The 116183-nt window shown below is 42.3% G+C and overlaps 3 protein-coding genes and 1 long non-coding RNA gene across 14 annotated transcripts; 3 read left to right on the top strand and 1 right to left on the bottom strand.

Moving 5' to 3' along the window:
- The first annotated feature begins 8838 nt into the window (after positions 1-8838).
- znf608 (zinc finger protein 608) lies at positions 8839-95797 on the top strand. Of its 11 annotated transcripts, none has more exons than XR_013658057.1 (11): positions 8839-9797; positions 13499-13540; positions 51608-51878; positions 65709-65796; positions 79303-81703; positions 82614-83082; positions 86091-86257; positions 86327-86403; positions 87274-87421; positions 90036-90092; positions 93394-95797. XR_013658057.1 is itself a non-coding variant. In XM_078952458.1 (10 exons), exons 1-10 carry the CDS (start codon positions 8988-8990, stop codon positions 93411-93413), a joined length of 4473 nt encoding a protein of 1490 aa, XP_078808584.1. In that variant the 5' UTR covers positions 8839-8987; the 3' UTR covers positions 93414-95797. The 11 variants fall into 11 exon arrangements, 3 of the variants coding, with proteins under 3 accessions (XP_078808584.1, XP_078808583.1, XP_078808585.1); XR_013658055.1 differs by lacking the exon at positions 86327-86403 and adding an exon at positions 88441-88517 and having other exon boundaries at positions 93394-93463; XR_013658056.1 differs by lacking the exon at positions 86327-86403 and adding an exon at positions 88441-88517 and having other exon boundaries at positions 90036-90112; positions 93394-93450.
- LOC111947935 (uncharacterized) lies at positions 14721-19855 on the top strand. The gene is made up of 3 exons (XM_078952460.1): positions 14721-15219; positions 15460-15800; positions 19446-19855. Exons 1-3 carry the CDS (start codon positions 14861-14863, stop codon positions 19712-19714), a joined length of 969 nt encoding a protein of 322 aa, XP_078808586.1. The 5' UTR covers positions 14721-14860; the 3' UTR covers positions 19715-19855.
- Positions 64411-73538, bottom strand: LOC110015659 (uncharacterized). Its single transcript, XR_002873903.2, has 3 exons — positions 73415-73538; positions 64587-64701; positions 64411-64495 (listed from the first exon to the last, which is right to left on the bottom strand). It is a non-coding gene; the product is annotated as an uncharacterized LOC110015659 (long non-coding RNA).
- Positions 95798-97788: 1991 nt separating the features above from the next.
- cep120 (centrosomal protein 120) lies at positions 97789-114902 on the top strand. The gene is made up of 20 exons (XM_011479678.3): positions 97789-98042; positions 101593-101749; positions 101824-101938; positions 102045-102189; positions 102955-103103; positions 103174-103371; positions 103448-103666; positions 103935-104109; positions 104179-104371; positions 105052-105201; positions 105429-105611; positions 105687-105783; positions 106157-106324; positions 106394-106483; positions 107298-107390; positions 108587-108748; positions 108820-108942; positions 110688-110786; positions 114147-114292; positions 114482-114902. Exons 1-20 carry the CDS (start codon positions 97994-97996, stop codon positions 114693-114695), a joined length of 2925 nt encoding a protein of 974 aa, XP_011477980.1. The 5' UTR covers positions 97789-97993; the 3' UTR covers positions 114696-114902.
- Positions 114903-116183: the final 1281 nt, after the last annotated feature.

The following is a 116183-nucleotide window of genomic DNA, read 5'->3' as shown; positions in this document are numbered from 1 at the left end:
GACATTTCAGGCCCCTTGGTAAGGAGGGTGATTGGACATCACTATGAGTTGTCAGGAGATGTCCTGTCAGTGCCCTACCTGCCAATTTTAACTGCACCCCCTTAATACACACACCCTTTACCCCCCAAAAATATACTTTCCAACACACATCCACGCACGCACACACTCATGCTTACAAACACACACACATACATTATACAAGGACGGTGGGACATCGAACCATCTGTCCCCTACCCCATCCCTGGTAGGGGTTACCAGGCCTTTGGCGACAGGGGTCGTGTTCTTTAGGTGCTGGCTTCGTGGGCCCGGCGGCCCTCTCTCCACGCGGGGAGAGGGATCCCTGTGCTCTCTGGCAAGACCAAGAGCCAAGGATCACATCACATCTGAACCGGGGGGTGTCTGTATCCCTGTGGTGTGGGTTCTGGTCCTTGTTCTCGAGTGCTGGCCTTCTCCAAAAAATGGTAACAACACTTCTTGTGGACCCCACCGCTCTGGGGTGTCATCCTCCTGGGCAATGGTGGCTGGCCCCTGCCTTGTTCTCACCTGGACTAACCGTGGGCTAGGTGGGCGGTTGTCTTGAGCGTAGGGTCTCCCTTGGGGGCCCTGGCCCGTGCCCGGGTTCAAGGTGGGGGGATGCCCAGAACTGCTGGGTGGCGGTGGGTTGCTTGTTTGGGGCTGGGGGTGTGGGGATGACTGGGCACTCTCCTTCCTTCTTTATTCATTCCATCATCCACTTTAGAAGAACATAAAGATCCACTCGAGCACAGGTGCTATCTCACCTCTTAACAAATATTTTGAGTGATTGAATAAAATATTTCACATGGGTCGGTCCGAATTCATAAGTATACGTGTGTGAATATTAGCTGTATGGTGTACATGTTGACATGTGTTGTATGTGGGCATTTTTTGAGCCCACAGGTATGTTTGTGGTATTTGGGTGTGTGTGTGTGGACAGGCTCGGCCCCCTTTTGAATTTAGATTACTTTTAAACCTGACTGTAATGATTTTAAACATCCAGCAACTTATTGCCTTATGCTGCCTTACAGTTCTACCCCCCCCTCCTCTTTATTTACCCTCCTACCCCTCCTCTCTTCTTCCCTTCTTTTCTTTTCCGTCCGGTCCTACAAAAGACTGTTACAGATATAAGTAAGTTCAATAAAGTTTAGCCTAAATTACAAAAGGGGTTTATTTAAATATACACCTAGTGTGTCAAATGTTTCATAACCTCTATTGTAACAGTAAAATATGTCCAACACAAGAGGATTTCAGCTCTCATAAGTCTGCTCAGCTGTTGTACAGGACAAGTTAAAACAAATTAAACAAAAAAAAAGTTTGACCTTGTTTGGTGGACAACATTCAATGGGCAAGCATTTCATACGTAGAGCACAAAAATGGTCATAAAAACTTGCAAAGCTTCATGTGATATCAAGACTTTAGAAAGTGGAATCTCAAAATGTGCGTTTACATAGTCTTTTCATTGGAAGTGGTCACTTGAACGCAGTTTGCCGAGGGCGGTGTGAAGACTGTTTAGCCTATAAAGCCAAAGTGCTGGTCTGTCACCTCTGGAATTTAGGCATGTGATAGCAAACTGGCTGTCAATTCTTAAAAAAAGGCAATCTTAACTCTCAGAGCTTTATCTTTGCACTGAAATGGAATGTCACATGGATAATGAATAAGTGACAGCAACGTTTTCTCCATTTTTACCCATCTGCCACACAACAGCAGCTAATCAGTTTAACCCTTAACACAGAAAAGAGCTACAAAAAAGGACTGGGTTACATATAATCATGGCGTCTGTTTAAGATATTTTGTTATTAAACTAAAAATTACAAATTTAACTTAATGATTTCTCACATTAACTTGTCAAATGTGTTGTTGTAAGAGCTCCCATGACTTGACAGAAAGTCTAATGTTCTACTTAAGCCCCACATTCTGCTACCAAATGTACAACCAACCCAGGAGGACCAAATGCTGCAGTTCCTCAAATGACCACTAGGAACTGGTTTCAGAGGGGAGCCGTTATCAATGAACTATCATACAAAAGAATGAGATTATGCATGGACTATAACACGGCCATCCATACAGCGATTTTTAACATCTGATTTTTGTTGGGATTTTCTTGATTATTTTTCTTTAGTACTAACATTTGTCTTTTCTTGGGTTTCTGCGCAGGGACTGTGACTCCGCCCATTCACCTGTGGATACTGTGGAGCAGTCAAAGCATGCTTCCCCTTTGCTAAATAGCCACAATGCATTTAAGGAGCTCTCCCTGAGGTTTCAGTGTCATCTTATCTTGTTGAAATCCAAGTTATGTGCTTCCATGTCCTCTTTAGTATGTGTTTTGTGAATGAATTCTTGGGAGTTTACTGCATCTTTCTTTGGGTTTATTCCCTCCAACTGGCTCCTCACCTGCTCACCTCATTCTGACAGCTTGGGTCATTTTGGGTCACAGGGTTGCTGGAGCCTATCGGAGCTACTGTTGGATGAAGGCGGGGTACCTCCTGGACAAGTCGCCAGTCTTTTGCAGGGCCACACAACCACAAATGTTCACGCTTAGTTCTTGGAGGCAGTGGGAAAAAGCGGGAATTCCCAGAAAAAGTGAACAGTGTGGTTAAAAAACTTTGTGTGTATTTCTTCATTTTCTTTTTGAGACCACTGTGTGTGTCTGTGTACGTCTTTGTGTTTGTGGAAGGAGAGTTATCATACCAGTCAATTGTGATTTTATTTGAGCTTTTATTTGTCCTCTACACAACTCCTACTTTACCTTGTCCTGTCGATCGGTGAAGAATTATAAACTTGGGTGGAGTGATTTCCAGTCTGCAAAGCTGCGCCATTTCAAGGTCTCAATTTCTTTATTCAACATCTGATGGTGACGTTGGTGAGTATTGGTTCAAAAAATATATGTCTGCAGTTATTCAGGAAAAACAAAAACAGTTTTTTCTTAAACTAAATTTTGCCAATTTTGACCAAAAACATTTGTATTTGCCAAACTTGTAAAGTTTACATTTAAAAACACCTGTGAATTAATTAAAGCATTTGCCTTTTAGAAAGCCACATTTGGACAGTATATGTGTTGTCTGTTTTTAACATAAATATTAGCATTTTTTCCTTTTTTCAGTTTCAAAATTGGATAAAAAGGTATTTTATTCGACTTCACCAATAAACTCTAAAACTGATTTATTTTACATTTGTTGTTTAATTGAAGACGTTTTGAGTGAACAGGTTTGTCAATTTGAATGGGTAACATTCAGACACAAATGCATATAATCAAAGAAATTCCTTGACCTATTGAGTCCTTTCTAAAGATTTCCTCATAAAAAACATAAGAGTTTGACACATTTATACTCAAATCAACAATAACAAACATTGTGCTGACCTGCAGAAGGGAAGCCCAGACAAAATGTTCCAGGCTGACAGATTTGAGCCTCTGTTTATTTACTTACTTACTGACTTTAGCCCCTTTACTGACTGAACACAGATACTACGCGATGCCCTTTGAAATCCAGACTGGTAAAGAAAGATTTACACACATAATGTGTTTTTGCATCAGCACATTTTGCTTTTTCAGACTGTTTTTTCAGATTTGCTTTACGTCAGTCAAATTCATCTTTAGGGGGTAACAAAGGTGGCAGGCTGGAGAACTGTCCAGAGTGTACCCCACCTTCACCCAACAGCAGCTGGGATAGGCTCCAGCAACCCTGTCACCCCAAAAAGGATTGAGTGGGTTTAGTAGATGGATGGAATAATAATTTGTATTTCTGAAAGGCTTCTTTGGTCAAAAAGGATTTGTTTCTAGTATGTCGGCAAAAACACACTCCACAGCACTCAAAAAGTCACGAAAGCATAATTCTGGTTCATCAACCTCTGCTCTTTCGGTTTTGTTTACACTCTTAAAAATCAAAGTAATCGGTCATCGCAGACAACCCAGCTGGAAGACGCCACCTTATGTCTGCATCAGGAAAATTAAGCGCTGTAACGTGTTGGTAAACAGCAGAGTTGTAGTTCAGGGAGTTTCTTTAGAGGCGTGAATCAAATGACGTTGAAAAGTTATGTTGACATAAGTCAAAGTGTGTTATCCTGGTGTCCTTGCTCAAATGGTGACACGTGAATGACTAAGTGCACAGCGTTGGAGTCTGATCTCCTCCACAAACCAGGAGCGACGAAAAATGAATTCCTCTGCAGCGACTCAAAAATGGCTGCACATTTACAAAGAACTAGCCATCCATCCTCTTAACCTGCTATATCCCTTTCGGAGTCAGTCGGTTGCTGGAGCAACTCCTGGCTACTGTTTGGCAAAGGCAGGATTCATACAGCATGGTCACTAGTTTGTGCAATCACTCACACAGGCACACTTTAGAGTGACCCATCGATCTATGAAGCATGTTTTTGGAGTGTGGGAGGAAGCTGAAGTGCCTGGAGAAAACCCACAGCAATATTCAAACTCCAGGTTTCAACTGGGAATTGAACCAGGGCCCTGTGACTGTGAGTGAAGAGAGCGCCAAAAACTGTACCACTGTGCAGCTCTAGTAAGAACGATGCTACACTATGCAGACCTCTGTGTTGAACTGAAGAGGGACTTCAAAGCCGCATGTTTGTCAAACTCTAAACTTCATCTGCATCGCAGTGAACAACTAACCCACAAAAAGAATAGATGTTGAAACTAATATACCAATTCAACAAGAATCAATGAAGACCTCCGTGTGTTTGTGTTGTGCGTTTGCCTTGAGGCTGCATGTGTGACGTTGTTTGGAGAAACACAACCACAGCACGAGGTTGCTGCATGCTGAATGCAAACAGAGCAGATGCCCTTTGAAACGCAAACACAAACCGGATGATCGCAAACTCTGTTATTCAGGCCAAAACATAAAAATGGAAAGGCTTCCCCTGCAATTCACCTCTGAGTTGCGGGCGAGATCGTTGGCTCAGAGCAACCCACCACAACTTCCCGTAACTGAGGGCTCTGTGTTTACACGCTCTCCCACTAGCTTACAGCCCCTCACAACCTCAACCTGACATTAGCGGTGCAACAAAAACGATGATCAATCAGAGTCACCATCAGGTCAGCTACCATGGAAACACCTCAAACCAGGAACCTCTTTATTTCTTTTCTGGGTTTAGGCTCTGATTCAACAAGCAAGAATCATAACTCTGACCTGCTGCCCCAAATCTGTAACCTTTGCTCAGATGTTGACCTCGTCATCACTTTCGCTGCAGGAATACAGACAGGGGAGAAACTTTTAAAACATGTTTGTTTGAGAAAACATCAAAAGTTCCATTAGTACACTTCTCCATTAGAAACAGGAATGCCTTATAAGGTCAGAGGTCAGGCCAGGAGGCTGCACACTGCCACATTCCAGAAAAAAACATCTTCAATCTGTCGCCCATTTTAGAGTCATTCATCGAGTGGTTCATTTCTCAGGAAGTAAAAAAACAACAAAGACGGGAAGATTATAAACAAAAAACATCTGAAATTCCCCTAAGCACATTAAGGTTTCTCCCCTAAATATGTCCATGAAGGTTGTCATTCACCCAACTTAAGTCTTTAAGTTGAATCATGACATCCATCTGTTTTCTCAGCCTGCTGAATCCCTTTTGGGGTTGCAGGGCTGCTGGAGCCTATCCCAGGTACTGCTTGATGCAAGCAGTGAACAGGTCACCAGTCCTTTGCAGAACCACACACCTAAGGACGATTTAGAGACATGAATGGATCTATGACCGTGGAAGGGAAGTTGTGGAAGTTCCTGGAGATGAGAACATGGAAGCTCTTCACAGAAAGAACCCAGCTGGGATTTGAACCTTCCTGCTATGAGGCAAGAGTTCACCGTTCACCCTAGTGGCTTCTTGTTGCTGCGTTGAATTGCCCTTAAAACCTGCAGTTACTGAACTTAGTGGTAAAGGGGGCCCCCTGGTGTACCAGGCAGTGGCCTTCAACGTCTGGTTCCACAATAACCAAAAAAATAAATACGTGTATTGACTGAGTGATAGGCGCTTGAAAGACTCATGGCCCAAACCCAGTTTTCCCATGATGCCGCATTCTAATCGGTGTCTGGAGGGCTGTGCTCACCAGGTTCTCCTCGGGTTCTCAAAAAGGACAGATAGATGGTGGATCTTCAGATGAACGGTTTGCAAAGGAAGAAGACAAAGACTTGTTTAAGACTTTGCCTGCCACAGGTCCAACTACATCAGGTTTTCATGACTCAGTATTTAGTTTTTTTAACTACATTGGTTAGCATTTTAAATGGTTCAAATATTTTTTAAAAAAACTGAAAGCAAGGATCCAATTAGTCATTAACCATGTGATCTGTTTACTGAAGCGTTGTGTCTATTCATCAGGGCTGGTTAGTCTTTTCTGTGAGAATAAAGTATTTTAACAGATTAACAGCTTTATCCAGTCTTCAAGACGCTAATTATTTGGATACAAATCTGCTGTTTGTTTAGAACTTGATTGACTAGAGGAACAAAATGATTAATTCACTAAGTAAGTTACTGTGACAGCACAAACAACTTATTTATAGTCAAAAGAACTCAAACTTTATGATTTGGTAAAATAATATCCAGTTCAAAGGATCTTCAAAGCAGAAACAAATTATTACCAAAAAATCCAGAAAATGTATTTATTCATCTTTAGGGGGTAAAAATAGTGGCAGACTGGAGAACTTACCCCGCCTTCACCCAACAGCAGCTGGGATAGGCCCCAGCAACCCGGGAACCCCAAAAGGGATTGAGTGGGTTTAGTAGATGGATGGAATAACAATACAGTATGTTTTTCTGAAAGGCTTCTTTGCTCAGAAAGGATTTGAAAGGAAAACTATAATTTCAAGGAAAAATGTAAATGTATTGTATACAAGGCACGCACAACCAAAAAACGGTTTTGTGTCCACGTGTGGAGTAAGGCTGTAGAACAGAAATGATATGTATATTTACAAAACACAAGTAATCATCTGTAAAACATTTATGAATATGAATTTGAATTGTTTGGGGGGGGGGGGGGCTCTTGATTGTGTTGGGGAAAAGTCTTAACCAAATGAGTTTCAGTGCATGATTGTTTCAATGTGTACATTTATCTGTATGTGTAATTACATGTGTATATGGATATCTGAATGTGTACTCATTAGAGAGGGAACAGGGCTATAATATATAGTAGGGTGGGGTTGGGGGGTTAGTAATATATTTGGTCAAGGGTATGGGGGGAGAATTTACAAGGCTTGTAATTCTTTTGACTCCCTTTTGGATGTTTTTTTCCTTTTTTTCTTTTCCTTTTTTTCTTTATATGTCCTAAAAAAGAAAAGTCCTCATATCATATCAAGAATGAGTCCAGAGTCGGTCAAAGCATTTTTTCTTCTCTCTCTGTGCTGCAGGTTCATTGAGGTTCTGTCACTGAACCGTACAGGGATGCAGTCACGTTTGTCTCAGAATTAGTCTGATCCTCATTTATGTCGTTTTTGCTTTAATCAATTCACTCTAGAGAAATGCAGATTCTTTTTTTTTTGTCTGTGGAGCCAGGAAGAGAGAACATTTATTGTTGCTTTTTTTGTATTTTAACATCCACTTCAAGTGGTTGTGAATTAGGAGAAGACAAAAAATGTTTGTGTCAGATAGCAGTGACGTAGGTGCAACAGCCAGCTGGCCATGTGCTTCCTGCTCCGCTCCATTCTGATGCTTCCATTTCCAGACAGATCGTTCCATGTATGTCTTTGTTTTCTTTATCCGAGTTAGGATCAGTGTGGCTGGTTACCTAGAATAGTTTTGTTGCACCAGTAATGTTAGGTTGGGGTTGGGAGGAGCTGTAAGTGTAAGCTAGCTCGAGGGTATGTGAACAAAGGGATGATGGGAAATGAGGACAGGCTTACCCTGCCCCAATAGTCCCACCCACATCTCAGAGGGAATTTCTAATGAACTCCTGCCGCTCTGCCGAACCGATATCCTAGAAAACTACGGTTTTAAGCTAAAAACTGCATCATGATGACTAAAAGACCACTGGTGTTGTATTTGAACAAATTGAACAAATTGGTTAATTACTGCATAAAAAATATTTGCTGTACTCCTATCAATTCATTTTAAGCATTTCATGTTCTGCAGTGTGTCTTTAAAATTTTTTTTCAATGTATTTATTTTGTTGGTAAATTTTATTCATTTTTAAATTAATATTTTATTTATTCGTCACTATTTTGTTCAACAGGATTTTTTATATTTGTACATTTATTCCTCTTCTTGATTCGTTTCAGCCTTTTTTAAGTGAATTCTGATTTTCCAGTTTTTTTTTCTTTAAGGACCTAACATTTTTGTTCTATTGTGTTTTCTTAAAACCAAACTTAATTTGTTGATAAATGTTTTTTTTAATCATTCATGCATTTTTACTTGGTCAATTCATTATAAAAGTCCACACAGCAAGAATTTGTGACAAAAAAAACTAGGTCTAAATGATTTCCAAGAATGATTATGAGAAACCCTGAGACTCAACAAAAACAGCTTTTCTTTGTCTGGAAGGAGCCGCTGCGGGCCGCACAGCGCCCCCTGCGGCCGCTCAGTGCATGACAGTATCCTCAGAAAGGATGAGGAGCGTTTTTTTTTATCTCAGCGTTTAATAAAGTCTCCTCTCCTCAGGAGAAAGATTAACAACAAAACAGACTCAGCAGCGCCGCCTTGTGACGGTGGAGTGCTTTAAACAAGAGTTGAGAAACCTGGAACAAATTGGGAGAAAAACAAAACTTAAAACTAAAGATCACGTTTTATAACAACCATAAAGATTTAACAGTCAGATGTAAACATAAATGTTTTTGTCAGTTTGTTCCTGTTTGTGTTTCTGCTGCGCTTTTGTTTGTTCTGCAGAAGCTGCAGTTGAAGCTCCTCCACGCATCTGCTGGGGACGCGCAGGCCCGCCGGATCCCGCAGACCCGGTGCGGGCTGCCTCACTGCGGCTGCGGGGCTCACGATGACCTGAATGCTGATTATCCCGGAGATCAACAAAGGAAACGAGGGGAGGTGAGATGAACCGTTTCCTGAGAGCGGAGGAGAGCGGAGGCCCGCTGACGGACTGCAGGGAGCTGTCACCCAACCACACCTCCTCTTCCTCAATCTCCATCCCCACCACCTCCTCCTCCTCCTCCTCCTCCTCCTCCTCCTCTTCCTCCTCCACCGCCGCTCGCTCATCAGACGCGGCCTTGCCTTTGCTCCAGACCCGGGGACCGAACGGCGGCGGCGGGTCGGAGTCGAGGAAAGCCGCGCTTACACGCCGAACCGGCCAGGAGGAAGGAGAAGAGGCGGAGGCGGCGGGCGGTTCCGCGGCTGCGTCGGCGCGCTCCGGGCTCGCTGAGCCGCGTCCGGGAGCTCAAGGACGCGGCGGCGCAGAAGGTCTGGAGATGATCTCAGCGGTCAGCAGGGATGCGGATGGCGGCAGCAGCAACAACGGCATCTCGGAGGTGGCCGCGGCCGCTCCCGCCGCGTGCGCCAAAGGCAAGGAGGAGAGGAAGGGGAAGAACGTGATCCGGGGCTGGAAGAGGGAGAGAGACAGGGAGAGGGACCGGGAGCGGGACGCCGCCGCTCCTCCTGCCCGCACCAGGAAGGAGAAGCCCGGCGATGGCCCGTCTCCTCCTCCCTCCGTCTTCCTCCCGTCGTCCGCCCAGTTCGAGCATCCTCTGTGCCGGGACGGGCCCGCGCAGAGCCGCTGCGGGGCGCCGGGGGACAGCGGCGGCTGCGGGGGGGCCACGCAGGACTGTGGACTTAAGAGCGGCGCTATTGTTGTGCGGCGGCAGCTGGACGACACGCCGGCCGCCAAGAAACACCGAGGAGCCGACAAGGTAAGACCAGCACGCACACGCGTGCGCGCGGCAACATTCTGACAGGAGATGGAGGCCACAAAGAAGGATGGATGCACGCGGCTGAGCGCGTGCCACATGTTTATTTCCTTTTGTTGTGCTGCTGTCATTGTTCTCGGCAAACTCTTCATTTTTCTTCAGCTTTATTTTGGAGAGAACATGAATCATTGAGGAGGAAGGATCTTATTATTTGTTCTTTAATCTTTATGATGCAGCTTTGTCCTGCTGCTAGTCTAACATTTAAATGTAAAAATGTGCAGAATTGCCACGCAGACGTCTGCAGGTCAACACTGAAGGCGGAGGCTGCCTTTAAATTCTTCCTAGAAGTCGGAATTTCCGAGTTCAAGGTCGAACATTTGAATGGGACGCGCTCCATTGCCTTTAGCCTGCAAAGGTGAACTTTTGACTGACTTCACACCTGAGCGGAGTTTTTCCTGTTCAACAGCACAAACCAAAACAGACAGAGGATCCGTATTTTGAGTCTCTGATCCTGAAAAGTAAACCTGATGCTTTGATTTCCAAAGCACTTCAAAATAAAAACACGAATCATGAGATTAAAGCAGAGAAAGTGCTGTTCTTTTCACATTCTAGTATTTATGTCTGATTTCAGATGAATAAAGCTGTCACCAAGTGTAGAAGTAACTCACTTTCTCCACATTACAGCAGCTACTCTGAATTTATATTTTATGGGATTTTTCTCATTTGCATCATCGATGAATGAATGAATGAATGAATGAATGAATGAATGAATGAATGAATGAATGAATGAAACTGTATTTCTAGCACTTGACGCCATCAGGGTAGCAACATAATTTTCAATAAAAGATATAAAAAGAAAATTTAAAATTAAGCAGATCAAGAATAACAAGAATCAAAAACCTGCAACCTGGTTCGAGCAACAGGCAACAAAACCAAGCAAGAAAAATGTGCCTTTGCACCATTTGTGATCCTAAAGAGATCTTGTAATTATAAACATGGCTGCTGTTAGTAATACCTAATGAGACTATAGAAAAAAATTTTTTTTTTCTATTTCAACTTCTTGCACAAGTTCAGGGGGAAATGAAAGGGAACAGAAAGAAGAAAGCTTGGTTAACTGTTCATTTTTGCGATAAGAAAATGTCAGATAAAAAACAAACAAACAGATGATGTGGCAGTATTTAAACCTGGAGTTGGACCTCCTCAGCCAATCAGGTGCTCCGGACAATTTGGGCTCCAATCATTACTTTTGAGTTGTTGATTAACAGAATTATTTTTTTAAAACAAACTAATGAAATAGGGCTGGACAAAAATGATGGTACCCATAACTTAATATTTTGTTGCACAACCTTTTGAGGCAATCACTGCAATGAAACGGTTTCTGTATTTGTCAATGAGCCTTCTGCACCTGTCCACAGGTATTTTGGCCCACTCCTCATGAGCAAACTGCTCCAGTTGTCTCAGGTTTGATGGGTGTCTTTTCCAAATGGCATGTTTCAGCTCCTTCCACAGGTGTTCAGTGGGATTCAGATCTGGGCTCATAGAAGGTCACTTCAGAATAGTCCAAGGCTTTTCTCTGAGCCATTCTTGGTTTTTTTTTGGCTGTGTGTTTTTGGATCATTGTCCTGTTGGAAGACCCATGACCTGCGACTGAGACCAAGCTTTCTGACACTAGGCAGCACATTTTTATCCAGAATGCCTTGATAATCTGGAGATTTCATTTTACCTTGCACAACTTCAAGACACCCTGTGCCAGATGCAGCAGAGCAGCCCCAAAACAGAACTGAGCCTCCTCCATGTTTCACAGTATGGACAGTGTTCTTTTGGTTGGATGCTTCAGTTTTGAGTCTATGAACATAGAGCTGATGTGCCTTACCAAAATGCTCCAGTTTGGTCTCATCTGTCATTTTCCTAGACGCGTTGTCAACATGCATTTTTGCAAATTCCAGTCTGGCTTTTTTATGATTTCCTTTCAACAGTGGTGTTCTCCTTGGTCGTCTCCCATGAAGTCCGCTCTGGCTCAAACAATGATGAATGGTGCGATCTGACATTGATGTACCTTGATCTAGGAGTTCACCTTTAATGTCTTTGGAGGTTGTTCTGGGCTCTATGGATACAGTTCCAACTATTCGTCTCCTCAATTTGTCATCAATTTTCCTCTTCTGGCCACGTCCAGGGAGGTTGGCTACTGTCCCGTGGGTCTTAAACTGCTGAATAATATGTGCCACTGTCGTCACACGAACTTCAAGCTGCTTAGAGATGGTTTAATAGCCTTTACCTTTGCGATGGACGTCTATAATTTTGTTTCTAATGTCCTGGGACAAGTCTCTCCTTGGCTTTCTGTTGTCCATGTTCAGTGTGGTTCACACCTTTTCACCAAACAGCAACGTGACTATTTGTCTCCCTTTAAATAGGCAGACTGACTGATTATGGGTTTGAAAACAGCTGTGATGTCAGTTAAAGGACAAGTAATGGCTGATTTTGATTATTTAATTTTCAATAAATTTTAATTTATTGTTACTTTTGAACTTTTCAAGTCATTTCAGGGGGCATTGTGGACTTTCTTTCTACCAACAATTTTGTCCACCACTGTAAATTTGTTTGTGGTTTACATTAGAGTATTTGGTTTAAATAATCCAGAATATCCTAGACCCTGACAATTTTGGTCTTATTTCTAATTTTCTAAGTTGTACCTGGAATTAAGCAACAACGTTCATCTTTTTTATTTTTGAAGCAGTTCTTTTTCGAAGGTGATTTGTAATTTGATTTCTTTAATTGATTGTTTTAGACTGCTCCATATCTTGAATCCTTGAATGGAAACACATTTGTCTTTTGTTCTTGGGCTCAATCCGGTTGGTCAATGAGGTGAAGGGCTCCATCCGGTTGGTTAATGAGGTGAAGGGCTCCATCCGGTTGGTCAATGAGATGAAGGGCTCCATCCGGTTGGTCAATGAGGTGAAGGGGCTCAATCCGGTTGGTCAATGAGGTGAAGGGGCTCAATCCGGTTGGTCAATGAGGTGAAGGGCTCCTTCCGGTTGGTCAATGAGATGAAGGGCTCCATCCGGTTGGTCAATGAGGTGAAGGGGCTCAATCCGGTTGGTCAATGAGGTGAAGGGCTCCATCCGGTTGGTCAATGAGGTGAAGGGCTCCTTCCGGTTGGTCAATGAGGTGAAGGGCTCCTTCCGGTTGGTCAATGAGGTGAAGGGCTCCATCCGGTTGGTCAATGAGATGAAGGGCTCAATCTGGTTGGTCAATGAGGTGAAGGGCTCCTTCCGGTTGGTCAATGAGGTGAAGGGGCTCAATCCAGTTGGTCAATGAGGTGAAGGGCTCAATCCGGTTGGTCAATGAGGTGAAGGGGCTCAATCCGGTTGGTCAATGAGGTGAAGGGCTCCTTCCGGTTGGTCAATGAGATGAAGGGCTCCATCTGGTTGGTCAATGAGGTGAAGGGGCTCAATCCGGTTGGTCAATGAGCTCCATCCGGTGGTCAAATGCGTACAGGCTCTCTTTGATTAAAGATGCCATGAGATGTATTTGAGATGTATTTGAGATGAGATGTATGTACAGTATTTGCCCAGTTGTAACATCTTCTAGTTTGCCCTCACCAAAGAAATGTATGTTTAAAGTTGAAAAATACCCTCAGTGGCAGTGTGACAGACTGAGTAAAAACAGCACCTCGTCTTTTGAGCATCTTCTTCTTTGTCTTTCAGCTGCTTCCTGTTGGGATCACTGCAGCAAATCACCTTTCCAATGTAATCGTCTCCTCTGCATCCTCCTCACTCACACCATCCACCCTCATGTCCTCCTTCTCTACATTTATAGATGATCCTATGCCCTATCTGACCCAAAGGCTTTTCACTTCATGTTCCTATTTAAAATCCCACACATTTAGTCTCTCTGCCTAAATACAAACATTTCACATTTTAAGACTATTTGAGGTAAAAAAAGAGGAATTAGCCTTTTTGTTTTAATATTTTTAAATCATTTGCTCCAGAATTAAACATTTTCCTTTTTGTGGTAACTGTGTTTTTCCATAAAACCTTCTTGACTAAGATCTGCAATTCAGCACTGACTTTGCAGTATGCAATGTTGAGGTTTGCTAGATGTCAAATCTTTGACTTCTTTGTTCTTTATTGTGGCAGAAGACATGCCTGTCACATTGTTTTAAATAAGTACTCCCAGAGAGACTGTGGAGCAAGATGGAGGGAGGTAAAGTGAGGACAGGGTGAAGGAATGGAAATGACAGCAGAGGACAAAATGATGGTGGAGGGAGGATGTTCAGGAGGATTTTTTTTCTACATCAGAATCTGCAGCAGGCAGAAGAAGCAGTAGATTTAAAAGCAGGCATTAGCCCAGTCTGTGGAGACGGAACGTCACATCCTGACATCCTGAACCTGAATTGTCTTATTTTGTGTGGACTAATGGCTGCAGCTTTAGTCTCAGAAACGTATAAATAGAATTATCTTTTTTATGACATTCAAGGGAAGTTAGATATTTCTTCTGGGAGCTTCAAAGATCCACTCCAATGAAAATTGTGTTTTTAGGATTTTTTTTTAGCATGATCTTGTGGCACTTTTTTGAGGATAGAGAACATATTGTCATGGTGCCTGTCGGGCTCCTCCCCCTCCAACACTGCCAGCCATGCTTTCTAATCATCTCCAGCTGACACCACTCATCTCATCTACCTGCTGCTTAAAAGGAGACCCAACGCATCAGTTCAACGCCAGTTCGTTAACCTCTATGGTGACTAGTCTGGTCTCATGTCATGCTAAGTCTCGCTATTGTCCTAGTCCTCGTTTTGATACTAACTCTGATCTCCCGCTCCAGGAAACCCTCGTCACGACACGAGAGACGTCAGTAGGAGCCTCGGATCCCTCCACAGCAGCCCACCGGACCACGTCTTCCACGCGGACAGCGTCCGTACCTCCAGCCTCGCCACTAGCCACAGCTGCCTCGGAACCGACGTCAACACCTCAGTACTCCCAGGAATCAAAATAAACTTCTGCTTACCTGTCACTACCAGTCTCGCTCTCTCTGGGTTCCAGCATCTGGGTCCTCCCGCTTGGAAAATCATGACAGAACGAACTGGCCCTACCCCGGACCCAGCTGACCCGGAAGGACTACGTTTCGCCGTCAGTCAACAGGGCATCGCCCTGGGCCGCCAAGCCGACGCCTTGTCCCAAATCACTGCCGCCCAGCAGGAACTTTTTCGACGGCTAGACGGACTCACGCAAACCTTGATGGACGTTTCAGGGCAGTTAGCTTCGCCGGCTACCGCGGCATCACTTCCGGCCCCCGGTAACATCGTCACTTCCGCCTCCGGCTCGTCACCAGAGAACTTCCGCATACAGCCGGAGCCGTTTTTCGGCGATGTAGATGCCTGTGGCGGATTCCTCCTCCAGTGCCGCCTTCTCTTCCAACAAGCGCCAAGGTACTATCTATCCGATCACAGCAGGATAACCCTTATCGTTAACTCACTTCGTAGCAAAGCCCTACAGTGGGCTCAGGCTTTCCTAGCGGTCAACCCCATCACTCACCTCACTTTCGAACGTTTCATTACTGAATTCCAACTGGTTTTTGACCAACCCAAGAAACAGGAGGAAGCTACACGTAAGCTACTAGCCTTAAAACAACGCAACCGTCCTGTTTCTGACCATATCATTGATTTCAGAATTCTGGCGGTGGAAGCCGGGTGGTCAGATCCAGCGCTAAAGGGAGTGTTCTACCAGTCCCTCAACGAGAACATAAAGGATCATCTGTGTACGCAGCCCGAGACCAATACTTTTGAGGAGCTCGTCACAGCCGCCCTCCGCTCCGACGCTCGTCTGCGGGAACGACACCGCGAAAGACCCCCTCCATCTCGCAAGAGTCCGGCCCTGCCCACGCAGTATGCTTCACAGCAATTCGCTTCTGGTTCCCCTCCCGAGGTCCGTCATAGCCAGACGGATGAACCGATGCAGGTGGGACACTCCAGGCTCACTCCTGAAGAACGTCAGAGACGTCGGGAAGAAGGTGCGTGTTTCTATTGCGGCAAGATTGGACACCAGGTTAATCAATGTAGGGCCCGGTTAAACTCCGGAGCCCCCCGCTAGAAGACAGGCCGCGGGTGGCTGCTGTTGACTCTGCTTCCAAAGCCTTCCTCCACTTACCTGTCAAACTCGTTCACGTTACCGCAATCATAGAGTTACGGGCCTTAATCGACTCCGGGGCAGAACAAAGTTTAATAGATCACAGCCTTGTTTCTCGTCTAGGTCTATCCACGGAGAAACTTCAGGCCCCCGTTAAAGCTACTGGGTTGGGTGGTCAACTTCTGTCCATTATTACTCACTGCACCGAACCTGTTCAGCTTATCACTTCTGGGAACCACAGAGAAGTCATTCGTTTTTTTGTTACTCACTCTCCTCAAAATTCGGTCGTGTTGGGGTCCTCTTGGCTTCAACAACACAACCCCCAATTCGACTGGAGCCGCCACACTCTATCTAAGTGGAGTGATTATTGCCTTGCCAATTGCCTTAAATCGGCCGTTCCTGCTATTGGCAAACCCTCCGTTATTGAGCCTGAGAAGGTAGACTTATCTCACGTACCCGAATGCTACCATGACTTACGTGCTGTTTTTAGCAAAGCTAAAGCTAACTCTCTACCTCCTCACCGGCCGTACGACTGCTCCATCAATTTATTGGAGGGTGCCTCGCTTCCCAAAGGTAATCTGTTTAACCTATCTGGTCCCGAGAAAGCAGCTATGGAGAATTACATCCATGAGGCACTTTCTTCGGGACACATTCGACCTTCCTCCTCTCCCGTTGGCGCCGGTTTCTTCTTTGTTCAAAAGAAAGATAAGACCCTGCGCCCGTGTATAGATTACCGTGGACTCAACCAGATCACCATCAAGGACAAATACTCCCTTCCTCTAATCTCCTCCGTATTTGATTCCATTCGAGAAGCTCGTATTTTCTCCAAATTGGACTTGCGGAACGCTTACCACCTCGTCCGGGTCAAAGAAGGAGACGAGTGGAAAACCGCTTTCAATACTCCCTTAGGGCACTACGAGTACCTTGTGATGCCATTTGGGCTCACCAACGCCCCCGCTGTTTTTCAGCGCCTTGTGAATGACGTACTGCGCGACTTCATCAACCGCTTTGTATTTGTTTATCTCGATGATATCCTCATTTATTCCACTGACCCGGTTCAACATCAGGAACATGTCCGTTTGGTGCTTCAGAGACTTTCTGAAAATCAGTTATTCGTCAAAGCCGAGAAATGTCAATTCCACTCCTCTGTCATCCCCTTCCTTGGTTATATTTTCGGGGCAGGTTGTATTCGTCCCGACCCTGCTAAAATTGAGGCTGTTTCCTCATGGGAGCCACCCTCCTCTCGTAAAAAACTTCAGCAGTTCCTTGGTTTCGCCAATTTCTATCGCAGGTTTATCAGGAACTATAGTGCCATCGCGGCCCCCCTCACTCAACTCACGTCCATTACTAGGGCTTATGTTTGGAATGACGTGGCTCAGAGCGCTTTCGATACCCTCAAAAGACTGTTCGTGTCAGCCCCCATTCTCATCCAACCGGACACTACCAGACAGTTCGTGCTCGAGGTGGATGCTTCAGACTCTGGCGTTGGGGCCGTGCTCTCGCAGCGTGAGGAAAAGACTGACAAACTAAAACCATGCGCCTTCTTCTCCAAAAAACTCACGCCGGCAGAGCGCAACTATGACGTGGGCAACCGGGAACTCCTAGCAATCAAGTTGGCTATTGAAGAGTGGCGTCATTGGCTGGAGGGAGCGGTCCATCCCTTTATCGTCTGGACGGACCACAGGAACCTTGCGTACTTACGATCTGCCAAGAGACTGAATTCTCGCCAGGCTCGGTGGTGTCTGTTTTTCGATCGGTTCAACTTTGTCATAACCTACAGACCTGGAAGCCGCAACGTAAAGCCAGACGCCCTCTCCAGGATGTACTCTTCTACTGACAGTCAGGACACCACCTACACCAGCATCATCCCCGACACCTGCATCATAGGACACTTAACTTGGGACATTGAAACCAAGGTACTGCAGGCTCAAGGTGAGGAACCTAACCATCCTGCCCCTCCCGCTGGGACCCTGTATGTACCTTCATCCCTCAGGTCTGAGGCTATAACTTGGGCTCATACATCTCGAGTAGCGTGCCATGGAGGCATAGCGAGAACTCTCAGCCTACTCCGTCGCCGTTTTTTCTGGCCCTCCATGGGAAAAGACGTCAAGGAATACGTCGCGGCCTGTACCACCTGTGCTCGCTCCAAATCCTCATCTTCTCCGCCATCTGGTCTGCTCCATCCGCTGTCCACTCCTAGTCGCCCGTGGTCTCATATTGCGGTCGATTTCGTCACCGGACTACCCCCCTCTCAGGGTAATTCCGTCGTCCTTACTGTTATCGACCGTTTCTCTAAGTTTGTACATTTCATTCCCCTGTCCCAGCTCCCCTCCGCCGCAGAAACTGCTGAGGTTCTGGTCCAGGTTGTCTTTCGCCACCATGGGATCCCCTCGGATATCGTGTCGGACCGAGGGCCCCAATTCGTGTCCCAAGTGTGGAAGGCCTTCTGTTCCGCCTTGGGTGCCACTGTCAGCCTCACCTCAGGGTACCACCCTCAATCAAATGGACAGGCTGAAAGGGCCAATCAGGAGCTTGAGACATCCCTCCGTTGTCTGGCCGATCGAAACTCCATGGACTGGTCAAAATACCTTGTGTGGGTCGAATATGCGCATAACACCCATCCCTCCTCTGCCACAGGTCTTTCTCCGTTCGAGGCCGCCCTCGGGTACCCACCACCCTTGTTTCCATCCCACGAACTGGATCTGGCTGTACCCTCCGTGCAGGACCATCTCCGGAGGTGCCAGGATGTTTGGCAGCACGCAAAGGCCTCCCTCCTTCGTGCTAAAGAGGTCTATTGCCGATCAGCCAATCGCCGCAGGGTGGTGGGACCCACCTACCAACCAGGTCAGAGGGTGTGGTTGTCCTCACGGAATATTCCGATTCAGGCTACTTCTCGTAAACTGGCTCCTCGTTACATTGGGCCCTACGTCATTGATAAAATCATTAACCCCACCTGTGTCCGTCTTCGGCTCCCGGCGGCCCTCAAGGTCCACCCTTCATTCCACATCTCGCAGATCAAGCCAGTTATGGACAGCACGCTTTGCCCGCCTTCCGCTTCCCCTCCACCCGCCCGGCTCATCGACGGCGCCCCCGCCTACACGGCCTCTCGTGTCCTGGATGTCCGCCGCCGGGGTCGTGGCCGTCAGTTCTTGGTGGATTGGGAGGGTTACGGTCCGGAGGAGCGCTCTTGGGTCTCCCGCTCCCTCATTCTGGACCGTTCCCTCATTGACGACTTCTTTCACGCTCACCCGGATCGGCGTCCCGGACCGCCTGGAGGCGGTCGTTGAGGGGGGGGTACTGTCATGGTGCCTGTCGGGCTCCTCCCCCTCCAACACTGCCAGCCATGCTTTCTAATCATCTCCAGCTGACACCACTCATCTCATCTACCTGCTGCTTAAAAGGAGACCCAACGCATCAGTTCAACGCCAGTTCGTTAACCTCTATGGTGACTAGTCTGGTCTCATGTCATGCTAAGTCTCGCTATTGTCCTAGTCCTCGTTTTGATACTAACTCTGATCTCCCGCTCCAGGAAACCCTCGTCACGACACGAGAGACGTCAGTAGGAGCCTCGGATCCCTCCACAGCAGCCCACCGGACCACGTCTTCCACGCGGACCGCGTCCGTACCTCCAGCCTCGCCACTAGCCACAGCTGCCTCGGAACCGACGTCAACACCTCAGTACTCCCAGGAATCAAAATAAACTTCTGCTTACCTGTCACTACCAGTCTCGCTCTCTCTGGGTTCCAGCATCTGGGTCCTCCCGCTTGGAAAATCATGACACATATATTAAGAAAATGAAGATTAAAATTGCATTTCTGAGTGTTTCTTTATTTAAATCGTGTTGAATCAGGATCAGACGAAAAAATACTGATCGTAGTATGATGCTGGAAGCTCCCTGCTCCGCTCCATTCTGATGCATCCGTTTACAAACAAAAAGATCCATGTAGGTTTTTGTTTTCCTCTTCCGAGCGGGAATCGGGATCAACAGCGCTGGATAGCTCCAACATTTCCCGCCATTTTTGCTGCACAGCTAATGTCAGCTTGGGGTTGTTGGGGGCTGTAAGTTATAGTTAAAGAAACTGTACACAGATCGGTGAGGGGAAAGGGGGGGGCATTTCCCCTCACAACTCAGAGGTGATTTTTTAATGAACTGCTGCTGCTCTGCAGAAACTATGTCCGAGAAAAAAACAGAGGTATTTGATTTTAGCTCAAAACTGCATCATTGGTTGAATCCTGCAAAGTATTCAACCCAATGTTTTCCTGCATCTCTTTCTAGTATCTTCTGCCATTTTTTGTCACTTAACTCCTTCTCTTTTTCACCTATTTTAACCATTCAACTATTAAAATGTTCAGCTTTTTCCAGCTGTGACTTTTGTCCTTCAAATCCTTGAACTTTTTAAGATATTCCAGGATTTCCAGGATTTTTGCCTCCATTGAAGAACATGGGGAATCCTTGGTGCAGAAGTTCGATACCCGGTGCTGGCATTTTTCAGAAAATACATTTTTTGTTATTGTGCTGTTATCACTTTATTTATGGTTGACTTTGATCATTTCTTTATTTAGCTTTTTTTAAATGTTTTGCCAATTATTATCCTGTAAGTTTCAGTTTCATTCAGAAATATAGAATTCAAACCTGCATTTTCTTCTGGACATGCAGCTCCTAGTTTTAAGTAAAAGACCATTGGGAACGCTTTAACAATAGATCAGAAGATGATTGCAGTGGGACTTTAATGTACAATGTTAAGGGAAGAAAAAGAAAAGAGAGCCGGTTTAGCTCGTGCTGGTTTGCGGCGCCTTCCGTCTGTGAAACCAGGGTTCGACTCCGGGCTGCTCCCTCTTCCCTTCTCTACCTCTGCCGGTTCCAAGCCCGGTTTGAGAAGGTTGCGTCAGGAAGGGCATCCGGCGTAAAACATTGCCAAATCTACCATGCGACTCGTTCGCTGTGGCGACCCCTGATGGGAGAAGCCGAAAGTGGAAGAAGAGTTAAGGGAAGAAAAACCAAAAACAGATTTGGACACGAGTCACATCGGTTTTCTTGGCAGTGATGTCTTTGCCCGATCTGATCCGGAAGGCAGATTTCTGCTGCATGTCCTGCAGGTGTTTTGTTCTGGAGAGCCGCACATCTGGTTGATGCTTCCTTCCAGTTGGTTTCGGATTGGTGAAGCAGCCTTTTCAGGGAACACCATTTGAGGATTAATGAGACGTGGAGCTTTTTCACATTTGTCTTCATCAGGTCCCACTCCAGCACTGAAACTCTGCTTTCTCATCTGGCAGCAGAAGTGAGAGCAGGAACCCCCCCTCCTGTCAGAACATTCGTCTCTGCTGCCTCCATCCTTCAACTCTTGGATCTGATTAAGCTTATTGTTTATGGACTCTGCAGCGTTTATTCATATCTAAGGAAAACTGTTTCTGTTTGTCTGATTCGCTTGAAATGTTGGAACTAGATTGATCTGTAAATTCCGCTTTACACGCTCTGCGTTTGATGTCATTCAGGGATGTACTGACTAATCATGTTAATATCAGCTGTGATGGTCTCTTAAAATCAGAACTTGATGCCATCCAACATTGATTTTGCAATAATAAAAACATTTGCATGTTAAACCCGAGTGGTATAGAAGCTGAAGTGGCTCCAGACTTATTGAAGCAACAACAAATTTGTAGACACATTAAAACACATTTAATTCATAATAGGAAATCCCAATTTTTTAATTGCTTATAAAACTTAATTGTACTTTAAATTTAACATTAGATAAAGGTAAATATGCTGCAGGAGGATGATCCTATGTATTTTATTACAACTTGTATTGCTTCTGTCAAAGTAAAACAGATTCTGGCTTGTCTTTGCAATTGTATGCAAATAACTGTAGTGTATTTATACACAGTAAAACCATAAACAAAGTACAGACTTTCAGATAAACACCAAAGTACAATTATAGGCTAATAGATTGCACAAGGATACAAGATACTTTAAGCCCCGCACACCTAATGTTCACATTTTACATTACTGAAAAAAGCTAAATGATAAAAAAAAAATTATTTTCAAAAAATTCTTATTATCACAGGTGTGAGGGTGGGGTGAGGTCCTGCTTGCTGTGGGGGCCTGCATTTCCTGCATAAGAGCAATATGTCAGCCGTGTTAATAAAAGGAGCAGCTCTCTCTGCCTTCATTCGGTTATTCAAACAGCTCCTCAGTTGTGGTTCAGCAATCTGAACACCGTCCTTTTCCAGCTGTGATTGATGAACGTTCCCTGACTGAATCAATGTGACTCCATCCTTCACCTGACTGGAGGAAAACATGCTCGCTGCTTTGGTTCTGAAGAAGCACAGTCAATAATAAAGAAGAAAATAAAAAGAAAAAATGAACAGTTTCCAAAAATACCTCCTAATTAGGCCTGCACAATATACCGCAAATTTATCATTATCGCGACATTAAGCTGTGCAATATGCATACCGCAAAAAACAGCGAAAATCGCAATAAATGGTTACCTTAAATGTGCTTAAACAATCTCATGGCAGCTTGAAATATTGAACAAATGAAAGAAATTCCTTTATGCATTTAACCAATCGGAAGGACCCGTTTACGTTGTTGATCAATCAGATGAGCCCTTTTATGTTTGATGTTTGCCTGCTACGTCGACGAGGGTCATTTGGAGTCTAATTTTTAAACTGTTGCAGTGAACACGGAAATTATGTCTTTGGTTGTTTTACTATTTGTTTATATACCGCGAATTATATCGTTATCGCAATATTAATCACCAATATCGCATATCGCGAGTTTTCCTCATATCGTGCAGCCCTACTCCTAATCTTTTATTTTGGCTGCCAGTTTGGAGATAACTCAAATTTAGTTCAAGTTAATTCATTTTACATTCTTTATTGCTGTTTGAGAGGCAAAGTGTCTCAAGGAAACACAGGAATTCTTCTGATTACTGTGAGGATTACATGCCATGCTTTCACACTGAGTTAACAGATTACAGTCATAGCCAATCAGATCATTACTCTATGAATATAATGAAATTCAGCTCCTCTTTCTCAGTCAGAAGGTGTTTCCTGTCGTCTCACGTTAATGTTGGGAAGAATTTTGATTCTAATTTGTCTCATTTTGTTAATGTTGGGAATGATGATGTGAAGTGGCTGACTTTAGAATTAAACTGTTGGAATTTGTCATCAAATAAAGCAAAAGGAAACCTAAATGCTACTTTTTGGTTTGAACCAAAGAATAGTTTGAATATACAGAATAATAACATTTGGGCTTTTCTTTTATTTTTCAATAACTAAGAAAAACTAAACTGCATCCCTGAAAGTTACACATTGGTTACCCTGCTGCGTTTGTCATTCCTCGATGTGTGCAGATGTCCGTCGAGGGTTTCAGCCGACAGGTCTTTACGTGAATTCGGTTTTAAGAGTTTCAAACTTTTTGGTCTGTTGTGATTTACGCAGTTCATGCATACTAGTTTACATAGTTTATAGACATTTATTACATGAATTATACGCAATTATGTGTGATTCTTGAAAGTGGATACGCAAATTCGTGGTTTTCCACGACGATTTGATGTCTGTCTAACAGACTTATTGTGGTTGTACCACTTGTGTTTAACTTTTATGTTGTGTACATATCAAGTTAAAATTACATAACTGACGCACTAATCACTAAGAATTTGCATATAAACAGCACAATAATCAGTCACGGTTCATACATTCATTGGCGTGAGGGGTCTTTTAATGAACCGATCTTTCACCCCTGCAGCAGTCTCTCTCTCGCCCCCATCCGGCTCGTCCGATGTTAAGGTCTATCACAGAGCGAGCTCTATGTGGAAGGGGGCTGGGTACGGCGGGTGTGGATGCCACTCTAGATGCGGACTTACAAATGTTGTGGACCAGGGGAATCCAACAGTTTAAACACGGCAAAGCATGGCGAGGGCCCATGGCGAGACCTGACCATGGTGCTGACACGATGTGATTTCTGCTCTGAATGTTTGTTCATACTTCTTCCGTGGTTTTAACATGGTTCATTCGTGATACAGCTGTGAAAATTTCACATAAAGAAACACAACTTTTTTCACTTTTCCCATGTATCTTCAGGTATGAACAATTTTCATCCGTGCAATATGTGTTCATAGCTGCAGTGAAACATGGCCTTTAAAGTTTTTTAAATGAGATTTTACCACGATAATGGAAACGTCTTTGGTATCAAAAGAAAGAAAACGTTTTTGACTCATTGGTGACTGCTTTGGACCTGATAAACAGTGTTTCTGCACTGGTCTGATCTGCATTAAGGTTCATTTAGTCAGATAGTCCATTCTGTGTTGTTGTCTGAAAGCTTTGCTGAACTCTGGTATGGTTCACCTCAGTGTGAATGCAGATGGACTTTCTCCAGAAAAAAAAGAAAACTAAAGAGAATGAATGATGTGAGCTCTTTGCATTAGAAACATAAAAAGCATCCCATTGTCTGATGGGTTCACTGTTGTAGGGAAGAGTTTCAGGTATTTAATAATACATGAAAGTCAGGGATCCAGGGGGACAGGTTTTTCCCTGAATACCAAACCGACTATCAGCTCACTGATAACAACTAATTGAGCAACAGTCAACTAACAAATCCACTAATTGATTAATCAAAACAGTGTTTGTTCCGCACTACAGGGCGCACTGGATTATGAAGCACTCCGTCAATCAATGGTTGACTTTTGAAAATATGTCATAAGGCGCACCGAACTATAGAGCGCAATGAGCGAGACAAAAGAAAAAAGTCTGTCAGTCAGTAAGATTTTTCTGGTCTGCGCCAATGACTGGGAAGGAGCCAGTGCTCACCAGAGATGGCGGCAACACTTCCACAGAGCATGTTTCTGAAAGGATGGAGACTTCTGTCAATGGTTGAAGAGGATGGTTTTAAAGACGTGATTGGGGAGCTGCACTCTGGCTACCACCTAAGTCCCGTTTGCAAACTAATGGAGGAATTAGTTTGTAATGTTTTACTGTTCACTAATTGCAATAACCTTAAACTTTTTCTGTGGAAAGTTAAGACAATGATTTAGTGCAGGAATCAGGAACATTATCTTTTTCCAGGTGAAGTTCATAACCTATTAATGTAAAATTCCAATTTCTGTTAATGCGCCATTCATCAAGCATTGACAGTACCATACATGATGTGAGCCTCCACACACTGAGAAGCAGCCCTATCACCTTTTGTAAAAAAAAAATAGCCCATCACTTTACAGAAACAATAATCCTTGACTGATCGACTAATAAAATAACCGTCAGTGACAGCCCTACTATTTCTCATAAACTCGTAAAGCAACTTCACAACGCCAAGTTCATGTTTCGGTGTTGCATGTCTTGCTACTGAGACTCAGGCTGTCGTTTCCTTGACAACGAGATGCTCCAGAGTCTGGTTGTGATTGGCAGAAGCTCCTGTCAGTCTGGATCCCGGCTGGAGACGTGATTCTAAAACGTCAAAAACTCTCTGCTCCTCACAGGATTCAGCTTATTCAGGTTTTCACAGAGTCACATGAACGAGGCCTGTGGAGGCTCAAGCCAGCGGGATTTTAACAGGCCCGGTTGCCATGGCGACTTTCACAGTGTTAGGTGGGTTCAGCGTGCCTTGTGATCTGGGTGTGAAGCAAATCTGAATCTTTAATAAGTCGTTCCAAAGATTTACAGAGTTTTCTTCTTGTTTGGATTTCTTTTTTATACCTCAGCTCAATTCCCACAGACTGACACCAAGGGGGGGTTAAAAAAGATGTAATTAATGAAATATATGGATCTGTTTTCCTTTGAAGCATTGCTGCCAATCAACAGCTTTTCTGTAAGATCTGAACCTTTTTTCCTTTGTTCAGTTTAACTACTGATGGACAAGCCTTTTTGTAAAACATCAGATCTAATAGCAAAAATAAATCCATATTTAATAAAGTCATGAATCTGGTAATGAACCTCAAAACATTACTTGAATTGATTCAAGAATTTGGAAGAATATTCATTCTCATTTAAAGTTTGAAGGTAAACTGCACAGGATGAATCAATGACACCAAATGCATGTTAAAAAACAGAAGTATTTGCAAACATTTGCACAAAATATCAAACTTTCTGGTCACCAGTGGGTGTGTGACTCACGCCTGTAACATCTGACACTCAGTGACGTTCTGGGAGTTTGGAGGAACCTCGTGAACTGAGGTAGAACAGCCATCAGAGCTAAAACTGACTTTTCAGGTCGACAATATTGTTGCAGGAGAGGCCGGTTCTGTCCAAGACGACACCGAGAAGATAAAGGTCGGGCCCGACGGTCATAAAGTCTGGAAATTTTCAACAACATTTGCACATCTGACTGTGAAATATAAACATCCAGCTCTCGAGGATCAAACGGCTCTGTTTTATCAGGGCCCTGCAGGCTCTCTGAGATGCACACAAATGTTTCCTGTGCACTGACAATATGAGGCGCCCACGGCAAATGCAAATGTCATTCTGGAGTGTTTTATCATGAAAAGTACAAACCATTCTTAGAAAGCAGCTGGTTGGAGAAGCAGTTCAGAGCTTTAGTCACACCTCACCAAGCCGTCCATCTTCTTCAAACTGAACTCATCCAGGTCAGCTCTCTGACAGCCTGAAGGATAAAAACATCCATCCAAAAAGAAAGATTTATCCAAAAACATCACATCATCAAAGAGGTATTTTGGAAAGTATATGTGGAGATGGAGCTCACACTGCTAACAATTGCAACTGTAAGCTGAAAAAGCTTACTCACATGGAGAGGCAGTGTCATGAGTCGTCCCTCAGAAATAAAGCAGAAACATCTCTAATTGGTTGGATTTATTTCAAAATGTGGCATTTTATTCTGGAAAAGACAGAGTCTGCGGGCATCAACCCTTAACCACACTCCACCAAACAGTCATTGGCTTTGGAGTGTCTTACTCTCGTTTACATTTTTGAAATGACTCAATATTATACCCAATAGGGCAAAAAAAAAAATTGCAATAAAAAGAGATTACCACACAAAACTTGCAGTCACTGACAGCTGAGAACAATTTAAGGGGGACCACTAGGACTCACAGCAAGAAGATCCTGGTTCAAATCCCAGCTGGGAACTTTCTGTGTGAAGTTTGTATCCTCTCCCTATGCATGAATGGGTTTTCACCCAAAGACATTACTCTAATTTGTCCCCAGGTGTGTGATTGTGAAAAACTGGCAACCCATCTTCATCCAACAGTTGCAGGGTTAGGCTCCAGCAGCCCCAGGACCCCAAAAGGGACCCAGTGGGTTAAGAAAATGGATAGATGGATGGAACAGGGCTCCCTTGCTATATTGTAGTAAACCTTTTATGGCCACAATGTTTCACGCTTTTTTTTTTTTTGGTGCAACTTTGAAGGTTTTTTTTTTTCTTAACAGTGCGCTGTGTTCTGTGTCCTGATTGGCACCAGACCATTGTCAATCAGTCTCCTCTGTGCCATGTCTCCTGTACTGAATGCGTTCAGTTTGGTAAATATACATAAGTCTTTGATCTGGATCAGATCTTTTTTTTCACTCTATTATCCTGGACTTATTTTTCTATGAAGGTTTGAACTTTGAGAGTTTAGAGAAAAGTGTGAAAATGTTCATATCTGTCTGAGAAAATTCTATAAAGTGTTCAGTTGGAAATTTTAGAGCCTAATAACCATACTTTGCAGATTTCATCCTGGGTTAGTTTTAGAACGTAGCCCCCGCAACAAACAATGGAACACTGTATCAATAGAATACATTTTATGAATTTAAATAATTTTATTTAACTTATCATTTTAAAAAACAACCAAAGTAGTTTTTAGCAACATCAATGAGCTGCTTAATGTTTAACTCTCTCAGTGATGGTGAAGGATTCAACACACAAGATTTCACACTTCCCATGAGTCTTAGTGGCTATAGGCGGGGCTAACCCCCTGGTCGCCACTGTATTAACTTTGCGCCGAGGCGGAAGTAAAGTTAGCCATGAGTTTCCTCCGAGATGCTTTTAGGTGACGGACAGTTAGCATGTCAACATATGGCTAATGCAGACGCGACGCCAGAGATGAGGACCCCCCCCATCTTCCTGTGTGGGAACACTTTAACTTTGTTGTCAGGATCCATTAAGGGAAAAGACAATTGGATAAGTCAAATTCTGTGTGTTGACATTGTTACACAAAGACAGTGTATGCCACAGTAACACATCTAATCTGTAACAACTGTAACAACAACGACTGGAACAAATCGGGTCTACAACAAAAGAAAATGTGCAGTAAAATGTTTTTGGCAGCTAATAGTTGTTCTTATTTTATTAAGCAGATCACCTACAGAGGTCAATTTTATTTATTGTTATGTAAATCCAATAAATGCATTTTGTAAGTAATTCTTTTCTGCCTAGTTTTTTGTACCGACAAAAATACAGAAGATGGATAGATAGATAGATAGATAGATAGCTAGATAGATAGATAGATAGATAGATAGATAGATAGATAGATAGATAGATAGATAGATAGATAGATAGATAGATAGATAGATAGATAGATAGATAGATAGATAGATAGATAGATAGATAGATAGATAGATAGATAGATAGATAGATAAACTTTATTCATCTCCCAAGGGAGAAATTCATGTGTCCGGCAGCAAAAAACACACAATAAAATAATAGTTCATAAAATAGCAGTTCATATCAGGCAGATTTGTTAAACAGCAGTACCGAAACCGAGCCCAATGAAATTCTGAACCGAACCGGATTGAGATTTTAGCGTATCGTTACACCCCCAATGTTTAGGATGTATAACATGCCTAAATGAGTTCTACAGGCTGGCAGAGGCGAAGAACCAGATAAAATCAGTGTTTTTATATTTACATAGAGCTCTTGAGGCTGTAACATGTCATGTTTTTGGAGCAATAATTAAAAAAAGAAATAGTTTGAAAATGTGACAGTACTACACTTACCAGAGAGGTGCCATGAGGCAGACAATTGGTCAGAGAGATTGATGGGAAGTTTTTCTTGTAAACTGTGTTGTTTGCTATACTTTCACCTGCAATAATCCGTTTTTGCAAAAGACAGCAACGTGACAAATAAATCAAATTGTATTTACAATAAGTGTTAAGTTGTACATAACAGTACTTTCACTTTTACACTTCATTGTGTTGAAGCACAATACGTGTCACTTTGCTAGGCTCCTCACTGCAGTACTTATTATTCTCCAAAATTCCATCTTGATTTAAAAAAAAAAAAGATTAAAAAAAAAATGCTGTAACCCTTTTAAATGTGTATAACCCTTGTGCTATCCAACTCCCAGGCACTGGGAGTTGGGTCATCTAGACCCCACTAGACAGTGCGCTGAACCTTTTTTCTTCAATGCTTTGTGATCTTCACTGGTGTCCATGGATTACATGAAATCTTTCAACCTTTATCCACCTTTGTCATGGTAGGGAGAACACGTCAATGTAAGGGTGGGGGTAAAAAAATTGAATGCGTGTCTTCATTCGCCTAGGTCAATCACAGTAGCATGTAGTGCAATATTCAAAGAATCATTTTTATGTCCAATAAAGAGCTCCAGAGTTCACAGAATCCGTTTTCCAGTGGAAATTTACTCCAATTGTAAGAGAACCACTGTGGTCCAAACATAAGACTCTCAGCCTTCTTTGCTCAGAGCCTCCTGCAAAACGGTTGAAGGTAGAGGAACAATGACTGAGGCTTTGACAGGTAACACCAACAATCACATAGATTTGCTTTTAGTGCCACCTGTTTTTTCCATTTTAAAGTAAACGTTTGTGCAGGGGTTCCTTGATAAAAACACCTCATGTTACACTACCTAATGTTACAAGGAGTTTATGTAAATGTAATAAAAGTCCTTCCTGAATCAACGCTCAAAATGCTCCACTTGTGACATATCTGTGAAGAATTTCATTCATCCAGGTTGATTTCATGGTTGTAGTAGGTTAAAAGGTTGTCATCTTGGTTTTTAATGTTGAAAATGTTTCACCTCTTATCCAAAAGGGTTTGTCAAATCTTAAATAGCTGGTTCACTTGTGACAGTAAATAGTTACTCTTATTCAACCTATTTTGTTTACAAATCCTTTTGTGATCTGCATTTCTTGAAAGTTTAGAGAAGAGGTTTAACTGCCCTTCGGGAGCTGTTTACTGTGGAGGACATGGCGGGTGAAGCCAGAATGCCAACACTGTCAGCAGCTTTACGGAGAAAGATCAGTCGGTACAGTATGCTTCTATCTAGGCTGTTCTCAGTGAGTCCAATAACCTGGTAGTGGAACACGAAGGACACTGCCAAAGCTTTCTGATTTGGTACCAGTGCAAGAATTGCCCACACCCTTAGAGTGCATGTTTTCCACTGCAGTTTTCAGCTAGGAGTGGGCCTGTCTATTTCCTGGAAAAACAGACATTTTTCTAAGGAATTGAGTGATTATAAACAGCCTCAATTATACTGAGCTGTCTAAAACGTCCTCTACTTTATTGAAACTGTGTTCACGTTTGTGTTGCATTGATGGACGTTCTCTTCCTTTTGTGTCTGTTTCTTTGTATATTAGTTTAAGAGATAAGCCCAGAGAAGTCATGATGGCCAAATCCTCCATCATCTACACTGTAAAAGAAAGGTAGCCTAAAAATAGGGAAAAAAACTCAAATCTTAAGTGGAAAATCACTAAAAGGTAGGTAAGTATCTGTCAATGAAGCAAGTTATTGTTGTTTAACAAGAAATCTTATAATAAGATATTAAAATTCAGAAACATAAAAGCTCCACAAAAGCAATCAAAAAGGACAAATGCTATTAAAAAGCTTATTACTTCAAATTGGATGTCAAACAGCCTAATAAGTATTTTTGTGGAATTAATTGTGGTTTACTTCGATTACAATGGCAAAAACTATAATAAGTAAACTTTAATAAGTCAAATGACTCATTTTTAGAACACGGCGTGCGACGTGAGAATGTGATTTTATTACAAGTTGGCACATTTCAATAAATCCTAATAAAATCTAAAATATAGCACTTATTCTTAGAACATAAATCGAAATTTTTGTTTCCAAACTAAAGATAATGAATGCCTGTCTGCACTTTATAATAACATCTTTAAAATAAAATCAGTATAAAAATAAAATAAAAATAAAATAAAATCAGCCTTCAGTTTTACAATTTAGACCTTGGGTGCAGACTTGGTCATCAGTAGTTTTTGGCATACATGCACATACAAACGCTTACACACGACAGCCCAGCAGCAGCTCAGCAGCAGCGACGTCTTAGCCACGCCCCCCCTCATTGATTTGTTTTTTCTGTTTATATATTGTTGTCAGTCTTTGAAACAGCTGTTCCTAATTTATCTTATTGGTTTTGTTTCTTGTTTTTTCTTTGTATAATTTAGGGAAATAATTGTGGTCGAAGTAAATGTTATGAAAGACATTAGTGAATTATATTGTTGAAGGAAATAGGAAATATTTCATGAGAATCATTTTCTCTTCTGAGTAGAGTGAATAATTAGGTGGGAGTGGCAAAAGAGGTACATAAGAAGGCGCCTCACTTTCACCATGGCAGAGGGACTGAGAGTTTGGAAGAGAAATGGGCAGAAGAAGTGCCAGACTGAAGGAAACACAAGAAAGGTGAATTGTTCTGAAATCAGATACATTTATGTTGTTTTGCCCTCGTCCCTGCTTTATTTTTTTGTATCTCTCAAACACTCTATTAAAAGGGTAAAAACCCTATGAAATCCCTCCTGGCTTGCCTACCAGTTTTTGTTTACATGTTTTTCTGGACTTCTTGAGAGAACCCCGCGACAAACCTGTTGTGTTCTAACTGACGACTTAATGTGTCCAGTTGCACCACAAAAACCGACATTTTTTAGTCATTTCATATTTGACCGGAATGTAAACAGATCTATTTGATCAGGTTTGGAGCTTTTGCAGTGGATGTGACACAGATAAACCGAACTCTTTCTTCTCTGGTTGCTGTTTGGCTTTGCATGAGTAGACGAGTTAGCTGCTGTAGTGAGTAAAAGCTGCTTTCCTGCTCATGTTTTGAGTCGTGAAAACATTTACGCCTCTTGGATTAAAGCGTGTGAATCCAGTTAAGATTGATGTCTGACAGAGATGCTGCTGCTCTTGGCGGGTTTGTTTTGCTTTTCTCTCCGCTGCGCTCTGACTGACAGGAAGCTATTAGGAGTAAATATGTAAATTGGGCAGCAGCAGACCCCCCTGATGGATCAGAGGAAAATCAGAAGCTTCTGATGCTTTATAAAAAGCAGCGAGTCAACTCAAAGTAAAAGTTTCCTCTTAGCTTCTCTGTTGTGTGGAGTGCATATTCAGTCATGATGGTGGCGTCATCATCCGTCAGTTTTCTCAGCTTCTCCGATAATAAAACACTTTTTTTTCTTCCCGTCATCAAGATAACCTGTAAAGGAAGGAGAAGTATATTATTTCAGAGGGTTGGCTAGGAACTTTTTTTTCTACCCTGCCAATCATATAATCTGAATTCTTTTTAATTATTTGGCAGGATTCGTTTTGTGTTTTTTTTAAAGCGAGCAGGCATAAAATCTTGCTTTTAGGAGATCAAATTAGTGACCTTTTTTTCTCTTAAGATAGAAACTCCAAAAATTAGTTTTACTATTCCTTAGGGGTGTAAGGATTCATTTTGGCAACAACTCAATTCGATATTTGTGGTCGACAATTTGATTTTGGTTCATTTTAAACGATCCGATTCACTGACCTAAAATCGATCTAGGTTACTTTTAGCCAAAACTTCAACCATGTGTGTGTAAACATCAGTTGAACTGTGTACAGTAAACCCTCTTTTTTCGCAGGGGGTTACGTTCCAAAAAGAACCCGTGATAGGCAAAATCTGTGAAGTACAAACCTCTATTTTTTTTACAATTATTATACAATTAAATACTCTATTATACATTGAAAAGAAAGAACAAACCATTTTACAGGCTCAAGCATTTGTTTCACAAATAAAAGTACTTTATAAACGTTTTTTCAACAAATAACTTCTGTACTGCACTGTCAAATAATAATTTTAATCATCAATGTGAACAGAAGGCTTCAAATTGCGGAGATTAGCCCCGCCCACCGCAACCCGAGTAATTGGATTAAACGGGAGAAAATTTATAGTGCAAAAATTTAAAGTACAGTGGGACAAATAGTGACTCAGGTGTATTTCACTGCTCTTCAGACTGAGCCGCTGCATCCTGACTCCGCTCTGCAGTGTTTTCTTCTTTTAAAGCCCGCGGTGCAGCTGTGTTTGTTCAGGAGAAGAACAAAGTGATTGGCAGTTGTTGTCGCTCTTTTTTCTATTGGTTTTAGAGAAACTCGAAATTGCAAGAGAATTTGCACGTACGTGTTGTAAATTTCGCAAGCTGATTTACGTACGTGTACATATTAAACTGCAACATTATTGACGCACAGGTAGAGAAGAAGCGGAGTGACTTTTTAGCCAATCAGAATGCAGAACACAATGCATGATGCAAATCCGTGAAGTAGCGAAACCGTGAAAAGTAAACCGCGTTATAGCAAGGGATAACTGTACATGTTGACATGTTTTGTATGTGAGATTTTTTGGAGCCAACAAGTATGTTTGTGGCATTTGGGTGTGTGTGTTTGGACAGGCCCTGCCCCCTTTTGGATATTTGCATCACTTATAAACCTGACTGTAATGATGATTAACATCCAGCAACTTGTTGCTTTATGCCGCTTCACGGTTCTAATCCCCCCCCCCCTTCTTCCCTTCTTTTCTTTTACGGATAAGTAAGGGTAAGACGAATAAAGTTTAACCTAAATTACAAAAGGGGTTTATTTAAATATACACCTAGTGTGTCAAAGGTTTCATAACCCCTTTTGTAACAGTAAAATTTGTCCAACACAAGAGGCTTTCAGCTCTCATCTGTCTGCTCAGGTGTTGGACAGGACACGTTAGAAGAAAAAGAAAAAAAAATACTTCAACCATGTGACTCAGTCAGACATACCTGGGTACTGAACAGTGCAGGTGAATTTTTCCAGATTAATTGTGTTTCTTGCAGGGTAATGAAGTGTAAATTAAATATGTGTACAAAGCAACAAGTAAATCCATTCACAAGTGATGCACTTGGTCGCTTTTTGTTATAGTAAAATAAATAAAGTTTTAAAATAGTGGGTTGTTTTGTTGCTCCCACTGTGATCTTTTCATGAAAATGTGTGCATTTGTAATAAGTTCTGCAGAAACAAATGGTTCTCAGTTTGATCCCTTTAGCAGGTTTAATTAATAATATATCCCCTGTAAATCAGGCTTTGAGATCTGATGTAAATCGTCAAAATCAATCAACACATTTGCCAGGATAATTAGTTCGAGGTTGAAAGCTGCTGTGAGGACTCACCGTTTCTGTAGCATTTATTCCTTTTGTTCAGCCTTGATTCTGAGAAATGAACTATAATGATAAGTTTACAAGAAACACTCTAAGAAGACATTTTCTTTGTCACTATTTTGTTTCAACAAAAGAAGGCAGAAACACGGTGGTTTAACTGAGAAAAGGAGACCATTCTCAAACCCTAAATATTCATTCATTCAATTCTTTAATCCATTATGTCCTCTTCAGACTCACAGTGCTGCTGGAGTCCACCCAGCTATTGTCAGGGGAAGATGAGGCCAGCAATGAATATCTTTCCTGCAGGAACATTTTCATGTCCACTCGAATAGGCTCCACTACACACCGAAATTCAAACACAAACGAAGGGTGAAGGTCTGCAGGACTCACATACAGCAGTAACAAAGTCTGCTGTGATGTGTGGGTTCATTAAAAGGCCCTTTCTCCCATTTACAAATTAAACTGTATGAGTTAGATGGATCCATCAGCAAAAATCAACATCCGCAACCTAATGAAACGATAAAAGAAATCAAACTTCACATTGCTCAACATAAATTACCGGTATGTTACCATTTCCACACTCCAATCTAAACAATCTGTTCTGGGTGACGCCCTTCCCCGTCTAAGCCAAGTTTCCTTTAGGGTCTTGCTGGCTGTCTTTAAATTGGCTTTTTGTTCAAAGGCGGGACCCCACAGTCTGTGTTCGTGTACAGAAACAGGCATAAAAACAGATTTTACAACCTAAATCAGACATTAAAAGATACCAAGCGAAGCTTATCCAGCATTGTGAATTTTGCTAGTATATTAATATGAGAACAACCGTCCCCACAAGTGATCATTGATAGTTCAATCAAACCCGAAGGCATCAAGTCTGCAGGGAGATTGTTTTTGTTCAGACAAGTGGGAAGTGCCATTTGGCTGTGGCTCCTCCCATTATGACCCCGCCCCTCTCCACGGTCCAGCTTGTGTTAGTCATAGCTGCCTGCACTTAGTTGTTAGTGTCATTGTTTGTGCGTTTCATTTGTAGCTGTTTTTCCAGCCCTGTTTCCAGACCTGATATTATCTCAAGCTTGTTTGTGTTTTCTTTGCTAGAGTTTTCCCGCTCTGTGAGTAGACTTTTTGTTTTTCCACTCCTTGAATCTTCTTTCTCTCCTCCATTGTGTTCCTCCTCGCTCCTGGGTTCCTAGCTCCGAGTCTGGCTGTATCACACCGGATCACAGATTTTTTCATCACACAAAGCTGTGTTGACTGTTGATTTCAAACACAGATAATCTGTTAATTTTTAGCAGACTTCAAACACTTAAAACTCCCTAAAAGTTGAATAAAAAAATTATGACAATTTGTACAAATTTTTTTTTTGTAATGAACTCACCCAATGCTTTTTCTAGGATGCACAGATGAACATGGGGATCACCAGAGGATAAATAGTCAGACAAGTCTGTACAGATTATGGAGATTACTTATTAACAAAGAAAAAAACTTCATTTTTGCTTTGACACACTTGATGAATTAAATATGATGAATTAACTATAAAAGGGTTAGGCTCTGCCCACAAGTGGCACATTTCAGACTGCCATGTTGACTCATAATGAAGGACGTTTGTAAGGAGAATCACATGCTCTCAGTCTGGGAGTAGATTTGACTCCAAAAGAGACGGAAAACCATTTTTATTTTTTTTGTTTGAGCCCGTTCAGCAGGAATTCTGGAAAGAAGAGAAGCGATTGTTAGCGTGAGGAAGCAGTTCAGAGCAGCGCCTCATCTGTGGGCTGAGAGTCCATTAGCTGTCAGAGCATCGGTGGCAGAGCACGATGAGGCTTTGTGCAATGTGCATGACCACCTGCTGCGCTCTGCAGGCCTGCCAGGATTCCTCTACATACAATCGCTGCATTCATCGGCATAAATCGGTTATTACCTGCTAAAAATCTCCTTCATACATTCTGCTTTTTTTCTTATATTTTGTCCAGCTGTAGAATTTCGGATGGTTTTTCTTCTGCCCTCATTTCAAATGAAAACTATTTTTACAGTATTGATTGTTCCAATAGGATCAGAGGCACAGTTGGGGGAATTGTCTGCATGTGCCGTGGGTTTTTGTGTGCATCAGGTTGATTATCAGAGTCCTGAGGTTGAAAACCCACAGAATGTGGACATAGTAGAGCAAAATGACTGCTTAACTTTAGTGCAAATGTGTCACAATTTTTTTATTTCTACAAGTGAGGAATAATGGAAAACACAACTAACCCATAAAATTAATAGACTGATTTTTTCTGAATGGTGCTTCTAGAAGCATTATGGACAGATTTAGGAGTCTTTTTTGCATTAGTTATGTCAATGTTGAGAAATTTTTGGCTCTCCTTAATCTCCTTTTTTTGTTTTTTTCATCATTGCTTTTTCAAATTTAAACTCCTTCATGTTTTTAATTCTCTTTTTCAACCATTCTGGTATTGAAACTTTTATCATTTGATCATAGTTATGGAAAATGACTATGATCAAGCTTTTTAGCTGCGCTAATAAACCTGCTGCACTTGGAACCAGCCGTCTGCCTGTTCTTGTGATAGGAATGATGGACTGATCAGTGTTTGCTGCGTCACGTGTCTGTTGTCAGCTGTGATGGACTTTGTCATTTTTACGTTATAGCAAAAAAAACAACAGTGATTAACCAAAATGACATTTTCAAAAATTGATAAGATCGTCCTCCAAGTTTATTTCATTTTGAAACGATTTTAATGTGATATATACATTGAATTAACAACTTGCCTCAGGCAAATCAAACTGGTTGGATCATAAGAAATCAATTAGTTGATTAATCATTTCACCCCTAAATCTTGGTGAATATAATTTGTGATGCTTATCAAAAAGAAAGAAAGATTGTTTCAACCATCTTGAATAAAAAACAACCAGTGAAGGAAAAATCAGAATTTTACATGAGAAAAACCCCAGAACAAAACCCCCGAACAAAACCGAAATCACAAATTCAGCAGTAGAGTTCTCATTAACAGAGTGGAAGAAGGCACACTTTTCCTAGCCCAGGTTCCACAAAAACATTGAACATATTTGTCATTTTAACTTAAATTGCATCATCATCAGTGTCTTTGGAAGTGACTCCCTAAAGTAATGTATGTCTTGTCTTCCAAACAGCTGATTTTGCTTCCCCTTAATAAAATCAGTAGAGTTGGTTCCCTCCTATTCTTCACTGAGTAATTTGGACCATACACACAAAAACTGAAGGAAAATGTATCTCCAAGTTCTTTGAATCAGTGAACAAAGAAAAGAAGACAGGGCAGTCAGATGTTGGCACTGATGGAACAAATGTTCAACCGATTCACTTACCAACCAGTAAGGACAACCGTCCCCCGTGCCAGGATGAAGGTGCACCAGATATCTGTTGGTAGCCATGATCTCCTTCTCAATCCTTCACTGGAGGTCACCGACCCGTTCACAGCCGGAGCTTTGAACAGCATCTGTCAAAAGCCCATCTGCAGAAAAACCTGTGGCATCACGACACCTGTACTCAGAGAGCACAATTTCAGGAACAAAGACTTCTTTCCAACTGTATCACACCAACCTATCGCAGGAGATATCCAAAACATTGTCATTGTATCCTCCCACCACTCTCCACATGCAGAAAAAACTGGTGAAGAATGAAAAGCATACTCCCTCCCTGCTTTTAATCAGTTAGGCAAACTTCCTCCACAGCAGTCTGATGTTCATCACTGGACAGAGATCTAAAACAGACATCATCAACCGCAAATTGCCCAGCTTCACAACCCCAACATATCTGAGTTTGGACAATGAGGCTGCAGAAGACAGGATCCAGGAGGAGCTGGGAGTCCTGTTAACAGCAGATTCCAGGCATAAAACATTGTTTCTTCTGCAATTTAAGACCTTTTATGCATGCAGAACGAACAGGTAAAATTCCTTAAATTCATCTGTTGCTAGTGGAGATGGAACAGATGTTTGTCATAAGCATGGCCTCCAGCCAGATACAGAAGCTCATAAGCAGTTCGAAGACACTAAGTCACCTCAGTCTAAAAGCATCCAAACAAGAGGAACTGTCAGTCAGAGGCTGAACCCCTCTTCTCTACTAGAAGGTAGGGGACAGCCGGCTTCAACTGACACCGCAACTCAGTGGCCTTGAGGTACAGTGTCTGCCCTGAGACTGGTAGGTTGTGAGTTCCAGTCCATGGTGGAGGCAAACCAAAGATTCTGAAAGTGGGGCCCAATACCTCCCCGCTAGACAGTCAGCAGTCAGGGGTTGATTTGGGGGGTTAAACCACCATATGGTTCCTGAGTGCAGCTGTGACTTCAGCTCACCGCTCCCCCAGAGGATTGGTCAAAGCTGGTGAACTTAAATCCACAATAGTCTTTTGACTTATGTTGATGAGACACACTGGAAGAGGTCTGTGCCAAAGAGTCAAAGCGACCGATTCATTGACAACAAAAGTTCTACCCTGGAAGGAAAGCTAAGGCAGCGGCTTTTTCTACGAAGACAGTCTGCCCCACACTCCCTTTATGACACCTTCCTTGTTCTTCCTCTGGAATTCAGCTGAACTCAATATAAATACCCAAAACTGAATTCCCCCGGGATACCAGCCAGACAACTTTGGAGCGTAGTCCACTGAGCGTCCCATCCACAAGGCTGTGCTTGTATCCTAGCTTACTTTAGCAGAGGACACATTCTGAAACAACATTAAACTCTTACAGAGATGGTCAACATTCTTCAGATGACTGACATCTTCAGCACAGGTAGAAACTACTATAGAAGGTGTGTGAGACAATCCCGAAGGTCCAAATCCGCCAGATAGATGTCCTGTGATAAGACATCCTTGTCTAAAGCGTTTCTGTACCACAGCGGGGTCTGCTCAGTCACCCTCTCACCCTAACCAAACAAAAAGTCTCTTTATAAAGCAGCAAACAACAAAAGAAAAAAACTACCCAAGGCCAAAGGCAGAAAATCAGAGTGATTAATCCTCTCCAAAGCTGTCTTTTGGTCCAAAGGTTTCCCAACGTTAGAATCCTGGGATTTACAGGGTATCAAAAGAAAGTAAAGCAAAGTGATTGGTCACCAATTGTAAAGCAGTCAAGGCTTTCTATTTCAATATTAAAAAAATGCATAATGGTATGAAGCAACAAACCCACAGGTTTCATAATAATCAAACTGTTCAAAAAGTCTATTAATTGATTATCAAGGTCAACTGGCAGCCCGTCCAACCTTGAAGATCCCCCCAAAGCCATATGACCCACCAGCCATCAGTTCCTCCACAGAGATGGGGGGTATCCAACACACCTCCGTCTGTGGCACTTAGCTGGGAAGGCCCCTCTAACAGTTGGTCCACACAGTTACTGTCAAAGTTTTCCAACCTGAAAAGTGTGTTGGAAAAGTCCACTTCGTGTTGTTTTTATAATGGCTGGATCAGTCGTAACAGCTCCATTGGGAAGGTGGAAAAAGAGCAGAAAGCGACCCTCCCCTCCCAAAGAACTAGGAGTATAGGGGTCTTTGGCACTGGAATCTCCCAGGATTCTGGGTTGTGGAAGGATCAGAGAGCTGTGCTGGTAAAAAACATGTTTTACCTTTTTCATCTCTGCACCACGTATGTCCCAAACTGCAAACTGGAGCTTTTTTTTCAAAGTGTCTTTGGGAATGAACAAGAAAATAACCTGTGTTGGTGGGAGATCTGCAGGACAATCGCCTGGGTGTGAACACAAAAAACGTGGCGAAAAAAGCTGGCGAATAACGCCTGGCGAATATTCGTCCCGGTGTGTACGGGCCTTAAGCCCTTATCCATACAAGAGGCATACGCAAGATTTATATGACACAGCATCTTTTCAACAGCCAGGACAGGAGTTTCCACCATCTAAGAAGGGTCGGGTCAGCACAGACCCCATGTTTGAAACAAAAATGATCTGCAGTTCACCAACACAAATCAGGCAAAAATGAACCACCCAACTACAGTCAACAACAAAAAACTCAGACTATCTTACTCACCCACACTGTCAAACTCCCAGCATGCAGTGCAAACACAGGAGTGGTCTACCTACTGACTACAGGAGACCAAAGGTCACATTTTTGAAATGCTTATTTTGTCATTTCTGAGATTTTTGTCTGAAATTTGCTTTTTGCTTAAACAAATGCATCAAACGGCAAGGCATGCCCCATGAGGACTGTTCTAGTGCAAACGTTCATAGCTCGGAGCATCAGCATTCACATGCGTCAACGTCATATTTTACATATGTTACCACAACAGTCAATTCTACTTAAATGGAGCCGTGTTACTGCGTATGTAGAGGGTTCGCTACAGTAATAGCTCGGGTCTTAAGACGTTAAGACTCATTACAGTGACAGATGTGGTCAGACTGGTGTCTCCATAATGGCCATAGGAGTGTATGAGTGTGTTATAGTGACGTCCTGCGACAGACTGGCAACTAGTACGCCGCCTTCGCCCAATGGTAACAGGCCAGTGATTCCGGAAGAGATTCAGCAGTTTCTAAAAACAGATGGATGAAAATGGAAAATGAATAAAGATTCTGTGTTTTGGTTTGGTTTTTGGTAAAGTTCTGAGTTTCCCTCAGACACACTGTTTTCCGGTCCATCATGATCCACAGCTGTCATCGTTTTAGGTAATTGTCCTCAGCTTTTTTAAGTGTCTGGTTTTCAGTTCAGAGCTCTGCACTGTCGTATCACCTTTTTTGTTACTCCATGGGTTTTGTCATGTTTCCGTTTGGTTATTAAATCTTTTATTTTCAGTCACTGTGCCTGCTCTCCTGCATTTTCCTCCACCACCAGTTCCTGACATTGAAAAAGGAAAAAATTGTCCTCAATTTTCAAAATCAATCGTGGTGACTGAACATTTCCTTCTGTGAACTTGTGATCTTAAAAGTCTTGCAGATTTCCATCAAACACAAAGATGAAGCAAAACTGATTGAGGTTTTTTATTGGTTATTTTATAACAAATCCTCGCTGACTGATCAAAGCACACCTATTGTTGAGCTCTATAGATGGCTTCCCTGCCTTGCCAATTTGTAGCTCTTTGAGTTTTATTTAGCTCCATTTGTTACAAACCCAGCTGCTGGTCAGGTTCCCTCATTATCTAAATGAATGGGAAGGACACTCAGTTTTCCTGTGTTTGCAGCTCCTGTTATTTAATGAAATCAGGGAAGTATCTTAATTTTAGTCCTCCTGAGTGGCTTTTGAAAGTGTCACACCCCACCAGCTCTGATTGGCACCGTTTAGAATCTGCAGATAGATGCGCTGCAATTGTGTTGCTGGGATTGTTGTTGATGGTGGATTGTGCTGCAGCGGCTCGCCCTCTCAGTCTGCACCAGCAGAAGTTATTACAGCCCTGAAAAATGCCCGTTGTTTTCCTCTGTCGGTTTAAATGCCATCAGAGCTCGTCATTCAGAGGAGAGTGAACGGTGTGTAAAAGTCCGAGTCAGTGTGTGTCGATGTGTCGAGACTGAAAACGAGCGAGCGGCGCAGCAGAGGGAAAACGGAAAAAGATGGCTACTATTCGAAAGCGCACACAGCACAAACACTCGACAAGCTGCAGACTGCACACACACACACACGCACGCCTCACACCTCTTTCCACAGACGCACAATAAAGACAGGGATGATGTTTTTTTTCTGTAGCTGCTCACTGAGGGGTTTAATAGGAGGGGAGGAGGAAGAAGAGCTGCTAACAGAAAACGGAGGAGAGGAAGGACACAAAGCAGGGAGAGGAAACCTGTAAAATGAGGGAAATAAGAAAAAAAGATGGCAGGAAAAAAAAGGTATAATAAGGAAAAAGGAAAAGACAAGTTTAAAGACCAAAAATGATGAGAACGGAGGATGAAAAAAAAGATGGAGGAGAACAAAGGTGAGAGAAGGAAGACAGGAAATGTGTACAAAAGAAGGGCTCAATCAAAGAGAGAAAACTGAGAAGACAAAAGAAGAAAGGATGCAAGAAATGAGCAAATAAAAGGGGAAAAAGATGAGGCGATAAGAGTCAATAAAACACCAAAAGAGGGGAAGCCCAAAGAGAAATCATATTGATTTCTAATTCTTTATTGGCATTTTCTAACAAACATGTTCCTCTGATGTTTGAGCGCATGGAAATGTGATAAAGGATTAAAGAGCAGAGCGGAAATTCGTGTCTTTGTTTAACTATATATTTTAAATGCAGATTTAATGGAAAGTCAGCCAGCTCCCATGATGCCCCCATCAGCCTTCCCCCCTGATTAATCCAGTTCAGCGGGCAGGTTGGGACAGATGTTTGTTATTTAGCCTATAGAAAAGCTGCAGACGAGCGAGTCCTCCATCCTCCAAAAGCGGAATCTAAGGAGTCAGCAAAAAAAGGTGAAATTGATTCATCTGAAGAGTTGGTCTAAATCTTTGGTGAGATCTTCCGTGACTGTTCTAGGCTTTTGTCCCAAATAGAACAGATGAGGAGGAGGATATCTGCAGAAAAAAATCAGGAGAACAGAATATCAAGAAGATCTCAAGGATGTGAGGCTCCATCTTCCCTTTTTACCAGATCTTCAAGCTCAGAGGTTACCTTTTCATCCACAGTTCTGGCCTCCTCGAAGGTCAAAGGTCAGGTATATGTACTGACTGCACATGAGAACTGGACTGAGTGAGGGTGATGTCACCCATTTTTCTCTATAAAAAGACGTTTAACAACATTGCTAGCTTGACTTTTGTCAGAAGAACAGGTAGACGGCTGGATCCAGCTCAGTGCAGTGAAGTATGCTGGTTGGTGAATGACTGAGAGTCAGGTGTGCGGCATCCAGGAAGTGTGTGCTGGGAATGCTGGGAGCTGTAGTGTGGCTGAAAATAAGGAGACAGTTCCCGCCGGTGACCAGAGGGGGAGGCAGAGTTCGGATTTCTGACAACTTTAATTATCACTGCTATTATTTTACATATCAATCTGGCTTGTTGGCACATCCGAACCGTAAACTGCAATCACCAAGAGATCTAAATGTAAACACACATGTGCTGCAAGGACAGATAACAATGACAAAACAGCTTTCATCAACAACACAGCAGTGCTGTGAATGCCGAACACTTCCTGATTCACACTTCCCAAATACGTCACTGGAAAATCTGTTTATCACAATGAAAGTTGCTACTTGAAAAATCCACACCAAGGCAACTCAAATCCGTTTCTGAAAGTCATGCATTGAGCAAAGGTTCGGTAAAAATTGAGTTATCATGAACAATTTGGATGGAGAAGATGAATTTAATGCCAAAAGTTTGACATATTCTAAAAATAAATCAGCACAGAAAATGCTGCGGGGGATGTGGAAACACTAAATAAAAGAAAGCAGTCAGGATCTTTTTTACACAAATGGGGAGAAGCTGGTAAAGGTCAAGTTTACACAAGCAAAAAACAACATGTAGCTTATGTGCAGATATTTGAAGGTACGGTGTCACTAAAATAACGACATCTGGACAAAATCAATCAACAACTTGATGCTTCTTCAGCTTAACCTTCAAATCACCTCTGTTGCAAATTTGGACAGGAAAACAACAGTTATTGAAGAAGCTGTTAATAATGAAGTGACCTGCTTTTTTTTGGCAGGAAGCTGAAACACAAACAGTGGAGGTCTTCCGCCTGAACGTGAATGGATCTGAACTGCTGAGTAACGAGAGGAATATGTGCTGTGCGTTGGTGCACAGCTCCAGGGTTCATGCATATTTTACTGTTGTCTGGGTCTCTGAGTTCCTTTCTCCTGCATGGTTTATTTAAAGGCATCATGCTGGAAGTTTTGGCTCTGTTTTCCTCGTTCTTGAGATGTTTAAGGATCGATGTTTTTAGAGGGTCCAGCTGCAGTTTCTACAAAGATAACCTGACAGCTTTCAAGTATCAGAAGATGTAACAATGAGGATGTGGCAGCTCTTAGTTACACAGTGGTTGCAAGTAAAGGCCCGTACACACCGGGACGAATATTCGCCAGCCGTTATTCGCCAGCGTTTTTCGCCAGCGTTTTTTGTGTTCACACCCAGGCGATTTTCGCTGACGATGAGCCGAGCGAACATGCAATTTCATTCCCTGACATTAGATGGCGCTTAATGTAAAACAGAAATACTCCTGTACACAAGGTGGCGCTGCGCAACTTTACGCTTCTTAAAGTCGCTTTTCACTCAGAAGAAGAGAGCAAGTATTTACAAACTTGTCAGAATCAAACAAAGAAAACATGAATATTTCCAGCACCAGTAGCTCCAGTTCCAGCGATGAAGAAATTATTGTTCTGTTGAATGATGAAAGACGCCCGAAAAGACGTCGATTTTGGGTACATCCCATAGTAACGAGAAGAGAAGAACATGGGGAGTTTTATCGACTGGTACAAGAGCTGAAAATGTATCATGAGCGTTTTCGGGGATATTTTAGAATGTCCGTCAGTGAGTGCATCTTCTTCGTCTTATTTCTTCGCGGCAGTGTAGACGCTACTTGGCGTCTATCTTCTTCGCTGGTATGTCTGCTCAGAAAGGCAGTTTTGTGTTTGAGCGCCCCCAAGTTGTGTTTTACTGCAACTTCAGAAGCTCCAGACACGTGTTCAAAAGCACCGTTCTCATTGGTCGTATAGTTTTTGACGCGACGCGTCACACCAAAAAAACGAACCCGAGGCGTTTTTAAAAAATGACGCTTTTATCCGTGGTGTTTTTCGCGTCGGTGTGCACACTCACATTGGTGCCCTTTGTTTAGTCACGAGGCGTTAAACGTCGGCGAAAATCGCCGGCGAAATTCGTCCCGGTGTGAACGGGCCTTAAAACGGTTCAATTTAGTTTGACACAGACACAACAATCTCCTCACCCATTCATTGGCCTGAGATGTGAGGAAAATATTATGGTTGCTTGTAACGACTTGCTTTAATGGAGGCTGCAATTTACATTTAAAGAGTTTTTTCTAGGCCTGCACAATAAATCGCACATTTATCTTTATTGTGATATCAAACTTCGCAATACCCATATCGCAAAATACGGCGGAAATTGAGATAAGGACTAACCTCAAATGTGCTAAAAGAATTTGATGGCAGTATGAATTATTTAACAAATCAAATAAATCCCTTAATGCATTTTACCAATGAGATGGACGCCTTCACATTGTTGACCAATCAGATGGAGCACTTTTATGTTAGGTGCTCACCTCCTACATCAGGGGTCGGGAACCTTTTTGGCCAAGAGAGCCATAAACGCCACATATTTTTAAATGTAATTTCGAAAGAGCCATACATTAATGTGGTGTCCCTTTCCCACACTGAGGCACTGAGACGTAACCTCTTTTAAGGTTCTTTATTCTGGTTACTGTAGACCGCAACAAACGCCGTACAATTAATTCAACAACTCCTGAATCTCTCCCGCTGAGACGACAGCGCTTCTCCCAACTTTATATTCCCCTGCTCCCGCTCCAGCCCTCCCATTTCCCTTATTCGGCCCATAGCTGAACCCCATTGGTCCAAACTACCTAACAACAGGCTGAGCGACAGAACTGAGAGCCAATCAGATCTCTCCTTGATGCCTTCAATGAACTCCAGAACTTTTAACGCTGCCCAACAGCCACCCAGTCCAAGTCAGTAAGCAACGATATGTTTAAAACTAAATATACAAGTGAATGTGTGCATTTGATGTAATTTCAACATTTTTAAAGTACAATAAGTCTGTGGATTCTTTTTAATAATATTGTTATGCTGTTGCTGATAAATGAGGCGTTGAGACTTTAAACCTGATCGTAGGTCTGAATGTTCTGTAGATGTGAGAAAGACTGATCACATGCAGACGCGGAGCCAAACACACACACCCACGCTGCAGTGAGTGACGGGTAGCGGGTTTTACGTCATTACAATCCCTGCGCGATTCACCTGCTACCTGTGCCCACAACTCCACCCCCCACCCCCACCCTCTGGTTTCTTCCTCACACATCCCGTCCCCGCTACTGCGCGCTCTTTCTCAGAGACGGGAGCGCGCAGTTTTAGGCACGGCAAATTCACAGGTTTCCGGCTGGTACAAACTCTGTGAAATAATAGATAACAGTAAACTGATAGTTTTCTCTCCAAGCACCGCTACTACTGCGCGCCTCTGGCATTGCATCGCGCCCGAGAAGGACTGGTCTAATGAAAAAAAGAAAAAAAAAGTATAATTAAAGATTTGTCTGCGAGCCACATGTGACCATCTATGACCATATATGGCTCGCGAGCCATAGGTTCCCGACCCCTGTCCTACATAGACGAGGGGTTAACTCTTATTTATATTAAACTGTCGCAGTTTTTAGTTGTTTTGCTAATTGTTTATGTATCGCAATTTATATCATTATCACAGTATTGATCACTAATATTGCACATCGTGGGTTTTCCTCATATCGTGCAGCCCTAGTTTTTGCTGTAATAAAATTAACTTTACAGTCTCCCTATGACAATTTATTAAACAAAAACACTACACGCTTTACCCAACTGTGATTTTCCGTCAGCTCCTGAGTCACGTTTTGAACAAGAAATTCTCAGAAATGCAATTTTGAGCTTAATTTACGTGTCTCGTCAGAATAATGCATTAAAAATTTTAAAACACCATTTTCATTGGAGTGTGTGGGTCTCTAAAGCTATTCTGGTGTTGCTTCTCTCACAACCAGAACCCAAAATAAAAATGTGAATTTGGGGAAAATGGGATTATTCATTTATCCTTTTTTTTTTTTTGAATGAGACTCATCTTGATGAGAGGGAGAAGCCTTGGGTTTGCACAGATTTCTTTATTGTTCTTTATTCGGCTCATCAGTTTAGTGTGTTTTTTTAAGTGTGGTTTTGTTTCTTTAATGTCTGTTTGCTTTGGTGACAGAGACTGCGGGGGTCTGAGCACAAACCTTTAATCTGTCTAACAGAGAAGTTGAGCTGTGCAAAGCACGTTTTGGCAAAATGTAGGAGTTCAAAAGTGACAAGACTATTTTATTAGGAATCAGTTTGACCTACTAATTCTGGTCCACATAACAAAACAAAAGCTTATTTTAATTTTCCCTTTTCTGCTGGAAGTTGAATGCTGCATCATTTTATCATCAGTGCTGCCAGTAAAGAAATGTTTTCTAGTTTTTAGCATATCATTAGGAGCGGCAGATTCTGGCACTGCAGATCTTAGAGCATGGTCTGCTGGTCTTTACTCTCTGCAGCTAAACTGAGGTTTTACTGACAGATGTCATATTTGAAGCTTTATCTGTCACAAGTTAGACTGTAAACTTTGACTTTTGCCACCCATCCATCCTTTATTCTTGCCAGATATCCAAACTATCCCATCTATTACCTCTTGATGTGGAGGAGCTTTACTTTTAGGCTGACACCCCACCTCATTTGAATCAGCCTAAGATGGAATCTTTTACCCGTCATCTTCACTGCTCAAAGCTTGTGGGTGTAGGTGAGGGTCAGCATATAGATTTATCTATAAATTATTGTCTTTGTCTTTAGACTAAGCTCTTTTTTAACACAAGGGGAAAATACAAAGTCTATGTTTCTGCAGCTGTCGTGCTAATTCATCAGTCACACTCATGCTCTGTCCTTTCCGTCACTTTTGAACAGAACCTTTGGACGCATGAACTCCTCCACCTAAAGAAAGGACTCATTCCTAACATGGACATGCACTCCTGCCTTCAGACTGCAAGGTTCTGAATTCAAGCAGCCGCTCTAATCTTAGCTGCAAATGACATCCAAGGCAGCTGAAGTCCATGGTTTGATGTGACCAAAAGCATCACATCATCTGCAAACAACAGTGGCAGGATTCCAAAGAACCAAAGGCAAATCCATCCACACAAAGAAATCTGTGTCCATAAATTTCAGGAAGAGAATGACTGACTGACAAAAAACAGATTACTGGAGTCAAGGCTAATCTACTCCCATCATAACAAATGAAGGATCTGCTCTGTTTGTGTAGGGATCAAATGACCCCCAACAGTACTCCCAGAGCAGCCCCCATTAAGAGGTCCGGTTAGACACGGTCCTGTGACTTATTCTGGTCCACAAAACTTGACCTCTCAGGGAAAATTAGAGCTTATTAAAATATTTAAAGAAGTTTCTATGTTTTTAATGCTTTGATGAAAACATTCCTCAGAGAGGAACATGCAGTTCATGCAGTTGTTGCAGATATATCAGCTGAACATCCATGATGCCAATCTCCTGTTCAACCACATCCCAAAGGTTCTCTATTGGGTTGAGATCTGGTGACTGTGGAGGCCGTTAGAGTCCAGTGAACTCACTGTCATGTTCAACAAGCCAGTCTGAGAGGATTGTTGTTGACGCCAAATTGTACCATCTGAATGTGGAAGCAGAAATGGAGATTCATCACACCTGGCAACGTTTTCCAATCTTCTGTTGTCCAGTTTTTGTGAGTCTGTGTAAACTGTAGCTAAGTTTCCTGTTCTTAGCTGACAGGATTCAAAAGAACTGATTCTCCTCTGACCTCTGCCAAGGCATTTGTTGATGCCACAGAACTGTCGCTAACTGGATATATTTTTTTTTAGGATCATTCACTATAAACCTTAGAGATGATCGTGGGTGAAAATCCCAGCAGGTCAGCAGTTTCTGAAATCCTCAGACCAACCTGTCCGGCACCATCAACCATGCTACGTTCAAAGTCACTTCAATCACCTTTCTTCCCTGTTCTGATGCTCAGTTTGAACTGCAGCAGATCATCTGGACCATGCCTACATGCATAAATGCACTGAGTTGCTGCCATGTGATTGGCTGATTGGGAATTTGCATTACTGAGCAGTTGAACAGGTGTGCTTAATAAAGTGGCCATTGAGTGTCTGTGACAATTTTACCATCATTCCAGTCAGGTTCTTTCAAAGGAGGTGCATGGTTGATGCTGCAGCTGCAGCTGATGTGGAGCTTAGCTCTGGAACAACAGAACTGTCGCGCCTCTCCTACATAAACAAATCAAACCTAGGAAGATCTGTGAGAAATACATTGGGAAGGAATTGATTCTCGTGAAATTAAGGCAGAGGCCTCAGATGCTCAGCACTTGACATCCACAGCCTGCACTTAATTTTTACTTCTTTAATTCGCTTGGAAAAGTGGTGAGTTCTAAACTGTGATGGTTATTGAGTCAGAGCGGCTGACGTCTGCGCTCTCTCAGTACAGTGATTTCCCGGAGCTCCTGTAATCGAGGCTTTAATGAGCGCTGATGATGGAGTGCAGCTCTGACATGGATTTAATGACATGTAACCATGGTTATGGTGGTCAGGATCATTCACAGCTCAGAAACATCAAAACTGCAGCTTTGGTTTTTATGAAAGGCTGCTGGAAGCAGACAGATCTGAAGTGGTTTCACACTATCAAACTATGCAGCATCTGAAGATCAGCTCAGACAGTGTTTGATAAATGATTTAAACCTTTCTGACAATGTTTCACGGTCTCAGAATTTCACTGTTTTCTTATTTTATTTTGCTCATATTTACAGATTCCTTTTGTTTTCATGTTGGCTCGGGGTGAATATGAGTTTTGCTCAGCATCACTGCAGTCCACCGCTCAAACTCGCACTGATGAATCATTGATGTCTAAAGGAAAATGCTGCAGATGTGATGTTTCTCTGAGAATCGCAGTTTTAGGACAAAACATCATTTGTGCCTAAAAGTCTGTTGGTTTCAGCTGTGCAAGTGCACAGAGTTTTGTTTTGATAATTGCAAATTATTACCTTCTGCTAAACACTTCATTATGATATTGTTGGTGTTTGCTGTAACACTTGAAATTTTTTCCATCTTTAGGAGTTTTTAAATCTCAAAGTAAAATCGATTCTAGATTTTTTTCACAAAAATACATCTGCAGTATGTTCTGCATTGTGTCTGACATGTGGCTTTAAAATGTTTGAAGACTCTTGTTTTCACTTTTCACATAACACACAGACACTTTAAAGACCCACTCTGATCATCTTTGGATCTATTCTAAAAGTGTTTCCAGTGGTCTTTTTATCAAGATTACGCTGTTGTTGTTGTTGTTGTTTTTTGTCAAAATCAAAAACCTTTGTTGTTTTCTGGGAGCAGCAGCAGTTCATCAGAAATTTGCCTCTGAGTTGTGGGCAGGACCACTGGTGCAGAGCAACCCCACCTCCCCTTCCCCTCTCCATTGCTGAGAGCTCCCTGTTTATAGGCTCTCCTGCTAGCTTACAGCCCCTCACACCCCCAACCTAACCTTACCGATGCAACAAAAATGGCAAGCAGATATGGAGTTGTTCAGTTGTACAGTTTTGAGCCGGCTCGCACAAGGAAAACAAAGACTCTCATGACAGTCCTTCATTTTTCATCAAAACGCTTGTATTTTGCTAAAACCTGTATTTTGTATTCAAATTTTAACGTTAACGTGTTTTGAGTTTTGCGATTTAAAGAGTCTAGTTCTGTAACCTTACAGTGTGGTTTGATTTGTCTGCATCAATCAGAGACCTGCAGGGGCTCAACATGTGACCAGTTTTCTTAAAAGGACAAAACCTTTCAGAGAAATGAGCCAAAGAATTCAAAAGTACAAACCATCTTTGGTTTCTGTTCTGTCCATGTCTAATGTAGGGAAATTGTCCAGTCCAGTGATTAGAAAATCTGAAGGGAGGCTCTTCTCAGTTTTTGTCTGTGTGCCGCTGATGTTCATCATCTTCAGCCTGAAGCAGAATCTCCTTTGCAGACTTTTGTGGCATGGAACCGTGCAGCTCTGCAATCTCAGTCGCTTAAGATTTCAAGGATCATTTTCATTAGAAGTTTCAGTGGAAACATTCAGGTTTTGCTCTTGAAATGGAATCTGATGATATTCATGTAGATACATGAAAGAAGAGAGAATGAGTCAAAGGGATTGAAATGTCAGAGACTTCACTGTAAAATAAATTAAAACTGCAATACTGAGATCCTCTTTCTTAATCTCAAGTGTTCTTTTGGTTCCCACCTTTCATATCACCAACAGAAAAAGAGCTTTCATTAACTGCTAACTCTGAAATTTCAATATTCTTGAACAATTAATACAGTCTGAATCCCATTATTCCTTGCCTTCTCACTCTCATGTTTCATATTGTGTTCCATCAAACTTTTATTTTATGTCAAAAACCTCCTTATTTAATATATATAATATCTTAAATGTGACACTTATATGTCAAACATATTTTTAATCTTAATGTTAATCTCTAAGACATATATTGAAATTAATATTAGTGTAAATCCACTTAAAATAAAATAAAGAGTCAATGTAATCGATTACTTACATTTTTACTTAGTTATCCATGTTTATTTTTTATGATTTAAACAATTATCATGCATCCGTATTCCCCAAAATATGTCATTGTCACATATTTTACTTCTTTCTGTTTCCTTCTTTCAATAATCCACAAATCATACAGTTGAATAATCTGTGTTTTACAAGTCAAATCACAAGTTTTTCTTTTTTTCTTTTTTTCAGGTGAACCCCATGTTTACGGCACCCGCTCCTCCTGCTCCAGTCCACCCCGGTGCCCCTGGATCCTCTTTGCCCTTGACCCCTTCCTTTTACCCTCCGGCCTTGCCCATCTCCAGCCCAAAGCAGCTGGCGGTGAGGACACGGTCCGTTGGCACCAACACTCAGGATGGCGGTGTCTCCGGGGTGTCAGAGGGAGAGCCCCCCTGCATCGGGCCATGTCAGCCCGGCACCAGCGTTAACCTGGAGGGCATCGTCTGGCACGAGACAGAGGAAGGTAAGGTCCAGAAGAATTTATGAAAGAATTTGCTGTTCTGAGCAGTAAATTATTGGCTTTGAGCTTCAGAATTGATGATGTGAGCTTGACTGTGGATGTTTGTTGTGAACTTTATAGTCATGCTGTCAGTTGGAGAAATATAGGACATGTTGGCACTTTGATCAGGCTTCTACAAAATCTCATTCTTCTGTTCACATCCTGGAGGATCCTGACAGTGGATTTTGCTGCTGTGTATTGGAACATCTTTCTTCTCATATCAGTCAAATAGTAGTTTTTCCATCCAGGAATCAGAATCAGAGGGCGAAAACTGGTGGAAATCTCATCTTTAGCAGAGCTCCGATCCCCAAATTTCAACAGGGAACAAACAAAGAAAAAGAAAGAAAAGAAAAAACCTACATTACAAATACAGAGCAAATTATCTGTGTGTAAAATGAATATAAAATCCTGTCGGGCGGTTTTATGCGGGTTTGCATAGATTAGTTATACAGTTTTATTGCCACAGGAAGGAAGGACCCTCTGTGGCTCTCAGTCCTTGGTAAGGGGAGTCCTATGCTACGTTCACACGGGCGTGTGACGTGCTGAATGCTGGTTCTTGATGCCGTTTAGCATATGATCATCTGTCACTATCCAATACTAGAGCATGTACTCCAGGGCTCCAGACTGCGAGCAATTGGTCGCATTTTGCGACCAAAATTTGAGAGTGTGCGACTGAATTTTACATCCAGTCGCACATGTGCGACCAGTAAATTTGCCTCCCCCACCCTTCGTATTTTTTATACATCAAACGTGGAAGGGGCACGTCAATGATCAATGAAATAATCAATGAGACGCAAGCCGCCACACGGACGCAGGCAGACACACACACTCGCGCACATACTCATGAAACGCGAGCACGTACACTCTCGCATGATACCTGTCTGTGAGGCAGCCACTGCGTGTGAGAAGAATAGGGAAAGCCACTGTGAGTGGCTAAAATGCGTGGAGGGGGAGGGGCCTAGAGATAATCGAGCGCACGTAAACATCTGTGGGAAGGAAACTGAGACAAATATCACAACCTGATATGTGCGTCTGAGCTATGGGTAAGCGAACTATTGATTCGTTCTTCCGACCTGCGGCTAGTGTACCAGTGCCAGAGTGTACAGCAGGGGTCTCAAACTCACGGCCGCAGGCTATTTGCGGCCCCCAAGATGATATTTTGCGGTCCCCGCCTTAATATGAAGGTTTAATGTTACTGCAGCCCGCCAGTTTGTATGAATGACACTTTTTCATCGTCGTGCACGGAGCTGACCAACCAATCACAGTGGGGTATATGACTCTTGGGGGGCGTGACAATGACAGGGTTTGAAAGCAGGAAACCTGACAGCCCCCTCCCTCCCCGGGCCACATTAAGAAGTTCCTTACTTTCCTTTTGAACGTATTTATTCGCTCGTAATTTTCTAAATACATGCAGTCCGTGCTGAACTTTTCTCTGGGCCGCACAGACCCGGAGGAAGGTTTAGGTTTTGGTTACGGCGGCGCATCAAACGGGTTACGGCAGCACACCGACCGCTCCCGTCCCGCGGGAGTCGGGTCAGCTGAGGAGAATAAATGTCCCACACCTACATGCGTGACAGCTAACGGGGCTTGAACTTTAAACACGTGCGAGCAAAAACAACATTAGTTTTAGACTCACTGAAAATACGTGGGGAAAATGCAACGATAGACGTGTTTGAGATGAACCGGCACCTCGCCTGGATCGTTGGGGACACCAGGCGGGGGGGCTGAGAGATGAAAGCGAATCTGCAGCAAGACTGAAGGACAGCAGTTGGAGTTGTCCTTAACATTCAATTTAATTTTAATATTATTCTCCCCCTTAGCATGATCTGTGTTATTATATATTTTATGATTATTTTAATGTTTTGTGATGTATGTAGCCTTTTTTAATGAATTGGTATTTTAAATTATTTTAATTAATCACTCCACTACAAAAACCATCAGGACACATGTCCCATAATGCATTGTTTTGTAGTCTCTAGTTTCCAGCTGTGTCCGGGTAGGTTTGCCCCTTGCTCCCACCCCTTTCTCGCGATATTTTTGTGATGATTGACAGTTAATGTTGCAGCAAAAACAAAAATATATGTCACACACCAGGTGATCTGCGCAGCGTTGAGTCCACCTGGGTGATCTCAAACACGCTTGTTGTGCATCTTGGCTGCACCTATTTGGGGTCACAAAGATAAATTTCCATCCGTTTTCTTTACTTATTTGTACCGTCATGACAGCGATGGTGCTGTCAGTTTACCTTCTTGTTGCATCTTCAAAAGTGCAGAATAAAATGTGACACTGCATTTGAAACAGCACATTGTAATTTCTGCATCTATTATTAAAGTATTTATTAGTAATACAGTGGAAATTTGTAGATTTGGTTAGAATGTTGATTTACGGTATGCGCCCCTAAATTTTCTGGTTGCGCCCCTAAATTTTTCAGTTAGGGGCCACTGTGCTCCTAGTGAAAAAAGTTAGTCTGGAGCCCTGTACTCACAGTCGGAAGAGGCTTGGCTTTTTCTGTCACAGCTCTATTCTGATATGTGAAACCCTTTGGTCTCATGTAATTTAATGTGATGTAATTTAATGTGATGTAATTTAATGTGATGTAATTTAAGCCGGGCACAGACAGCAATTACTGATTTCTTCTCCATGATCAATTTTCAAACCGTTTGCACTTCCATGTTTTAAAAAGAGGTGCCATCCATTCATCAATACCAAATCTGAGTCCCTGATTGGTCAAAGGTCAACCTGGTTTAACTTTCAACGTTCAATGGTTGCGCCTTTTGACCCCAGAAATGATCTTGAAAATGTGTATAGCTACGCGTGAATGTGAGAATTTTAAACCTCAGTCTGTTTGAGTCTGAGACCCTCAGTCTGCTGCCCCAAGCCATCACAGCAAATGAGAAGAGGCTAGAGACCTCAGACTCATAAAACATCCTCATCATGGGTCCACAGATGTTAAACGACCTGAGCCTCCTCAGGAAGCAGAGCTGGCTCTGACATTTTTTAGAGAGAGCATCAGTATTCAGACCCAGTTCCGTTTGTTGTCAATACGGACTCCCAGGTACCTGTAGTACTCCACTCTGTCCTCATTGACCCCCTGGATGGAAACAGGGGTCACAGGAGACTTGGTCTGCTTTAGGTCCACCGCCACTTTCTTTGTTTTTATGATGTTGAGCTGCAGGTGCTTCAGCTCGCACCATGATGCAAACTCACCAATAACACTCCAGGACTCCGACTCCTCCTCTTGGTTGATACATCTAACTAAAGCAGAGTCGTCCGGAACTGCTGCAGATGACAGGACTCAGACCGGTAGCCAATGTTTGTGGTGTAAAGGGGGAAGAGGAAGGGACAGAGGACGGTTCCTTGAGATGCCCCAGTGTCCTGTGCCCCTCTGTCATACTGCGGCCTTCCTACTACCTCAGCAATCCAGAACACAAGAGGAGCACCAGGCTGCATCTCGTTCAGCTTCTCATCCGACTAAGCCGGGCTGATGGTGATCCAGCTGTGTTTTCTTTGTATACACATCTCTACCTGAGCTTTGCTGGACCTGGAAGTGAAAAACTTGAAAAAAAGTCTTCATAAATGGCTAAATCTGAAGAAAAACTATGTTTCTTTTTTTTCAAACTTTACTCTGACGGACATAAATTGACACAATTGGACACATGTAAACACTGACTGACAGGCCTGCGCTGATCCTTTGGTTCATTGACATGACTAAGACCTTAAATTCTGGTGTCAGCTCTGTCAGAACATTTCTCACTGCTCTGTTGTGTGCATGTCTGCTCCCTCGTTTCTGTGTCAGGTCTATTGAAGTAGTTTTTGCCTTTAAGGCACAAAAGCTCATTTAGGAGTTGAAAGCTATGCTGGGACATCTCTGTTGTCGTATTCCTCTCAACTGAGTTCAAGCTGAAAGATTACACATGAAATTATGTTTTTTTGTGTTGTGCTGAAGTGAGTAAGGATGAGAATAAAGGCTAGAAGGAGAAATTTCTGGAGCTTTCTGTGCAGTCAGAATGGGCTTAGCTGGCGTCAGACGAGGATAAAAGACCATTTTTGACGTCTCTGTGAAATCTCAGCTGCAGAATTTTCTTACTTTACTTTGACAGAAGACTTCATGAGTGAAAAAAAACCTCTTTGAGCTGGAACTTCCTCCATTGCTGCTGATATTATTTCTTGTCCAAAGTCTTCCAACTGATGAGTAGATACATTTTCTTCAAACTTTAGAAAAGTAAAAGTTGCATCAGTCTGGTGAAACTTTGCAGTAAATCCGATGTTTCTGTCCGTTACATTGAACTGTCTATTGATTTGCTGGTTGAAAAAAAAATCCAGTTTGTTCAAGAGTCTCAAAAAGATTTTGGACCAGAGCCACATTGAACTTTCAGCTACAGGATCTGTTTTCCTTTTTTCTGTTGAGTATTTTATGTGTCTGGCTCATTATAAAGGTCCCTGCTGTTAAACAAAACGTGTTTTTCAAATGTCCAAACTTTGTAACATATTTTCCAAATAAAATCACGGTAAGTCTGACTTTTGTCATATTTTCAATGGCATGATAAACATTGCTAGCAGAACTTGAATCAAGCTCCACTGTCTCATTTGAACCATTTGAAGCTCATTTTTAATTTAAATCTTTTAAACCAGTGTCATCAGAGAACACGATGGCCAGAAGTTCCTTTTCTATCTGCCCATAGTTTCTTCACTGTGTCTGTGCTCCAGAATTTAGATTCAAGGTCTCTAAGGTGTATTGATAGTGCACCTGGATGCTTGGTTCTGTTCTCAATTACATCGGCTTCTAGCAATCATCTTTAGTCGGTGAGGTTTTCCCAACTAACTTCAGGCATGTTCCTGTGGTTTCTGTGCTCTGAAGGGCTTCTTTTTCTCATCTCTTGTGCCACAGTTGTTTGTTTTTTCCATTCCTTGTTGGTGTTTAGGCTTTAAAGAGCGACTCTGATGAAAATAATGTTTTTGGTGCTTTTAACTTGTTCTTGTGGCATCTTTTCATGATGGAGGACACAAAGAAAAATCTGATTAAAACTGCATTTCTGAGTGTCTTTTCATTCAAATTGTGCATCGGGGGAGAAAAAAAAAGAAAGCCTGTAGTGGTGATGTAAGGTGAAACAGTCCATGGGCTACAAGCACCCTGCTCCGCTTCATTCTGATGCATCCACTTGCCGATGACTAGATCTATGAACGTCTTTGTTTTCCTCGCCTGAGCTGGAATCTGGATCTTACAGTTTTTCTCAGTCGCTTTAGTACAATTCTCAGATCAGAATGAAATCGTAATTAAAAAACCCATGGGAACACTTTAAAATAGTTTAAAAGGTGCTCAGAGAGTGACTATAATGCCTTAGTCATAACTGCCCTTATGGGTGAATACAGTCTGCTACAATACATGCAAAGAATGGACAAAAGTATAAAGAGCACACACGAAATTTTAAGATGGGGTAAGTAGGGGTGTGGTAGGTGGGATGTAGGCATGTCATATGGCCTTTTCATTTCTCAACCCCACCAAAACCTGCAAGTGGTGTTAAAGTGGTGTTAAAGTGATAAGTTTGCGCTCCTTGTGTGCAATCTGACTGCTAGAAATTGAGAAATTAGACAATCATCGTGCAAACATCCTAAGGACATACTACAGGCACTTAAGTAGCACATCCACACCCCATGTGTGCAGCCTCTGCACACGCTCAGTAAGGAGCCAATACATGCTACCTTACTAACAACTAACACAACGTGCAACTTGCATTATCTTTCCCTTTATGGTACACGTACCACATGCACAACAATGGTACGTTCCATTTTCATGACGTCCCTTAAGGTGCCCGTATAAGCCTCAAGGGAGCTGCAGGACACACCTGCAGTCTCCTCTCATGATGACCCTCCACAGTCCCGGAAGACCCAAAAACCAGCAGCACCCATACGGCTCAACCCTTATACAGGTGCATGAGACTAAGGCATAGGTGCCAGATTCTGATCTCTATCCAGCTTTTCTTTAAGACAGTGATCATTCATGCTGAATACAATTCAGTCCCTGAGCATGTAGCTTTCTACTGTGCAAACGCTCTAAAAAAAATTTCTGTGACAGACAGTGCATTTAAAACGTATGTTCAACTATTGTTGCTGGTATTTCACATTCATCCTGTAGGAATTTGTGTTGTAAATTTCTAGAGCATCCTCGCCCAAAACACGCATGGTACTGTTTGGTACTGTTTTCTACACATCCGAGCGTAGCAGCCTGTTTAGCGTCTAGCAGTTAGCTTTAACATTTATGTCAAACGACTCCAGCAAACAGAGAAATGGGCCGTCTTCAGACACCATGCAGTAGGAACAGGAAAATCATCTTAACACTTTGATCATCCTGATGTTGAGCAGACGAGATAAGAAAAGCCACATTATCACCTGTCTTGACTTTTGATCCGGGTCTGTCAGTCTGTTCTTTTATGAGTTGCAAACAAGGTTGGGTGTTATTGTAAATATGCTAATGCCAATAACTTGTTGCGGTGTCTGACTGTTTTTTTTTAACTTGTTACTGACAAGGTTGAGAGTTAGCAATGTTGTTTTAGGTGTTATCAGTCTGTTTATTCTATATGTTGCAGACAAGGTTGGGAGTTAAATACGCAAACACGACCAATATATAGCATGCTGTAAACAAGTGCTAGTGTTACTGCGAAGTCTGTCTGACTGACGGACTTATATCTGACTCTTGTCTTGCCTTAGTCGCCTTATAGATCAGTGCGCTTTATCTATTCCATTCGTTTAAAAATAAACTATTAATTGACAGTGTGTCTTATAATCCGATGTATGTAACATTTAATGAACGCACAAAACGAATTTACGTTCCATTTGCAAGACCCACCTGCGCTCCCTTTACGCCGAACCTGTACGGATCAATCCCCCCCTACAGGGTGTATGTGACTGAGACTTAAACAGCTGAGGTGCAGCTCTCCAGGATCAAGCATCAGCCAAACTAAAAACATCTTTGTTTCGTTTCCGCTCTGCTTCTGTAGAGCGTCTGCAGAAGATGTAGACCAAGATGAGCAGCGTCTCCATCCCAGCTTCAGTCCATCATTGTCTTTGTGTTAGCGTTTCACTTTGTGTGTGGGGCTTCTTCAGCTCAGAGGAGTTTGTTTTAGGCCATGTCTGCCAGAGTCTGACCCCCACTTTTAATGCTAATGCTTGTTTCATGGTCCTGCTCACGCAGAAAGATGTCTGTCGTCCTGCAGCTGCGTTCATCATTCTCATCACAAACCGTGAGTCACTCTGAAGGAGGAAGACAGCAGCTGCTGTGAGCAAAGAAGCAGAGCTGTGAGCATCAACATAGGCAGTCGCAGAAACATCAACACACCAGATTTATGTTAAGTGACTTCTTCCTCCTTCTGTCTCCAGCTGTTTTTATATGCGAGGCGAGTGTTGATGTTGCTGCTCCTTACGTAATTCTTCTAAAAAAACATCTACTTTCTAAAAAAATGTTCGTGCATTTCTTAGTAAAATATCTTTACTTGAAAACATTAATCAATTAAATGCATAAATGAAATATATCTTAATTGTTTTTATATTTGCCATGCAAAAAATTTGACTTTTGGTGTTAAATGTCTCTAAATCACGCTAGTCATAGTGCATTTCTGGTGTTAATCTCAAAAGACACCTTTATGGGATGTAAAAGTGTGACATTGCTTTCGCTGTGACACTTTTCCTGAAGATTAATGCCCTCCCCAAAGGTCAGAGCTCATAGCCTTAGTATGAGTTTATTTATGTCTCAATAAAATAAACAATATTTCACGACTCTGCTCTGATCAGCATGGTTGCCATGGTAATTGTAGGCAGTAGATGAGGTCTGATCTTAGGATACTAAAGTGTGCAGCTGAGTCTATTGTGTACGAAAAGCCGTAAAGTCAAAAATAACAACCCCATATCATCATTCCTCCACTGCCATGTCTCACTGTCAGGAAGATGAAATGCTGTTTGGTTACATTTGCCACCAGGGTTTTTAAAAAAGAGTTTACTGATGTAAAACAAGGGACACTGCACAAAAGAGCAATAATCACATGAAATGTAAAACGACATGTTGTGCCTGGTTTGAGCAAAATTGCGAACTGTACTTCCTACAAAAGTAAGAATAGGAAACCAAGAAACTAATAAAAACAAAAGCAAATAAAATGAAAAACGATAAAAATACTAATAATAAACGATAGAATAAAAAAAAATAACAATCTTAATAAATAAAATAAATAATAAAAGACGCTTGTTGTGTTGATATTTCTTTAAGATCTACTAAAGTCTGCTTTTTTTAATGGCTCATTTAATGCTCACGTTGCCTTTCCTTAAATGCAGAAACCTCTGGGTTTTATAATGTTCATTTTTTTTCTCTTTGTTACTTCACCCACTCGCCATAGAAGCTAGTTTCCAAAATCTAGAAAAAATTGCCACTAAAATGACAGATGATTTTGTGAAGCGGTCTGCACTGTCAGCTTTCCACAAAAGCAGGCTCTCCATCATAACTGAGGGGAGTGAGCGCAGCAGAAAAATGCTCAGACTGAGTGACAGCTCTGACTCTCTGCGGAGGAAAGGTGAAGGATAGAGGGGGAACATAAACAAAAATAAATTCATTAAAAAACACCAGATGGCCTGATGTAAGAGAGAAGAGGGAAAAAGAAAGAGAAAACCATGAGAACGGCAGTGAAGGATGCTGCCGATGAGGAATGGAAATGCAGAGGGAGGAAGATGGAGGCAGATTTCATCACTGATGCATGCGGAGTGACGCCTGATGTCAGAGTAGGGAAGACAGAAAGAAGGATCCAGACTGTTTTTCTTCCTGCTGCTCGAGGACAATTAGGAGGTGTAGCGATATGTGAAGCCCCCTCCTGGTGGCAGCGGAGGGATGCGAGGTGGGGAGACGCAGGCTGCATGTTAATCAGGCTGAATGCTAATTGGACAGACGGGAAGGAGAAGAAGAAGAGCTCCTGGCTGCAGGGGGCCGACTGATGAGTGCTAATCAGGCAGAGATGAGCTTCACTCTTAATTACATACAGACTGACTGACGAGTAAATTATGGAAAGTTATTTTAACTTTGTAAACACATCCAGTGAAGCAGGCGGTTTTTGGAGGATTTTTCTATTTCTATGAAGCAGCTTGATCAAACAGGGCTCTCACACACAAAAGAAATTCAAATTGCTTTACAGAGACACAAAAAGGCACCAAACCTACTATAAAATCAGTTAAAACAATGAATTAAGAGGAATGAAAAGTACATATATATATGTGTATGTGTGTGTGTATATATGGTGTGTGTGTGTGTATCAGAATCAGAAGTACTTTATTGATCCCAGTCGTGGGAAATTTGTGCGTTACAGCAGCATTGTAACCATAAAAGAAAGGCTGGAGGAGCAACAGTACTGCTGTCTACAAGAAGGCCTGCAGCAATCTCTACTTCCTTTAACGTGTGCAGCAAGATGCTGGAGATCTTCTGCCAGTCTGTGGTGGCCAGCACCTTGTTCCCCTCTGTGGTCTGCTATAGGGAAGCAGCAGCATCACAGTCAGTGACGCCAACAGACTGAAGAAGCTGATCAGGAAGGCGGGTTCTGTCATTGACTGCAAACTGGAAACATTGGAAGCAGTGGTGGAGAAGAGGTCACTAAACAAGATCTTATCCATCATGGACACTGTTGTCACAACAGTGGAGCTCCTTCTCTAGGAGTAAGATGCTAGTAAGATATTTATTAGCATTGGCAAATACCCAAAAGTGTTAATAAGATTCCTTAACATCTAAAGTCAGACCATTGTCTTCAAAGTCCATTTAACTTAACTGCTTATAAGCTTAACAAATGTATTAATTAACTTTGTTAACAGTTTATTAATTGTTTTGCAGCACCTCATCTAAAGTGAGGAAGGTTTTTACCACAAACAACCAAAAAGCATAAAGCCTGTACAAAGAACTTTATATATGGATGGATGAAACAACTTATGGTTAAGTTGATAAAACAATGAATGGATGGATGGTTAAAAAAAAGGATGCATGATGGATGCTCAATGGATGGATGGATGGATTAGGTTTGAAATGTTGAAATGTTGTGTTGAAATAAATTAAATGCATTTTTTCCTTTTTCTTGTGTATCAATAACAAAGTTTATTGATAAGTTTACTTAAATGACAAACTATAGAAAATAAATGGTTAGAAGTAGAGCACAGAGGTCAACCTGCGATTGGAAGATCCCAGGTTCAGTTCCCGCCTTGCCCGCCAATGTGTCAAAGTGTCCGTGGGCAAAACACTGACCCGCACTTTGCTCCTGGTGGTTGTAGGTTGGCGCCAGTGTTAGACAGCAGATCATTGTGTTACTGTGTGCTTATGGGTAAATGAAGATGTGACTGTAAAGGGCTTTGGGCCTTCTAGGAAGATAATAAAAACATATTGAATTATATGCCTTTTATCATTTTTGATTCTATTTTTTCTGGGTAAAATCACATTTCTTAATTAAGTGTTATTGCAGAAACAATTAACTTCTTCTGAAGTACTTTTTTATTGAGTTGTTATATCTGCAGGATCAAAAGACTGTGAATCTTCTGTGTGTGTTTTTTAGGGGATGAAACGTGAAGCTGAATTGAAACCAGAATTGAAACCAGGCTGGAAGCTAGGCTTCATCTTGGTTTTGGACATTTGTGAAGCTTGGAATATTTGGGTTGAGGTCAATGTTAACATTTATCTCCTTTCTGCTTAGACCTGAATGTTTATTGGTTAATGTTTTAGTTTTTGTTTTTTAATGTTCAAAATTTAATAAATTACAATGTGAAACCTTTTGTTTGTTTTGCCTCCACCTTCACAACATCTGGGCGTCACGGAAACCCCAGAAGTGTCTGTTTTTCTTGTGTCTTTTTTTTCTATAATGCTTCAATAGAGACCCCTAAAGGGTCAGGATACTCCAGTATGCGGAAATAATTCAAGTGTGCTACTTCCAATCCTTAAACGCCAAAGGAAGGACGTCAAAAGGTTCACTGCTTTTTAATTTATTTGTTTGGAGATTAACTTTGTTGTGGATTGATGACTACAAGCAACGTGAAATAAACTTAAAGCTTAATTAACTTTTTAAAGAGGGATTTTGCAGGATTGAGCTGCAATAGTGAAATCTTTACATTTCATCAAATAGAAATGTTTATTGCGGTGTTTCAACACGTGGATCTCAGCTGTTATTTGTGTTCTGCGATACCACCCTCCCCATCAGACTACATTAACCAGCTCTGTGTGTGAGCGGCAGTCGCAACTCATTTAAAAGCTGTTCTGTGTCCAGAATTTCATTAACTTGGCTTTGCCAAGAGCACGTCACAAAACAGAGGTTAATTGTTTTCAAATGTCAGTTAGAGGACACCAGGAGAAGAAGATGTTCACTCATTGTGGCTGAAGGCCCTAAATATCCAGAGTTTTATTCCAGAGAAACTTGAAAAGCAGGCGTTAGTGGAAGCCTGAGCCAATCTGGGCCCTTCCCAAACAAAGCAAACTAGAATCATTTTAGACAATCAGATTAGAGTTTGGACTGAAGTTTGAGATGAAGGCTGGTGATGCCGTTGCCTCAGAGGAATTTAGTGGCGTCTACCTTTCTTTGATATATTTTACAGTTAGTCGTTTTTTAAGAAATATTTTTAATAAGTCGTACATCTATAGAATTATACCATGAAAAGTGTGGTTGGAGCTGATAAGCTTAGGTGTGGGTCTGCCCACAGGAGGATCAAGTTACTCAGCCTTTGTACTGGAGCCTGACTGGATCAGGCTTTGATTTTTCATCTCCATTTCCCACAAGCCCTTATGTCTATCCTCCCCCTGGGTGGGTTTTAAGGGGACATTTGGTCACCTTGGAATTGCTCCAGTCTATCCCCCAATGTGATGTTCAGATCCCAATGGTTTCCTCAGCCTAGTTTCTATCTGGTGTGGGACCAGAATATAGGAATGCAGGGCTCCTCTGGGCCCTAAATGAGGGAACTGGCCTTGGTGAATAATTGCCATTATTTACCTAAAATTTGGATAGGTGACTGCTTGTTGCTCAGGCTCCACATCCTGTGGGAGGGGGTGGAATTGCACCAAGTATCACATTCTTTCTCACAGTACCACATTTAACTGTCAAGCAGGCATCGAGTCCTATTTTGTAGAGTCTTTGGTGTGACTCGGAATGGGTTTGAGCTCACAACCTTCCACTCTCAGATCTATCATAAGGCTAAAATTGTCATGAATCTCGGAGAGTGGCGAACCCAGGCGCTGGAACCCAGAAATACAAAAAGTGGCGGGTAAGAAATGATTTATTTCTTTCCAGGAACTTTTGAATTTTGTGGTGGCGGAGGTCCGAACAGGACAGAGGCTTGTGGCGTGGCTGGAGCGTTTGGCTGTGGCGTGGCTGGAGCGTTTGGCTGTGGCGTGGCTGGAGCGCTTGGCTGTGGCGTGGCTGGAGCGCTTGGCTGTGGCGTGGCTGGAGCGCTTGGCTGTGGCGTGGCTGGAGCGCTTGGCTGTGGCGTGGCTGGAGGTGTTAAGCGCGGTCAGCATAAGCCAAGAGATCTTCTACTTCTCAGAGAGCTTGATGGATGATCCAACTGGCGTCACTCGTGGGATGATTCTCCTGAGGTTAGACAGCAGAATTAATACAAGGCAAACTTGACTTGACTTGACTTTAACATGAACATGAATAAGACTAGACCAGGCATAGTCACCATAAGGGGTAACGAACTGGCGTTGAATGATTGAGTTGAGTCTCCTTAAGAGCAGAGGAGGTTGATGAGCTGAGTGACGACAGCTGGTGGAAATCAGGAGCAGAGTGGAGAGGAGCTGGAGGGGGGGGGGGGAGATCTGACAGATGCCTCATGACAAAAATTGGTCATTTGTGAATGTAGGTGGAGAGATTAAGAAAAGTTGTGGTTTTCAAGTGAAATATTCACAGAAGAACCACAATAAAACCGTGGAAAAAGTATGAATAAACCACGCAAAGAACACGTACACTAATGTGGAATATGAACAGTGCGTGATTATTGTGCTTTTTTTTTGGCAATTTATTAGTGATTTGTGCATGATGTGTATATGTGATATAAAATATATACATTGGTGGTACATACGTGAAAAGTCCGTTAGACATATGTGAAACGGACCTGGAAAGACACAGATATGCATCTCGCAAAAATGACGCACAAGTGCACAAGATTTACACAATGGTTGTGTATAAATTACTTCAAACATGCCAAAACTGCGTAATTCTCAAGCAACAAAAATTTTGAACAGCTCAAAACCGAATTCACGTAAAGACCCGTCGGCCGAAACCCTCAACAGACATTTGCTCACATTAACGAATGGCGAACGCAATAAACTTTTTTTATGAATTATATATATCACACATGTGTAACGAAAAGACAGAAATCTGTGAAAAATGAGTAAAATGGACCAAGTGGTTGTGTGACACAGCCTCTAAGTATTTTACTGTCATGTTCTCTCTTTGTTTTGGTGTTTATTTTTTTCTTTCTCTGTCTGTACCCCTATTGTTCTTTTTCTGCACCAACCTTACTCTCATCCTATCCTCTATCATGAACCTCGGAATGACTACTACAGTCTCACAAAAAACCCGCATAAGCAGGGCTTCAGAAACCAACACCTTTACCATCTCAAAGAGAGTCTATTGAACACTTTGTCTTACATTCGGCATATACATATGGCATCCAGTGTCTAACACTGTTTGGAGAGCAGTCTGACTTGTGAACAAGGATAATTGTTTTTTATTTTATCTGGATGTTATGGTTTTAGTAAATCCATCACTGGATCTTCTACCTGCTCCTTGTGTCTAACAGGTGTTCTGGTGGTGAACGTCACCTGGAGGAAGAGAACCTACGTGGGAACTCTGCTAGATTGCACCAAACATGACTGGGCGCCTCCAAGGTAACTTTCCTTTCTCCTGTCTCTTGCTGTATCACAAACACAAAAAGATTATCTAACACAGTGTTTTTCAACCTTTTCTGAGCCACGGCACACTTTAACCTTAAAAAAAATCCCGCGGCACACCAGCATCCAAAAATTAAAAAAAAAGGAGAAACTCATACTCTGTATTGATCTACAGCCCCTCCACAATCTCACATGCATTTTTGAGATAATTGTTGCAGAAAAAGCTGGAAACTGCAGCTGTTTTTTTCTAAAAGATGCAATAAAAGTTAAGTTAGAAGATTTAAAAACAGCTTGTGTGTTCCTTGGTTTCAAGACGTTTAACACCAGATCTCCTTTTGCGCTGTCACTCTCACAACCCAATGCATCATGGGAGATGTAGTGCATAAAACGGCCGGAGATCGCTTTTCGGAGCTTCATTGTTTTGTTCACTTGTTCCACGGTCTGATACCGGATTCTGTGGGAAGCTACACCGCTAAAGACGAGCTTTAGCTGCTATTTTTTTTAGAACTGAGCGACTTTACGAACTAAATCGGGACAAGGAAGTGAAGACTTTAACCACTTCTGATTGGTCAGACTGATGACATGTGATTACGCCTTCAAGAATGATTGGTGGAGACAGTTAAAGGGACGGGACGTTTCCAAAATACAGCCGAAGGTGCAGCTGAATCGCGGTACCTTATCAAAATGTCTTTAATAAAATAAAATAAACACAAAGAAAAAGTATTTTATGATCTTTTATATTCCTAACTCCTCAGTGTTTTATCAGGGCCTGTTTGGATGAACAGAGAGCTGAAATCATGGAGATGGTAATTGCTTTTAGATCAGTTAATGAGGGCAATTTCCCACGGCACACTTGACCATCTCTCACGGCACACTAGTGTGCCGCGGCACACTGGTTGAAAAACACTGATCTAACAGGACCAGATGATATCCAAGTACTGAGGAATCTCACAGCTTAAAGCTAAAAGTATTACCTCCACAGGTACTTCTTTCTGAACTGTCTTTAGACACAAAGTTTTTTTTTTTTAATAGAAATCTTTTTTCTCTATCCGTTAGCAATTCTCAGTTCACTGTTAGTTAAAGTCCCAATCTAAACATCTTTTGATCTATTTTCAAAGTGTTCTCAGTGGTCTTCTAATTAAAATTCTGCTGATTTTAGCAGAGAGAAAAAAATGTGTGTCGTTTTCCATGACAGTTTCTGCAGAGCAGCAGCAGAACATTCAAAATTCACCTATGCGTTGTGTACAGGACCGTTGATATAGAGTAAGCCTACCCTCATTTCCCATCATCCCTTTGTTGACACCCTCTCCCACGACCTTACAGCTCTTAACAACCAAGACCTAACATTAGCGGTGCAGCAAAAAAGGGCATAAATCTCAGAGATCCGGATGTACAGTTTGGAGCCAGATTCCAGCTGAGACGAGTGAAACTAAGATGTACATGGATCTAGCCATCTACAAGCAGATGCATCAGAATGGAATGGAGCAGGGAGCTTGTGGCCCGACCTCCATCATGAGAAAAATACAAGAAAATGTTAAAAACACCAGAAACACAATTTCTTTTGGAGTGGGTCTGCAAACCACATTATTTCAAACAACAAAGCAATGCTTGGGAACAGTGAACGATACCACCTCTATGTAGATGACATCTCTGTGACTTTTTACGGCTGGTCTTTATTCTTCAGACCAGAAGCATTTAATCCCAGCCGTGTCATGCTTGTTTATCACTGATCACTGCTTCATCTTCTGCTGATTATCTGATTCAGACGCATTCTATCAATGAGAAGAACAAGGAGCAGGAGCATCGGACCCCTCTGCTTGAGGCTGGTGAAATGAGCAGAAGCATGTAATTGATCCAGTCTTTTTTTGCTACCCATCCAAACAAATACCATATGCAAATGGGAGCCTATTCTAATTTTTTCCAAGATTCTGCTCTGCTTTTATCTTAGTTTGATCCACAAGTCAGAGCATTTTATCGTTGTGTTTAGCCTTTTACCGTAGGGCCCTTTTTACTTTGACGTGCTTTAAAGCCCTGAAATGATAAAAGCTGTAAATTGGCTCAGAGGTTGTCCTCTGCTGTTCAGTGATGAGCTGACACAAAAACACTCGCCTTCGCATTCCAGCTGTTCCACAAACGCTGAGAGCTTTTTGCAATCGCTGAGTGGAAAATGTGACGCTCCCTCCGCGCCCCGCTGAAACCTTTCAATTATTGCTCCCGATTGTAAATGATAGTTGTCATGGCAATTACAGCTTAATCTCAGAAAGTGAGGACTAAATTACTTTATTCATTTGCATGCTCTGTACTGTTGTGTCTGCCAACAAAATCTGAAGCTTCATTATGTGAATCAACAAAATAAAAGACATACCCTCTGATTATTTACCCTTTGGATAAAGGTTGAAACCAACATATTACATTAAAAAAGAACGTTGTTTCAGCACATGTGATCTCAAAGTCTCTGCATAAAGACATGAAACAAAAAAGTGAAATGTCAAAGTAAATATTTCATTTTAAATCTGCACCACCTTCAGTCACACTCACCCGGCAGTAATAAAAAAATAAAAACATTTGCAAACATTGCAAGAAATGTCAGATACTTAAGATCAACCACAAGGGAAGAAAAACAGTCTGGGTTTGATGTGTTCTGCAGTCTGGTTCATTAAAAATCTGGTTAACACCCCAATCAGCCTCTCGAAGGTCAGAATTTATTCATTGACTATTGAACACCAAGCAGATCTGTGATAGAGTTGCAGTTAACACATTAAGAGGCCAGCTCCGGCGCAGGGCTGGAGGTCAGCTTTTAATGCAGGACTGTGGATAATTTCCTCATCACCGCAGACGCTTTTTGATATGTAGAACATGAGAGCATGAAAAAACAGAGTTAAGATGCGGGAGGCAGCAGTGAACACCATCAAAGGACTTTTTATGAAAGGCCTGGCAGGTGAATGCAAAATATGTCTGCGTAAGAGATAACTGACGGGTCTTCAGGTTTTTACTTTTATCATTTTCAAGAGCTGACTTTTCACAGTGGAAAATCACTGGTTATCACATCTCTATAAGTAGTTCCTGTGAAGTAATTCGAGTTCAGATGGGGAGATAGAGAACATTAAAAACCTTTCAAGAACTCCAAGATAAGATCTCTGCTTTTCATGTCTGATCCAGGGTCATGACTTTTCTACATTTAATATGCAATAAAAATGTTTAAGAAATTGTTATCAACTTCAGGCTAACTTTTACACAGCGCACGAACAAAGAGAAGCCCCCTTAGGTGATTAACCAAACAAGAAATACGTGAAGATGCTGGTCTTACCAGATGAGGAGATGAACAACACTTTTTCTTCAACAGTCACCTGCGACCACAACTCTCAGAGAGATCTGAATTTTGAGCAAACCGACCTTAAAATATGCATTGATAATGAAAACAACCTTCAAGACATCGACCCTGATCAATTCTTTTCAATTTGGACTGCAAATGTTACAGTATAGATGACTTTAAAACTCTGTTAACCCAGAAGAAAAGCTGTCAATTATTCACTTTAACAGCAGAAGCATGTATACCAACTTTGAAGACATCAAGGACTATCTACAAAATATGGGGCATTCCTTTGATATCATAACCATATCTGAAACTTGGTTCAGCCACGACAAGGACGCGGACTTTGAATTGGAAAACTACGAACTTAACTATGTGAACAGAGTAAACAAAAAAGGTGGAGGAGTCGCAATATATGTGAAAAAAAATATGAAGTTTACAGTAATTGATAAATTGTCTGTTGCAGTGGATGGAATACTGGAATGTCTTACTATTGAAATATATAACGATACAGGGAAAAATGTCATTATAAGCTGTGTTTATAGGTCGCCAGGGTCAAGCTTAGAAGTGTTCAGTGACTGGATGGAAAAGATGTTTACCTCTCTAAATAACAAAATATTATACATATTATACATCTGTTGAGACTTCAATATTGATCTGATAAACCCCAGCAAACATAAAGCAACCGACGACTTTATCAGCAGAATGAATGGAATGAGTTTCTGTCCAACCATAACAAGACCCAGCAGAATCACTACTCAAAGTGCTACTCTTATTGGTAACATATTAACAAATCACATAGAATACACTCATATGAGTAGACTAATGATATGTGACATAACTGGTCATTTACCAGTTTTTAAACTATTTGATATCAAGGTAAAGACAAAGAAAATTATAAAAGAACCAGTCTACAAAAGATTAAGAAACAAAAAAAAATGAAATCTCTTAATGACTTATCCAGACAAAACTGGAACTCTGTGTACAGACAGAAAGATGTGGATACCGCTTATGAATGCTTTTTAGAAATATTTACAATTTATAAATTTAAGAAAAAATTTGCCAAATGCCCTTGGTTAACTACTGGTCTACAAAATGCTTGTAAAAAGAAAAATTACCTCTATAAAAATTTTTAAAACAGAGGACAAGAGAAACTGAACAAAGATATGAGTCATATATATTAAAACTGAAATAACACGGCACAGTAAAAAAAGTGTACTTTAATAATCTACTGAATTAAAATAGAAACAACGTAAAGCCGGTTTGGGAAATATTAAACAACATCATTAAAAATGGGACAAAAAAAGCAAACATATCCAGAGTACTGATGAGAAGGGTCAAAGCTTTAACATCAATGAAGCAGCAAACGGTCTCAATAACTATTTTGTAAACGTGGGTCCAGAGTTGGCTGCGGAAATTCCAAAATGCAAAACTAGCAAAGACAATAATCCTCCCATCGAAAGAAACCCACACTCAATATTTCTCTCTGATGTGAACGAAAATGAGCTGATATCAATTGTAAATGAATTCAAGAGTAAAATTCAAAAGATTGTGACGATACAGATATGAAGGTGGTGAAAAAGGTCATTCATAGTATCTCTAAGCCTTTAACATACATATGGAACTTATCATTACAAACTAAGAAATTCCCAAACGAAATAAAAATTGCAAAAGTGATTCCTATCTATAAGAGTGGAGACAAACACCAATTTACAAACTATAGACCTGTTTCTCTGCTTCCACAATTCTCAAAGATTTTAGAAAAAATATTCAATGATAAATAAGTTTTATTCATTGAAAAACATAACATTATAAATGAAAACTAATATGGCTTTAGAGAAAACAGATCAACCTCATTGGCTATCATTGATGCTGTGGAGGAAATCACAAATGCTCAGGACAAAAAGAAATATGCAGCTGGAATTTTCATGACTTAAAAAAAAGCATTTGACTCTCAATCATGACATCCTACTTGACAAACTGGAAGTGTATGGGATAAGAGGAATAGCGCTAACTTGGGTCAAAAGCTGTTTAACGGGAAGAAAACAATTTGTCAAGATTGATGAATTTACATCAGAAACCAAAGAGATAAGTTGTGGTGTCCAACAAGGATCAATTCAATTCAAGAAAATGCATAAAGAAACCCTGATTTCATGATATGAAGATATGAGGATTTAAGGATCAACAGGTGTTTGAATAATACCAAATACATGTGTGAACTAGATTGTGTTGAAATAATCAAAGCTCTTTGAATTACAACCAATGAGTATTACATTGTAATGTGCATTAATTAATACTGAAAGGTTTTAATTACAATCAATAAGCTAATGATTTTGTTTACTTGATCTGCAATGTGTAACAATAATTAATGGTTTAACATGATCATGTGTTCTAATGATAATCAATGATTATTACATATCGGTACCGTAACTGTTTACTGAAATTGTGAATGAATGTTTTCTGAAGATGATCAATCATCAATAAGCACTGGATTTTGTTACTTGAAGAGAATCTTATTTGATCAGAACCGGACTTCAAAAACTGTAAAACTATCAAATGAATTACCTCAGCAGGGGTGGGATTATATAAGCTTTGTTCTTCCCACTCCTTTTCGAGCAATAAATCAAACTCTACCTAACTTTATTTAATTATCTGGTAACACTTTATATTAAGATTCCTTAACAAGCTTTGTTTACACATTAACAAGCATTATAAATGAATTTATAGGGTGTTAACACGCTAACGACCGACCGGTACAGAATCAAAGATGGGCGGGGCTTTTTTCGTCACCTGTGTGAAAGCAAAGTCTAAGAGGCCATTCAATTGGCTGAAAGTGAGCACGCCTGCTTTCCTGATGAGTTTGATTGACAGATTCATTAGCCAATGGTGACATTAGTTAACCTGCCCATCTTTGATTATGAATCGATGGGCAGGTTAGCGTGTTTGCTTTAGCATGGCTCCTGTAGGTTTATTGTCGTCGGTCTTCAAAAATGACTGGCTTGTGCAACTTTCTTGTGGACTTTGAAGCAAGGCAACAGTGGTTGAATGCAGTTGGCATTGAATGCAGAGGATTGTCTCCTGATGATGGGATTTGCAATGAATGTTTCACTCAGGATAGATGCTAATACTGTATCCTTATTAGCTATGATGCTAGTCATCCAAGACCAGTATATATGTTTTTAAAAAAAAAATATTTTTCTGAATTAAATTATTATATATCTTTTACAGAACGATTTGTGTATGTTTAGTCTGTTTTAATGTCGTAAAGTTCTTTTTACAATCTTTATGCTTTGTGGTTGTTTGTGCTAAAAAAACATCCACATTTTAGATGAGGTGCTGCAAAACAATAAACTATTAACAGAGTTAATTAATACATTTGTAAAGCTTATAAGCAGTTTAGTAATATGGATTTAGAAGACAATGGTCTGACTTTAGATGTTAATAAATCTTATTAACACTTTCAGGTATTTGCAAGACATCTATAATGCTAATAAATATCTTACTAGAACCCCAAACAATAATAATACTTCTTAATTTGTTAACAAAGGTTGTTAATAAATCTTATTAAGCTTATTAACACTGACACATTTGTTAGGCACCTATAATATCAGTAAATGCATCATTAGCATCTTGAAAACATCCTAATAATAATGCTTGTAAATGTGTTAACTAAGTAATTTAATGAACCTTATTAGAATTATTGTACTAATAAATGTCTTACTAACACCCTATAAATTCATTTATAATGCTTGTTAATGTGTTAACAAAGCTTGTTAAGAAATCTTAATATAAAGTGTTACCAATTATCTCTATATTTAATTAAGCAAATGTGATTCAAGTGACTTTTTTGTTTCGTTTTATTTTTTGTCTTTTTAAACTATGCATTTCAACAGTTTTGTAATGAGTTTGATAAATATGTGTAATTTCTTTATTGCTTTGACTACAATGCTTGAAACAAATCAAATCAAACCATACAGGTATATTTGCTGCAGCTCATTTTATAAACGGAGTGTCATGGCAACCGCCGCCACGCCCCGCAGCGGCTGCTCATCAGGGCTAACTCTCCTCACCTGCCCACGTCAGTATATATTGCGGTCGCACCGCTCCGTCCCTTGCCGGAACGGCTAAGTGTATTACTAGACCACCAGTCTGCTCTCACGCTCTGTATGCCAGTCTGCCGCTCGTCTGCAAATCGGGATCTCCGCTCCTCGCTCTCAAGTCTGAGTTGCTGGGTTTTCCTATCGTTACTACTCCTGCCGCTCGTGCTGAACCAAGCTTTCTCCTGAGTTGCTGTTACTGACTCACCTGTTGCTGGGACCACCTGTTCGTCATCGCCAAGCTCTGCCTCAAAACTCAGCCGTAAGACATCTCCTCTGCTCCTCTCTGTCACGGACTTCCTCATTCAGGAATTGGCGTCCCGCCCCCTTCCATGAACACTGGACTCTGCTCTGTCTGTTTCTCTCCCCTCACTCCTGGCCTCCCACCAGTCTGTCTCCACGCCCCCTGGTGTCAAGATTCTGCATAACATCCTGCCTGCTCTGGCCCCCTTTAAATAAACTAAAGATCTCGTACTCCTTGGGTCTGTCATCTTTTGTGGTTCTCAAGTCCTGGTTGTGACACGGAGAACAGTATGTGAAGTCAAACAGATTGAATTGTATGGTTTTAGTCCAGCCCGCCAGAGGGTTTAGTCTGGTCCACTCATGAGGAGTAAAAATGTTGGATGTTTTTTAAAAAAAAGGAAGTTTCTAGTCCATTCCTGTGATGAGTTATGATCTTTTAAACAAATAACCGAACTGCGCAATTCCGCCACTAGGGAGAGCAAAGGAAAAGCAAAACAGCTTATCTCTGCACGTGCCAAAAGCAGAACCTAACAGCTCTGTGTCTGGGTAAGACGCAGTTTGGTTCCCTGCGAGCCTCACCACTGTTACATTGCTATAAGAATGATTAGTAGTGGCACAATAATGACCAATATGTTGTCAAAAAGAAAAAAAGGTTGAAGTGTACTGCCGAGCTTTCCAGGAAAAATGGAAAGAGTTTTATTTGTTCACTAAGCTGAATGCAAAACCTGCATGTTTTGTATGTCATCAACAGGTCACAGTGCTCAAAGAATATAACATTCAGCACAGACTCACCGTAGAGAAAAGTTTCACCATTTGAAGGGGCAGTTAAGAAAAGAGAAGACGTACCAACTATTAGCTGGACTAAAAGAACAACCGTCTGCATTTACTGCAGCCGTGACGTCACTGATGGAACAGTTACAGACACCTTATTGCAGACAAGTTGGTGCAAACATCCAAACCATTTTTAGATGGTGAACTTGTTAAAAAATGCTGAAGGCTGCAGAAGTCTTGTGCCCCAAAAAGCAGTCGACCTTTGCCAACATGAGTCTGTCACGGATTAAGATTGCAGTTCCAACATCTTTGAGGAGACTTGGGCGGCCAAATTGAGAAATCCAGTCATTTATTGCATTTTCAGTCGCTATTGATGAAAGCATCAACATTACAGATACATACAACTGTGCATAGTTATTAAAGGTGTTGAAGAGACCGTCCCATTGGAGTTTCTTGAGTTAATGGACAATATTGGAGTGAACTGGTCACGTGATGTGGCAGTCTGGTCGCTGATGCCATCCCATCAAAGGTCAGGAAGAAGGCAGGTGTTGCCACAAAATTCAGGCAGCCAACCAGGAAAAGATTCTTGGACATTTCATTGTGTTTTGCACTCTTGAATGACAGTTAATGTGTTGCTGCGCGTGGTCTGAATCCGGATATTGATGGTCTGGTGAAGTTTCAGTTTCAAATTCTTGTTATGTTCACAAATATTTGCAAGTGTGATTTAGTTTTATTTTTTATTGATTTGCACATTAACATTTTAGGCAGCGTGTTTAATTTTTTTCGTAGCCTCTCTTGAGTTTATTATTGGGCTTGTTTCAGTATCAGATGAAAAATATTCAGTGTGTATAAACATGAATAAACCATTTTTTTTATTTGAGAGCCATTGGCCTCTGTGAATGAATGTGTAATAATAAATGAGTATGTCACCATGTTGATTGAGGAATTTTTTCCAACTGAGTTTAAAAAAAAATATATATACAGCAAAGCTGTTATTTAGCTTTATGTTACTGGTCAGGACCACTTAAGACGAGTTGAATGTGGCCCCTGAACCAAAATGAGTTTGACACCCCTGGTCTAGAAACACAGACAAAAGTGTTCTAACCTGGAAAGCAGGTTAGAAAACTTTCACATTGGCAAGTTTCATCCGCATCAAAGTTTATTTCCTTGCTTTGATTGGCAGCGGTTTAAGCTTACCTGAATTCTGGTTTGGACCAAACCCTGTTCCAATAAAGAACAAGGTTTTTGTTGACTGATAAATTAATGTGATGTGAATGCAGAGCAGTGTTTCTACAAATCAAAGAGAAGAAAAGAGGAGGTGCTGTTGGCTATTCTTAGGATAGTAAGAGAACTGGTGGGACCCTTCAGTTTTCTTCTTTTCCATTATAGTGAGAGCTACTTCCAGGCAACATTGGGAACTGTGTGACTTTTCCCAATGGCATGGCATGGTCTTTTTCATTCAATTCAATTCAATTCAATTTTATTTGTATAGCCCAAAATCACAACAACAGTCGTCTCGATGGGCTTCGAAGTAAAACATGAAATCAAAAGGATCACGAATACAAAGAGTTCAATAGAAAAATACTAAAATTAACTAACAAACTGACTAAGCTATACTGGCATCCCTGCCCTTAGACCCCCCTTCGCGGTAAGGAAAAACTCCCAAAAAAAACGGATTCCGGAAAAAACGAAGAAACCTCAGGGGTGCCCACATGAAGGAGGGATCCTCCCCCAGGACGGACAGGCGATTTACCAGAAATCTTAGAGAAGAATTAACTTATCTAAATCTACAACTACATACATAAAAGTCCAGCAGACGAGCTTCATCCAGCCGTGGTTGTGGGGACAGTCAAAGGCGCGAGTCGAGCCGGAGACAGGAACCACAGCCAGGTGTAGGAGCAGGAGCAGAGGCGAGGTACTCGGTCAGGTACAGAGCAGAGACGAGCCAGAGATGAGCCGGAGACAGGATCCACATCCAGGTGTAGGAACAGGAGCAGAGACGAGGTACTCGGTCAGGTACAGAGCAGAGACGAGCCAGAGATGAGCCAGAGGCAGGATCCACAGCCAGGTGTAGGAGCGGGAGCAAAGGCGAGGTAAACGGTCAGGAACTGGAGCACGGATGAGCCAACTGGAGTCTGGAAGCACTCCCACTCCCCAGGAGGGGAGAGGAAAAGAGGGACAATACATGAATCGCACTGCACCAAACAGAGGCATGGAGAACTAAATGATAAATTATGATCAAGAATAGAGGAGAGGAAGGGTAGAAGTAGAAGAGAAAAGAGGACAGAACCCCAGTGCACCATAGTTACCCCAGCTTCAACTTCTAGCAGCCTTTTAAAAGAAATAGTTATTATTAAGTTTAATTTAAACAAATTAACATTAAGTTAAATAATCTCTGAATACTAACTAGTCTGACAATAAGCCTGTCCAAAGAGGAATGTTTTCAGTCTAGCTTTGAATGTAGAAACTGAGTCGGCCTCTCTTACATGAGCTGGGAGTTTATTCCATAAGACAGGGGCTTGGTGGCTAAACGCTCTACCTCCAACCGTACTTTTACTAATTCTAGGAACCACAAGCAGTCCTGCATTTTGCGAGCGAAGTGTTCTCATTGGATGGTAAGGGACTATGAGGTCCTTAATATAGGACGGGGCCATTCCATGTAAGGCCTTATAGGTTAACAGGAGGATCTTGAACTTGATTCTGGAATCAACTGGGAGCCAAAGGAGCGAAACTAACACAGGAGGGATGTGATCTCTTCTGCTAGTTCCAGCTAACAATGTAGCTGCTGCGTTCTGAACAAGCTGGAGACTTCTTAAGGAACTCTTAGGACACGCTGCTAACAAGGAGTTACAGTAATCCTGCCTCGACGTAACAAATGCATGGATGAGTTTTTCAGCATCACTCTTAGAAAGTATATTTCTGATCTTAGCAATATTCCGCAGGTGAAAAAAGGCAGTTCTGCACGCCTGAGATATGTGAGCCTTAAATGATAAATCCTGGTCAAGTAAAACCCCAAGGTTTCTAACTGTGGAATTGGGGGCTATACTTATGCCATCCAGGGAGACTATCTGAGCAGACAGGGTATCTCTGAGGTTTTTAGGACCATCCTTTGATTCTCTACTGCATTTGTCATGTGTGAAACCAAACCAAATGAAGGTATATCAACTAAGTCCATGGGATCATCCAGTGTAAAAGTAAACCCACATCACCTATTGCCTTACTCATTGCATGTTTTTGAGTTTTTTGGATGAGGACAGACTATGAGAATTGGTGGCGGTGAAAAAGTACAGCCTTCACCAGGATCAATGAATGAAGGATCTGATTTGCCTTGTAGCATAGACCAGGTCCACTGGATTTTGGCCCATAGAGTTGTCGTAGATAGGTGTGGTTGCATCTTAAACAGAGGGCAGGTGTGTCTTGAATTCCCTTGAGCCATGCGCAGCCACCTTAAGGGACAGCATATGAATGGAGTGGGAGGAAAATTTAAATTTATCATGAAGTATTTGTAAGCTAATGTAAGTTACACTCACTTATGATGAATGGGTGATGCTATCGAACAGCATCCTTACGCCACACTGATGTGAGTACTGGCTCCTTATTGACTGTGCACAAGTGGTTATGTACGGGGTGTGCACGTGATATGTAAGTGTCCATAGGACACTGTAAAATATCCGCACAAACTACGCTCTGATTTTCTAATTTCCTCATTTCCAGCAGTCAGGCTGCACGCGCAAAGTGTGCAACAGGTGTGCATTTATCACTTGAACAGCACTACTTACAGCATGATTGAATGACTGAAATATTTCACACTAGTTGGTTTTAAGGCATAAGTGTGCGTGTGAACACTATCTGTTTTGTGTACATGTCGACATGTGGACATTTTTGCAGCTAACAGGTGTGTTTATAACATTTGAGTGTGTGTGTGGACAGGCCACGCCCTTTTTGGACTACATTTGAACCTTACCGTAATGATAAGCAACCAGTAAACTTGTTGCTTTATGATGCTTCATGGTCTTATCCCCCCTCCCCTCGTATTATCACCCTCCTACCCCCCTCTCTCTAAAGTCCCTCTCTCTTCTTCCCCTCTTTCCTTTTCCGTCCGGTCCAACAGCCAAGATTTTCAAACATGGTTGCAATTAATAAAGTTTGGCCTCAATTACAAAAGGGGTTTATTCAGACAGACCTCTGGTTTGTATGAAGATTAATAACCCATCTTGTTAAAGTAAAATATGTCCAACACAAGAGGCCCTAAGCTCTCATCTGCCTGCCCAGCTGTTGGACAGGACAAGTTAAAAAAAAAAACAGCACTTACAGGCTCCTTGTGCAGTGTGCAAGGCATGGATGTGGTTGAAAAATTAAAAACCCATATGAAGTGCCTGCATCCCACCTACTTCACCCTTACTTACTTGCGTGTTAAGTGATTGCTACGACCTGTTGCTCGCAGCATTCCCGTAGCAAAAATGTGAATAAACATTTTTGCTCTGCAGGCTCACCAAGCGGTCTACAACCTTGATATTTTGTGCAGGCCACCGGTGTGTCCTTCTCCACTGAAAAAAGTGTTTTTAGTGATTTTAACATGTTGTAGCATTTTTGATGTAGCACATATATAAAAGAATTAAAGATTAAAACTGCATTTCTGATTATTTCTTTATTTAAATCCTGGTGAATTAGGTGTACCTTTTTGTTTTCCTCGTCTGAGCTGGAATCTGTCTCAAAACTGTGCGGCTGGATAGCTCCAAAATTGCATGCCATTTTTGTTTCACCACTAATGTTAGTTTGGGGTTTTGAGGGCCTTAAGGTTAACGGGAGAGAGTGTAAACTAAGGGATTATAAGATATCAGCAAAGGCTTACTTCGGTGCCAACATTCTGGCCCAGAACTCAGAGGCCAGTTTCTGCTGCTCTGCATAAACATTGTCCCAGAAAATGACAGGTTTTTTTATTATTGGCTAAAAACTCTAAAATTATAATCTAAAAAAGTTATATTTGAAAAGTGACTTCACAAATCTGATGTAAGATCACAAAACAAACCGGTGAAGCTAATGTTTTTTCTGGCTCTGATCATTTTCCCTTTTTTTTCACAGGTTTTGTGAATCTCCTTGCAGTGATCCTGAGTTTCCGGGTGCACGTGGTCGGGGAAAACGGATGCGGATGGCCATGGTCGAGCACCCCTTCATAGAACCATCGGGTGGTAAAGTCCGAGGATTCTCTCACCACCGGAGCCGTGGGGGCAGTGTGGCAGGAACAAGTGCACCTATCCACAGCAAGGGAAGGAGGGGCAGCCTGAACCTCATAAACAATTGCAAAGCTCCTTCTTCTTTTTTCACTGTGGATGAGGTGAAAGCGACCAATAGCACCTCCTCTGGGAAGCGAAAGAACAAACCACCAGCTGACTTAGACTTGAGTTTGGTTTCCACAGAAGATGTAAAAAATGGGAACGGGAAGAGGATACGAGCTAAATCTCGGAGTGCTCCATCTACACCACAAGGCAAATCTGATCCTTCATTCATGGATCCCGGTGAAGGCTGTACTTCTTCACCGCCGCCAATTCTCATTGACTGTCCACATCCAAACTGCACTAAACGCTATAAGCACATTAATGGCCTGCGCTACCACCAGACACATGCACACCTGGAGGCTGAGGAGCAGAGGAAGCCTGAGCTAGACCCCATGAAGGACGGAGACAGTGAAGACCGACTATCAGACTGTGATGATGCCATCAACAACATAACCTATGACCTCTCAGAAACAAACAGCACTAATACCAACAACTCCTCAAAGAAATCTGCTCCTCTCTACAAGGTGACCACTGTTGGACCTCCTAAAAACAGGAGGCTACTCCTCAGCACTGATCACAGCCCCTCAGTCAACTCCAAAACCAGAAGAACCTCACTACTCAAAGACGGCCTGATCGATGACCTGAGCAATCTACCTATTATCTCCAATATGACTGTAGTTTTGGAGAACTGCATGGTTTCAGATAGGACCTCCTCAGTAGAAATGCCCAAGCTTGAAGCAGAGGGACTGATAGAAAAGAAGGGAGGTGCAGGTGATAAGGGCAAAAAGGCCAATGGGAAAGTAGAGAAGTTGTCCAAGACAAGAACCAACCGGCCAATCGCCCCTGCACCTGCTCCTCCAAAACTAATTGCCATTCCTAACACAACATTTTCAACCAGCACAGCAGATGTAGTCAGCCAACAACAGCCATCTCCTATGGCAGCTGCAGGTTTAACCAATAAAAATGTTGCCCTGAAACCCATCAAACCAAAGCTGAGTGTTGTTGTGGAGCCAAGCCCCCTTAAAATCTCTATGGTTACCTGCAGTAAGGAAACCAGGAAAAAAGAAAAACGACGGCTTAAGGATAAACACAATAAAGATGTATCAACAAGGACAGCTAATGGTGAAAGCCCTGGAATCCACATGGAAGACGGTGGATCTAAAATTGGTGCAAAGGAAATTCCTGGAAGCCTTCTAAAAGAGCACCTCAGCAAACAGGATGTGATGAATGGACTTACAGAGAGCCAGGAAAGTCGGATGGCCAGCATCCGTGCTGAGGCTGACAAAGTCTACACTTTCACAGACAATGCCCCAAGTCCCTCCATTGGCAGTTCATCACGACTTGAGGCGGGTGGTGGTTGCTTGGCGACAGGAGACAACGGCAGTAAGAACAACAGTCCCGCTTACTCTGACATCTCGGATGCAGGGGAAGATGGGGGATCCTCTGATGGGCCCAGATCAAAATCGGGTTCCTCTGCTTCTTCCGAGGTGAGCTCCAACAGTAACCATGGCAACTGTGGTAAAACCCCTCCCACAACATGTGCACAGCCAGCAAAAGAGCCCCAGTCCCCATTTTACCACAACTACGAGCCCTACTACCTTCAAGGGTTCATGCCACCTGAAAGGCAGAACAGCAGCTTCCACAAAAACTCTGCCAATGACTGCAAAGGGAAAGAGAGAAAAGAAGAGACAAAGGAAGAAAACACGAATACATCCTATGAGTTCTCAGATTCTAAGAAAGTTGATGGGCTGACCCAGTCTCAGCTCCAGCTGGCCATGAATCACACCCAGACAGCCTTGGCTCAGTCTTTGTATTATGGGCAGTACTCCAGAGGACTGTACATGGACCAGAAACTGTTGATGGCCTCTAAATGCTGTGACCAAACATCCTCGGCCAAGCAGAGAGGACTGGGTATGAGAGACTCTGAGGATGGTAAACACTCTGCTAGTGGACCCATGCTAGGTAAAGGTCCAGACGGTGCTAAAGGCTGTTGTGCCAAATCTGTCCTATCCTACGTGGAGATGAGTGAGAGAGGAGAGAGGGGGCACAGTCTGGGCATAAAGACTGTGCACAGCGGCATGGTGGACCAGCACCAAGTCGCAATGAAAGACTGTGATGACATCAAGTCACCCTCCTCTTCCTCTTCTTCTTCACTCCTCAACCCAAACAGTCAAACAGATCTGGACTCAAATGTTCCCTTTTCCAGTGTAAGTTTTTCCCTCTGTTTGTAACCCGCCGCCGCTGCTGATGGTGTTGTTGGTGTGCTTTAATAACTGCTGTTGAGGGTCACGACGAGATTAACCACACATTGTGTATATCTAAACCAATAGGTGCTAACTACAAAGACCATGTGGCTTCTTTGGTACCGTAGCTCCACTCTGACATAGTTCTTCAATCTTTCTGAGAATCAAATGCAACCTTTTTTGGCGTTTAGAGTGAGATTTCATGGAGGAAATATGTAATTCTATTTTACCTGTAGAAGAACTACACATAGTATGATATGAGTCTCTTCTTCAGCTTGTACAGATTTTTACCCCTATCACCTCACAGTGCGGCCAACAAATAACTTGAGCCATGCTGGGTAGTCAACAAAGGCCGTATAAATAGAATGCAAGTATTTTTTTTCCTCCAAATTGCTCTAAACTCTGCACTTGATCTTATGTGAGGCTTTTCCTGGTTGGTGTCATTCAGAAGGAAGCCTCCCATCTCACTGCTGAATGGCCGTCTGCTGTTAATTCATCCTTCATTAACATGTCACGCAGAGCCAGCGATAGATGGTCTGTCTAAGGCTCTGTTCACCCCAGTACTCAGTGTTTCCTCTATAGTCATTCAGCAGAGGTGGGCCACTGCTGCAACAAAATCTCTACCCTGCAAAAACTCAAAATGAATGTAGACGTCAAAGTCCTAAATTAGCTTTCTCTGATCAAAAAGCACTAAAGAGACAAAATCAACAATTTTTCCTGATGATATGAGAGGGTCTTTCCATTAACCCTAAGCAAGACCAAGACGTGGACCAAAGTTGAACCAACTCCAAAATGACTTCCACCCACCACTGTTAACAGTATGTTATAGGGGAAACACTGCAACTTGCACCAACTCTTGTCCCCATCAATATAGCCCTCAGACAGACCTGCCTGGCTCACAGCCCACCTCACTCACAGCAAATACTCAGAGCTACAGAGTCACCACGGCGATGAGGAGGGTCAAGCAGACAGTGGGGATGAGTGGGGAGCTGCCCTGGAGCCTGCCGGGGCCAAGATGACCCCAGGGAGAAGAAGAGGAGAGAGACGAAGTGTGCCCAAAGACCCAAAACAAGCCAGAGTTCTTGGATGCCATGATTTCCGACTCAACATGGATAAGGAGGATACCAACAGGCTGGACGAGCTTGAAGATCAGTGTCAGGAAGCAATAGGGGAACCGTCCGAGGAATCACAAACTGCAAGGACAGCCGTTTCTCCTCTTTTGACTCTTCAGCAGCCCTACATCAAGTACCAGCAGTCCTCCTACCTTCCCTACCTAGGAGTGTGTGAAAGTGGGGGGGCCTCCTACCAAAGGGTTTCCTCAACCCTGATCCAGAGTTACCCAGGTAGGAGTTTGGTAAAGATTTTGGATTCAATGTTAAGGACTAGGAAATTGCTTTAAATTTTGATACCCAATAACTTGAACTTGTTTAATCCTTTAACACCAGAGATGTCACCAGTGACACCTAAATAACACACGCTCTATGACATAGTGTCAATCTTTGACCGTTAACGTGATTAACGTGAATCAGCTGTTTTTGACGCAGAGTCTCTGCATCAGAAACAGCTGATTCTCGATAATTGCATTATCACCTCACAACTGTACAGTGTTGAATATCAGCGCAAGACTGCTTTTCTTTAGAATCATTGGACTTACGTTAATTTTGTCAGCGGTTAAAGAGTTACAGTAGTCGAAAGAATGTCAACACAAGAGCTAAAGCGCTGTTGTAAAAGGGCCAAACAGTAATTTTGACATTTATTGTGTAATTTAATTTGTAGTGTGTATATTAAAGTATAGTTTGTGTTTTATTCACTGGCCACCAGCGAGAAAAGTGAGTGCAAATACAAGTCCACCATGTGAAGTACATGTATCAAATTCTAGTCCTCCAGAGCCAATACCCTAATTTTTTTTTGCCAAACGTACTGTTGATTAGCTGGATCTGTTGATTTCAAATTCTGATGGGAAGCAAGTAGAAAACAAAACAGACCCTGAAGACCATGATTGGGCATATCTAATGTAAAGCTAGAATCTTAGAAGGCAATGACAGTTCCAGAGTAAAAATAATATACAATAAAACACACGATTTATATAAAGTCATCACTTTTCATCATACTCAAGGCATAACACGAGTTTTGATTAAACTCTCTACCAAAGTTGATCTCAAATTTACCTGGAGCTAATCTAAATGCATACCTGTATTGCTGGATGGTCATTAGATTTTTGTTTTGTGTCTGAAATCACTCACACTTTCTGGTTCACTGGAACAAAATCTAGAAACAGTTTGAGACTGACTACTTTGAAAACAATGATTAACTTTACTGCAAGACCAAGTGAGACTCTACAATTTACAAAACAAAAATGAAAATCCAAAAACCACTGAGACGCTTTGGAAATCCATCTCAAAAGACTGTAGCAGTTTGGGCCCCATCTATAGAACTCATTTATCTCTTGGTTAAGATTGGGAAACCGAGTTCTGTACCAAGTACCAAGTTCTGCCACCACCTACACAAGCAGGAAGGAACACCAGGCCAAAATCTCCTGCATCCCTGGGTCTCACTCATCCCAACACATGGAAACCAATTTAGAATAATAAAAGATAAAAAAAACTAAAAGGATTCATTGTAATGTAGCATAAAGTTTGTGTTTGGGGGTATGATAATGAAAACCTCTCAGGTTTAGACAAACTTAACCAGAAGCTACTTTATTTAAAACCTCACATGAGATGCTTGTAAAGCTGTAGACCCCACTTCCCACCCTCCAAAAAAACAACTTATACTGTCATACACCTCCCCCTAGTCCCTACATTGGTAGTGGAGCTGAAATTGTACCATTGTCCTGGTACACATCTGGCGCACCAAGGTTTCAATAAAGCCCAGGCATAATGAGAAAACTGCAATCATGCTAGCAAACTCCCATCTGCGTTGTAGAGACAAATCCCACTCCTCCCTCCCAATCTGGATGAACATCTGAGATAAAAATACCCAGTGCCCCCATCAGCCCTGAAAGATAGCCCCACCACAACCTTAAATACATTAGAATTAAGAAGCAAATACCCAGCTCTGGGTGCTCTCCAGATTAGTTTCTTTGTTTGAAGCCCCCCAGGGGTGTCACTCTCCAGTTCTCAAGGTGCAGTGTACTGCTTCTTTTATTCCTTGCCTTACCTGATGCTGTTTACCTGGGAAAAAGAAAATGTTGATGGCCCTTCAGTTAGATATCAGTGACATTTATCAGAGTAGTCCACCTGAATCTGTCACAGCACATGCAGAGGCTGACTGTGTTCAACGGCAATAACTGGTTGTGGTTTTCTTATTTCGCATACCGTCGCCCTGAAATGTAGATTTACCCATGATCACACTGACAAAGAGAGAACTGAACTGGTTTTTACTTATGGCTGAGTCACAACTGCGTTTATGGGTGGAATCGGGCTGTCTGCTGGTGAAAAATGGACAAACTTGAACAAGGAACGCAGGTGACCCACACAAAATATTAAGATTATAGGCTTCTTGGTGAGCCTGTTGAGCAAAAAATTTCAATGCACATTTTTTTTCAAAGTGCTTGCTGTGAACGACAGGCCATAGAGAACACTTAAACAACACGTGAGGGTAAGTTGGAGTGCATCTTACTTTAGCATCACAAATACTTCACAATACACTTACCACATGCTCAACAATGGTGCGTTCCATTTTCATAGTGTCCCAGGAGGTCTCTGTAAGAACCTCAAGGGAACTGCGAGATACACCAGTACTCCCTTTAAGATGCAGTCGCTTTTCTATGCAACCCTCCACGGACCAGGACAACCCAAACCCTGCAGCCCCTATACAGGTCAACCCCTGTGGAGGAGCATGTGACAAAGGCTTTAGGTCTATCCAGCAAGATTAATGAGGTTTACATGAAAAAAACGTATGCAATGATTTATGACTCAATGAATTTAATTAACAAAAGAAGCATGTACAAAGGCTAATAAAATATCTACTCACTCAGCTGTTGTAAAAGAATCAGGATAGGATTCAGAGTTTTCCCAACTCTTGGTACTATACTTTCTGAGTGTTTGATGTCTGAAGACCCAGACAGTTGATTATTGTGAGATCCTAAAGGTAGGTCAAGCAGTACTGAGCACGATGTACCAAAAGGCACTTTCAGACGCAGTGCACATGCTGTGGTGAAACCATGACGGTCAGGATTGTAGGGGTTTCTCCAGTAATGAACTGCGAGGCCAGGGTTTTTTTGGAAAAGAATCAGGCCAACCTTTAAAGTGTTTGACAGCTCTGATTTAGATAAAACACTGATGACCACAGTAGAGGGTGTTTCTGAGCACAAGCAATGGAAAGTTGAGTTTTGTTTTATCTCCACCAGGTTTCCACTATCCTCTGTATGGTAAGACAGCAGGCAGGGAGGAGTCAGAGTTGACTCCACCCACCAAAGGAGCGAGCAGCAAGCAGATCAGCAACTCTTCCTCTTCCTCCTCCTCGGTGGAGCCACTGCAGCAGCAGAGCCTTCAGTATCATGAAAACTCCCCCGAAGTGAGGTTCCACTCCCCTCAGTGCCACATCCATTGCATCACTGCTCTGAAATTTGTTTTCCCTCATCAGACAGATCTGAGATGTTCCACAGACAGAAAAAACACTCAGGGAGGGGCTGAAAGGAAGACAAACACCAAGGCTTTAACGTGAGCTTGTGAGAGCGATTGCTGCTGCGTCTGAAACAGATGCATGCAGCGACACAAACCAGTAGAGTAAGATGTGAAAATATTCAGACGACACAGCTCCTCAGATTTTTAGGTTTTTGAACCAGCTTCTGTTTTGGCTCTTTAGTTGGATAAAATTCTGAAGTCTGTTATCTTCACTCTTAACTCAGTTTTTATTCCTGCTTTTCCTAATAGTCTCATTAGACTTTTCATCGTTCAAAGCTGTACTACTTCATTTAATTTTAATTAAAAGTAAACAATTAACACTTTTTAATTATTATAAAAGTTTAACTGTTTGACTGGTAGAACCTCTGATCTTTGAAATTTTCCTGATAATTGAGATCCAAAATTTTCTGATTGTGTTCAGAATCATTTTTTTGGAGGCGGCCACTAGCAAAATGTTTGTAGCAAACCATTTAGCTATAAAACTAAATGCACTAAAGAGTTAGAAGAAAAGTATTCATCTGGCTGTAATGAAAAGCAGGAAATGAACACAACTGCCTGTAAGATTCCAAACAGATCATAAAAAGAAACATCTTTTGGTTTTATGCACCATCAGTGCATGTGTGGAAACACATTGCATTCAATCAAAAAATGTAAAAAAAAACACGGGTGATCTTCGTTCTAATTTTTTGTGTTTTGTTTGTTCTAGTATTTTAAAGAACCACAAAAGCAAAGAACTACAAACTAAAATGTTAAGATGAGCTGCAATTATAAGGTTTTTGAAAAATAAGTTTTAATTGTGGTGAAGAAATCAAGCATTTATGCTTGAAACAGCCTTTAGAAATACAACAGTGTAAACTTCTGTGTGTGTCCATGCGTGCGTGCGTGTGTGTGTTTGTGTGTGTACAGCCTGGTGAGAGGGGTTCCCCCGAGGCAGAGAGGGAGACGGCTGCGGAGAGGAACCAGGTGTTGTTTAGTCGGCACCTCCACTCGCACCATCACAATCACCTGGGTCTGAGCTACAACCTGATGTCAGGACCGTACCACATCTACCAAGGTACAGACCCTCAAACCCCTAAGACCCTTAAGCCTAAAATAGCATTTCTGAGTATTTCTTTATTCTTATCACTGTGAATCTGTAGCAGATGAAAAAATGATGTGTAAAAAAGCCTGTAGGTGTGACATAAAACCCACTACTGCAAACCACAAGCTCCCTTCTTCGCGCCATTCTGATGCATCCACTGACAGACAAAATAGATCCATGAACATCTTGGTTTTCCTCCTCCTAGCTGGAATCGGCTGTACGGTGGGATAGCTCCAATATTGCTTGCAAATATGTCACACCCCCAACTTTATATTACAGGTGCAACAGGTGCGAACTGGTGGGAGAGAGCGTAAACAGATGGATGATGGGAACTGGGGTGGGCTTACTCCTTGCCAACAGTCCCACCCACAACTCAGAAGTGAATTTCTAATGAAGCATTACCGCTCTTCAGAAATTATGTCCTTGAAAACGATACAGGTTTGTTAAATTTCGGCAAAAAACAGCATAATCATAATTAAAAGACCTCTGGGAACACCTTTATCATAGATAACGAGTGTGTGGGACCTTAAAGAGTTTCATCGCTAGTGAGGCACCAAGTTAATTGCGTTACAGTTGTAAAAACTTGAGAATCTTTTTCGCAATTCAATTGGCATCTGGTAAAATGACTAATGTTTCCATCACAAAGCACTGCTTTATACAACCGCACACGTGATTAACACAACACACACACATTGAATTCTAACATCTATATTTGAGAAAAACAGAATATTTTAGAGTGGAATCTGTCATTTGTTTATTTCAAACCAATGTTAGGGCTGTACTATGGTCCCAAATCCCTGCTGGGACCTTTCTGTGTGGGGTTTGCATGTTCTCCTCGTGCTTGCAGGGTTTTTTTTCTTAGGCACTCTGTCTTTCTCTCAGTCCAAAACACCAAAAACTGGCTTAAGACTTTGTTATTTGGTGATTCTAAATCGTCCCTGAAGTCCTAATGTGAGTGTTTTGTTGTCTGTCTCTTTGTGGCCCTGTGATAGACTGGCAAACTGTCCAGTGTCCCACCTCAACTCTCCAGTAGTTGGGTTGGCTCCAGCATCTGTGTGACCCTAAACAGGTATAAAGCTGGTTTAGAAAATAGTTGGATAGAAAAATATGTTAAAACCATTTCAATCCTATACTGTTTGCAATGATCCTCCTTCAAATAAAAGCTCTGTTACTTTCGTTGTCGTTGTTACTTTTGTTAGAAAAGTTCTAGGTCTCTTGGAAGAATGTTGTACTGCATATTTACTCTCCTGGACATTTACACAGAGAAAAATTAGCCACATAATTCAGTGCTGGTTAGAGGATTAGCAAGAGATGTTAGTTTTGTTCTTTCTGCTTAGATATCTTTAACTGGTTTTAGTCCATTTAGTGCAATAGTGTGCCCAAAAAACAGCATTTGGAACTTTGACCAATCAGGGACTCTGATTTGGTAGTGATGTACGAATGGCGTCCCTTTCAATTCACGGAAGCCAACCGTTTGAAAATTGATCATGCAGGTGAAATTAATAATTGAATCGGTTAGTTCAAAAGGGGCCCCAAGTCCATAATTTTTCAAAATAGAGAAATTGTATGTTCTATGGTCTTCAAGGGAAAAGCCATCTGATTATGTGCAAAAAAGTCCCAAGTCCGTTGTAATGTATTGACTATGCTTGACATTTAAAATGCATTAAGTGCAAAATTCCTGGACTTGGGCCTCTCTTGCATGGGTTTAGCTTTATCCCATTGAAGGCAGCACTAGTTATCCAATATGGCAGCGCCCCTGTTTAATTCAAGAAACTCCAGAGACTTTAGTTTGCTAGTCCTCTGAAATGATAAAAGTGAGGTGCTTCATATTTTAACATTTGTAAGCTATGAACTGGTGCTAAATCTGGGTAAAGTATTAATCATTTGGTGTAGCCTCCCTTTAAGCTATGCAAATAAAATCACTTCCTGGAAAAACAAACCTCTTGTACTTGGGCCCCTATTGAACTAACCGATTCAATTGTGGTTTGTGCTCAACCAGAATTCTACGGCAATAAGTCTTTCATTTATTGGAATAAAGCTGTGACAGAAAAAGCCTGGAGCAAGATTTGGGAGATTTGCACCATTTTGACATTTCGCATCAAGCCTCTTCCAACTGTAGATAAGGAACATGCACTAATAAACAGTAGAAAACAAAGAAGCAAATAAAAAAAGCCCTTTCCTACTTGTCCAGTGTGAACACAGTAGGATATACTTTCATATCATGCCTGGTGTGTCCATAGCTTAAGAATGTAATCCATCATTTTTCTTTCATTATGTGCAAGGACAGTGTAAAAATATGTGTGCCCATAACATCAGTGTGCTGATTGGTTGACCATGATATTGTCACAAATGACTGAAATGAGCCAGAATTAGGCAGCTGCTCTGCTCTGTCTCTCTGTAATTGTTTTTTGGGGAGCCTCATCTCCACAGTGGGTGAAAATGCATTTTTATGTCAAACATTTCACTATAAGGAGTGTTGGCAAATAATCAGGAGTTTGTCTCTGGTCCAACTTTGTTGTGGAGGATTTTAATGCAGAATTGTCTGTTCCTGTGATGTTTTTTTGATGTTGTCGGTTCTGTGTTTCAGGTCTGAGCTCCAGGCCGCTGGTCTCTGGTCAGCAGGTATCAGGACACTCCTCAACAGGTGCGTCTGAAACACTGCAGGTATGCGTTCCACTTTAAGACAAGGCAGCTCGTCTTTGTATTTTTAAATGGAAAATAAACTTGGTTCTGCACTGCCTTTGAAGTGAGGGCGGCTATCGTCCTCCAGGGGAGATAGAAAGACCGATACGCAATATCTAGCATTTGCACTGAAATGAAAGGTGTTACTATCAGAGAATCAGCATTCATCATTTCATCTTATGCCATTTCATGTTGTCCAAATTTGAGATTTTCTCCTCTGCCTGTGTTCTCGCTGCAGCGTTGACACTGAAAAATGTTTTTACAAATCCTTCTCCATATCTACCTTATTATATTCAGCCATCATATTTTTCTAATGTCATGCAACATTATGATAAGAACATTAAAATTAAAATCAAAGAATCCTCAAAAGACCTTCTTTCCTGAACTTTTTTTACACTGATGCAAACAGAATTTCTGTAAAAAAACAAAACAGGAGATGAAAGCCAGACTTTTTTTGAAACATTCCCAGTTTAACTTTAATGAGAAGGAAGGAAAACAAGAATCCCCCCCCCCCCCCCCCAGTGTTGAAATGGGTCTAATTCAAAAAGTTTAACTGCTTTTTCACTCCTTTCACAGATTCTGTCCCCAGCTGTTTGCGCTTTTGCATTTCACAGAAAAAATGATCACAAATATTCTTTCATGTAATGAAAAGTGAGATGAAAAACTGTCTGCATAAAGCCGTCTGCTGAGTCGAAACTGTTGGGACTCGTGGGAAAAGCAGCTTTTTTATGTTTGACTGAGAAAAACTGCAGCTCAAAGTGTCTTCCAGATGATCATCAGCAACTCTGCCAGATCTCCTCATTTCCTGCATCACCACTTAGTTTAAACATGTGAAATAATGCAGAGCGAACCTGCCGGGCACTTCACAGCGTCTTATGAAGTGCAAACACTTCACGTTTCTGCGGATCGAAGTGTCAAACAGAGGAAATTAACTCAAGTAATGGAGACTGTACAGACTGAGCCTTCAACATCACTAATGAAAGGTCTGCTGTAAGAGCTGTAAAATCATTACCTCATTAATGTACAAGAGCGGCAACCTGTCATCCTGTTCATTTAAATGCAGCGTCTATGATTCCCTTTATGGCTGCAGAGTAGATTTCAACCAAAACAACAACGTTAAACAGATGCTTTACAGTAATTCAACCAAACATTTAGCATCATTCAACACCATTTAGTTTTCCTGAACGTTTCTTTTCAAGATTCCTGGAGTAGCCTTCAGTTTGGCATTTTATTATGAAGTAGTTTACGACTTTTGGCTTATATTTTGGCTCATTTAACATTCTTCATCATTATTTTTGCAGCAGTTGGTAGTTGATTTATCAGCAGCTGAACTTCCATGGCACCTGTGTGCAAAACCAGAAATATCGAAATAACACAATTTTGCGATTAAACTGTTTCCATTAAATCCTAATTATGGGAATAAACACAAACCAACTCACGCGATAAGTCATTCAGAAACGCGGTGACGGACGTGAACAATACTTTGATTGACAGCAGATTCATTCAGATTTCTGCCACGGCACTAGCGCTCATCAGCATCTAACAAAGGAGACGTCGCCGTCTTCTTCAGGCCATGGAGCGGCGAGCTCCTCACACATGGGAGTGGCTACAGATGAAAGCATTTTGGGAAATGGTGGTTGGTGATTTTCCAGAGAAGCTGTGGATCCAACAATTCCACATGACACGCTCAACTTTTGATGATCTGTGTGACGCTGTGAGACGTCTTGTGGCGCCTGCTGTGCAGTGCTCCCGGTTCATGGTCACGTGACTCATTTAATTTGAGAAAGTGTTTCCATTGCAGTTTTGTCAAATATGTCAATTTGGAGACGCCTCAAAAACCACCTCCTACAAGCGCAAAAACTTTTTTCTTTTCTTAAATACGAGTATTTTCTAAATCGGCGTGTTTCCATTAGGCAATTTATCACAAATCCAGTTTTTGCGCGATTTCATAGTCAATGGAAACACAGCTATTTGCTTCATATCCTGCTGAAGCTCCTGCTGTTTTAGTCTATGTTGTAACATTTTCTTTCAAATTTGTGGCAGGTATTTTACAAGTTCCTGCACTTGATATAGTTTTTTTCTTATCAAAGAATAGGCTATGCAATGTGTAACTCTTAAGGTTTCAGCATCAAGTGCTTTTTCTGGCCAAATATTTGGCTTTTTATGCAGATATTCAATACATTCAGAACTTTGTGATCAAGCATAGTTTCACTGTTTTTAAACAGACTTCCTGTATTGCAGCTTATTTGATGAAAATGTGTTACAAATCCAAACTTTTCTTCAGACACGTCCACAGAGAGAGCTGCGGTTTCAGCAACCTTTGGCAAAGATTTAACCTTTTTTGAAACACTCCAACATATTATAGCCTTTAAGTAAACATATATAGGATTGTCGTCATTACTTTTCTTTATTTAGCTAATTTTTACTTCTTAAATTGACGGCGCTTACTACACTAACAGTTAACTCTCCTTACAGTTTGGGTCAAAGCTGAACTTTTGGGCCACGGTTTTGTTTTCGGTTCAATGTATGATTTGTGTAAAACAAAACAACAAAAATCAGAAAATACTTTTTTAAATTTGCTAATAAATAAGAATGCCAGAAAACCTATGTGGCTCGCACTAAGCCTGGTGTCATACTAAAACAATTATTGAAGGTGTCATTTAATGTAGCACAACACACCTGTTTGACATTTTCAACATAAAAAAAAAAATTCAAACACAGATGCAACGATTCGGTTCCATGGTGTAACCAAAAACTGACATCACTACTGTTTAACTACTGGAATAAGGTTCAGTGTACCACAAGAACAGGTAGACGGCTGGTTCCACGTGCAGCAGGTTTATTAGCTCAGCTTAAAGTCCACAAAGCTAAATCAGGGTCAGGCAGGCATGAGAGCATCACAGAGTCAGGATCCAGGCGAGTTTCAGGGCAGGCGGCAGGCAAACAGTCAGGAAACAGAAGATCAGATCCAGATACAATGCTCAATAATGAAGGCAGAGTGGCACAAACAATACTCAGTGAGGCTCAGTGCAGAGCTTAAGCAGGCTGTGATTGATTTGTTAAATGAGAGTCAGGTGTGCAGCACTCAGAAACTGGACGCTTGGGGTGCTGGGAGATGAAGTGCATTCAGCACTCTGGAGACTGATCCCGCCGGTGACCAGAGGGGGAGACAGAGCTCTGACACAGTAGAAGTGAATCTTTAGCATCGTGAGGTTTAGTTTTCTTATATTCTGGAATAATTGCTTGACAATTTCTCTCTGCAGACAGTGAAGTGAAGAAGTAGGGCCACGTGACCACGTCTCAGATGAGAAACTGCAGATCCGTCAGACGTCGACTCCGTGGTGTTTGCATAAGCTTTGCCTCACTGACGGGCAGACAAGAAAAAGTAAAAGCTCCCGTGTAGACAGCCACCAGTTTTTGAAGACAACTCACATGAGCGGAGGAGGCGGCGAGGGGGCAGAGGGCAGAACCTGGACCTTTCTGGAGGAGGATTTCTGTAAAAGTCCACAGACGCTGACGTCTGAATCAACGCTGTGCAATCAGCCTGACTGCAGCTGCTGTGTTCAACTTTACAAATGCACATTTACAACGAGATGTATTATAATGGTGAGATGACTGAATGTACTGATGATGACTGACACTGTCTCAAAAGTGTGGATCCTTTTTAAACTCCTGTTTGAACAAAACCAGATATGAAAGCTCAAAAGTATATAATTATCCCTCTTGTTCTCTTTGCTGAAGTCGTCCTCCTTCCATAGTGCTGAAGCTACATTTGTATTACTAACCTGTACTTGAGTGTAACCATGTTGATTGTATCGTCTTTATGTGAGAGTAAACCTTCACATCGACAGCGCCACCTAAGGTTCCAGTGGTGTAAATATTCTGTACAGATTAATAGCAGAGCACTGAAATGCTTTATTGTACATAACATTGATCTCCATCAGCCATGCAGGGGGGCAGAGGGACGGGCAGAGCAGATGACATGAGTTTTGTTGGTCGGGGAACAACAGCAGATCTTTCTGAAGCCTTTGTTTGGCAGGAAACCACGTGAGGACTTTGCTGTAACTCTGATCCGCACAAAAACTGCCATTTATTTGGAAAAATGCATTTCAAAAGCCTCACGTTTTCCTCAGCTACTGACTTAAGATCGGAATTAAGAATTTTCAAGTGTTTTCAGTGAATTTTACAAAGGACGGACACCTTTTTATCGAAGCATTTTGTTTGTTAAAATCCAGCTCACTGACGATAAATCTGATAAATTTACTGTCAAACTCATCAAAGCAGTAAATATGTGGTCTTAGCCTGTGAGGCGGAATTCCGACGCTTTGGTTTCTGGTGTCACAACCCTGCTGCTGCTGTCTGTACACTAATCCTGTGGGTTTTTAGACAAATTACTTCACAGAACCTTGATGGATTTAGTATAAAATAATCAACATCAAGATTTTAAAAAATAGATTTCAGCATCTGAATTTATGTGTTAATGTAAGACACCTCCACACACTCACTTGAGTGTTCATTTTGGCCTTTGCAACACTCAGCAGTCATGCTGCTTCTTCTCCAAATCCCAGTGGCAGGCTAAGAAAACGCCGAATATGAAAGTGGCGTGAAGAAGCTGGAGTTTCACTGATGCTGTGTGAGGGTTTCCTGACCTCTCCTGAATGCGTCATAGATGCTGGTTTGACTGGACCCCCAGAGTCCCTCCTCCCTCCCAAGTTTCTTCAAATGAACTAGCTCAGTGCAGACTCAGCATCAGGTTTGACCTCTGAGGTGACCCCTTCCTTAAAACTGGGATTCACACTACAATTTTCAATAAGAAGGCTGAAGCGTTTGTCACCGAAATGCATTTTTTACTTGTTTTACAGCGAAGAATGGTGGTACTTTACAATAATTTGGAACTGGAAGTAAAAACGAGGCATCTTAATATTTAATTATGAGTCAAAAGTAACTGATGAAAGAAATATGAGCTAAAAGTTTGAACATAACATCTCAACAAATTCCAAATATTGAAAAAATAATTTGAATGAACCATATGAAAAAACATTGTCTGCAGCATTTCTAGCATCAATAAGCATTTCACAATTAGTAAAATCAACCCCTAAGAAGATATTAAAACAATGTTTGTTCTCAGAGTTTTATCCAGAAGCACATGGTACATTTTGATGAAACTTCTGGACGTCTGGAACTGCAGCAAAACAGTGGAAAGATTAAAAAAAATTCCAGTTTCTGAGAGCTGTTTAGTGGTTCAGACCTGCTTCAATCCATAAAGAATATCCAGTTTCCGTAGATCGAAAACCCAACACTGTTAAATGGACAGCAGCTGGTGTAAACATGAAAACCTGAGCCAGTCGTGTGTCTCACCCTCAGACCTGCGTCAGAACTGCCTGACCTGGTTTCATTAGCGGCTCTGCCTCTCCTCCACAGAACCTCATCTGCGTTGTATCTGTGGTCATTCTCTTACTTGAAAAGAGTGCTATAGCTCTGTTTACAAAAAGCTCTTCACTGTTCTGGGACAGTGATGTCTGAAGGCTGCTCGGTATGTTGGGTTTATCCACCAGTAAATAACAAAAAAACAAACAAACAAACAAACAAACCTGCTGTTGCTTTTTTATACTGTATATGCCTTAATTCATATGTTTGGCAATCATGATTAAAGGATCTTTATATATATTTGCTTGTGTGTGATTCTTTTTCTACCTTGAACAATCAAAACAAATAATTATTCATCAGAGGAAGATTGAGGTCTGGACTTTTACTGCAGCTCCTTGATTCTTCTCTCTGTCTGTTCAGTTATCAGTTAGCTGCTGTGCTTGGACGACGGTTCTGCTCACGACTGTCCTGTCCTTTAGTGCAAAAACTGGCCTGAACATCTTCAGTGTTCCGTTACAAAGGAGATGATCGTTTATTCACTCCACTCCACATTAACAGCACCCAAGTAAAGACGGTAAAAACCTTCAAACTCCTCTGCACCCAATCAGTGAAGATCTCATCTGGACTAACATTACGAAGGCTCAGCAGAGACAAAGCTGAGGAAGTTTGTATTACCTTCCAGGTTCTTGATCAACTCCTACAGATGCACGGTGGAGAGATAAACTCCATCACTACAACGTCCAGGACAGGAAGGCTCTTCAACAGGTCACCGAAACAGCTCAGCTCCTCTGTGGAGCAGCCGTTTAGGGAATTCATGACGCTCGGGTCACAAAGAGGGCACACAGCATCATCAAGGACGTGCCACCCACAGCACACGCTTCAGGAGTGTGAAAGGAAGAACATCTAGTTTAGGGGGTCCCAAATCCAGGATTCCTGCTGGTTTTCCAGAAACCCTGCCTTATCTGCTGCTGATTACCTGGATCAGGTGTGTTTCGCCAATAAGGAGCTTCAATGGCACGTTGGTTGGAAAATATGTTGGACTCCGGCCCTCGAGCCCTGGATTCCGACACCGTGATCTAGCCTAAAAAAATAGTTTCTATCTACAAACTATCAGTCTGCTGAGCCAGTAATTGAACCCTTCAACAACTTTCTCTACAGTCACTGTGAAATCTGCATATTTGTGCAGCTGCCAAAGCACATCAGCTCATTCCACATCTGTTCAAAATTTTTCTGCACCTCCACATAGACTCTGTCTATTTACCTGTCTATTTTTGGTACTGATTAGGATTAGTATCTTAGGTGGTATTTACATCAATTTAAATAATTCTGTACAATCAATATTTTAAAAATTCATGTTTTTCAGACATTCCTTTTTAATTGTCCCAAAAGTTGTTTGAATTATAGAGGTAAATAAAATTTAAAAAATCATGAATTCATTAAAACATCAGTTCTTGTATTTTTGTGTCTTTTATAATCCAAAGAAGTGGTATGTGTTACAGCTTATTTATATTATTGTAGTGACGGTCACACACCCATTGGTCTGCTGTCAGATCTGGTAGCGCAAAGGATTATGGGATGCAATTTCTTCTGCTGGTTTTGGCCTGATCTGAGTGGGTGTGTGGGTTTAATCTATGTGTTTTATTGTCTGACTGTTCTTCCGTTTGGGGTTAGTTATTTTACTCTGATGGTTTATTTTGTCCTGCATCGTAAGTGAGGAGGGGGGCGAGGAGAATGACACCACTGCATGTCACACTGTTTGAGGAAAAATAAAGAAGTCAGTTCTGCGAAGTTCCTATCTCTGCCTCGTTCTTCGTAGCGTTGCTACATTATTATTTACACATTTTTCTGGAAACGTGTTTCTGATTTTTCCATTAACTTTATGGAGAATGTGAGGAGCTTTTTGGTGTTTTCTGGAAAATAAGTATGTTTTTGTTTAGTAGTGTTTAATGTTGTAATTTTGCTGTTCTGTTTTGTATCTCAGCATTGGGAGATTTGAAAAGGAAAGCAGTTGACTGAATTATTTGCTCTTTAGCCAAATAATCAACTTGCACTGATCCTTCTTCATGATGAGTAGCTGCAGAGAATCTTCCTCTAAACTTTTTGTTAGAATTTAAGCACTAGTTAAAATTATTTTTATGTAATGCTTCAAAAGTCTAACATTATTTTTTATTTTAGTTTCATGATAAACGATTTTTTTTTAAATCTCAAGAGGAAAACATCTTTTTGATTAACACTGCAGTTCAACCTCCAACCAGCAGGCGGCGGTAGTGGGTTTTAGGTCACTAGTTTTTAAATGAAATGGGTGGCGCCAAAGCTTGACAACAGAGCGGCTGCCTGACGTCGTAACGGCGGCTCATCCTCTGCCTTCGTCCTAATTAAATCCCCACCGGTCATCTTTGGTCTCTTTGAAGATCGCTCTGAAGGGAACGGCGGTCATAAGACGGAATTTCTCCCATTTGAGCAAAGCTTTTCCCTCAAAGCTGCGCAGATGTCGACATGGCCGCGAAGACAGACCAACTTCTCATTGTTGTGTCCATCCTGGAAGGTAAGCCGGGTTTTTTTCCGGGCTCGCGCCGCTCGAAGCGCCAGGCTGTTGTTGTTGGTTCGCTCTGAAAGTTACAAAATTCAATAATGCCTTTTAAAAACAAGTCATTTAAAAGAGTTCGCGTGGAAACCGCGAGTCTCACAGCACATTAGATTACAACCGTTGTTGCCAGATCCAAAAAAAAAAAAAGGAAAAACTACATAACAATCGAGTGAATTTACGAAAACCAGATGACTGCAACTACCACTAATAAAAAAAAATACTTCCAAACACTATGCCGCCTAGCTTACTATATTTCAACATTTTAAAGCGTGTTATTACGTTTAGTAACATTACCAGTTGAAACTATACATCTGTGCGCAATGGCACACATTACACTCATGTGGATGTGTGGAACCCCACAGCTTCAAAGGTTCACTTTTGTTGATTTAAGGTGATTATAGCAAAATATTATTAGACGATGAATTAAAAAAAATACATATGAGTGTATATAATGCCTCCACCAAATATTGTATCGCGATTTGTGATATTAAAGAATATTGCGATGACTATATAACTTGCAATATACGATAAACAAATAGCAAAGCAACCAAAAACATCATTTCCATTTCACTGCAACAGTTTAATTTAGATAAGAGTCAAAAGTAACTTAAATTATACTCCTCGTCTACATACATGGGAGACATACGATTGGTCAAATGCATAAAGGGATTTATTTGATTCGTTAAATACTTCACGCTGCCATAAGACTGTTTTAGGACATTTAAGGTAACCATTTATTGCAATTTTCATCGTCTCTTGCGACATGTGCATTGCACAACTTTTGCAGGCCTTAGATGTATTTAATGAGCATTTAAATCCTGCTGGATAAAGTTGACAAATGTTGTCATAAGTCACGCAAACAGTGACATTTCCTGATACTTCCTGTCTTCAATACAAACTGATAGAAGAAAAGAAGAAACACAGTCATGTTTAATGAAAAAACAGCCAAATTAAAGATAAAACTCCTTGATGACCATATTTAGTTCATAATATGAGCTGTTCATATTTCACTGTGGATGTTCTATTGTTTGTTTATATTTATTTGTGGTTGTTTTGGTCATTGCTGTTGGGTAAAAGCAGCTTTTTTTTTAGTATGATGGGCCTGAATCCCCTGTGACAACAACAGCACCTTTGCATGTGACGTACTCATTGTTTATTATTCCTGCTCTTACACATTAATATTCAACATCCATGTGAATCACACTATTTAGCTCATGAAAGTCTCACAGTTTCACAGTTACTCTCAGCTGAATTTGCACAACAGCTGATTTGTGTAGAGGTTTAGTCATTTACTGATGCATAGTTATATTTTATGTTATGCGTGAATTTTCAGAAATCCTCTATATATCCTATCCTATCTTTACTTTATTTTCTATAACCTTTTGGCATTCAGAGCAGACCAAAATAATCATCTCATTGTACAGGGAAACCCGTTTCCTTTCTGTGCTTGTGAAAATAAACCCCTTTGAATCCTGATGGCAGCAGATCAACTGACTGTTTCTCTGGTTGGTTTTGTCTTGGATGATGTCATGTCCGTTTTTCTCACTCGGTCACAGCAGAGTAGTTCTGTTGTGTTTACGTCAGTGTTTTTCAACCTTTTTTTTTGAGCCAAGGCACACTTTTTCCTTGACAAAAATCCCGCGGCACACCAGCATCAAAAAATTGAAAAAGGAGAAACTTTACAGTCTGTATTGATCTACAGCCCCTTTGCAATCTCAGGTGCATTTTTGTGATAATTGTGGCAGAAAAAGCTGGAAGTTTCAGCATTTTATTTCTGAAAAGTTGTAATAAAAGTTAAGTTAGTTTTCAGTAATAATTTTCAACTAAATTATTTGAAATTTTATCAAGAAGATTTAAAAACTGTTTGATGTGTATTCGTTGTGTTTTCAAGGCGTTTAACAAAGACGACTCATTGCACGCTGAGATGCTGTCAATTTAACCCAATGCATCATGGGAGATGTAGTGCAAATCTGCCGTCGATCGCAGACAGACTCTCTTCTCTGAGCTTCATTGTTTTGTTCACTTGTTCCACGGTCTAACACCGGATTCTGTGGAAAGCTACACCGCTAAAGACGAACTTTAGCTGGTATTTATGTTAGAACTGAGAGACTTTATGAACAGAATCAGAACAAGAAGGTGAAGACTTTAACCACTTCTGATTGGTCAGACTGATGACATGTGATTAAGACTCCAAGAATGATTGGTGGAGACAGTTGAAGGGGCGGGACTTTTCAGAAAACAGAGCTGAAGCTGTGGCTAAATCGCGGTACCGTCATTCTTATCAAAATGTCTTTAATAGAATCAAATAAACACAAAGAAAAAAATATTTTATGATCTTTCATATTCCTAATTTCTCTGTGTTTTATCAGGGTTTGTTTGGATGAACTCAGAGCTGATATCCTGGAGATGGAAAATGTTTTTAGATCAGTGAATGGGTCATTTCCCACGGCACCCTGGTTGAAAAACTTCTACATTTGAGGAAATGATGATTCTGTGATCCGCTTACCACAGACCACGATCTTTGGTGGCGACTAAAACAGAAACTGAGCCGTCACTTTGGTGGTTAAAGCTGCACCCTTTGTGTTGAAATCAGGTTAGGGCCTAAGTGTTTGGCTCCAACAGACTTGAACTGCATTCTGGATTGAATCCATTGTTCTGTGGCACCACCGGCTCCACCTGTAGGGGGTGCTGTTGCTGCGGTGCTCGTTCTCATTGGGTCAGCCGGGGTCCCGCTCTGTGGTCTGGTAGCCGTGGAATGGACCCTAGGCTGCTCTGTGTTGGGGGGGCGCTGTGGTAGTGACCCCCGTGGTCGGGCTGGACTTTGGAATTAATCAATCCCCATTCTATTATTTCTGCACAGCAGAACCGAGCCGAGCCAGACCTTTTCTTTAAGCTGCAGTTCTTTGTTTTTGTTCAGGTTTCTACTGGGGGAACTGGGTGGGTGGAGGGAGGAATCTGGTGAGGGAGGGGGTCCCATCTGTGTGTGACTGTCCTGTGTTTTCTGTTTAAATTGATTTTCATATTTTATGACTATTTTATCTGCTTTTATGTTTAGCACTTTGTGTTTTTAACCAAAAAGCTATACAAGTTCATAAAGTTTGAAGTTTGAATGTGTGAAAAGGAGCTTGAATGTTGTGTGTCTGTCTGCCCTCTGCAGCTGTGTAACGCTGTTTTCAGAAATGATGATGATGATGATGTTCAGGTAAACTGCTTGGTGAGATGAATGTTCACGGAGCTCTCAGGTCATGCAATCTGTGGATCAATTCCCCTTTAAAGCAAAGTTCTTGTTGGTTTTTGTTTTTCAAAGCAGACAATAGTTTTAGTCTGTTTTTATTATAAGAATTTTTAATTTAATCCAAAGAAAGTTTCACCTCTGATTAGTTTATATGGTTTCTTAATAGAACTGTAAAGGATATTTACTATTATTGCATTAAACAGTGAGCTGTTGAATCTAAACTGAGTGGATTCTGGGATTTGATGTTGAAATCCCGCCCCCCTGCTTTTGCAGGTCGTCAGTTTCCAAAGAGCCCCCGCCTCAGTCTGGAGGTTCAGGCCAGCTTCGATGGCGAGCAGCTGTCTACGGACCCGGTGGAGCACCGCGAGCAGCCGCAGTTCTGCACCGAGCTGGCGTGGGAGCTGGACCGTCGGACGCTGCACCAGCACAGGTTATTTTCGGGTTGGGGGGTTTTGGTGACTGCTTTGATAACTCTGTGACCTCTGAGGAACTCTGTCTCGTCAGGCTGCAGAGGACTCCCATCAAGCTCCAGTGTTTCACCCTCGACCCCACCAGTAAGAAGAGGGAGAACGTGGGCTACATCATCCTGGACCTGCGCTCTGTCCAAGAGGCCAAACGGGTGAGTGGTGGACACACACGCGCACACACACACCCACACACACACACACACACCCGCTGTGTTCATTCATGTGAGGCAGAGTTGATGATGGTCTGCTGTGTCTTAGGAGCCGCGCTGGTACCCACTGCTGAGCAGCAAATACACCAAGCAAAGGCCGGCCCTCCTCCTCAGCCTGATGCTCGAAAGCGACTCCAAGGCCCCCCAGTCCTCCCCCGACAGATTTAAGGCAAAGAAGGCCCCGCCCCGACAAGGTCAGCAGCTTCTCCAGCTTGTCCATCATCGTCCTGGCTGTCCATTTGGAAAGTTCTGCCATCGTATCACTAAATATACTTGACAGATTTCTGCACTGAAACCCCATCAAATATAATCACATTTTACTCTGGATGCATGAAAAAACAGTCTTGATATCAAAAATAGAAAGATGAGCTCTCACTTAGAGCTGGGGGGAAAAAAGGGAAGCGGAAAATTCTACAACGTCACCAAAAACAAGGAATTTAGAAGCCAAAGCAGAGTTGGGCGTATCAGCGATGCAGAAAAAGTTATCATAAAGATTATTTGGTGTTTGGCATACTGCCCTGCAGGCAGCACTCATCCAAAAAAGAAAGATAAATCCAAAACCCACATCATATAAAAACAAAGGTTTCTAATCCAAACACAATCAACGTAAAGTTGCAGCTTCAGAGATGGAGTGAAGTGAAGTTTTCTCTGAAGAACCAATCCCAGCTGCACTGGATCATTTCAACATTTACTTTATTTAAATATTCTAATTTAAGTTAAAAAATGAAGAAGTATTTTCTGTCCATCAGTTTGGATTTAGAGCAGCTTCAGGATCGTTGCCCTTCATCTACATCCAGAAAGCCGTTTGGCTGAACCTTTGCCACCACTGACCACTGCTGGTCCTACCCGCATGAGATTTCGCTGCTTGTTTCTGTTCTGGATTCGGCTGCAGACAGACGGGGCGGTTGGGGGTAACTCGGGGCTCGCCATCTCTCATGTCTCTGCTGCTTTCCTCATAGACTCCTCTTTAGTTACTGGTCTCCTCCCTGACAAGCTGGAGGCGGTGCTGGTCTCAGACCAGGGCTACCATCAGGTGGGACCTCCAGATCGCTGCACGGACATGTTTGTCTTGTCCGTCACCCTGGCCTTCGCCTCCAGGCTGGAGCAGGTAACGGAACCAGAATGAGGGCTTTTCTGGACTTCCAGTCAGGTTTACTCTGCAGCTCCTCTTGTTGCAGTTGGTTCCGAGCTCCATGAAGCTGCCGGCGGCAGATTCCTGTTTCTTCTTCTACTACTCTTTGCTCGGCAACGACATCACCAGCGAGCCTTTTCACAACCTGCTGAGTCCTGACTTTGAGCCAGAGCGCGCCTCTGTGCGCATCCGCAGCATCAAGCAGATCCTGCAGGCCTTCCTGTGCCAGCAGCCCAGCATACAGGCGAGTCCGACCTCAGGCTAACCTGCTGCTACTTTTGCAGGTTAGCCTGTGACTAAACACCTGCCTTGCCCCCCAGGTTCACCTGTGCTGCCGTAATCACTCCCTGGGCAGCACAGACGTGTCTCTCTCGGCTTTGGCTGCAGTTTCTGTCGACCTGGAAAGGTCGGCGGCGACTGTGGAGGGCGTGTTTGTGCTGAGGCCGCCAAAGCGCACCAAGCTACCGACGCTGCCCGCAGACCTGCAGCCCACTGTCGGAGTGGCTGTTACTTTGAGGAGGGAGGAGCTTCCTGTGCAGGTACCTCAAAGCCAAACAACAGGGAGATCCTCCTTTGTTGTTGTAATTTCTTACCTTTTTCCTTCATTTTCCTTCTTTTTTACTTTAGTTTTCTCATTAGAATTTAATTTATTTCTTCCACAAAAAAGGTGAATATTTAGAAAATTGCTGATTTCTTTATTTTACAGTTTTAAACATGGCTTTCCTGTCATTTGGATCAGAGTTGTTCACGTCGGATTGGATGGAGGTTGACTTGGTTGTTGTCTCTTGTCTCCCGTCTTTTCTGCAGTCTGCAGAAATGCCTCCTTCTCCTCCAGCTGAGCGCCGACACCAGAGCTCCTCCTCAGTCCAGAAACCTCCCGACCGCTCTCTTCCTCCTCCTCTTCCTCCACTGTCGTCTCGTACGGAGAGTGAAGCAGAGAGTCTACAGGAGGAGCTCCAAAGGGAGCAGGATGGAGCAGCAGGTGGGGTTCAGAAGCCTGACTCCACATAGATGTTTCAACATTGACGGTGAAATGGGTTTTCCTGTTCAGGTCCAGCTGCATATACTGAAGCTGCTCCACCCAAGGCTCCACCTGCAGCATCAGCAGAGGGCGGAGCCTCATCTGTCAGCGTGTCTGCTCCCAAAGTGTCCATTCCCTCCTCCGCTCACCACTATTGCTTCTCTCTGGACCTCCACAGTCTGGGGAAGCTCAGCCTGCCTCATCCCATCTCAGCGATGCTCAGGTGAGTAGAAACGTTTGGTTCTGAGGACACGTTCTGGTCCGGTTCTAACGTCTTCTTAGCCTTCAAAGAGAGGCCCAGACTTTGTTCAGTCCTCTTTCCAAGGGTTTTGTACAAACACAGTTCTTACTTTATCCCCTCTGACCCTCTGACTTTATCCCCTCTGACCAGCTCTATTTGTCTGACACACTTGATTTAAGACAGAAATGTTTGACACAAAACATTCAGGAAAACAAAAGATATACGCAAAAATTGGCTCGACTTGATCGTTTTGGTAGATTTATTTTCCTCATTGCTGCTCAGACTTGAGGCTCCAGTTCTTATATCAGTAAACGATTTATGCCTCTGAAAGTCAGATCAGTTTGACCAGCCTGGCTTCCATAAGATGGATCATTGTGATCAGTTAGGAACTCTGAGGATCCGACCAGGAACTCACACCTGCACATCTGCCTCTCCATGGCTCCTCCCATCTAAGATATTGAGGGGGGGGTTGAACCTGATTGTGTTGTATGGTAGAGTATAGTTACTGAGTTCAAACAATGCGTGATGGATGCAGGTAAAATCGTGTGGGAGGGGCCGTGAGGCACTGCTCGTCAACAGTATCACCAGCAAAAAGACAAAAAACCCAGCAGCTATTTGTGTTTGTTGTGACATGGTTGTGTGATTGTTGTGCTGTGTTTCAGGTATTCGTACCAGTTCTTTGGCAGCGCCGCCCCCATCATGTCAAACCCCCCTGTGGACCTGCAGAGGAACATGGAGGCGGCTTTGCCGCAGTCCTACTGCGCCTTCAACTTTGCTGCTCTGCCTCAGCAGCTGCAGAACACCTTCCTCAGGTAAAAGCCCTGCTGCAAAACCAGAACACCTTCCCAAGTCAAACACAGACCCACATGTCCGAGCTCCTGGCCCCTCCTGAGCTTCTGCAGCTCTCATGGAGGCAGGAACCGAACCCAGCACAAAGACCAAGGGTCGGACTTCCTGAGTCTGCAGACGATCCACCAGAGAATCTCAGGCAGAGTTTCAGCTGGAAGGGTTTTTTTAACACTTTCTCTCTGTGTTGTAGAATTCCTCTGGTGGTGGAGCTCTGGCACAAGGGCACCACTAGCAGCGATGAGCTGATTGGTCGAGCCTCCATTCAGCTATCCCACCTGCTGAGCTCAGAGAAGACCAGGTTCACGGGTCCAACCGGAGATCCGAGCTGGAGGCAGATCTACCAAGACCGGATTGCTGTGGTCCACGTGGAGCGGTGAGAAACCTCCTGATGCCGATGGAACCTGGTTGTTTTCCTCCCCGATGCTGACGGCTGTGCCTCCATCATCAGACCCACAGAGAAGGTCGCAGAGCTGAGCTACGTGGCAACGCTAGAGGACCTCGGCTTCATCAAAGCCAAGCAGGTGGAGGTGTTGGACTCCTCAGAGGTTAGAGCAGCAGGTGGTTTTCACCTTCTCAGAATTAAACACCTTCATTTTGGTTTGTGAAAGTTTCTGTGGGATTAGATAAAGGTTTACTGGTACTGTTATTGATAGCAAAACTTAAACCAGTACTAGTTAATGTTTCATGATGGAGGACATTTAAAAAAAAAGCTTAAAATTGGGTTCCTGTTGTAAACAAAGCCCCGCCATAGAGCAAGATGAGGCTTTTATTATTGTTTATCACTATTATTATTATTACTAAGTGCATGTTGGCTTATAGTTTTTAAATCCCCGAGGAGGAGGACATAAGGATGGATTGTGAGAATGAGGAGAAGATCTAATCAAGCCTTTAATACAATGTTATTCTGTGTTTTTCCAGAATGAAGTTCCAATGCAAACGGCCCCCCCATCTGTTCCACCAGCGCTCAGACCTGCTGCGCCCAACGCCTCACAGGGTCCTGCAGCCCCCAGAGACACCCTGGAGTACCGCACAGCTCTGGAGCTGGAGCTGTGGAAGGAGGAGCAGGAGGACCTGTTTGATGACCAGGTAGGGACTCCGACGCCTCCTTCAGTCTGCAGGACGGAAGCAGTGCTGATGAGGACGTTTGCCTTTTAGCTGCGGATGAAGGAGCTGCGACACATGCAGGCGCTGGCAGAGGAGTGGAGGAGGAGGGACGCAGAGCGGGAGGCCCTGGTCCAGAAGAAGGTGGAGAGTCTGCAAACACACACCTCCCAGTCACAACGCTGGGTGATGGTTGGAGGACGACAGCAGTGACTTACAGTCTACACGTATCCAGCTTTAGTGAGACCTGTTTTTGGCCCCTTACAACACGTATTACCCAGAATCCATCTCTCTGTTTAAAATGCTTCATAAAACGTGACAATTCCTGTGAAAGCATCATGACGGCGTTCCTCACTCACAGACGTTCCAGAACTTCTGGTTTAGGTTTTTCTCATTTGAACCTTTAGTGGGATTACTTTGGCTTTATTAGATTCCTTATTTGTTTCTTCAACAGGCAGCAAACAATAAAGTGTGTTTTCGGTTTGCCTGGTTCGTGTTGAAAGGTAAATTCATGGGCTTGGTAATTCTCTCCATCCTGATTGGATGTGACATCACTGAACCCCAGATCAGCTCCTGACCAACCATGGCCAGTAACACCGGAGGTGTCACCATTCTCACCTAAATAAGCCACCTGCTGGTTTCCTGATGAACTGACGTGGCTCCAGCTACTTTTAGTTTTTTAGGAGGGCTTCAATCTGGAAATCAACTTTTATTTGGTTTTAAAGTCAATGTTTCCTAAAAGCTGCTGCTACCTGGTGGTTCAGTCAGCTGGGAAATTTCACAAAATAAAAGTCATTGTAGTCGTTTACTGAAAGTATATGTTTTTGTTTATTCTTATGAAGTAAACATCCATTAAAAAGAATTACTAAGACCATTTAGCTGCAAAAAAAAAAGAAACCATGTACAAGTCACAGAACCTGTGCACCTCTGCAGCTGAATGACACTCCCCTGTTTGCAGGAGGCGGAGTACAACCGGCTTGAGGAGCGGCTCCAGAAGACTCTGTCAGAGCTGGAGAGGAGGGAGAAGGAGCTGGCTGAGGCCGAGCTGCAGGTCGGAGCCTCCTGCTGACTTCACACGATTAGACAGATGCTTTGTCTGGGAATGTGTCCCAGCCATCGACTGTAAATGAGAACTGGAATGAGTGGCCTCTCCCCCCTCGCGTTTCAAACAGGAAGCACCTACTGGCTCCAAGAAGCCAAAATCCTACAGAGAAATCGATTGAAAGATTCAAAGGGGTTTATTGTCATTGGCACAGCAAGGAAACGGGTGTCCCTGTACAAGGACATGCTGACTTTGCTGTCTGCGTCCGGTTCCAGCACGCTGACGTCCGCATCTCAAAAAATAGCGACTGCATTTCTGTCATTTCATTGGGACCAGATCTATGGGTGATGTCTCACTCACTCGTTCCAACTCTCATATACAGTCAATGGTCAGAACTGGAGCGCCCCCTGGTGGTCAAACAAAATCTGCTTTAGCAAATCTGTTCTTATTTTAAAGGAACTTGTTTTATGCAAACACCTGAGTTTGTGTTGTATTCATTGGAAGGTTGTGCTCTTCATGGACTCAGTTATTTAAAAACTCACAACGTTCTTCGTGTTGAGAAAAGATTTGTCCAAACACTTGTGACATGAATGTCTCCTGCACAACTTACCGAGGAAGCATCAGAGTCTTCGGTTACTTCTGTTCACTGTGAGTCTGCAGTCATCAAAAGCTGCAGCTGTTCAGAAATCTGAGGAAAAATGGGAATCTCCAAACTTATGGCTGAACAGACCCAACAGCCATGTGAGAATAGAGGTGAAGAGGTTGGAACAGGTGGAGGAAGGTTTGAGGTGTGATGTGGGACTAATGAAAGGAAAGACGTGGAGAGAGCAGCCATGTTGTTATTTTAGATCAGGGCTCTGCAACCTTCAACAATAAAAGAGCATTTTTGGTCCATTTTCAAAACCCAACAAGAGCCACAAAGTCCCACCTAAAATAAGCTTTTTGTGATCACAAAACGCTGCCAATAATTACATTATAACAGTGTTATATGTTTCTACATATAAGAATTTTAACTTAATTTGTTTTTGACAGCACCACATGCAGGTTCCTTTCAAAATAAAATACAGACTGTGTTGGATAAAACCCTTCTGATTTTTTTTTTTAGATCAAGCATGGCATGTCCCCAGACTTTGGTGCACCATCATGTTTCCTTTACTATCGGATATAAACATGAAGACGATGGTGTCGAACTGGTTTTTGTGCAGACTCAGCGCCTGCAGAGGGAGCTGCGGGCCGAGCACGAGCTGACCCAGAGGGAGCTGCAGGAGAGCAGCAGGAGGCTGCAGCGCGAGTGCGACCATCGGGTGGCACTGGAGAAGGAGAAGGTCCAACTCATGGAGGAGGAACGGGTCCGGCTGCTGCAGCAGGTACTGATCCGTTTATCTGTCTGGGCTTCTGATCCGGTTCTTCCTGATGAGACTTCTGTGATGTTTGTCAGATTGCAGACGGAGAGTCTCGATTCAAACAGCTGGAGAAAGAGTTTCAGCTCTTCAGGGAGCAGCAGAACCTCAGGCCCGAGTTTAGGCTGCAGTCGGAGAACAACCTGCTCACCCTGGAGAAGGTGGGTTCCTCCTAAACCCAGCTGCTACAGAACCTCCGGAACCGCAGCTGTTCAGTTACTCCTGCAGGAAAACACGTGTCAGTCAGAGTTTGTAGTGGTGCTTTAACTGAAGCTGATCCTCTCTGAGCCGGACGCTTTCAGCTTTACCAAGACAAACTGGGCCGTAAAAGTAAAGTCACTGTTTGCTGCTTTCATTTGTTCACTTTGAAAAGTAAAATGTCATTTTTGAAGTGCCATCCTTTGGTGATGAGCACTCAGAACTGGACAGTCACGAGAAAAAGAGCTTGGAAATATGATGCCGCTAAAGATGTTGAGGTTCAACGACTGAAGGAACTTTAAATCCTAAACTGTTTCTGTGAAAATATAAATACATCAAACCACAAAGATTTCCCAATAAGTGCACGTTATTAAAAGGGATCCTATTAATCAAAGAAACTACAACAACAGCTTAGCTCCATTCTGATTTAGCATTTTAAATGTTTAATATAATGACATGCCAAATTATTAGGTAAAACAAAAATAAAGTTCCTAAGATCTATAGAGGACCTAAAATCTATTTATGCAGGCTTTAAAAGTCCTCACTACACATTTTATGGACTTTTCTCAGACAGACGTGAGCTTTTTCACACTTTTCATTAAACCTTCAACGTTTTATAGAGAAATAAATCCAGCATTAGAGCGTGAAAACAAAGATCTGATCTGGATCCATGATTTAAATAGATTTGATCAACTGAACGCAGCGTGGTCCCCAAACTGCAGCCCGCCTCCACATTTGGCCCGACCCCCTGAACAATATCAGAGATGTGTGGTTTCCTTTTTTCCAGTCTAGACCTATGCCTTCATAGGCTGACATTTTATTCCACCCTGCTTCAGTCTGTGCCCCTATTTGTTATCAAGAAGAACTAAATTAGCGGCTGGATGGCTCCGTTGGCTGTCCCCCAGAAAAGCAAGGAGCCAAATCCAGTGTGGGTCCTTAGACCTTTAAAATACAGCAGTTCTGTGAGGAAGGGCGTCCGGGCAGAAAGACTCTCCACCAAACTACCCCTGACGGGATGGGGCAAAAGGTGAACAACAACCCAAAGGGTCAAATAGTGCAGAGGCATTCAAAGGTTAACCAATCTTTCTGAAAATGTGCAGAAGTTATGGGACTGAATCCACATTTGGATGGGACCAAAGTCCCGGTTGGTCGTGGGGCAGAGGTAGTGCGGCTAAGTGCAGGTTCTATTTCCACCTGGAAAACAGTTTGACATTTCAAAATAAAAGCAGCTGAATGTTGCAAAAGCTGAAAACCTGACCAAGTAGGAAATGATCAGGAATACGAAGGACTTGAATGTTCTCCAGAACCGAACCGTGAGATTCATTTCAGATGGATTTCAGCAATCCTCCTTTTTTTCTTCTTTTTTGTTTAAAAATGAAATGTATTTATTTCACATGTAAATGAATTAAGTGAGAAACCGTTGAACAGACACGCTCCAGTGACACCCCCCCCCCCCAAAAAAAAAAAAAAAAAACACCTTCCCCTCCAGCACTAAGCGGGAATAGAAGATGGATGGATGAACAAGTTCCTGTAGTTCTGCAGTCAGACTCGGTCATATTGTTAAACTGAACTGATCCTGGGCCAGATCATGTTTTTATGGTTCATGCATTGACTACAAAATCCACACTCTAACGTGGAGCTCGGTTCTCATCAGAGATCAGTTTGGGTCGTCTCTGTTCTGAACTGAAGGTTTCCTCTGACTTTGAAGGTGGAGCTGGAGAGGAAGCTGGAGTCCACCACCAAGTCCAAGCTTCACTACAAGCAGCAGTGGGGGCGCGCCTTGAAGGAGCTGGCTCGCATCAAACAGGTACGGTTCTGGACTCGGACCCAGCAGAACCCCTCACCCTCAAAGACCATTGGCTTTTCATAAAACCTTCAATGACTGAGACATCATGTCTGGAATCGATCTGCTGATGACTCGATGAAGGTCAAAGACCACCCAAGTCCTGAAGCAGTGAGAGGACGGAATGATACAAACACACTCGGACCTGGAGACGCTTCGGACATTTGCACAATGAAGCCCACACCAGAACCGTCAGGAACCTTAACAGACCCAGAAGATCCACTTCCCTTTTTGCTGCGTTTCCACGTCAGATAGATAGATAGATAGATAGATAGAAACTTTATTAATCTCCCAAAGGAGAAATTCAGGTGTCCAGTAGCAAAACACACAACCACACACAACAAACAACAGTAAAAAAGACAGTTCACAAAATAATATCAGTTCATATCAGGCAGGTTCATTAAACAGCCTGATAGCTGTAGGGACAAAAGAGTTCTTAAAGCGCTCTGTCCTGCAGCGCAGTGAAAGGAGCCTATTACTCCGTGGGCTCCTTTGTCCAGACATCAGTTTGTGCAAAGGATGTCTGGGATTGTCCAGGATGCTCTGAGTCAAGGCCTTCATCTTCTTCTGCAGCACAGATCCCAGAGAGTCCACCCTCCTCCCGATCAAAGATGCACATCTCTTAATCAGTTTGTCCAATCGAGTGCAATCCCTTGTGGTCATACTGCCACCCCAGCATACATCCCCATAGAAGACAGCAGTCGCCACAACCGACTGATAAAAGAGGAGCAACATGTCAGTACATACATCAAAGGACCTCAGCTTTGAATTTGATTTGCTGATCCGTGTAGCTTCTCTGTGTAGCCTGTAGTGACGCGCAGAGTTCTGTGTGCGGCTGAGGTTCAGCAGTCCTGCTGTTGTTCGGAATCTCCCTAATCTGCCTTTAAGTGTTTTCTGTCTTTATCTACGATAAGTTCATGTGCAGGATACGTGTTCTGGTCGTGAATCTTCAGGTTTAAACCCTGGAGAACCCAAAAACCGTTTTCTCCAGGACTTTTAAAGTGAATTAACCACATTCGATTTGTTTGTTCATTTTGGGAAGCAGCAATTAACAGCAGCCAAAAAATATGAATACAAACATAAAAACGGAAAAAGTTTAGTTTTCATGAAAGTTCTGCCAGCGTTGATGTTTACAGAAAGGAAGGTCAGAGTTTGACCTTTAGACTGATCTGCTGCTCCGTTCTGCAGGTTTGTGATTGTTGTGGCCTTTCTGTCTGTGTTCCACATGAGGGCGCTGTTGGTCACTGAATGCACAGCATCCTGGGAAAAGTGACTGGAGGATTCCAGCCTGAACGCATCACAGAGCTGTTCATCTGATAAACTGCTCTTAAGTTTAAAACAAAATTACAAATCCAACCGTCAGGTTTTCTCATCTGAGAAACTATTTTGATTTTCTCCTTTAAAGTGTCACGCTTTAAATCGTAAAGTTTGTTTTCTGTGGAATCAAACATCACAAACAAATGTCAGCTCCAGAACCAGAACTTTGTGACCCACTTTGGCATTTTGGACTCTAAGAAAGTAAAAGTTGAGTGGAGACGGGTTTGTCCCGTTAATGTTGGAGAGTCGGAAGCAGAGTAAAAATTGCTTCCTTCAGTGGTTTGAATTATGAAGGTCATGAATTCTAACGGATGAAGCTTCAGCTTCTACCAGCCTGTGGAAAAGAGGCCTGTTCCTCCGGGTCTGTCGGGTTTCCTGATGGTGGTGGTTCTGGTGTCGGCTCCATTGTGGAAATGGTTGTGTGTTTGTCCCACTCCGTCCTCTAATTGTTTCGGGGCTGGGGTTGTCTTTGGCAGACCCCCCGCCCAGGGTCTGGCCCGTTTGTTTTTCTTGTCATCAACCCTGACACCGTCTGTAAGGGGCGGGTCAGCGGCCCGCCGACAGCCGGCCTGTGTCAACACGTCGCCGTGTGAAAAGCGCCTGTGCCTAGAGAACATGTCGGTTTTCCCTCCCAGACCGGACCGCCGTGGTTCTGCTGAGCATCACCGACATGCTCAGAACACCAGGCAGCTCCAGACCCCCACCCCCCACCTCTGTGGAGATGATCTTCACTGATGAACGGCTCACAGCAGACGCACTTTGGTTCATTTAGAAAACTGGAATTGAAGGAATCTGGTTTCATATTTCAGTTTTTAAAAATGTTCATCTTTTAAACAACATATGGTCTTTATGTCAGAAGTTCTGAAAACTCCTGGAATTTGAAGATGAAACTTTGGTTTAAATGTTAAAGTCCCACTGTGATCATCTTTGGATCTATTTTCAAAGCGTTCTCCGTGGTCTTTAATCATTATTCTGCAGTTTTAAGCCAAAAACATTGGACATAGTTTCTGCAGAGCGGCTGGAGTTCATCAGAAATTTGCCTCTGAGTTGTGGGCGGGGCTGTTGGTGCAGTGGAAGCCTGCTCTCATTTCCCATCATCCATTTGTCTACACACTCTGCCACTAGCTTACAGCCCCTCCCTCACATCCCCCACCTAACATTAGCGGTGCAGCAGAAATGGCGAGCGATGTCTGAGCTATCCAGCCGTCCAGTTCTGACCCAGATTCCAGCTCAGACGAGAAAAAACAAAGTTCACGGATCTGATTGTCTGACGGTGGATCATCAGAATGGAGCGGAGCAGGAAGACTTTGACCCGCCGCTGCGTCACAACTAAAAGCTGCATTTTTTCGTCTGCTCCTGATCCACAACAACTTAAATAAAGAAATACTCAAATGACACTTTTAAGCTTAATTATCTCCATCATGAGAAAAATGCCACAAGAACATGTTAAAAACACCAGAGGTACCATTTTTGTGGGAGTGGGTCTTTAACTTGAGTAAAGAGAAGTTTCTTCTTGCTTCGGGGTAAATGTTCCAGAGTTTCTGCCTCACTGTGCTTCTGAAGAACAACCCCGGGGCTTCTGGAGCTCCAGCATGGAGGCTGATCACAAAGCTCCGATTCCAAACATTTTGGATCAGAAAACGTTTAAAGGAGCGAGACCTCTGGAGTTCTGGTTCTGACCCGTTTAGTCTCACTCAGCTGTTGCAGTGCTGCGTGTCTTTCTACTGGACTTCATGCTCCTAGATTAAGCTTTAGTTAATCGTTTAGGAGTAGATAAATGCAGACACACCCTTCGCCCCCCACCCCCGTGAGGCCCACTAATTTATGAGCATGCAGTGGGAGCTGTGGACTGGGCCAGCGCTGTTGTTGAGAGAATTATGGTCCAGACATTTCTAAAGTGGTTCTGTTCTCACAGTGGTGCTGCGGGTCTGTGTGTGTGAAATTCTCGTGGAGGTCAGGAGGTTAGATCCTGCAGAACCAGGTCCTGACTTCCATGTTTGTGCGCAGCGGGAACAAGAGAACGCCATGACGCGCCTGAAGAAGCAGCAGGCAGAGCTGGAAGCCCTGAGGCTGCGTTACCTAGCAACGGAGGAGAAGGAGGCGGTCCGACAGGACAGACAGGAGCTGGAGAACATCCGAAATGAGCTCAACAGGTGAGGAACAAAAGACATGGAAATCCAGAACCAGTGTAGAATCAACCGTTGACTGTGATGTCATCTGAGTGTACACACTTACTGAGCACGCTCAGAACATTATCATCTTAAAAATGTAAAAAAAACAAATGATCTAACCTGATTACCGGTGACAATCCTGAAAATGTGATGTTAAAAATGTCTTCCCAGTTTGAAAAAGCAGGATGAAAAGCTTGGCCCCGCCTCTTCAGAGCCTGACCCCTCCCACAGTCTAAATGAAAGTGCGGAGGAGCACCTAAGCCGCCTCCTGGAGGAGAGAGACACGCTGCTGAGGACAGGAGTTTACACGCATGAAGACCGGATCATCGCCGAGCTCAACAGACAGATCCAGGAGGCCATGAGGGACGGAGGGAAACGCACCTGAGGCGGCAGCCAATCAGGAGCAGGGACAGAAAGGAAGACTTCTGCCCTGAATCTGCAGCCTCAGATGTTGGGATGGAAGTTTCTGAAAGAAGCTTAGAGTTCTGCAGACAGATGCAGAGTTTCAGAAGCAAACACAAGTCTTAAATATTATTTATTATTTCATCAGACCCTCAGCTGATTTCTACCAATAAATTATTAAAAAATCACATAAGAATTTCTCTGTTTTTGAATTGAATAAGAATGTATTTTTATTTATGGTTTTGCTTGTGCTTCATATTCATGTTTGGTATGGTTGCCATGTCCAAGTCCAACGTGTACATCAAAACATGTCATTGCTATAGAAAACGTTGGCATGCCAATTGCTGTGTGATGTGCACATCATACATGTACACCAATGGATACAAATATACTAAGCACATGTTCTGATGTGCCTTCACATCAAAGCTGCAGCCAATCAGAAGACGGGAAACTTTGTGAATGAAGCTGCAGCCTTTAAAGCAAGAGATGTGCTCCTGGCTTCAACCAATAGTGTTAAAGCAAAAATGTTTACAATACCTGCAGTCCACAAAGGGAAAGACACGCCTAAACGCAGCCAATATAAGGAATGGGAATGTTTGTGGCTGAATCTGCAGCCTGTTAAGCAAGAGAGACGCCCCCAGCTGCTGCCAATGAAGGTTAAGGACCTTTGAAAATGAAGCTGCAGACTATGAAGGAAAAAACACGCACCCAAATGCAGCCAATCAGAAGAAAGGAAACTGAAGAAAGTTGCAGCCTTTAAAGGGAAAGACACGCCCCCACATCCAGCCAATGCATGTAACATGGAACAGTCACTCCAGTTTGCTTTCTAATGCTTTAGCTCACTGCAGTAAACTTGCATGGGGATTTTCTTCTACCCATCATCTCATCATCGAGATTTTAGCTTCCATGGATGGCCTGGACGTCTCTGAAAGATGGTTGCACTTCCACCTTTCTTCAATTTTGGGATTACTTTTGCTTTAGGATTTTGAGTCTTTCAACATGGCCTTGAAGTCATTTGTTGGGAATATCACTTTTTTGTGAGTGCAAATTAACATATCTTGTTTGACCACCTTTGTTGATGTATTTTGAAGTATAGTTTTTCACAGAGAATGCAGATTCTAAGAGGACACTAAATGTTTTCTGACTAATGTACTGGGGTGTACTCATTAAGGTTGAGAAATGTTTTGTGTACTGTAATTGATGTGTGATGTGCACATGGCAACGGTCACTATGGTTGAAATGCTTACTTCACAGATGAAAACATTTTCTTTGATGTGGGATGTGCACATGGCAACAGTTGCTATGGTTACCCTACACAAATCACACATCAAAGACATTTGCCATTGATGTGTGATGTGCGCATGGCAACAGTTGCTATGGTTACGTTATGCCCATCACACATCAAAGACATTTGCTTTGATGTGTGATGTGCACATGGCAACAGTTGCTATGGTTACGGTACACAAATCAC

This window comes from Oryzias latipes, chromosome 9, assembly GCF_053564925.1.
Source record: "Oryzias latipes strain Hd-rR chromosome 9, Olatipes_Hd-rR_3.1".
Lineage (NCBI taxonomy): Eukaryota > Metazoa > Chordata > Actinopteri > Beloniformes > Adrianichthyidae > Oryzias > Oryzias latipes.
The sequence above is the reverse complement of the archived record's forward strand: the minus strand, read 5'-3'. Positions and strand labels throughout refer to the sequence as shown.

Excerpts from the sequence above, each read along its gene's own strand:
- znf608 (XM_078952457.1), top strand. The coding sequence starts at position 8,988 with ATGAACCGTTTCCTGAGAGCGGAGGAGAGCGGAGGCCCGCTGACGGAC. Across the intron at positions 81,704-82,613 it reads CAAATGTTCCCTTTTCCAGT|CCCTCAGACAGACCTGCCTG; the intron begins GTAAGTTTTTCC and ends CCATCAATATAG. Across the intron at positions 86,258-87,273 it reads ATCATGAAAACTCCCCCGAA|CCTGGTGAGAGGGGTTCCCC; the intron begins GTGAGGTTCCAC and ends GTGTGTGTACAG.
- LOC111947935 (XM_078952460.1), top strand. The coding sequence starts at position 14,861 with ATGACAGAACGAACTGGCCCTACCCCGGACCCAGCTGACCCGGAAGGA. Across the intron at positions 15,220-15,459 it reads CTCTTCCAACAAGCGCCAAG|AATTCTGGCGGTGGAAGCCG; the intron begins GTACTATCTATC and ends CATTGATTTCAG. Across the intron at positions 15,801-19,445 it reads TCAGAGACGTCGGGAAGAAG|GAAACCCTCGTCACGACACG; the intron begins GTGCGTGTTTCT and ends CTCCCGCTCCAG.
- cep120 (XM_011479678.3), top strand. The coding sequence starts at position 97,994 with ATGGCCGCGAAGACAGACCAACTTCTCATTGTTGTGTCCATCCTGGAA. Across the intron at positions 98,043-101,592 it reads TGTTGTGTCCATCCTGGAAG|GTCGTCAGTTTCCAAAGAGC; the intron begins GTAAGCCGGGTT and ends CTGCTTTTGCAG. Across the intron at positions 103,667-103,934 it reads GGGAGGAGCTTCCTGTGCAG|TCTGCAGAAATGCCTCCTTC; the intron begins GTACCTCAAAGC and ends TCTTTTCTGCAG.